The sequence below is a fragment of the Crinia signifera genome, chromosome 3 (assembly GCF_055691185.1).
Source record: "Crinia signifera chromosome 3, ASM5569118v1, whole genome shotgun sequence".
Lineage (NCBI taxonomy): Eukaryota > Metazoa > Chordata > Amphibia > Anura > Myobatrachidae > Crinia > Crinia signifera.
The window spans coordinates 220,459,800-220,563,973 of record NC_139219.1 but is presented as its reverse complement, the minus strand read 5'-3'; the positions used below and the strand labels follow the sequence as shown (position 1 = coordinate 220,563,973).

The window sequence follows — 104,174 nt, the reverse complement described above, 5'->3', positions numbered from 1 at the left end:
GCTGCTTCTGGAGCCGCATACGCCAATTCCCCCTCATTCAAAAAACGGGGCGAGGGGGAATTGGCGTATGAGGGGGGTGCGTTGAATACTGACAGGGTGAGTGGTGACAGCGAGCAGGAAGCCCTGCTCGTTGTCGCCGCTCGCCCACGGCATTGAATACACAACATTGTATGGATTGTGTTGGACTCCCTGCTTGGAGTACCTAGGAGGGCACCGGACTCTACTACTATTATGTATGGTGTGCTGCTCTCTGTTGGAATATTTTATATATATGTGTGTGTGTGTGTGTAAATATATATATATATATATGTTAATTTACTCCGAGCAATGGAAACTAACGCTAATAATAATAATAATAGTAATAATGTATGCTATGTACACAAGTATATATGCTATGTAGAGATATACAGTTCTGCATGCCTCCATGCTTTGCATATTTGTACATATGGCCTTTTAAAGAGCACACACCACATCATTCTTTAAAACACATTAAGTAACACATATGTTACACAGGCCCAAAATACACATGATGAAATCTCAGGGAAGAAATTCACATATATACAGCATTGAAAATAGAAGCCAAACAAACACTTTGAGGAGTTACAGATAGGAGCGTATTCTAATTTTCCCTCTGAGCTGAAAATGGGTGTATTAGTACCAATGGTAGAACTGTGGTAGAAAATAAATGTTCAAGCAGAGATAGTAGAGAGATGAAGACGTAACGTACAACACAATCTTACCTGGGCAGCAGAAAACTAAGCTCAGTGTGACAAGGATCCATAACCAGGCCATAGTTCCCAATTCCAGTGCTGTTCCTCAGCAAGTATACAGTAACTTCTGCCACACTGCTGCCCTCCCTCCACCACCATTAAGGAAGAGACTATGGGACAGAAATGTGACCCAGCACAGAGGACAGACAGAGACAGGTGCAGCACACTAGGAAATAAATAACATGCCAAGCATACATTGAAAAAAAAAAAAAGAATCAACGAGGCCTTGTTGGATACAAGGGCAAGTCTCTCATTATAGATAGGGTCATTTCTGCAGAACATCAGATATACATATATATATATATATATATATATATATATACTGTATGTGCTTGGTGGAGTTCTGGGAAGAAAGGATGGACGTTTCTACGTAAAGGATGTTACATATGATTATCAGCACAAATGCCCTAGTGCAGTAAGGACCGGTACATTACTGTACATGTCTTTCTTGGGGTGGACTAAAAATATATGTAATGATGATAATGCTTGTTACGCAATCGAATCCAGGAACATTCCAAGACAAGATGAGGGCAGCTGAATGGGAGTGAGCAATAGATGTACTGCAACACTACAGTGCACAGCACAAACATGTGATACACAGTAGGTGACTGTACAAGAGTTCTTTTACACTCTTTACTGGGGTGTACACACTGAGCGATTTTTTCTAGTGAGTGATTTTGACTTAAGAGATTTTAACTAGATGCACCAGCAATTTTTGACTAAGCGATTTTGTCTATGGGCGATTTTGACTATACTAGAATGAAGCATACTGGTTGGTATTTATTTGCAGATTTCATAGTAAATACCAGCAATTTTGATCAAAACTAGACAGCGATCTAGTCAAAATTTCCTTGCCTGGCAGCTCTTTTTTTACTAAGCGATATTCACTTAAGCGGGGCAATTTTGTCTAACCTTGTCAGTGAGGCTCTGAATTTACTTCACAAATACATACCTAAGTAAGTCTATAAAGATATTGGGGGGGGGGAATCATTTTTTCTTTAGAATGGACCCTCTGCTCCTGAGGTTTCTGAGGAGCTGCCTGATGCAGGGGCTGTCATACCCAGTGGCCCCCCGCTCCTCCCTGTCACCTGGCTGGATTCACTGCTCTGCGGAAGTTGCATGACATCCGCATGTGAGCATACAAGGAGCATGTAACCCCTAGCAACGAGCACGTAACCACATGTGAACCCTGGCATTGAGCATGTAAACGCGTTACCCATAGTAATGAGCATGTAACACTGGCAATGAGCATGGAACCACTTGTAACCCCTGACAATGAGAATATAACCCTTGGCAGTGTGCAACAAATCCTTGGCAATAAGGATTTAGGTAAAAATGATAATGTTGGAAGGGGGGTGCCAAAGAGATTTTTGGCTTGTGGGAGTGTCCCCCGCCGCCCCACGCACCCCCCGCCGATCCGCGACACCCCCCCTCACCTATGTCCGGGCAGCCTCCTGCTGTGCTGCCCGGACCAGTGATCTCCTTCTCCCTGCACAGCTTCCGGGTGCAGGGAGGAAGAAACGGAGCCCTCACACAGCAGGGTAAGGGTTCAGAGTCCAGATTAAACCCACGCAAGCAGGGGGAGAATATACAAACCCTGCACAGTTAGGGTCATGGTGAGAATTGAACCCATGACCTCAGTGCTGTGAGGCTGTAATGCTAACCATTACACCGTCACCTAAACATTTTTTCCTAAGTGGCTGATTGTACATGTGGCATATTTGTACACTCCTATCTACATACACATTTGGAATGTCCTGTTCCTAAAAAGGTTTTTCATCTCCTATACATACTTCCCAACTGTCCTGTTTCCCGGTATTTGGGGACGTACAGTGTTCTTCGGCGGGGGGGGGGGGGGGGGGGGGGGCAGTTGGGAGTCCTCGGGCGTTCCCTTATCCCCCACCTGCGGCTGTAGGGTGTGAAGAGCGCCTGTAGGGAGTGATGATTCACCTAGTGCTTTGATATTATCTAAAGCAACATACTACAGCATTATATTACTTATCCTGGGTGAAGGAGGTTGTGTAACAAGCATGAAAACATGTGTTTGTATAATTCTGACAAGGTATTGCAACATTTACTCTTGTGAGAACCGCATTGCATGCAATGAGAAAGATGGGCATATCTGCCCTTATTCTGAGTAGTAAGCTTCCTCAGGGGACTTTGGTCTAAATGAAATGCGTTCAAGCAGTGGCGTAACTATAAATTTTGCCCCTTCTCCCTACCAAAAAGTTTGTGTCCCCCCCCCCCTGGACTCCTCTCCAGCGTGTTTCCCAAGCGTGTGACATGATGATGTCACACACATAACGGAGAAGCTAAAGCAGGATAGAGGAAGAGAAACCAGCAGTCACTGCTGCTTCCCTTGGCTCCGAAGCATCCCAGGCCGCCCCAGCACGCCCCACTGTAGCTTGCTCCCCCAAGCGGCTGCTGGGGCTGCCTTACAGTAGTTACGCCACTGCGTTCAAGGTCATTTTAATGACACCCACCTCCCAGGAAACACGTAAGCTGCTGGGAGGTCCCTTTCATTCTAGGCGGAACCGTAGAAAGGTGACACTTTTTTCCTTGGACAATCAGGTTATTTGTTTAAGACAATTATGCTTACTATTTATTACTTTGATATATGTGAATTTTTTTTACATATTTATATTTTACAAATTGCTTAACTATAAGTCCTTCTCGTTTATTTGATGCTGGGCTGTTTTCCATATTTGGAGACTATTGAAGTGGCGTAAACAAAGACTTTCTGTCTAGATGCCCTTGATGGTTATATAAAATCACTTGTTATTTAATTGAATAAATAATAATTTTATTGGACGTCAATTAAGTCAAGAGTTGTTTTTAAGCAGCTGTTTTCCTGATTTGTTGACTGCATTTTGAGCCTTAGTTAAAAGAGGCTGATCACTGCTGAAATAGATTACTAACACGGAGAGCTTTAATATCTGTTCAGTGAAGAATAGTGTTAAAGGCAGAACATTCTCCATGGGCTAAGTCACTCTCAGCAGACAGCAGCTGCAACTCCCACTGATCAGTGAGAGCAGAACTTTGGGGAAGTGGTTACGTAGATCCCAGCTGTGATGACTTTCTGAAGCTGGTGGCAAGGGAGGGAGGGAGTGAGGGTGAGACCAGGCTGTACATGGTGTACACTTACATTTGGGATTTATTTTTCTATTAAGGGCATTAGTGGCTCAGTAACAATATATGCATTTCCTGTTTAAGAGGTGTGATGATATTAAAAACAAATAGTAAACATATTTCAGACCATCTCATCACATTAATATATATGGGTATTGCCTAATTATGTTTGTTTTGTGAGATGGAGGAAAATTATGTTATACTGCTTTTTGGTCTAATATAATATTACCCATTGATGGTACTGTATCGGGATGGTACAAATAGATACAGTAACTTTATTGAATTTCATTTTAAACCATTTTTTCTCCAGACACACTGGGCAATATATATATATATATATATATATATATATATATATATATATATATATATATATATATATATAGAAATCCAAAATAACGAGGCACTCTGGTGTAGTGATGAATAACAGGCTGTATTGTAGCGCCAAGCGCTTTCGGGGTCCAAACGCCCCTTCCTCAGGGCTGAAAAGGTCATGCACCACGCACAGCTACACCTTAGTGATCTCTGACAGCTCAGATTTTCAGCCGTGCGCTTACCACTGACAGCTTCAGTGCAGTTGCCCTATAGTGAATGACATTTCTTTTGGTCTCCTCCTACGCAACTTTTTGTTCTCTAGGCCCTTACTGTCTTGGTTTCCCATATATTATGTTTAAATATTGTTGGCGCATATATCTTTTGTATTTTTTATGCTTTATTGTATGACATGAATACTCTTGTTACTTTGTGACCCGCTCTGGGTTTGCAGCCGCAGCCGTTTTTAATGTATATGTACACTTTATTTCACTAGGTTGCGGGCACTTTTTTTGCATTCTCCCTTGAACTTCAACACGCCCCCTGCCTTGCTCTGTCAGATCTAGCCGGCGCACGGGCGCCCCGATGACGTCACGGAGCTCTGGGTTGGCGCACTTACTGGGAGCTGCCGCATTCACTGGGTTCAATGTCACTGATCACCTATATATGTAAGTACTTCATTTGTTTTTTGCATGTCTTGATAAAGGGTCTAGGACCCGAAACGTTGGCTAAGCACCCACTGTATTGGGCTGATTTATTTCATCTTCCTTCGCTGTTATTTCTGACGAGTGCCAGGGATGCTTGTGTTACATATTACTTCCTCCTGGAATACCGAGGCACCGTCCAAGCTGACTCTCTCAAGCCTGAGTGCCGAGTACATTGTGCAGTATATATATATATATATATATATATATATACTCAGACACATACTGTAGCTCTAGTACTCCATTGTTGAGCAAAAATGCAGTACTGTGGGGAGACATGTAATAAAGCTCCGTAGTAGACTTCTGCCCTCCAGTGGTGACTGCTACTACTAACACTATTATTAGACCTCAGCACTGACAGGAAGGGGTGCTGGATGATGTCCCGACAGTTGGGATTCCGCCTGCCAGTACCACGACATTGCAATCCGACTGTTAAATGCCCAAAAGTCGGGATCCCATGCATGCACGTATCCCCTGACATATCTTCCACCCAACAACAGCCAAAGGCAAATATGGAGTAAAGAAAACGACTGTGTCCCATATTTATCTTTTTACAAAAAGGTACATTTACTAACATGGGAGTTGTATGGAAGATGGGTTGTTGCCCATAGCAACCAATCAAAATCTATATATTATCTTCTAGAAGGTGCTAAATAAATAAGTACAATCGGTACTTGTGTACTAGCACGGCGCCCACGATAATTAGTCGCCCGATTTTTGATCGCATACACCCGATGGCATGCGATGCAATGCGATTTTGCCCCATATACGATGTTAAATTGTATAAGCACCCTAATGGGTGCTTTTAAGCACCGTAATGGGTGCTTACAATGTTAAATGCACCCCACGCCACCCCCCAAGTATAAACGTGAACCCGAAGCGTGGCGAGCGCATGCGATATGGTCTGCACACAAGTACCATACAATCTAATTGTTTGCTATGGGCAACATCCCATTATATAAATGTTTGCAGATAATGGGCCAGATTCTCTAAGCTTCAAAAGTGATAAACTGGAGAGTGATAAACAGCCAGCCAATCAGCTCCTGCCTGACATTTTTCAAACACGGTCTGTGACATGTCAGACAGGAGCTGATTGGCTGGCTGTTTATCACTCTTCAGTTTATCACTTTTGAAGCTTAGAGAATCTGGCCCAATGTATGCTGCTTACAATTCAATGGGAAAAGTCACAGTCATGATATATTTTCTAATAACTGTGAAAACATGGTACGGGATGAGATGATCGTCAGGATCAGGAATAGGATTTTCTGATTTACTCAAAAATATGTTTTTTCATCCCAATTTCCACCTTATTAAATTTGGTTTAATAATTAAATATTTTCTATTTCATTCAAGTGCTCAGGCTCTGGCATCAGTCCCATTACAAAATGCATTTTGCAGTCAGTAATATCCCGCTGAACACGGTTACCACCATATTGTGGCAGGATGTCGTCATAACCATATAAGTCTTCCATTTAAGTTCCTTGAATGTTCAGCGCAGCGATTAGATTTATTTTGGCGACCGCGCATCCACATTTGTTCTGATCTTGTTGATCTTTTCTGTCTTTGCCATTTGGTGATCTGGATATTTCCTTACGTTTTCAGTGTGTCCATTGAGAGTGCAATGAGTCCTGGCATGGTACGGTATAGAGATCTGTTCTCCAGGCCCACTAGACTGACGAAAGATGTGGATTTCCCAGCCACGCACACTCGGACTCGAGCTTTGTACAGACCTTTTCCATTCTTTGACCCCAAGTCAACCAGGATCTGTGAGATTTAAGGTACACATAAATACAGCAATACTATATTAATTACCTGTCATTTTCCATTGTACAGAGTGGTCAAAGGGGTATTTGCCCAGGGCCCACTTTACATAGGATTTGCATAGTACCCCTCTTTAACCCTTTAAGTACTAACATCTCTGTGAGAGATGCGCAATATATTGACTAAAAATGCCAGCGTCGCTCACATTTGTTATATAAATTTAAATAAAAAATGTTGAGTAAAAAAAGTATATATTTCCTATATGAGGTAAACACTACAGGTCATTATAACAAATACAAATGTTTGCTTGGCAATTTTGAGAAATGACTCGTTGGAATCCCGACTGTCGGTGTGTCATACCACACCCTCTGGAGCTTGGCCCTGCATACCAAAGCCACCTGAAGAATCCTATATAGCCTATTATTTCAGAGAGGGATCGTATATATAAAATGTGTTTGTGGCTTACATATCAGTGCAGACATCTAGTGTTATCTGCAGTCACCACTGGCCAGCAGAACAAGAAACAAAAACTATGTAGCACTTAATGATGCATAGACTATACAGGGCCGGTGCAAGGCACCGGAGCGCCCCAGGCGAGTCGGGGTGGGGGCGCCCCGGTGCCGGGGGGAGGGAGGGGGGTACCTGTGTAAAAGAATTGCTGCCCCGGCGTCCCTGCAGTGCTGGGGCGGTCAGGGGTGTCAGTGCCGTAGGGGTACCTGCGGCGCCGTCGCGCGCATAGCGCTAGTTATTTGCTATTCACTACAGGGACCCCGCCGGCCACAGCCAGCTTTATACACATGACGCAGCCGCAGGTACCCCTACGGCACGGACACCCCTGACCGCCCCAGCACTGCAGGGACGCTGGGGCAGCAATTTTTTTACACAGTTCGCTGGGGGTGAGGGGCGAACTGCCGCCCTCCAGATGCCTAGAGCTGCCTAGTGGTGGCGCCGGCCCTGAGACCATATAACTCAATTAGTCGCCCACTAATTTGCTTAGTGGGCAATTCTGCGTAGGGAAATCGCATCGCAATGGAGATTTTAGGGCCATGTGATGTGCGATGCGATGTGATGCGATGCGATTTTCCTATGTAATTTATTCACTGCTCTAGGTGGACCTAACCCATGTCAACCTAGACTTATGTCAACCTTCCTACATATCGACCTAAATGCATGTCGACCTAATGGTGTCAACCTAATGACTGTCTAACAACTTGCTGGCGAACCAATGACCTTATCCCTAGCAAACGGTGAATAGATGGGTTTCTTAATGTGTGAAGACCCCAATGATTGCTGATAGCTTTTATAGGCAAAACACGCAGTTCAAGTGGTGCCTTACATGTCCCCCGCCCAAAAAAAGGGGGGGGGGCAAGAGTGTCCAACTTGAAATAATTAATAAACTCAGCCAAAGAATAGATCTGCTCCAGAGGCTGTATAGATCTTAATAAACAGCATAGATTATTGAAGATATTCACCCATACAGCTCAAATGGTCATTGCAAATAATAATCAAAAGGAGTGTTACCAATAGAGCCAGATCCCTGAGATTGAAGTACCAGATGTATACAGGTGTAACTCAGGGTTGCCGACTTTTTAATACTCCTCTCCGGGAGAAGCCCGGAGAGGAGACTTTGCTTACCCGATCGGGGGGGCGGGGCTTGACGGTAACGTCATTAAGCCCCGCCCTCACTACGGGAAATAGTAGAAATTACTGATATCCATGGAGGGGGCGGGGCTAAAATGACACGATTGTGCCATTTTAGCTCCGCCCCCTCCTCTGAGACCCGCGGATTGTGGCATTTACATGCCGCGATTCGGTGGGTTCAGGGGGGTCCCCCAGATTCCAGGAGGGTTGCCCACCCTTCCGGGGGGCCGGGAGGGGGACCCGATTTTCGGGAGACTCCCGGGAATTCCGGGAGGGTCAGCAACGCTGGTGTAACTTCAGCCAGCACCGAACATGCGGTGCACTCGTTCGTGCAAGTGCAGCTTCGTGTACCGTGTGCTCGCTGATGGCTTAGCTGCAGGCTACGGTCCTCTGTGGCCAAGATGGGCTTTGTGAGTGACAATATAACTACGGTCCTCTGTGGCCAGGGTAGGCTTGTGAGAGGCAGTTTAGCAGTACTCCTTCTGCGACAGCCCCACAGATGACGGGAGGGCTGTATTAGCAGGGTCCCAATTCTCCAGGGTTCACACCAGGCCCCTCTTAACGCATTTCAGTGCTCACAGGGTGGCTTTTTCAAAAGACAAGGATTGCTGGGCAGCAGAAGTTCAGCTATTCCCTCAGCGGCAAATATAGGGACTGATTCATGTTTGTAAGCAAAGTAAAAATGTTGCACTGTAGGTGGGGCACATGTAAAATGCAGTAAGAGAGTAAGAGGACTTACAGGGTGATTTTTGCCTATTTTCTAAGCGATCTGTCTAGATCACTTAGAAATTAAGCATAAATACTGGGCAAAACGGGTCACTAGCGAGAGCTGGGATCCAGCAGATCAGTCAGTGAAAAGATCCGTATATTTTAGACGGATCAACGGTTCACTTTGAAAGAAGGGGTAATTTTTTTAATAACGAAGCATACTTTGTCTTACAATCATTTATTCCCCTTATTTTTGACTTAAAAAAAAAAAAAAACATTAAGCTGAACAAATAAGAACATACATAACCGAGTAAAACACTGATCGATGGCTGGGTGCAGAATCGCCATCGATGGCAACCATCGATGGCGTCTGCACCGATGGCCATCCCTAGCAGCAGCAGCCTTATTATTCTTTATTTTACTTGCAGTAGCAGCACTGAACTCAGTCTCCGGAGTCAGTACATCTCAGCTGCCACAGGTGGCAGTGCTGAGATCAGGAAAATGCATTGTAATTAAAAACTAAACTGAAAGTAAAAGAACGACGGATCACCTTTTTGGGATCGGCGGCTCAGTCGTTCTTTCATGGGATCCGTCTCAAAGATTTGCTTAGTTCGCGAACGACCCATCTCTAATACTGTAGCTCCATGTGTACGAGCAACCCATAGCGATGGCATTGCGTGGTCCTGCAATATTCTTGGTGACCTAAAATGTAGTTTCTGCCAATACATACCTTCTCTTTCTCAGGGCCACTGTGGCTGAAATAATTGTTGTTAAACCCTTTGAGTGCCATGTGAATTTGTCAAAATAGGTCCAGCACCCGCTCCAGAATACTACACAGATAAAACCAATGGCCTAGTAGCCCATAGAAACCTATGGTGATGCTATGTGGTTGGAAAAGGAGGGACCGTGACAGATATCAGAGCAGGTACCTTTCAAAAATGTGCATTTTCGTGGGGTTATTCTGCAAATATTCTTTAATACAGATGCCCCTTGGGTGGCAGATCTATTAGCCTTTTTTTTACTAAAATAAAGTGAAATGGGGTGTTTTTACACCCTTTTCACATTATTGTAGTACCACCTAAAATTATTAAAGGGCTTTTGGAGCAGTTGAAGCACGGACGGTGAAATGGTTAGTATTACTGCCTCACAGCACTGAGGTCTTGGGTTAGATTCCCACCATGGCTTTAACTGTGCGGAGTTTGTACATTCTCCCCGTACTTGCGTGAGTTTCCTCAAGGTACTCCGGTTTCCTCCCACAATCCAAAAATATACTGGTAGGTTGATTGGCTCCCTCCAAATTAACCCTAGAATGTTTGTGTGTGTGCATGTACTGTGTAGGGAATATAGATTGTAAGCTCCACTGGGGCAGGGACTGATGTGAATGTTCAAATATTCTCTGTAAAGTGCTGTGGAATATGTGCGCGCTATATAAGAAACTGTTAATAAATAATAATGCTCATAAATTGGGCCCAAGTTTAAAAATTTTGGACACAACTGAAATATATCTATTCAAAATAGTATCAGGAATATGGATACATATTTATAGCAGTAGAAAAAAAAATTATATACTAATCTCTTATATATTTGGCTACATCTGTCACTCAAAGTGTGTGAGTGTGTCTGTAATGCTGGGTGGAGCCTCTGACTCACATGACTGACTCACATGACAGAGAACCAGCCCATTGAGCCCACAGTGCCAGACACCCTCTGCCTCCCCATGTTGCCCAGGAACCTACTCCACAGCCACCAGGTGAGGGCCCCCCCTCCCACGATTCGCGGACCCCCCTGCGTGATACAATGCACACCCCCTTCCAAATCATATGCTCTCTATTTAACACATTTCACCTATAACTCAAGTTGCAATACAGGCATCTTACATACAATTCTAACCATATTTCTCACAATACAAACGTTCACAAATTAAGGGGGCGCAGCCCCTTACGATGGTGTGAAGAGCGCCTGTAGGGCGCGAGGAATCACCTAGTGAAATCATATTCTTCATGTAAAAAAAGCAATAACTAGCAGCTTATTGGATATCATTTACTTTCTCACCTCCTGGAAGTTCATTGACAGCTCACTCTCCGGTACCTGCAGGATCCATTTGTATTTCTCTTTAATGGATTGAACTTCATTAAGTGCATCTTTCAGACGAGGACACTCTGAGCACATGTTAAAAGATCAAATTTAGTTCAAGCATTTACTGTTAAAGATTATTAAACCAATGCAAAAAATGAGTGTGTTCCCCTAGTTCTGCACTTCCTTAGGCTGCCACAAGAATTCTATATAGAGGATATTCCCAAATCCTCAAGACAATAAATGTGAAAAGAAATGAAATATAGCTCCCGATGGCGCCCCAGGTGTCCACTAACCTCATTGCCTTATTAAACCATCGCTTTTAATGAATAAGGGGCTGAAGAAGCGCAGGTGCCAATCTGTCTCCACCCTCTACTTTCCTGTATTACTGTACTGAGGCTGATGCATGGTTGGCAACATTCACTATAAAAGACACAATTGTGTGTCTTGTACATGCAAAGATGCAACTATCGCAGGTTGCATGCAGGACAACCCCACTTGAATCCGTGCATACAACACATTACACGGAGGATAGATATATGTGGGCACATCTAAACTTCCTGTCTCATGTAACACACACACAAAAATGTTAATATAAGCAAGAAATCCCCTATGGCAAAGGTTTCAAAACTTGGCCCTCAAAGTACCCCAGCAGTTCACGTTTTAGGGATATCCCTGCTTGTGCACAGATGGAATAATCAAACTGACTGCTTTGGTGACCTGAGGACTGCATTTGGGAGCCCCTGCCCTATGAGTAGGCTTGCCATAATATCCCTATTATTATGTAGGATTAATATCCCTTTGACCTGTGACACCTATAATTTACACAGGTACAGGGCCAGATTAAGGCGGAGCAGCCTACAAAACAGCAATGTAAATACCATATGTTAGAATGTAAATATTTCAATGATTCTGGGGCAGAAGCTTGAAAAGCTTGAAAAGTGATAAAATGGAGAGTTATAAACCACCAGCCAATCAGCTCCTAACTGCCATGTCACAGGCTGTGATTAAAAAATAGTGGTGAGTGCTACTCAATCAAACTTGTAATGCCCCCCAGGTGCTGCAAGGGAGGGGGATTTAACCCCCAGCACACCAAAGGGCATTAGTAATAAGATTTGAAAAACCAACATAATCGAGGGTCATTCAGAGATCTTAGTTATATATATTTTGCAAAAGATATGGTAAGCTTCTGGGCCTCGTCAAGGCTTCTCTGATACCGGAAGTCCTACACTGCATGATAACAGCACCCAATCTGGGCCATATAATTGTCTACTGTAAGGCTACATGATAACAGCACTTACCAATATATCTGAGTTGAGAGCCAGCCTATCAAAAGTTACCCCTAAATCCTCCTTGTGATTGAAAAATGACAGGTAGGAGCTGATTGGTTGGTGGTTTTTCACTTTCCATTTTATCACTTGTCAAGGCTTAGTACATCTGGCCCTCAGTCATCACAAGCATAGCAGTCTCACAACAGCACTTCTTCACATCCAATCATAAACTCAGGTTATATACAGTATGTTACTCAGTATATGGTGGTACCTTGGGCATTATCTTTTGCCTCTCCAGTAACTCTTGTGGTGTCTCTCTTTTGTGGTTGGGAGTGGCCAGGAGGTGACTTCTTTTCTGTTAAACAGGATAACACTCGTTAATAAAGCAGTGGTTTGATGCAACTAGATGTGAGGAGTTGATTTACACCTCACTGCAATATGTACACAGTTCAGAAGAAAGTTTCTTAATACTCTTGTCTTAAGACGGATCTGGGTCAGAAGGTTGACCAATATTAGGTAGACCTGCATTAAATCAACCACTAAAGGTTGACATGGCATTGATCAACACATGAAATAGGTTGACATGGTTGGAAGACCGACACAAGCATTAGTTTGACAACGGCAAGTTCGACAGTCAAAAGGTCAACGTGAGTTTTCACCTTTTTTGTTCCAAATGTCAACATAGTCGTCATGGACACCGTCTAAATGTTCCGCGTCCCCTCGCTGCGCTCACCATGCTTCAGGCACGGTGCCTCACTGAGCTCGGCGCACTATTCTATTCTCCCACTACGCCCTAGTGGATGGTAGGGCAGGAAATACCGCCTTCCAACCATGTCGACTTTAGGCATGTCGACCTATTGCATGTGTCAACCTAAGCCACATCGACCGTTAGTGGTTGACCTAATGACCGTATCCCCTTAAGACTGCAATGTAAATACTGTATGAAGTTCGGCGGGTCACTTGGTGATACTGTATGACACAGTAATCTGTATACCTGGATCTGACATTGCAGGGTCATCTGTGAAGATTCCCTCCCTTCTCAGCTGTGACTTCAGGGTGTGAATGACCAGCCATCCTTCTGCTTTTAGTTCTTCCACTGCTCCATCGTTCATCTGGAAGGTCAAGATAGCAACATTTTAGTCTTCATAAAAGAAGATACTTATTAAATGATTTGTGGGGAACATTGCACACAAGGGAGGAATAAAACCTCTCAAAGTGCTGAGGGAAGTCATATTCTTAACACAGAAGATTTATTTACAAAGCTATATCTTACTGGAGACATTAAGTATGCCCCAAAGGAGTCAAAGAACAGCCTCCATCCATGGGTTACACTCAGGGGCTGGCTGGCAACTTTTAGCCTGGGGGGCAAGTCCAGAGCACTGGCCCATAAGTAGGACACCACAGACTGCTCCCCTGTATAATAATAGGACCCCACATATACTGTTCCCCCTGTATAATATCAGGACACCACAGGCTACTCCCCCTGTCTTATAATAATAACGGGACACCACAGGCTGCTCCCCTGTATAATAATAGCATCCCACAGGCTGCTTCCCCTGTATAATAATAGCATCCCACAGACTGCTCCCCCTGTATAATAATAGCATCCCACAGATTGCTCCCCCTGTATAATAATAGGACCCCCACAGGCTGCTGCCTCTGTATAACAAAAGTACACCACAGGCTGCTCCCCCTGTATAATAACAGGATCCCACAGGCTGCTCCCCTGTAAAATAACAGGACCCACAGGCTGCTCCACTGTATATAACAGGACCCCACAGGCTGCTCCCCTGTATAATAACAGGACCCACAGGCTGCTCCCCCTGTATAATAGGACACAATGGGCTGATCCCCCTGTCTTATAATAATAACAGGACCCCACAGGCTGCTCCCCTGTATAATAACAGGACCCCACAGGCTGCTCCCCTGTATAATAACAGGACCCACAGGCTGCTCCACTGTATATAACAGGACCCCACAGGCTGCTCCCTCTGTATAACAAAAGTACACCACAGGCTGCTCCCCCTTGTATAATAGGACACAACGGGCTGATCCCCCTGTCTTATAATAATAACAGGACCCCACAGGCTGCTCCCCTGTATAATAAAAGGATCCCACGGGCTGCTCCCCTGTATAATAACAGGACCCCACAGGTTGCTTCCCTGTATAAAAACAGGACCCCACAGGCTGCTCCCCCCTGTATAACAGGACCCCACAGTCTGCTCCCCCTTGTATAACAGGACCCCACAGGCTGCTCCCCCCTGTATAACAGGACACCACAGGCTGCTCCCCCCTATATAACAGGACCCCACCGGCTGCTCCCTGCTGTATAACAGGACCCCACAGGCTGCACCCCGCTGTATTACAGGACCCCACAGGCTTCTCCCCCCTGTATAACAGGACCCCACAGACTGCTCCCCCCTGTATAACAGGACCCCACAGACTGCTCCCCCTGTATAATAATAGCATCCCACAGATTGCTCCCCCTGTATAATAATAGGACCCCCACAGGCTGCTGCCTCTGTATAACAAAAGTACACCACAGGCTGCTCCCCCTGTATAATAACAGGATCCCACAGGCTGCTCCCCTGTAAAATAACAGGACCCACAGGCTGCTCCACTGTATATAACAGGACCCCACAGGCTGCTCCCCTGTATAATAACAGGACCCACAGGCTGCTCCCCCTGTATAATAGGACACAATGGGCTGATCCCCCTGTCTTATAATAATAACAGGACCCCACAGGCTGCTCCCCTGTATAATAACAGGACCCCACAGGCTGCTCCCCTGTATAATAACAGGACCCACAGGCTGCTCCACTGTATATAACAGGACCCCACAGGCTGCTCCCTCTGTATAACAAAAGTACACCACAGGCTGCTCCCCCTTGTATAATAGGACACAACGGGCTGATCCCCCTGTCTTATAATAATAACAGGACCCCACAGGCTGCTCCCCTGTATAATAAAAGGATCCCACGGGCTGCTCCCCTGTATAATAACAGGACCCCACAGGTTGCTTCCCTGTATAAAAACAGGACCCCACAGGCTGCTCCCCCCTGTATAACAGGACCCCACAGTCTGCTCCCCCTTGTATAACAGGACCCCACAGGCTGCTCCCCCCTGTATAACAGGACACCACAGGCTGCTCCCCCCTATATAACAGGACCCCACCGGCTGCTCCCTGCTGTATAACAGGACCCCACAGGCTGCACCCCGCTGTATTACAGGACCCCACAGGCTTCTCCCCCCTGTATAACAGGACCCCACAGACTGCTCCCCCCTGTATAACAGGACCCCACAGACTGCTCCCCCCTGTATAACAGGACCCCACACAGGCTGCTCCTCCCTGTATAACAGGACCCCACACAGGCTGCTCCCCCCTGTATAACAGGACCCCACACAGGCTGCTCCCCCCTGTATAACAGGACCCCACAGGCTGCTCCCCCCCTGTATAACAGGATCCCACAGGCTGCTCCTCCCTTGTATAATAACGGGAGTCCAGATTCTTACCTGATCTTTTCTGAGGCTGAGCTGCATGCACTGGGAAGTAGGTGGAACACAGAAAGTGCACAATCTCACTCTCTCTAGCGGCCTCCTGCACTAGACATGTCCTCAGTGCAGGAGGCCGGCGGCCATGTTTCTGGAGACCAGTCAGTCAGAAGACTGGTCTGCCGTGGCTGCAGCAGCAGCCTCCGAACGTGCGGCCCGCATACACATCGATTGAGCAGCCCGGGGGGCACATGGCACCCTGCCCCCCGGCCCAGCCCGCCTCTGGTTACACTGGTTTCACCAGTACATGCTACTCCAAGAATATATACAACATGCCCAAAAGTAGATTTCCGATCATTTCTTTACTTTCTGATTGCTGCCAGCAATAGTGCGCCAGCAGCAATGGTCCCAGGATAAATACCCAAAGGTCTGGAAGATCATTGGTAATATTGTTAAATACATTTGTTTTATTTCACTATTCTCCTAACATGTTATCCGCTGTTTCACAATATACCCTTCAGTAAAATAGTTTGATAATACAGAGTATTATTTACCATGGCTTTGTGAAATTCTAAGGTTTGATGGAGTATTTACTGCAATAATATAGGGCTTGATTCTGTTGCTGTTGCACTCACCGCTGGGATTTGTGTCCAGATTTTTGCATTCTGAAATATGCAAATGCTAGTATAACCCTTCTCTTGCGTACTTGCGAGTGACCAACTGTAACCCAATTTTAACCCCTTCATGACAGAGTCAGTTTGTGCCTTCATGACAGAGCCCTTTTTTTCAAATCTGACATGTCTCACTTAAGTGGGGATAACTTTTTTTTGCTTTTACTTATCCCAGTGATTTTGAGATTGTTTTCTCGTGACACATTGTACTTCAAGTTAGTGGTAAATTTTCGTCGATACAGTCTGTGTTTTTTTGTGAAAAATACCAAAATATCGTGAAAAAATGGAAAATTTAGCAATATGCAAAATGTCACATTTTCTGCTTGTGAGACATATAATCATACCACTTAAAATAGTTAATAACTAACAAAGACCATATGTCTACTTTATGTTGCAATCATTATTTCAACCTCCTTTTCATTTTTTTGGACACTAGGAGGCTTCAAATATGACTAGCAAATTCTCAAATTTTCATGAAAATTTCAAACACTGATTTTTTTAGGGACCAGTTCAGTTTTGATGTGACTTTGAGGGACTTGTATGTGAGACACCCCCATAAATGATGCCATTTCAAAAACTGCACCCCTCACAGTATTCAAAACAGCATTTTGGAAGTTTGTTAACCCTTTAGGTGTTTCACAGGAATTAAAACAAAGTGTAGGTGAAATTTCAAAATTTCTTTTTTTTTGCAGAGTTTCAATTTTAATACATTTTTCTAACGAATACAGTAGATTTTACTAGAGAAATGTGACTAAAAATTGATTCCCCCAATTCTTTTGTTTTCAAAAATATCCTATATGTGGCCCTAGTGTGCACGTTGACCAAACCACAGGCTTCATAATAGAAGGAGCACCTACTTGATTTTGGAGCCTCCTTTTTATGAGATTTTTTTTTAGGCACCATGTAGGTTTCTAGGCACCATAAGTGCTAAAAGTTAGGAACCTCCCCCACAAGTCACCCCATTTTGCAATCTACACCCCTCAGGGAATTCATCTAGGGGTATAGTGTACATTTCAAACCCCCAGGGGTTTCACCAATTTTGGTACAACTGGGATGTGAAAATGGAAAATTACATTTTTTTACACAAACATGCAGTTCTGGCTCAAAATTTTTCATTTTCACAAGGAATGAAGGAGACAAAGCACCCCAAAATCTGTGCCCCAATTTCTCCCGAGTACGGCAATGCCTCACATGTGACCAAAAAATACCAGTTGGGTGCATGGCAGGACTCAGAAGGGAAGGAGTGATTTTTGGATTTTGCAGCACAGATTTTGGTGGAATGAATGGTGGGTGCTATGTTGCACCAATACAGTGGAACCCCCCCACAAGTCACCCCATTTTGCAAAGTACACCCCTCAGGGAATTCATCTAGGGGTATAGTGTACATTTCAAACCCCCAGGGGTTTCACCAATTTTGGTACAACTGGGATGTGAAAATGGAAAATTACATTTTTTTACACAAACATGCAGTTCTGGCTCAAAATTTTTCATTTTCACAAGGAATGAAGGAGACAAAGCACCCCAAAATCTGTGCCCCAATTTCTCCCGAGTACGGCAATGCCTCACATGTGACCAAAAAATACCAGTTGGGTGCATGGCAGGACTCAGAAGGGAAGGAGTGATTTTTGGATTTTGCAGCAAAGATTTTGGTGGAATGAATGGTGGGTGCTATGTTGCATTAGCAAGACTCCCAAAGCACCAATACAGTGGAACCCCCCCACAAGTCACCCCATTTTGCAAAGTACACCCCTCAGGGAATTCATCTAGGGGTATAGTGTACATTTCAAACCCCCAGGGGTTTCATCAATTTTGATACAACTGGGCAGTGAAAATGAAAAATTACATTTTTTTACACAAAAATGTACTTCTGGCTCAAAATTTTTCATTTTCACAAGGAATGAAGGAGACAAAGCACCCCAAAATCTGTGCCCCCATTTCTCCAGAGTACGGCAATGCCTCACATGTGACAAAAAAATACCAGTTGGGTGCATGGCAGGACTTAGAAGGGAAGGAGTGATTTTTGGATTTTGCAGCTCAGATTCTGGTGGAATTTTGGTGGGTGCTATGTCGCATTAGCAAGACCCCCCAAGCACCAATACAGTGGAACCCCCCCACAAGTGACCCCATTTTGCAAACTACACCCCTCAGGGAATTCATCTAGGGGTATAGTGTACATTTCAAACCCCCAGGGGTTTCACCAATTTTGGTACAACTGGGATGTGAAAATGGAAAATTACATTTTTTTACACAAACATGCAGTTCTGGCTCAAAATTTTTCATTTTCACAAGGAATGAAGGAGACAAAGCACCCCAAAATCTGTGCCCCAATTTCTCCCGAGTACGGCAATGCCTCACATGTGACCAAAAAATACCAGTTGGGTGCATGGCAGGACTCAGAAGGGAAGGAGTGATTTTTGGATTTTGCAGCAAAGATTTTGGTGGAATGAATGGTGGGTGCTATGTTGCATTAGCAAGACTCCCAAAGCACCAATACAGTGGAACCCCCCCACAAGTCACCCCATTTTGCAAAGTACACCCCTCAGGGAATTCATCTAGGGGTATAGTGTACATTTCAAACCCCCAGGGGTTTCATCAATTTTGATACAACTGGGCAGTGAAAATGAAAAAATTACATTTTTTTACACAAAAATGTACTTCTGGCTCAAAATTTTTCATTTTCACAAGGAATGAAGGAGACAAAGCACTCCAAAATCTGTGCCCCCATTTCTCCAGAGTACGGCAATGCCTCACATGTGACAAAAAAATACCAGTTGGGTGCATGGCAGGACTTAGAAGGGAAGGAGTGATTTTTGGATTTTGCAGCTCAGATTCTGGTGGAATTTTGGTGGGTGCTATGTCGCATTAGCAAGACCCCCCAAGCACCAATACAGTGGAACCCCCTCCACAAGTGACCCCATTTTGCAAACTACACCCCTCAGGGAATTCATCTAGGGGTATAGTGTACATTTCAAACCCCCAGGGGTTTCACCAATTTTGGTACAACTGGGATGTGAAAATGGAAAATTACATTTTTTTACACAAACATGCAGTTCTGGCTCAAAATTTTTCATTTTCACAAGGAATGAAGGAGACAAAGCACCCCAAAATCTGTGCCCCAATTTCTCCCGAGTACGGCAATGCCTCACATGTGACCAAAAAATACCATTTGGGTGCATGGCAGGACTTAGAAGGGAAGGAGTGATTTTTGGATTTTGCAGCTCAGATTCTGGTGGAATTTTGGTGGGTGCTATGTCGCATTAGCAAGACCCCCCAAGCACCAATACAGTGGAACCCCCCCACAAGTGACCCCATTTTGCAAACTACACCCCTCAGGGAATTCATCTAGGGGTATAGTGTACATTTCAAACCCCCAGGGGTTTCACCAATTTTGGTACAACTGGGATGTGAAAATGGAAAATTACATTTTTTTACACAAACATGCAGTTCTGGCTCAAAATTTTTCATTTTCACAAGGAATGAAGGAGACAAAGCACCCCAAAATCTGTGCCCCCATTTCTCCAGAGTACGGCAATGCCTCACATGTGACCAAAAAATACCAGTTGGGTGCATGGCAGGACTCAGAAGGGAAGGAGTGATTTTTGGATTTTGGAGCACAGATTTTGGTGGAATGAATGGTGGGTGCTATGTTGCATTACCAATACAGTGGAACCCCCCCCACAAGTGACCCCATTTTGCAAACTACACCCCTCAGGGAATTCATCTAGGGGTATAGTGTACATTTCAAACCCCCAGGGGTTTCATCAATTTTGGTACAACTGGGCAGTGAAAATGAAAAAAATAATTTTTTTTACACAAAAATGTACTTCTGGCTCAAAATTTTTCATTTTCACAAGGAATGAAGGAGACAAAGCACCCCAAAATCTGTGCCCCCATTTCTCCAGAGTACGGCAATGCCTCACATGTGACCAAAAAATACCAGTTGGGTGCATGGCAGGACTCAGAAGGGAATGAGTGATTTTTGGATTTTGCAGCTCAGATTCTGGTGGAATGAATGGTGGGTGCTATGTGGCATTAGCAAGACCCCCGAAGCACGGTGAAATGATGAACCTAATAATCCATAGATGTGTGGTATATTTTGAAACACTCCTTTATACATAGGCCGGGTTTGTCGGGGCAAGTTTCACAGTGGAAAATAGTTTCCTTTCTTATTCCCTTTTTATAGCAAACTTTGCACCTTTTTTGTGTCCTGCCCTTTCTTGCAGTGGAGGGGATTTCGTTGGGAAAATGCTGCCCTGGTACAATACGGGGGCCAGTACTAGAAGTACTGGGGCCCTCTGCCTGCTGATTCCCAAATATTAGGCTCTTTATGACTTCCTCTTGAAAGTGCATAAATGTCCCCCTCTGGCCGGTAGAACGGAATAGCACGTAAGCGTTATACAGTGCCATCTGGATGATATACACGGCCAGCTTCTTGTACCAGATATTTGTTTTCCGCAGGGCACTGTACGGCTTCAGTACCTGATCTGAAAGATCCACTCCGCCCATGTACTTATTGTAATCTAGGATACAATTTGGTTTTGAGGTGTGGGTACTGGTACCTCGTACAGGGATGGAGGTGGTACTGTCTCCATGAATTGTTGTCAGTATAAGGACATCCCTCTTGTCCTTATATTTGACCAACAACATATTTTCGGTGCATATTCCCCTGCTTTCACCCCTTCTCATTACTTGGGCAATGTGCGTTTTGGGGAGGCCTCTTTGGTTCTTGCGCACAGAACCGCAAGCTGCTGTACCTCTTGAACCAAGGGCCTTAAACAGGGGGATGCTGGTGTAAAAGTTATCCACATAGAGGTGATAACCCTTATCCAGGAAGGGGTGCATTAAATCCCAGACAATTTTTCCACTAACACCTACGAGGGTGTCCCTTCATATACCCTAAACTTGTGGGTGTACCCTGTGGTGCTTTCACACAGCTTATACATTTTTAGGCCATACCTTGCCCTCTTACTGGGAAGGTACTGGCGGAATTTAACCCTTCCTTTAAAATGTATAAGGGACTCGTCGATACTAATACATTTATCAGGGATGTATAGCTCTGCAAATTTGGCACTGAAATGATCAATGACCGGCCTGACTTTGAATAGCCTGTCAAAGGTGGGATCATCTCTGGGTGGGCACTGTGCATTATCGGTGTAATGTATAAATTTATGGATTGCCTCAAAACGAGCCCGGGGCATGGCCATACGGTGAAATGGGGTGCTGTACAGAACATCTGTACTCCAATATTGCCTAATTTGTGGCTTTTTTACTATGCCCATATGTAACACCAGACCCCAAAACGTCATCATCTCTACTGCATCTACAGGGGTCCACCTAGCAAATGATGACGTGGGGTTTTGAGCAATAAACTGCTGGGCATATAAATTAGTTTGGTCCACCATTAAATTTATTAAATCATCAGAGAAAAATAATTTGAAAAAGTCAATTTCTCTGAGACCTGTTGAATCAAATTGGATTCCTGGGATGGCCAAAAACTCAGGAACCTGGGGCTCAAAATTGTCTGGTGGTGGGGTCCATACGAGATCAATTATTGGGGGGGGGGGGTCTCAGCTGCTCTACGGGGGCATCTTTGAGGGGGTCCCTCATCACCAGAGGAGGAAGAGGAGCTTAAGACGAATCCTTCAAATTCCCCGCTTGCCTCACTGGCTGTGTCAGAGTCAGAGGCAAGCATGGCATATGCCTCCTCCACTGAATACATTCTTCTGGATGACTGGGATGACATTTGGGATGCCATTTATATTTTTGTGTTACTGGTAGTGAAATGTTTCAACACGTGTATAGTGTAGGGGGGGGGGGTACAAACTTTATTTCAACCCGGGGGGTATGTAGTGTGTAGTGTGTATGTAGTGCAGAAAAAAAAAAATACAAAAAAAAAAAAATTGAAGGGTTAAAAAAAAAAAAAAATGAAAGGGGTTAAAAAAAAAAAAATGGAAGGGGTTAAGAAAAAAAAATGGAAGGGGTTAAAAAAAAAAGGTCCTGCGCCAAAAATTGAGCACAGATGTTGGTCAGTAACGTCCGTCACTGAACAGCGCTCAAAGGCAACAGGAATTTGATAAAAAAAAAAAAAAATAGATCAACCCTGTGCCGAAAAAGCTGATCAGTGATGTACGTCACTGATCAGCGCACAGTGGCCACAGGACACACACAAAATCACAGTGTGTGTAAAAAAAAAATTTAAAAAAGACCCCACAGCACTCACAAAAAATAAAAAAAGGTGATCAGTGATGCGACACTGATTACCAGTGAGGGGCAGCAGGTGCACAACCTTTGGTGCAACTGACAGTGCAACTGGCAGCAACTGACAGGTATATATAAAAAAAAAAAACCTCTGTACCCCCAAAAAGTTGCTGATCACCTCAGATATAGTGATCAGCACAAAAGGCGGGGGCAGCAGACACAAAATTTAGCACTCTCTATCACTCTCTGTCACTATCTCTCTCTATCTCTCTATCTCTCACTATCTATCACTCTATGACACTGCAGCAGCAGCACTGACAGGTATATATATATATATAAAAAAAAACCTGCGCCCCCAAAAAGTTGCTGATCAGTTAATTTATACTGTATCAGTTATATAAAAAATATATAGCACAATCTGTCACTATCTCTCTATCACTCTCTCTCTATCTCTCTCTATCTCTCTCTATCTATCTATAGCTCTATCTCACTGCAGCAGCACAAAATATAGCACTAGGCCTCTCTATCTCTCTCTATCTCTCTCTATCTCTTTCAGTTATATAAAAAATATATAGCACAATCTGTCACTATCTCTCTATCTATCTCTCTCTCTCTATCTCTCTCTATCTCTCTATCTATAGCTCTATCACACTGCAGCAGCACAAAATATAGCACTAGGCCTCTCTATCTCTCTCTATCTCTCTCTATCTCTCTCTCTCTATCTCTCTATCTAATAACTCGCAGCAGCACAAGATATCACAGGATGTCACAAGATGTCACAAGAATAAGCAATATCTAGGCAGTGATCAGGTAAGTATTTGGATGGGTTCTGGTCAGTAGTGGCGGCAGCTGGGCACGGTGACCGCACTGCACGCTATTCCAGACCGGAATGGCGTCTGCAGTGCAGTCACCGTTAGTTTAAATCCCCCTCCTTGGCTGTGATTGGTCCGTCGGTCCGACGAACCAATCACGGCCTTTGGGGGCGGGCGGGGTGAGGTGGGGTGACACCAGTGTCACCCTTACACCCCGCGGTGATTGGTGCTGTACTTTACAGCACCAATCACCTCCGATCCCGTGTCACCGGCGAACGTTATTCGCCGGTGACACAGAAAACGCTGTGAATGGCTGTTCACACTGAACAGCCAATCACAGCGATCGCCGACGGGGGGGCGGCATCGCAGCCCCCCCTGGGCATGCACGGACATGTCTGCTGTCAGGGACAGCAGACATCGTCCCTCTGTCACTGCGTCTCTAGACGCAGTGACAGTTTTAAGCCATGACGTATATATACGTCAACGGTCGGGAAGTACTTCCCGGCCATGACGTATATATACGTCAAATGTCGTGAAGGGGTTAATGACCGTAGACGGTGTGCATCTGATGGCAATTATAAATACACCATCATTCTACGCATTCTCTGGTCCATCTTCCATCTTCCTCCATTTTGTCTCTACACCACCCTGATTACCACCTATTTAGTTTGCTTCACAGAATACTCCTGTTCCGTTTCCATGATCTAGAACTCAGTTTTTTTTATTATTATATTTTTTATTTATAAGGCGCCACAAGTAGTACACAGCGCCATACATGTAGAACACATAAGAACAGTACAAGGTATACAGAACTAGACATAACAGTGACAGAATAACAAAAACAGAGCACAATTAACAGCACAAATCTTGGTACTAAATACAGCTGAGCAGTGGTGGATTACCCACGGTGCGACAGGGGCGGTCACCCCGGGGCCCCCACACATTCCGGGGCCCCTACACCCGCCACCCCACTGCGGGTGGGAGGGTGGCAGGCAGCGGGCAGTGGGGTCGGGCAGCATGGAGCGGGAAGGGGGTCCATGCGGGGGATTTGTATTGGCAGAGTGTCTATATATACGTGCTGTGTGGTTGTTAGACGACACACTTTAGAAGATGTAACCAGCTTGAGATTTATTCAAGTGATAAGCTTGCAGAATACAACAGTACTTCAGTGGTTAACTTCAGGTGTAATACAACTGATGCAGAAATCACAGTTTCAGGTATAACTTATCTGTAGCGTTCAGCTGGTGCAGGGTTAATGGCAATTGACTGGGTTCACGCTGCGGTATTTCTCCCAGCGTCGCTGCTGCCACAGATGATGGATCTCCCTGTATAAAGGACACGCTTGTAGCGGGAGTACAGCGGGACTTGCTCTTACGCGCTCCGATGCACGTGGAGCTGCAAACAGGCATGGAGGATCACACACGCGCTGAGGCACACACAAGGACGCTCTCACTTCCTTACAAGAAAGGAAACGCTGCCAGCAGGGTCAGAGGGCTCTGCCCTGCTATACGCTCAGTGCGCTGTCACTCAAGGTGACGTCTAGCTATAGTGGCTGCAAGGGGACAAGGCAGCCTGTAGGCTGCTCACTAAACAGTGACTATGGAGACAGACGCAGGGCGCTGCCTTCTAACACTCCCCCTCGCTCAAGGCTGTCTTCGGCTACATAAAAGAACTTAATACAATATTTCGTCCTTTGTCATACCTGTAACCGAAGATATGGTTAGAGAGAAAAGACACTCAGAACATCAAAACTTCAAATCAACATTTTGAACTTAAACAAGTCCACAGTCCTTCACGAACTTAATAAACAAGTTTGTCGACAGTCCTTTTGTAAGCATGTCAGCGACATTCTGTTCACTTGCAATGTATTCAACATCGATGGACTTGCTCTCCACTAGTTCCCTGATGAAGTGGTGTCTGATCGCGATGTGTTTCGACCTTCCATGGTGCTTGGTACTACAGGAAAGATCTATTGCTCCCCTGTTATCACATGCAATGCTGATAGTCTCTTCTTCATAAAGTAGACCTAACTCACACAAAGTCTCTTTGATCCAGAGTGCTTCCTTTGATGTCTCTGTAAGAGCCATGTACTCGGCTTCAGTTGTTGAGAGAGCAACAGTGGGTTGTTTTCTACTTGCCCAACTAACTGCTGCCCCAGCCAGTGTGAACAGGTAACCGGTATGGGAACGACGATCATCTTCATCTGCTCCCCAGTCGGCATCGCAGAAGACTTTCAAATTTGAATTGCTTGTCTTGGCGAACTTTAATTTCAAGGAACTTGTACCTTTTAGGTATCTCAGAATCCTCTTCACTGCGATCCAGTGTTGCCTTCCAGGATTTATTGCAAACTGGCTCACCCGACTGACTGCATGAGTGATGTCTGGGCGGGTTCCAATACTTGCATACATAAGACTTCCAACCACGTTCTTGTAAGGAACATCTTGCATTTCCTCTACTTCTTCTTGTGTGGTTGGTGACATACCTTTTGTTATCTTGATACTTTTGTCAATTGGTGTATTTACTGACTTGGAGTCTGCCATCCCATACTTCAAAATGGTTGCCTCGATGTACATTTGCTGGTCGACTGTGACTGTTCCCTTTTGCAGGTCTTGAACAATTCTCATCCCCAACAAATGATTGGCTGGACCTAGGTCTTTCAACTTGAATCTCTGCTTTAGCTGATCCCTCACACCTTTGATGTGATCTTCATGACCTGCTATAAGTATATCATCCACATAGACAGCTATGATGAACAACTTTTCTCCCAGAGTTTTGTGATAAAGGCAGTGGTCAGTCTCTGATCTAATAAAATTCATTTCCAGTAGTACTGTGTCCAATTTTATGTACCAGCAACGACCACTCTGTTTTAAGCCGTATATGGATTTCTTCAGAAGACACACCTTCTCTGTCTGAAGCTCATCCTCATTATAATGATCTGGTGATTCCATGTAGATTTCTTCAAGTAGTTCTCCATTCAGGAACGCTGAGTCGAAATCTAGTTGATATAGCAGTAAGTTTTGTAAGGTGGCGACTGCAATTACTAATCTAAGAGTGTTATACCTTGCAACTGGTGAGTATATCTCCCCGTAGTCAATTCCGGATCTCTGTGTGTATCCCTTAGCAACAAGACGGGCTTTGTAACGGGCAACTTCTCCGTCTGAATTTAACTTCTTGCAGAAGACCCACTTGTTCTTGACTGTCTTACGGTTGCTTGGCCTATCTACTATGGTCCAAGTATTGTTCTCTTTCAGTGCTGATAGCTCTGTGTCTATTGCAGATTTCCATTTCGCCCAATCACTGCACGCTTTCGCTTCTCGAATACTCTGAGGTTCACTGAAAACAATGTTCGCATATTCTTCCTCATACCTTCTGGCTGGTATGCCTTTGTTGCTTCTTACGGAAGCCCTGTTTGTTGGTTCGCTTCCCTCTCTGGTATTTTCTATTTCAGATATGCTTTCTATTTCACACACCTCTACTAGTGCTTGCTTTTCTTGCTCTTTTGCTTTTGTGGGTGATGCTGTTTCTTGAAATATCACATCTCTTGATTTCAAAAGACGTCTGTTCTCTGCATCCCAGAGCCTGTACCCTTTGCTCTCCTCACAATAGCCTAGCAGTATGCACTGTCTTGATTTCGAGTCAAGTTTCTTTCTCTTCTCCTTTGGTATATGCGCATAAGCTCTGCTCCCAAAGACACGGAGATGACTGATGTCTGGCTTCTTTCCAGACCAGGCCTCTAAGGGGGTTTTTCCCTTCACGGCCACTGTAGGTGTTCTGTTTTTCAGGTATACTGCAGTAGATACAGCTTCTGCCCAAAAACTCTTCTCCAGGCCAGCATCATTCATTATTGCGCGTGCTCTTTCGACGATCGTTCGGTTTGCCCTCTCACTTACGCCATTCTGTTCAGGCGTGTAGGCCATCGTCAGCTGATGCTTTATGCCATGTTTCCTGAGGAAGTCGGTTAGTTCTTCATTTTCGTACTATCCCCATTTGTCGCATCTCAGGGCTTTTAGCTTTAGGCCCATCTGAGTTTCCACTAGGTTCTTGTACTCCACAATTTTCTTGACCACCTCAATTTTCTTCTTTATGAAGTATACGTGTGTCATTCTTGTGGCGTCATCGATGAGAGTCATGAAGTACTTGTAACCACTGGTTGACTCCTCTTCCATTGGTCCGCACACATCTGTGTGCACCAGAGCTAACTGTGTTTCCGCTCTGCTTGCTGACTTGGGAAATGGGTTGCGGGTCTGCTTGCCTTTTATGCAACTCTTGCACACAGGTCTTTCGGTCTCTTTCACTGTGATCCCTGTTGCCATCCCATCAGCTAATTTCTGGACATTGTCATATCCTAAGTGTCCCAAACGTCTGTGCCAGAGTTCCATCGACTCATTTTCAGCAGAGGCTGCCAAAGCTACACATTCACCTGTGTCTAGGACGTATAGTTGGTTGCATCGGGTTGCTGAAGCAATTACAGTCCCTCTTTCATTATGCACCATACACCTGCCCTTTGCAAACTGGACTCTGTAGCCTTTTGCCTCGAGTACGCTGATAGCGATGAGGTTACTTCCCAATTCTGGTACATACAGGACGTCTTGGATATCTGTGACTACTGTCTGTCCCTCAATTCTTAGTCTCACCGTGATTGTCCCAACACTTGATGCAGTAAGGACCTTTTCACCAATCCCTGTAACTGTTGTGGGCGTACACTGTGTTAAAGAATTGAACCACTCCTTGTTGCAGCTGAAGTGTCTAGAGGCTCCCGAGTCCATGTACCAGCAATCCCTCCTTGGCTTGTCTGCTACATTCAGTGCTGACTCGTTCTTCTTGTCATGTCGCTTGTGCGTACCACAAGTGTTCTTCATCCTGCATTCTGAAGCCTTGTGCCCTACTTTGTGGCACACATAACATTTGAATGTGCATTTCTTGGGTTTTGCACCCTTTGCTACTAAGGCAGAACCCTCAGCTATGGCATCCTTGTGGATTCTTTCTTGGAACTGTAGTAGCTTGGCCCTCACAACTTCTGTTGTAAGCTTGGTTTCATTCGACTCTAGTGCGACAACCAGGAAGTCAAATTCTTCTGTTAAGTTCTGCAGCATTACCATCGCCACTTCTTCCTCATCCACTTTTGCTCCTACACATGCCAATTGCTGAGCTATCGATAGTATTTTATCAATGTAATCGTTCATGTCCTTGCATGCATTCAACTTTGTTCCATACAGTGTGCGTCTCAGACTTATCCTTCTCATTAGGCCTTTATTCTCATAAGCACCTTGTAGAGTTGTCCACATGTCCTTAGCGGACTCTTTCCCACAGATCGTAGAATAAACATGCTGCTCCACAGCCAGGCCTATTGTGCCAATGGCCTTGTCTACTTCTTCTGGGTTTGGACTATCTCCTGGGGCTATTGTGACTTTCCATAGCTTCTCCCTTTTAAGCTGCATTTCCATAGCAAACTTCCATGTAGTGTAATTCTCTGAGCCTTTGAGTTTTGGAAAGTTCATGCTATGCCCTGTACTGTGCATTTCCGTTAACTCTTCCACAAATGTCAGTTCAGAAATATTTCTTTGTATTCTTTTATGTACTGCGTTAGCACTTGGTCTTTAGGGGGTTAATCTTCGCACACGTGACGTGCTGGGCCCATAACCTATTGGCAGAGTGTCTATATATACGTGCTGTGTGGTTGTTAGACGACACACTTTAGAAGATGTAACCAGCTTGAGATTTATTCAAGTGATAAGCTTGCAGAATACAACAGTACTTCAGTGGTTAACTTCAGGTGTAATACAACTGATGCAGAAATCACAGTTTCAGGTATAACTTATCTGTAGCGTTCAGCTGGTGCAGGGTTAATGGCAATTGACTGGGTTCACGCTGCGGTATTTCTCCCAGCGTCGCTGCTGCCACAGATGATGGATCTCCCTGTATAAAGGACACGCTTGTAGCGGGAGTACAGCGGGACTTGCTCTTACGCGCTCCGATGCACGTGGAGCTGCAAACAGGCATGGAGGATCACACACGCGCTGAGGCACACACAAGGACGCTCTCACTTCCTTACAAGAAAGGAAACGCTGCCAGCAGGGTCAGAGGGCTCTGCCCTGCTATACGCTCAGTGCGCTGTCACTCAAGGTGACGTCTAGCTATAGTGGCTGCAAGGGGACAAGGCAGCCTGTAGGCTGCTCACTAAACAGTGACTATGGAGACAGACGCAGGGCGCTGCCTTCTAACAATTTGAAGTCAGTGGCGGGCAGATCTTCGGGATTGCGTGGCAGCCGCAGCACATGCCGGGCAGTGCAGCTGAGATATAGGGACGTGAGTGAGAAGAGATGCAGGTATAGATTGTATGTGAGTAAGAGAGCTGTAATTGAAATGCAAGAAGAGTGCTGTGAGAAGAGGAGGGAATAGGGCCCTGCTCTAAGGAGCTTGCAATCTAGAGGGAGGGGGAGACAGACAGGTGATATGAGGTGCAGGTAAGGAGACCTGAGGCAAGAAGTGAGTATGGCAGGGAGGGTTAGGACATGAGGCAGCAGGTAGAGAGAATGGACAAATTAGTCCTCTCCCCCCTCCTATCCTCCTCTCCCCCCTCCACCTGCACCCTTGACCCCAAACAGCCCTGCACTGTGGCCCATGCCACAACACACCCTGCAAGGGGATGCGCAACGGATCCGACTGCATGTCAGGGAGAGACGATTTGGTCCGATTTAACAGGCCGATTGGTCGCAATCATCCGAAATCGGACCAAATCGCCTCAGTGTATGGGCACCCTTAGTAGTGTAAGAAGTTAAGTCAGACTTTCTGTCTCAAATATTTCAAAAATTCACTCATGGTCCTTTTTTAAAATGAATAACACTGTCTGCAATGCATTTGCTGTATAATCCATAAACAGGGCCGCTGAGAAGGCAACATTGTGGGGGAGTGGCCTAATCACGGGAGGGGTGACCACCTACAGCGATTAGGCCACCCCCCAAAATGTTTAGGGGGGTGAAAAAACAGTCTAACTTCGAGGGGGGACTGTTATTGCCTCCCCTCCCCCTCAGCAGCACACACCTCTACAGCATGTGCTGTGCTGACAGCAGGTGCAGCATGAGCTTGCACACTGTAAGTAAGATGCTCATGCTGTCAGCACAGCACATTAGGTATGTGCTGCTGCTGCTGCAATGGATGGACAGAGGGGGAAGGGGGGGGGGGGCAGACCAGGGCCCCTCCAGCAAGCCTGGGATATTATTAACCCCCCCCCCCCCCCATCTCGATGGCCCTGTCATGTGCAAAATAGCCATGAACTTGTAGAATAGATGCAGTCACTGTATACACTATGGACAATGCAAGTGACCGTATCTCCATACCTTCAGGAAAAGCTGCGCTTCCACACTCATGTTCTCCTTTTCTGCTGGGTTCTCTTCCAGTAAAATGACAGACTCTGGGTCTACTATACTGTGAAGAAGAGAGACCCAGTCATCTAGGTTCTGTCCCAGGTCTGGAAACAGTAATGCAAACTGTGCGCTCTGCAGATCTCTGTAAGTTAAGTGAAGAGGGATATTAGTGCCGTGACAACATTACTTAGCCTCCGGGTTAATTCTAATATGATTCCATAGAAAAGTATCATCTACCTATTTATATTGATTAACCTGCATGTAAGATAATGTACATTACTTACTCAAATAATGAATTTAAAGTCATACATTAGCACAATAGTCCATATTAATACAAGTTTAATGAGCTCACTCTGTGTTGAGCTGGTACTTGGCTGTCCAGACACTGAAGGTTGCAGGACTATTTTGGCTTCATTGGGGGAGAGGATGTCAGAGCTAAGCTTCGTGCATCCTACACCACTCTACTGTCAATGACCAAGTACATTGGAGGCAAACCTGCAGTGGTTGATAACTAGCAATGGTGGAGCATCCACATCTAAATCACTATATCATACTATTCATAATGTAGACAATCACGTTTCAGGTTACCTGTTTGTATCATTTCCAATCTGTTTGTCTGTTCCATTAGGTTCTTGTAAGTTCATTTGTGTGTTTTCGTTATCCATAGCCTTCATCTCTGGATTCTGCTCTTTTGCAAAGATTATAAAACTAAATTGAAGGACCACAAACTTGCGTGTATTTTGCATGAAGAATAAGAAATAATAGACTTGCACAATGCACTTATATAGAAACTCCTTTATTTTATTGGTTTGCTGTTATCCAATTCTCCAATGAAAACTGAGTGACCTATTCAAGGAATGTATGACCCAGTCGTTACCTATTTAACCTTATTATGACAAATGCATTCATTGTAACCCAATACAAAGATACTCTGTGATATCATATTTTAAGTATTTCATAAGCTTTTATGCAGACGTGCTCTACCAAATACAAAAGATTTAAAAATCTGGGATTATTACAGCTAATGCCCCAACTCCATGACTAAAATCTCCCACTTTATTGTGTTCCTAAATGCATAATGTCATGGTTTATTTTATCTGTCCTGTATTTATCCAATTAGATCCAATTATAATCCAGTTAAGAGAAATGAAAAGCTCGATAGCGGCCGACAGCCTGCCAATAGTCCACCAAACCCCGCCCGGCGAACGACCGCCGCCCGCCGCCCCCTCAAAGTGCGGCTTTGCCCGAACAGCTGTGAATGGATGTTTTGCATGGCTTGGGTAACCGCCCACATCTTTCGATGGTCACCGACCATCGAATGATGTTTAGCGTGCACGCATATATGAGTGACTTTTCAGTTACTGACATTTGCGTGCACGCTGGCGTGGTAATGGGCGGGCAGCTGACATCCGGTGATGTCAGCTACCCGCCCCTCACACCCGCGTCACTGCCTCATTACCATGAGAACGCCCAGTGTTCTCATGGAAACGCCCATAGAACGCTGGGCGGTCCCATATGGTAATGGGGCAGCCCGGCGCCCCCGCCCATCTCCGCCCCCCCGCCATCACGAAAGGTCGCCGTGAGTGTACGCACCATATGCCTGCACATGCGCAGATACCCATCGGAACTGCGTGCAAATGCACACAGATCTGAATGAGGCCCCAAGGCTCTATACATGAACAGCTTGGCTTGTTGTAGCTTTGCTGAGAGGAGGTTTAACTTTTCTGCCTATTTAACAAACTATTTCTGACTGTAGCTATGTACTCGGGTTGGACAGCCGTAATTCTAATCAGCTCAGGGCAGTTTTTCCTGAGGGCTATCAACACTTTTTACAGTCTCAAGATCCGTAGGTTTTTTTCCCATGCTGAAAGGGCAGACTGGCACACTATGTGACAAGTTGCCTTGGGCCAGATTTACTAAGCTTAAAAAGTAATAAAATGGAGAGTGATAAACCACCAGCCAATCATCTCCTAACTGCCACATCACAGGCTGTGAAAATGACAGGAAGTAGCTGATTGGTTGGTGGTTTATCACTCTACATTTTATCACCTTTCAAGCTTAAGGCCCCCATACACTATGCGATTTTCGGCCGATTTCATCCGATTTCGGCCCTTTGGGCCGATAAATCGGGTGAAATCGGCCCAAAATCGCATGTGTTTGACATCTGATCTGATGCGCGGTCCCGCGCATCGGATCGGATCACGGCGATATATCTTTATATCTTTATATACAGTCCCCCTGTCTTAAGGCCCCCTTACACTAGGGCGACTTGTCCTGAGGACAAGTCGCCCCCGACTTCCCCCTGAGCTTCCCCAGCAGCTCCCCGTGGGAGCTTGATAAGATTGGCACTTGATGTGCCATTTTTTACATGTGATAAATCGTCTCGATTTATCACATGTAAACCTGGGGAGCAGGGGGGGGGGGGAGGCTGCAGAACAGGGCTGCTGGTGGGGGGCGCTGCTAAGGCAACGTGCAGGGGACGCTGCGGGGGACAGTGACAGAGCCGGGCAGGGGGAGGCGGGAGCTGTCAGAGCTGGAAAAAAAAGCCCATACAATGAATGGGCAGCCTGTGATTGGCTGAGCACTCTCTCAGCCAATTGCTGACTGGCTGAGAGAGCGCTCAGCCAATCACAGGCTGCCCATTCATTGTATGGGCTTTTTTTTTCCAGCGCTGACAGCTTTTCCTGCCCGGCTCTGTTACTGCCAACTCTGTGTCCCCCGCAGCGCCCCCCTGTCTTACTAGCAGCGCCCCCCCGTGCATTGACGGCTCCCTGCGGAGGTAGTGCAGGCGGGGACCGCAGGCGTCGCAGAGCAGAGACTGTCGGCGCGGAGGGAGAATAGAAAGAAATCTTATTCAAAAGACTGGGCGGCCGCTGATTGGCTGAGAGCTTAGCCAATCAGCGGCCGCCCGATCTTTTGAATAGGATTTCTTCCTATTCTCCCTCCGCCGCCGACGGTCTCTGCTCTGCGACGCCTGCGGTCCCCGCCTGCACTACCTCCGCCGGGAGCCGTCAATGCGGGGAGGGGGGGCGCTGCTAGTAAGACAGGGGGGCTGTATATAAAGATATATCGGATCTGAACATCGTGGGTGCTAAAAAGCACCCATGATGGCTCAGATTACGATATATGTTATGTTCTGTAGGTCCGACGCCGTGATCCGATGCGTGCGGGACCGCGCATCAGATCAGATCAGATGTCAAACACATGCGATTTTGGGCCGATTTCACCCGATTTATCGGCCCAAAGGGCTGAAATTGGATGAAATCGGCCGAAAATCACATAGTGTATGGGGGCCTTTACTAGCAGCCCCCCCCCCCCCGCAGTGACGGCTCCCGGTGGAGGTAGTGCAGGCGGGGACCACAGGCATCGCACAGCAGAGACCGTCGGTGTGGCGGAAGAATAGGAAGAAATCCTATTCAAAAGACCGGGCGGCCGCTGATTGGCTGAGCTCTCAGCCAATCAGCGGCCACCCAGTCTTTTGAATAAGATTTCTTTCTATTCTCCCGCTGCGCCGACAGTCTCTGCTCTGCGACGCCTGCGGTCCCCGCCTACACTACCTCCGCAGGGAGCCGGGAGCCGTCAATGCGGGGGGGAGGCGCTGCTAGTAAGACAGGGGGCGCTGCGGGGGACACAGAGTTGGCAGTAACAGAGCCGGGCAGGAAAAGCTCTCTCAGCCAGTCAGCAATTGACTGAGAGAGCGCTCAGCCAATCACAGGCTGCCCATTCATTGTATGGGCTTTTTTTTCCAGCACTGACAGCTCCCGCCTCCCCCTGCCCGGCTCTGTCACTGTCCCCCGCAGCGTCCCCTGCACGCTGCCTTAGCAGCGCCCCCCACCAGCAGCCCTGTTCTGAAGCCCCCCCCCCCCTGCTCCCCGGGTTTACATGTGATAAATCGAGACGATTTACCACATGTAAAAAATGGCACATCAAGTGCCAATCTTATCAAGCTCCCCCGGGGAGCTGCCGGGGAAGCTCAGGGGGAAGTCGGGGCCGACTTATCCTCAGGACAAGTCGCCCTAGTGTATGGGGGCCTTTAGTACACCTCATCTCTTGTGAGTACGATCTGCACAAACTGATATAATCTGTACTGTTGCTGCTTTTCTTGGGAGACCCTATTCCCTGTGTACCCCTCAAGTGGAAGACACTGTTATGGATTAGGGTCATGGTTTCTCCTCTGTTATCATTTATATAGACATTTTACCTAAACTAATGCCATCATGATAAAGTTGACTCTGACGATCACTGTCACTTATCTACAGAATAATGTGATACAGCTGAATATCTATGGCTTACATTCATGTGTGTTTCACAATGCAGACTTGTGGCCAACTTTAAACTAGGTCCTGTGTGTGTGTGTGTGCATTCATAAAGGACACAATGTTGATATACAGTAGTTGTATTATTGCTGTAAAGATTTTACTAAGGGGCAGATGCATCAAGCCCAGTTCTATTAAGGGAATATGATTCCATATTGGTGCTACAGGTATGGTTTAACTCAGGAGCCTGGCATTTAAGCCCCTTGTGGGCTCAATCGCCACTCTATGGGGAGAATACCTCCACAAGTGAAAACAACCTTTGTAAGTAGGGATTCTGTCTGTCGGGCTCCTGACAGTTGGGATTCCGATGTCAGAGAAATGTCGGAATCCCAACTGAGTCATCTGGCACTCGGTGCTACATAGCCATAGCCAAGGAGAACACCGAAATCTCTTGCATTAAGCTTAATTACTTGTTCAGATTGCAGACCTAGCTAATTATCAGCAGAGGCTGTGGCTTTTCAGAGCTTGGTCCCGAAGGTTGCCCCCAATTCATACTTGCTTTGTTTCTTGCAGGAGACACGTGGGTTTTCAGGTACCCCCCTCACCCCTGGCAGATTGGGCACTTCATAGACAAGTGGTCAGAATTCGGAAATAAATACATTGAATCTGCAGTCCGTGCGGAGGGTGCGGGGTCTAATGATACACTTGCTAATTACATTATTTACGCCCCACCCCTTGGATATTGTATCCATTTGTGGCATTTCGCTATAAAAGGGGCAATGCCTAAATGCAATTTGCCTATCCCCACCCCCAAACCCACCCACCTGCTTCTCCTCACTGTGCATATTAATGTAGGTAAGTATGCACCATCTACAGATAGGCAGTATCTGCTTTATGCCTATGAAAGCATTGACAGAGGATAGGGATCTGCAATCCCCCTCCCTCAGCCTCCATCCTCTGTGTAAGTTTCTGGAAACGGTCACTAGGTGCATGTACAGTCTCGTTAACAGTGGAGGAATGTTTATTGAAATCTGAAATACTCTTTGGGGTTGATTCAGGATCGCTTGTTGCAATTTGAATTCAGCCCCAGCCCTGATGGTCGGGGTTTGCGCACGTGCATTTCTGCACATACGCAAACCCCGACAGCGAATGGATTCGGAGAGTTACACAGTCGCTGGGCCGTTCACTGCAGGGAGGGAGGGGCAGGGTGGCATCAGGGGAACACTCCGCATTTTATGGGCATCCCCATGGCACTGCAATGATTATAAATACATAAGCCTCATTAGCTCCTAAACTAGAGTACAATGTGCTCTGTAAAAGACCATCTTATATTGTGTACCAGAGTGTCTTACCTGGGATGTCTCTGCGAGTTCTAGAGGGAAGCACATTACTGTGTATTTCTTTCTTTGGGTTTTTGTGAGAGAAGAATGAAAAATCGCTGGTGTCACGTAAGAAGCCATCTGCCCTTTGTAACAAGCTCAGTATCATCTGCAGATGAGAGCGCAGCTCTGCAATAATAAAATAAGAACACAGTAAAAGACATGTAGTAGAAGCTAGGGCTTTATCCATCGGGCTTTATGTCCGTTGAAACAGCTGAATTCTAAGGAGGAACTCATCCCTCTTTATGCAGTTAGGGTTATAAAACATAAAGTACATACCCTCCAACATCTGAAGGTCAAAAAGTGGTACAAATTCAGAAAGGGGACGTGGTCACAGCTAAAGGGGGGGTGGTCACTACCCCTTTCCTTTACTTTCAATGGAAGGAAGTCGGAGACCCAGAAAACCGGTACAGGCCAAAAAAACACAAACAAACCAGTACTGTACCAGCCGAAAAGGTACAGTTGGAGGGTATGAAAGTATATTTATGACTTTAACTAGACCAGAGGTGGTACAACCATTGGTTCTGCAGGTGTATGGCATTGGGGCCCCTGAGGACTAAGGGGCCCACTGCTGCCACCCATATTGGGATATTGTGAACTTGGGTAGAGGAGGGGGCCCAAATGATAATTTTTGCACCTGGGCCAAAAACTCACAAGTTCCACCGCTGAACTAGACTATTTCCTGCTGACTATTGGATTTTATGTCCTATAAAATAGCAAATAACCTCAAAGAAAATATATAGTCAAAGCATGTCAAATTAAATGTACCGTGAACACCTAACAAGACTTATATCGGATTTATAGTAATGCCTTAATGTATGTATAAACCTATTCATCTTGTAATTGAATACAATGCATTTCACCTTGTAGAACCTATAAATTCAGTCTCCTTTTTATACCTCTGCTTCTAATGGATGGTTATTATAAATTTACTTTCCACAGCACATTTAACATTTACATATCGTACTTAAAAAATGGGTGCAAGTAACAAATTCAATAGAGATTATTATTATTATTATTATTATTATTATTATTATTATTATTATTATTAATCTATATAAATGGGTCTACTGTATGTACTAATCTATGGACAGAGATAAAGTACCAGCCAATCAGCTCCTAATTGCCTTGTTACAGGATGGATGTGAAAAACAATAGTTAGAAGCAGGTTGGCTTGTACTTTATCTCTATACACATACAGTACAGTACAGTACTGTATCTCCAAGGCTTAGTACATATGCCTCTAAGATCTGTAACCAGTCTAATGACTTTCAATCCTCAGTAATTCGAGGAAGTATAGGATATACCGTATATACTCGAGTATAAGTCGACCCGAATATAAGCCGAGGCACCTAATCTTACAACAAAAAACTGGGAAAACGTATTGACTCAAGTGGGACCCTCACACGAGTATAAGCCGAGGGGGGCTTTTTCAGCATCAAAAATGTTCTGAAAAAGTAGGCTTATACTCGATATGGTATATTAAAAAAAAAGTAGGTTATCTGAATCTATATAGAAATGTTCTAGGCCCTATCCCATCGCTGTTATGTGCACAATCCCTCTCCCTAATTCCTCCCAACACAGCAGGGGAAATTGGCTAAGATCAATCAGGTGCGAATGCACGTATTCCTACAATTCAGCATTGTATACGGCAAGCTCAGCCGAATTCTGGTGTACAAATGACTACACCGATAGAACTCAACCATGATTCTATGGTGGTGCGCTCATTTACTAACATTCGTACTGCTAAATTCATCCATGAATTCAGCAGAAAATACAACTGCAAAATACTCCTCATTTCCCAGGTGTATTTGGCTGAAGCCTGCATGGATCAGGCAGATCTGTGCAGGCTTCTCAGTGTGAAAAATATGAATTAAATAAATAATTGCAACAAATGGCGTGGGGTCATATTTTGGCCAGAGGAACTAATATAAATAGTTTCATCTGGCTATGGCATGGTACTGCTGACTGTTGGAGCCTGGTGCTGGGGACCTCTACTCCATTTGTCCCCCTGTATTTCTGCAACCAGGACCAGCTCAATGGAGCCCGGAGCTTGTTATGCTTATGGGGGGAAGGGGACCCATGCCGTTTTTTTATTTTTTATTATGTGTTTATTTTTCTTATTTTTACACAGAGCAGCATCGCACAGATCTGACTAATCTGTGTGGTGTTTCAAGCCACATACATATTTGGTTGTCGGCAAATTCGGTAGCCAATTATAATTTACATCAGAAAATATGTATCCTGAGAATACGGCAGCTTAGTAAATTTGCCGTATTTTCAGCCAATTATGGCTGATCCCGGTCCTACCCGTTAGTACACAGGATCAGTCATAATTGGCCTTCTATGTAAATTTCATCTAGCAAGTGAGACCGGACAATCCAATAGTGGAGAACACTTCAGTGCCAGCACAATTACGTTTAGTGTGGTGTACCCAATAAAATTTTGGAAAAATTATAATTTTTATAGGTTAATTATACATTTCTGAAAGGTGCAATTACTGCGTACCAAGGAGCACCACCAAAAGCACTGTTGACATTACTTTGTTCTTCTAATATATGTATTTCCCATACATCTATGGGAATGGAGCAGTGCCAGTTTTTACGATTTCGATGGTGACAAATTTATTTAATGGCACATCCATCCAAAACAACAACAACAACAACAACTCACCACATCTTCTCTGTTTCTTTCTGCACTTCTCGTCTACAAAACGCTTACAGGCTTCTGGGCTGAGGGGAGCTGGACAGGACTGCTTGTAAAAAGAACATAGGCTTCTAGTTTCTGACTTTGTACTGCTTCGCTGTATGTCAGTCATTGTACGCAACTCAAAGCATGAAGGCTCTCGACTTAGGGTTGGTTCTGTTTAAAAAACAAGATTTACTACTGTAAGATAACATTACATGTAGGTTATGTGGTGTGTATGTTCATTGTATGTGGAAACAAGGGAGTTTGTTTTGCTAATGTGAAAGATTTCAGCTTTGCTTCTTGCAATCTCCATTTCAGGTGTACATACTATGACAATAGCTGCTGTCAATTGCTTGCCCATCTGTTTTCAGTAGATACTTTTTTTATATATACTGTATATATTAATGTACTGCAACAACTACTTGTTTCGTGTAAATCATTTTGCAAACTTTTAATGACAAAATAATCTTTGAGAGGTTACAGAGTGCAGCTGCAAATATGCAGTCAAGCAGGGCAACCTTCACGCGCCTTTTTTGTGTCCTTTATGCAGGTAAGTAAATTACTTACAATACTAGATACAGTAGTAGGAGCTAAATTAATATTCCTCCTTAAGGTGCCCACACACGGTGTTATAGTTGAATTATTTTAGTTCAAATCGCACGTGCTTATTGTACCACGTAGCCTATATCGCAAGGCAATAAAGTATGTGCAGACAGGTAATTTTGATCTAGATCGCATGTACCCTCTGATTGTCTATCGTAGTGTAGTCCAAAATCAGATTTAGTTTAAATCTCATGTAGTTCAAATCGCACCCAGGAGGTCATTCTGGTTGACTCGCAAAGCTGCAAATTGCGCAGCAAGTTGCTGTCAGCTGCCTGCCCTAGCACCTGCGTCATGCCACAATTCGCATGGGAATGCCCAGCATTTTCATGGGGACGCCCATGAAACGCTAAGGGTTCCCATGTACGGCAGGCATGCCACTCGCCCGCACTGCTGCATGCGAATGGGCCAGCGACTATGCAAGTTGCCGCGTTCGTTCGCAAACAGAGCCTGCACATGCACAGAACCAAAACACCACTCCCCGCGTGAATGCGTGGGGGAAGCAAATAGATCAGAATGACCTCCCTAGTGTACAGTCCAAATTGTATAGCACAAATTGTATGGCTAAAATCGCACTTAACACACTGTGTGTGGGCTCCATTACAAGTTTTAATGCATAAGGTAGTAACATACAGTAGGTAACTTTGTGATGAGGACTGATGACAAAGTGCAGTCACATATGGCAGTGTATGCATATTAAAAAGTTTCATTACTCTTCATCTGGATCCTGATCCAGTCAAGGAAGGCTGTTACTCGGGTGTACACTCCGGGCTTTCCTTTCTCTCCACAACCGTCACCCCAGGAAGTGATCCCATATAGTACATATTGCTTAGAGGAGGGATCTTTGCAGGTCAGAGGTCCTCCAGAGTCCCCCTGTGAAAAATAGAAATTACAGTACATTGAAAATATGCAAAAGTTCTCTGCAAGCAGCATTCATAACACAGTTAAAATGTTATAATTTTGCTGTCAGCGCAAATCTTTATGAATTAGTGGATAACATTTATGTATGAAATCTGAAAAAAACGAATTAGTAGGTATAAATTTTCTACCCCTGAGGCTCTTTTAAATGCTGGCACGGCGGCCTGTGCTTCAGAAATAAAGTGCAGGTTCAGGTGTTGAGGGCGGATGGTGTCAAAATCCCAGAATCCCAGGGGTCGAAATCCCAACGCCGGAATCCTGATTGCCGAAATCCCGACCGCCGAAATCCTGACTGCCGAAATCCCGACAATTTCTCCCTCTATGGGTGTCCACGACACCCATAGAGGGAGATAAAAATAGTGTGCCGAGCGTAGCGAGGCATAGGGCCCGCTGCCTGGCGATTGTCGGGATTTCGGCGGTCGGTATTCCGGCGTCGGTACTGAGGTCAGGATGTTCTAACATCCGCAGCCCTGTTCGGCCCCCTTCTCCGACCACCGCATTCTTAATGACCGCATATGCTCTAACATATGCGGTCATTAACGCAAGGGACAGCTTTTGCGATAAGAGCTGTCCCTTGCGATGCGGCGCCGGTGCTGGACTTCCGGGTCTATGACCCGGGAGTCCATCTGCGCATGTGCAGAGCACGGATCCCTCACACATCGCAGCGGTAAGAAGCCTATAGGCTTCTGCAGGGAATCGCCAGCTTTTGCTGGTGATTCCCTCTGCAGCGGTGACACTGCGGAGGGGGCACAGAGCATACAGAAATGCGGTAAAAACCTGATAATGGGGTTTTTACCTCATTTCTGTTTTAGAGAATCTCCCCCTGAATCTGTTGAGGGTACCAGAACAAAGACATTCTGGGGCTCTGTTATACAGTAGACATTTCATCTTAAGCCTCCCCATCTGCAGCCTAAATCTAACCCTAACCCCCCACAGCCTAAACCCCAACTCTTCCTCTAGTGCCTAACCCCCATTCCCTACCATCTAATCCTAACCCCTGGCCACTCAGCCTAATCCTAACCTTCACTTCTAAGCGTCTATCCCTCCTTCCTCACATCCTAACCTTAACCCCCTTCCCCCCCTGCAGCCGAACAAACAGTTCTCCCTAGTGTCAAAACCTACCCCCCCCCCCCCCCCACACACATACACAAACACACACACCCAGCTTAACGCATACTTACGTTGGGCATACGGCAACAGAAAAAAGTGCTTTTCTTAACTCTACTCAATTTACTAACAGGTCAACATCATAAAACGGGGTCTTGCTAGAAATCCTTATTGGCTGCAATAAGTTGCTAGTGTGGAGAAGAATACTCTCACATATTGGCATTCACATAGAAAGATGAAATTATAAATAACTATAATGTCGCAATAAGTAATGATACAAACTTTTAGTGTGTGCATAGATTTAATAAAATAAAATGTAAAGCCATATTGCTAGAGAATACATCTCAGTGGTGACAGGGATTTTTTTTAACTTCCCCCTAAAGGATTACCACCATTAATATCCATGGCCAGAGACAGGAGTCAGGGTAATCACTTAATAGATATTGTGTGGGATGTATTAACAGAAATATGGGTTCAAAAATGATAAAATTGCCCATTTTCAGAATTTGGCCACATTTCCCATATGTGCCAAGTTGTGGAATGTGATATATTCCAGAGGTGGGTAATGACATTCCAGAGATGGGTTTATGTAGCACTACCCAGTAGAAGCCTATGGTCTTCTCTTTGCATTTTTCCCTGAGATGGATCCAATCAGATCCCTCCCAGCACAGCGTCACAACTGCACATTTACAGTAGTATACACATTTCTAGTTACATATAGGAGTTTTTATGTGATGTGATGCTTAGTACATCCTTCCCATTCAGGGTACATAGTGGTGAACGGAGAGGAATAAAAGCTAAATAAGAAAGATGACAAAGGGGGGTATTCAGTCTTGATTACGACTGTCGGGACATTTCTGACATCAGAATATCGTCCTTTTCCGATGTCAGTTGAAATTCAGTCTTCCGACTGATGGAAAGGATTGTCGAAAACTGCTGAAGATTGTCAAAAACAGCTGTGGATTCGACAATCCAGTGGCCATTTTCGACAATGCAGATTGATATTTTAAAAAAGCCGAATCTGAATGCCTTTGATGTGGTTGTGACCCGCTGTCTCTCACCGCAAAGGACAGCTCTTAACGCAAGAGCTGTCCTTTGCCATAATTATCGCATATGTTAGAGCATATGCGATAATTATGTAGGCGATGTGCGGCGGTAAGGGGGCGCGGATGTTAGAGCATCCCCCTAAACTGAATTCCGTATCTGTAGACAGGAACAGCTGTTGACTATCAACTGACCCGAGCATCACAGTACAAATGATGTGCACGGATACATGAGGTGTCCGGTTATTATGATAACATCATTATGAAATCTAACGCAAAGCCAATGGTGCAATCAAGTTTCTAAAACCTGTAGCAACTAGACTTTTCTGCTTACATTGGTACACATAAGAGATTTGGGTACTTATGTAGTATCTGGGCGTCCGATTTAGAAATCGGATCGGATCGCATCGCATCGCATGCGACCAAATCGTATGCGATGCGATGGTCAAGATTTTTCCATAGGATTCAATGTTAAAATGGTCTGAGTCCATTTAAACATAGAATTCAATGGGAAAAAGGGGTCCTTTTCCTTTCCCCACTATCCAAGTGGGCATGGAGTTGGATATAAACCTGTGGCGAGCATAGCGAGCCACCGAGCCCGAAGCGTGGCGAGCGTAGCGCGCCCCGCGAGGGGACACAGAATACTTTTTAAGAAATATGCGGCCGCTCACCACACTTCGGGCTCGGTGGCTCGCTGCGCTCGCCACACTATATAAAATCAACTCTATGCCCACTTGGATAGTGGGGAAATGAACAGGACCTTCTTAACATTGAATCCTATGCAAAATCGCATCGAATCGCATCGCATCTGATTGTATGCCTTAAGGTAAGGCATACAATCACAAAATCGGCAGCCCAGATACTACATAAGTACCGAGATTTGTACCATGAAATGTGGTTGCTTCAATACCTTTTTACACCACTATGCATTTACATGGGTCTGTGTGTAGACATCTATGTTTCTTCCCAGTACTCTATATAGATTGTGTGCTGACAGACATTGGGGGTTATTTGGAAAGGCACAATCACTCTCTAATAGACAAAACCATACGCACTGCAGGAGGGGCTGATGTAACATGTGCAGAGAGAGTTAGATGTGGGTGTTTTATTGTTTCTGTGATGGTTTTGTCCATTAGAGAGTGATTGTGCCTTTCTGAGTGAATCAGAATAATCCCCATTGTGTAGTCTGAATACAAACTAATTTTGTAATTGTGCACTATACATGCTAAGGCCTCTATGCCCTTATACCCAGAACACCATGGGTGGGCAAAAAGCGTCCCTCCAGCTATTGATGAACTACACATCCCAGCATGCCTTGCCTTGGTTTTGCTAATCAACATGCTGAAATTGATGCAAGGAAGCTGGGATGTGTAGTGCATCAACAGCTGGAGGCTGCTTATTGCCCACTGCTGCAATACATCCTGCTCTGACATTTATTTTCAGTGTTGAAAGATACAGCTGGTAGAGGCCAACTAGACAAACAAGTTAACAACATAGCCTTATGTTTTCCTAATCCATATGTACATATATGTGTACTGCATACCTCCCAACTGTCACGATTACAGTGGGACAGTCCCGATTTTCGGGTCCTGTCCCGCTGTCCCACCCACGGCAGGCATTGTCCCGCTGCGGGGGATGGCAGTTGGGAGACCCCCCAATCTAATAGAATAGACGCTGTGCGCATGCGCACAGCGTCTATTCTCGTATGAAAATGAGGCTGCGGCTAATTAGCATAAGCCACACCCTCATTTTCATACGCCACACCCCCTTTTCGGGCGCCCCCTTTCGAGTGTCCCTATTTCCCCAACACAGAAGTTGGTTAGGTATGGTACTGCAAGGTAATACTAGTACTAGAAAGGAGTATACCCTCTAATCTTCATTGAGTAAGTGGACATTACCTGGCAAGAGTCTGCGCCCCCAGTCAGATAGCCTGCACAAAACATGGTGCTGGTCAGCATGTCCTTTCCCAGGGTGCTCCTGCAGGAATCCTGACTCAGAACTGGAACAAGAGCTTCCAATACAACATCGGATGGAGGACCATCTATTTTCAAACATAACAGATAAAGGGTAGCTGTAAATGTTATTAATGAGATAGGACCAGTAATTAACAGTGAACTAACCTGTATTTGTATAAAGCAACAAAGGGTATCAGAATTGTACAAATAAATGGATGCTCATCTTCACCTAATTTTGTATATACATTGTTCTTCTGGTGTCACTGGAGCAAGTGGGCATTTTCTCATCCTGTAAATTGCATTATCATCTATATATATATCTAGTGTCCGTGAGTCTCTGAAACACTGACATCTGCTGGCAGAGCGTGAAACGACATCTCTTTCTCACACATGCGCAAACACAGAAGGTAGAAGACTAGCTTTCGAAGCTTTTGCTTTGAACGAGCTTACTACTGCTTTGATACTTTAATTATTTCCTCTGAAGTCAAGGCCACAGGGATATGTGGAAAAGCAGCCAATCACAAAGCAGCTAAGTAGCCAAACGCCAAGCTGGGCACGCAAGAAAAATCTTTGTGCCCATTTATTTATACTAATTTCGGCACCTTATGAAACAGATGCTTGCCTCTTTGTGTACCTTCTATCTCTGATATCATTTTTTTTTTGACTGGGGTACAATAAAAATGCTAATTATTTTTGACGAATATTAAATATGATTGTTTTTTGATGGTTATTTCTGGGTATTAGTTAATGTAGTTGAAGAAGAAATGTCTAGACTGACCTTCATAAAGGGAGCCCCATCCGGCAATGTAGCAGTTAGTGGCAGGAGCTGGGTCAGCAGAGACTGCAGGTAGACACACAGGTATTGATCTCAGAGACACTACCACCGAGCTGGTTAACGCCACTAATGCAAGGTCATTATTAAACGTTTTCTGATTAAACTGTAAGAAAAGATATAGGTGAATAATCTCTGTAGGGAAAATATTTGACAAATGACCTGAACTCTCACCACTAAATTTCACAGAGGTATAGTGTAACTGACACACTTTATAGACAATCCTATTGTTGCACGACACCTGGGGTGACATTTAATAGAGTGTGATTTTTAGTAAGTTTTGAAAATCGCACCTTATTGCATTTTCCGAAATCACCAATTGTTTTTTGAAAAAAATTGACAATTTAAAGTGTTGCAAATTGCCGGCTGAAAAATGCGATATGATGCAATATGGCGCGATATTATGACCTGGTCATGTGCGAATTTCTGACCAACCAGAATGCGATTTCAAACACTACCTTACCAAACCAATCAAAACAAAAACCTATTGGCCCACCTAAGTCCCCTAGAATAAGCATCACACATCCTATATAAAAGGGTCTGGTGACATTTTGGCCTTTGAAATGTAGTGAGGAGAGCAGCATGGACAGGAGAGGAGGAGGAAAAAGATCAAGAGAGACCAGCAGTGACAGAGTTAGTATGGTGCCAAGGAGGGCAGTGCCAGGGAGGAGACAGGAGGAGCACCCTCACCAGGAGCAGCAGGAGGAGGCTGTTGCTGTAACCAAGATGACTTGTTTGACACACCATGAGGAGGAAACGTTTAGCTTTTTGCTAAAAGTTTGTGCATGGTGCTGCAGTTTCACCTATCTGCCAATGTGAAAAATATTAATGGTGCTGAGCATCGGGAGCCAAGGCACACTGACTGCACAAGTGTGCAGTGCATTACTGGGAGTTGACTAAGTCTTCTGAGACTAGGAGCTCAGAGGCTGAGTGACTTGTGCTGAGCTCTGACTGGTGGAGCTCACCACATGCTTCTCAGGCCCATGGAGGACAGCAGCACCTGTGGCCTCATCATGGGAGGGTTTTTAATCAGAGCCAGCACCAAGCCTGTGAGGTCTCCTACAGAGTAAGGTACAGAGGGACAATCAGGCTTTTCATGTGGTGTGTATATATATATATATACATATATGAATCCCCCCCCCCCCCCCCGCAGTTACCCATTGACCAAGTTTATACTGCCTTTACTCGGTGTTTTGACAGTGTAATATTCTCCCGTGCAGTTTGCGGCCAGTAATGACAAGTGTGAGGGGGGGCCCCCCTGTCTAATGTGCCCCGGGCCCCCCGAAGGCTTAATCCAGCACTGAGGAGGACGTAGACATGTCTGAGGTAGACTTGCAGGAGGAGGAGGGGGATGCTGGGCAGGATGAAGATGAGGACCCTGCAGAGGAGGAGGAGGGTGAGGAGGAGATGGAAGGGAACGCAGGCTCTACCACAGGGCATACCCCCAATGGGCGCCATGTGCATTTTCCTTACAAAGAAAATTCAGCCCGTATCCGTGTCATTGTGCCCCTTTGCAACCAGCTTCTAGGCAAGGATAATGCACCCACCAATATGATGCGCAAGTGGCAAACGTAGGAGGAGATTAATGGGGCTGTGAATGACGTAAGCAACCACAAGCGCAAAGTGCGCAATGTGAAGAAGTGCTTCAATGATATAAAGCGGCTCCTCAAAACCAAAATGGCCACTGAAAAAGCCCAGGCAAGTCGCACAGGGGACGGACCCAGCGTCAAAGTCACTTACACTTCCTATGAAGAGAAACTAAAACGAATCATCCCACCAGAGGTCCTTCCTGGGCTACATATCTCTGACACGACAGACCGGCATCACCACCACAACCAGGTAAGTGTTGGCATAGTTACACAAACAAATAATCATTGTAATGTAAAATACATTTAATTCTGTTTTGGTATGTTTTGTACATTGTAGTACTGCTGCAGTACTACAGATCCCAGCAAGGTGGCCTCATTTAAAGCCAATGTTCATAATAGATGTTTTGGGGGCATGCTGGGTCATGTAGTTCTACAACTACAGTTATTGTAATAAAACAATACATAGCATTGTAGGAGTTCAAAATGTTTACAAAATAATAATAACACCATCATCAAATAAGACACATCACTAGTGATTTGATTTATAGTATATACATTTTTGTTTAGTTTGTATAAAATAACAGAAATTATGGTTTCCCATGATTTTTTTTTTTGTTGTACCTAAAGTATTCAGATAATCCAAATTCATGTTTAGTCAATCAAGTTCAGATCAGGCAAATTCTAAATTTGCATCCTATTAAATTGGCGATTTGTATACTTTATAATGGGAAAATATCTGGATGCGAATTGAAGTGCAAATTTAAACCGACAGGTAACCATTTGCAAATTGCCCGGGGAAAAATGTGATATTAAGTACAATTCGCATCCAAGTAAGTTGCCAATTTCACACAAACGTGCAAATTCAGCTGTTTTTCACAATAAAAAAGTTGCAAAAGTCAAATATTTCATCCTATTACATGTCACCCGTGATATCTGTAATACACCTATTTCTCCATCTTTTTAAAAGTTGCAAAAATCATGCATTTGACAGTTTGCTTACACAGTAGGCACTAATGGCCTTCATATTTCTTACTTTTTACAATTCAGCATTATTTCCCCACCCATTCATGCACTTTACGTACAGTACGTTGCACACTGCAGAGTCAACAAGTGACATTGGCTCAATGCTGTTGCTAATTGTGCAGAAATTAGGAAAGAACAGGGGTTAAAGTGAAGGAAAACTGGCTGGAACTGAGTTCCACCACCTCTAATGGTGAGGTGGAACCTCCACATTGGCCCTGCACAGTAATTCTCACAGAAATGCATTCTAGTTTACAAGGGGATGCCAAAAACCCTACCACTGGCCCTATCTCTCCCTAATGGGGGAGGGGGTTTAATTAGGTGGCATAGAGAAATGAGTTCCCCCACCTCTGCATGACCACTTTATGCCCTGTATAAGACTGTATCATGCTATAAGTATAGACTTCACCGTACAGACCTGGTGGCTAACTGAATCTATGTCTATCTTACAGTATGCACACTGCTGCAAGAAAACGCTCCAAAGATACTTTGCTGTTATAAAAACAGTTTATGTAAATGATATGTGTTTTTCATTGTCAAACATCCATACCTGCAAAATGAGCTAATATGCCTGCAGAATGTTAACGAGAATGGTAGGTTTTTGTGATTACTAGGAAAAACTATCACTGCCCTTACCCAGCAGAAAATATAGTGTATATCAGGGATTCATATCCAATATATACGTATACGTATGTGTTGAAGGGCTACAATGCCAGGACTGTGTTTTTCTATAACCATGATGCCAGTGACATAAAGCCATGCATTGTTATGTTTATAACTCTATGGAAGGAATTCAATTGTCATATTGCGTCCGATCTCCCATCTAAAGTGATGCAAGATCGTGGGGCAAAATTGTTGGGGCACTTATTATTGTTGGGGTTTGACTAAACTAATTGGCGCAACAAGGAAAATCCATGTTTCAGCTCTTAAATGGGTAACTTTTGCACAATTCAGCTTGCCACCCCAGGGGTGCATGATGACATACCAGCGCCAGCAAACGATCGCAAATGGAGCAAGATTTGAATAGCTTTGACGGGCATTGGGCTGGCTGCTAACATGATAAGAATTTAATTTAACTCTATCGGTTCCCAACCTCAAGTACCCCCAACAGTTCATGTTTTCCAGGTCATCCTGCAGGTGCACAGTTTAAAAGATCATTTTAAAAGATCCACAGGTAGAGATAATTATTTCACTTGCTAATCTGTGTGAAGACCTGGAAAACGTGCACTGTTGTGGGTACTTGGGGACCAAGGTTGGGAACCACTGTTCTTAGAATATCTCTGGTTTGGTTATTAAAAATGTTCCAATGGTTTATCAAAAGTGCAATTATTCCCAGACACAACCCTCTTTTGCTGAACCCTTTTTGGCTGATTGTTTTGGATAAAATGTTTTATAAATGTATTAATCTAACTATGGTAAAAAAAATTATGAATATATATCCTGAATTAAAACTTAACGTTTAATTTGTGTTCTATAATAAAATTAGAGATAATAGACACACTCAAAACAAATAACTATTAACTAAGCTACAGACAAGAGACCCCTCTAGTAGCATGGAATAAATATAATTCACATATATTTGTCTGCGTAATTTCTCAGCAATTTAATAATTAATATAGTGAGCACACCAGCGGTGTATTCACTCTATTAATTACTGAATCTGTTTACTACTTTTACTATAGAACACATAATATACGTTAAGTTTTTAATCAGGACATATACAGGTAGAGTCTCCGGCATCTGGAGATATCTTATACAAAATATTCCAAACACCGTATTTTTTTCCCCCTGCCCCTTTTTTCATACTTACCAAGGCCCCCGATGTTCACGGCAGCCTTCAGGATAATCTTCGGCGTCTTCAGCGGTCCCAGGAGTGCATTGCACGGGTTCGCCAATAATGTCACCAGCGAGCCTGCAAACTCTCGCAATGCACTGCTGGGACTGCTGAAGAAGGTCCTGAAGCCCACAGTGGATGCCAGAGGGATGCCGAGGTCGCCAAGGACATCGTGGGACCAGGTAAGTACTGTATGTAAAAAAATCCAGTAACCGTAAAAATTCCTCATCCGAAATGCTTGTGGTCCTGAGCATTTTGGATAAGGGATACACAACCTGTATTCATATTTTTTTCACCATAGTTGGATTAATACATTTATATTCTTATTGAGTGTCCCCACGCAGGAGTTTTCTTTTTCTTTGTAAAACCACATTTATACCTGACACTGGGCAGCAACTCCAACCTCAAACAAAAGAACACTGATGTGCATCAGGTCTTAATTGAGGATTTGGACACATGCAAATTGTTACCAATTGTTACCTCATAGATATAATTATTGTATAATCTTTGTAGAGAATCCAGTGTGGTTGCCAACCAAAAATCTGATAAAATTATTTACCCAGAGGCATCTACATCCTATATTAGCAAATCATATTTGTTGGGGGGGGTCTTTTTTTTAATACCTTTGGATGGATTATAATCCTGTTCACTTGAAAAACTTTTTTTCCATCTTCCTCTTTGCTGAGGTCATATTGTCCCACTACAACTGTCCATTGCAGCTCATTGACATTCCTAGTAAACAAAAGTGTTTGGTGATTAGACGACACACTGATGGGACAGTGTCATGCTGAACTGGTCAGTGATTCCTTCTGTATGTTGGTTGGCTCTTCTATTTAATGGAAATAAACAAGAGCCAATCAACAGGGAGCGCTACACCATGGAAAGCTGCTTCCAAGTCTTTATTGGAGAAAGGTAGCATACGCCACAGTAGGATTAAACACCTAAGTACTTTATCAAGTGACTTACATTAATATACTTTTTCCCTTGGGGGTAAGTGCAGGGGTAGATTTAGGGGTGAGATGCCCCTAGGTACAACAGTAATGGCCGACCCTAATTTTATTATTTGCATTGCTTGGTTATAACCACTCATTTGATGATAGCCAATTTAATAGAATAATAAATAAAAAAGCCACCATCGATGATTTTTTTTTTTTTTTTTATCATGTATACATATTTACTAAGTTTATAGGGGCAGTATATACATGTCTTACCTTATTCCATTGCATTATTACAGTGCAGTGGAAATATCTTGCGGTTACTGGTACATATTGGGCTGACCGTACCAGGGGCGTCACTTGCCCAGGGGCACATCTGTTAAGCCTAGTTAATTGATAAAGTGGCCAGTGATAATGCAACAGCCAATCAGCTCCTGTAATTTTTTTAAACCCGGCCTGTATATTGCCAGTTAACATCTGATTGGCTGGTGATATATGGGGGCAATTTCAGCACATATCCCTGGAAATGTGGTTGCTGAGCGACCATATTGCCAGTGATTTCATGTGCTGTGGGAGATACTGTAAATCGCAGGGAGCGCACTCCTGCTGCCAGCCCTTCATGGTCGCTGGTCACAGGAGCATGCTCCTCCGATTATGTGATGGGTTGGCTGGGGTGGCAGGCAGAGAGAGAGATGGGGTGAAAGGCAGAGAGGGATGGGGTGACAGGCGTGTCAAGCAGAGAGAGGGATGGGGTGACAGGTGTGTCAGGCAGAGAGAGAGGGATGGGGTGACAGGTGTGTCAGGCAGAGAGAGGGATGGGGGGACCGGTGTGTCAGGCAGTTAGAGTGATGGGGTGACAGGTGTGTCAGGCAGAGAGAGGGACGGGGTGGCAGGGGTGGCAGGCAGAGAGAGGGATGGGGTGGCAGGAGAGTCAGGCAGAGAGAGGGACAGGGTGACAGGCAGAGAGGGATGGGGTGACAGGGGTGTCAGGCAGAGAGAGGGATGGGGTGACAGGTGTGTCAGGCAGAGAGAGGGATGGGGTGATAGGGGTGTCAGGCAGAGTGAGGGACAGGATGACAGGTGTGTCAGACAGAGAGAGGGATGGGGTGGCAGGCAGAGAGAGGGACGGGGGGGCAGGGGTGGCAGGCAGAGAGAGGGATGGGGTGGCAGTAGTGATCAGTCAGATTCCCGGCTCTGATGGAAAAGTGGGACCATAAAGGTCGCTGGAGTCCAATTTGTAATCCAAAAGATATTGTTGGAGGTGTCCCAGCCCTATAGAGGACTTGCAAACATGAGGGGATCCATGCTAAAGTGCGCCTGTGCTTGGGAGAAGTAAAGAGCTCCAGATGCAGGAATTGGATGTAGTAAAGTCCAGAACAATGGGCAGGTGGGGTACAGTAAGTCCAAGACAGGTCCCAGATGGATCACCAACGCATTGGACTTTTCCATCCAAGCTGGGAATCTGACTGATCATTGCAGGTTATATTATATCCAGGTCCCTACTGTCACATTGCTTTTAAACTTTGTTTTATGTTTTTCACTAATGTGTTATCTTAATTAATTAATCTATTAAATAAATTTTAAATACTGTACTTGGTGCAATCATTAAAAACGAGCGCTGCATTATCCCTTTTTTAGCTAAAGGTTTTTTGCATGGGAGTGGGGTAGTGCTGCAGCTTCACCTATCTGCCAATGTGACAATGATTAATGGTGCTGAGCATTGGGAGCCAAGGCACACTGATTGCACAAGTGTGCAGTGCATTACTGGGAGTTGACTAAGTCCCATGACACTTTGCACCAGAGGGCAGAGGCTGAGACGTTTGTGCTGAGCTCTGATTGGTGGAGCTCATTACATGCTTCTCAGGTCCATGGAGAACAGCAGCCTAGTCATGGGAGGGTTTTTAATCAGAGGCAGCACTGGGACTGTTAACGATGCACTGGAGATTGCATCGTTAACTATATTGAGTTGACACACTGCACTTTTAAAAAGATATACAGCTCAGAAGGGCCCTTCTGAACAATATATTTTAATTTATAATTTTTTTTATATTTTAAAGGAAAGCAGGTTTCTGATCAATGCTGGATGTTTTTCAATGAGCTACAAGTAGCATGCCAGCTGTTGTCCAAGGACAAGATTTCTAGAAAGCATAATCCTCTCATTTTAAGATTAATTTTATGTTCTATTATTATTATTATTATTATTATTATCATCATCATCATCTTGTATTAAATTTATCCTCACGATTGTACAGAACTTATTTGGTGAGGTACAGTACATAAAGGTAAATAAACAAGTAATTCCTAAAGTTGCTTTGAAGTAATACTAGGTAGTGCCTAGTGATGTCTTATTTTGTACTTTAGTATAACAATCCAATGAAAAATGTTTTCAGGACAAAAAGTAATTAAGCTACCACCAGCCAAGAATCAATACATGTTTCTAGTGACCATGTAATACAGTAATTATAAAACCAAGGTAAAGGTAATTTGTTTCATACCCATTGAAGCAATGAGCAGCTGTTAAGACCCACACATCTCCTAGCAGGACTCCTCCACACATAAGTTCCCCATTGAGACGAATGTTGACCAGCCATGGCCAAGAACCCGGGGATGTATTGCTTCCTCCAACAATGCGACCTTTGGGTTGTGTGTTGTTGGCTATGGTCTGCCCACAGGTCACTGGTGATAGAAAAAGCACAGTAAATAATCTGTACAGTATTTCAATTTTTCTGTGTTCCTTTACTTCCAACACATGTAACCCCCAAAGCTCCCTAAAGAGGTGCACTAATCTCTCCAGAACTTCACTGGCATTACACATTGCAAATGGAGTATTCAGTATGGGTGGATTTCTATCTAAATACTGTGTAATAAAAATGGAAAACTATGCAGTCCTGACCTCTACATTCCAAGCAGTGGCGGCTCTTACCCTTTAGGAGTAGGGGGGTTGCCGCAATGTGCCCTCCCCCCCCCCCCCTCGGCTGCCGCCACACTCCCCGCACCTGCCGGTCCCGGCCGCCGGTCCCCTGCACGGGGCCAGCGCATGCGCAGTAACTTCATACTTATTGCACATGCGCTGACCCAAGCCTCCATGGGCTGCCTTTGCAGCAGTCCCCGGAGGCTTAATCAGTTAACTTTGTGGCTATGTTTTTTTGGTACTTGTGTATTATCACAGCGCTCGGCTACACTACGTTTTCAGCGTAGCCCAATGGCTGCCTAGCATGGTCAGCGTAGTGACTCCGCGGAAGCCGTGCGTAGTCAGCGTAGTGTCCCCGTCAGGCATCTAGTCACCGTACTGTCCCCAGGATCAGGGGTTTACAGAGCATAAAGCAAGCTATACTGACTCAGCTGGAGGCATCGACTTGTCTTCATATCCCTGCTGATGCTCACATAGATACTACATAGATACTACATAGATACTACAGAAGTGCGGTAAACAAGGCTTATACATCTCCCTTACAATGTTAATGTGATGAATAAATGCACAATGTACTCACATGGACTTTCATCGTCAAGTGAGGTGTTCATGTAATCCATGTCACTCTCCAACTCTGCCAATAAAGAAAACCCAGATGAAAACCAAAAATACCCCTACACAAAGACGGAGAACATCTAAATATGATACAAGATTTGCTCTATGCCATGGAAAATACGCAACAATCAGGGATAAATCTAACCAAAAAATTAGGGATGCTTCTATGCAAAAAGATGAGTTATTATGCCAAGGTTGTATTTACCATACAGGCATTTCCAGTTGGATGTAGATGTGTGCTTTTGCTCCTTGTTAGTTAAAGACGGCATGTTGAATGCACAATTACTTATATAAGCTATAAACTGCATACCTCACAACTTTGTCCATCTACGAACCAGGAGAGGAAAAAATGGACGTAGCCTTAGGTTTAAGGGGTGTGCACAGCTCCTCCCACTGTCAACTGCTGTAAGCTTGCACACACCATCTATTAAGTGATCACTGGCTGCTCTGCTGAGCAGAGCAGCGGTTATTATAATATGCTTTCCCAACTGTTGTCCCTCCGTCTGCGGGACGCTGCAGCCTGTGGGTGGGACAGCAGAGAAGTCTCTAAATAGCGGGACAGTTGGGAGGTATGAAATTATACATATGACGAATTAAAGAAGGGGTACTTTTCATTGCGCCTCTTGAGGTAAATTTACTATAGCTTCTAGAAATGAAAAGAAGTGATGTTACCCATAGCAACCAATTATACTCCTATTATTTTTTAGTACGCAATATAGAAATGAGAGACATAATCTCATTGGTTGCTATGGGCAACATCACCTCTTTTCATTTTTAGAAGCATTAGTACATTTACCCCCATGAGTCCTGTAGTGTCATTGCCATATTTTATTTTGTATTCTCATAAAGATTGAAACTCAAGTAAAGATGAGTTTCCCGGGTGACTGCCAATACTTTCATCTTTACTGAAGGTACAGAAACCCAATCTATAAAGTTACAGTTCTTGGTAAACCTGTGTCAGGCAGGGCCAGATTTACCACTAGGCCCATGAGGCACAGGCCTAGGGGCGGCACCTATTATGGGCTGCCTGACCATGGCTGAGTGGTGAGGTCCCCTGTGTCCCCTCCCCTTTGTCTCCCCCCCTTGACCTGTTGCCCCCACCAATGAGGAGACGCAGCCAACAGCCAGCCAGGCCACTGCACCACCAATGACGAGACATGAGGGAACATCGGCTCCCCTGTGCCCACACCCCCAGAGACCTGACCTGACCCCATTAGCGTGAGCAGGTGGCAGTGCGGGAGCGCAGGTTGTGCTGCGTGTGTGCGCGCACTTGGTGAGTCTGGCACTCCAGCCTGGGGACATGGAGGCAAAAAAAAAGTTTGCTGGTGACACCTCCTTCTCCTCATCACTCTCCTCCATCCTTGGGCTCACAGACTCTGCCGGAGGAGGGAAGAAAATGAAATCTGGGAGGGGGGGGGGGGGGAGGCAGCAGCACCGACTGTGACTCGGGGGGGGGGGGGGACAGTGAAAGAAGACGGTGAAGAGGTGAGACAAGTACTTTCATACTAGTGCCCTCAGTCATGCAGTATGTATGTTATTAGGAACACAAACACATGTGCAAATGGGTGGTTTGCAAAAATGTTGTGCCTATGGGCGGCCTGACCCCTAAATTCAGCTCTGGTGTCAGGCTTACTGCACTCCTGAAGCTTCAGGCGGCACTGTCCTGCCGTGGCCTTGATACAAATCTCCGATGTCCGGTCCACTTCTGTACAAAACCGCTGGTAATAGCCACACACCCGGCTCAGGGCCCAACTTCTTTCCACAGGATCTGATTCACTTGCTGCTTTCAGGATAACTTCACACGATGGCTGGGACTCTGCAGCCCTGTCTTTCTCTGCAAGAGGCAGAAACAAGTGTCACTCAAACACATGATTGAAGTACTGTACGTCATATACACACAATATCAGCAATTATATCACAGCTGGGGGCGTCCTAAACAAGCTGGGAATGAGACACTCGACATAGGAATCTTTCAAGAACAATATTTCAATTGTTAAGGGAATCCACCATAGAAAAATCCTGAAATATAATTTTAAATAGAATAATTTTTCAGATAACAAACATTTCCCTAACAGTAAAATGAGTCACTGCTGAAGTGTTTTGTACTCTCATTATTTTATGTCGGTAGTTATAGAATATAAAATGAATGTGTAATATAAGGTAGAGAATGGTCTGCCTCAGATACATGCTAATGACCTCATTACCAGTCAGCCTACAAGGAACACAAAAGACATATTACATCCAGAGCATGACTTGAATGTGATTAGCATTATAAGAAATATAATACGTTTATAATGAAACAAGGAAATTCTTATTTAGCAACAAATAGTAATAAAATTACATAAATGATATATAAGACATGGCACAAGGATGAATTTATCACATTATTCCTTTTCAGATTCCGGTAAAGAACAATAATATGATAGAATGTAATTCAGCAGCTGTAAAGCATAATATTACACCTATTTTATGGAACATAAATGTTTGTCCTTTTAATTTTCTGCCACATTCTATATTGTACAAGAAAAGGTCCTCTGTGGTGTAGATTCCTGGGTGTCACCCGCCAATGGATTACACCAAAAAGCTTCTTCAGGAGCCGGGTACTATGTCGATTTTAAATGTTTCAACCCGGTTATAGCTGCAGTGTATGTGCCAGAGTAAAATTACCAGTTCAAGAAAACCGGTAATTCAAAACGGTAAAAAAGAAGGATCCTACACCAGTGGTTCCCAACCCTGGTCCTCAAGTACCCCCAACAGTGCATGTTTTGCAGGTCTCCACACAGAATCACAAGTGCTATAATTAGCTCCACCTGTGGATCTTTTCAAATGTGCCTGAATAATGAGTGCACCTGCCGGGTGACCTGGAAAACATGCACTGTTGGGGGTACTTGAGGACCAGGGTTGGGAACCACTGTCCTACACGGTTCAGACCCATTATTTTTGCAGTGTGAATGGATCTGAACCGGCCAGCGGTGTTCATGCATCGCTAGGGAGGCAGTGGGGTCCCTGCGGCAGATGGGAAGTAAGCAGTAGGGTCCCTGCAGCAGATGGGAACTAGTAGCGCTACTAGTGCCCATCTGCCGCAGGGACCCCGCCACTGACTTCCCATCCGCCGCAGGGACCCACTGCCTCCGCAGCGATGCACAGACAACGATGGGCGCATCCCTGCACTGGCCAGGTACCAGGGAGGGGGACCTGCCTTTGTCCAGGGTGGGCGGGGGCGTTGGATGGACAGGATGGTTGGCTGCCTCCGTGTGTGTGTGTGGGGGGAGGGGGTGATAGGCTGAGTGATAGAAGGTGATAGGCTGGGTGATAGAAGGTGAAAGGCTGGATCCCTGCATGAAGTCACTGCCTAAAACCATAACTGCTTTCAATAAATGAAACGGGTTCAATGTGAAAGGTACAGAAACGGTAATCAACCGGTAATATACCATTTACAACATGCAATGTGAAAGGGGTTTGACTTGCTCTGGCCCGTTTTAATCAATGTTTCAAATACCGGGTCTAAGCACGTTTTGCGATGTGAAAGCAGTATAACAGAGTGAAGCACTTGGCTTCTATCACAGTGCATGAATCAATACTGCAGACAGACAGTATCCAAGGACAGACATATATATGGTAGGATGGTGTGTGTTGCGCAATTATCAGCAGCTTTCACGGGGTAGTCACTCCCCTATATGATACACTAAACAAGAAAAAGGTTTCAGCGCTGGCTGAAGAGATGCAAGAAGGTTCAAATAAAATAATTAATTGAAATAAATAATAATTAATAACTTATTAATAAATTATTAATAAACAATATTATAATGATAATAAAATATACGGTAATCAATGAAAATAAACAAAAAATTATAAAATATATATGGTGGCAGATGCTCAATTAGTTTAGTGATATCACTCAAGTGCATGAAAGGGATGGGTAATACTGGCTAAGATAAAAATACATTGTTTTCTCCCAGCACAGTAGATTTATTAAGCTCGGTGAAGTGATAAACTGTCTGGTTTTTATCACCGGCCAATCAACTCCTACCTGTGAAGTTACAGGCTTGGTTTGAAAAATGACAGGTAGGAGCTGATTGGCCGCTGATAAAAACCAGACAGTTTATCACTTCACTGAGCTTAATAAATCTACCCCGAATGACATCAGTAACCAGAACCACTGAATGACATCAGTAACCAATCACACTACATGATAATGTTATGCCCTTGTTTTCTAATGTGGTGTCCTAAAACCCCACTTTAAATTACTGTCCCCAAATGCAGGACACAAGGGGTTAATTGTACTCCTGGGGCTTCATGCCTGAGGGTGGTTTCATACATTTCGGCTCCTGCCGGACGGCAAAGTCCCGCACGGCCAGGGAGCCGTGTCGCACACATTAGTTGTGAATGGACACTATTGTGTCCATTCACACGGGACCACCATGGCCTGGCCGCACGGTTGCAGCCGGATCCCGCCACTGGAAGGGACGGCTGCCGGGCTGTGGCCATCCCCTCCATGATAATCTACTGTGTGCGGCATGGCTCCCTGGCCGTGCAGGATTTCACCGTCCGGCAGGAGCCGGAGTGTGTGAAACCGGCCTAAGAGTGATGCGGATCAGGTTCTTCTGATTTTCAGCGATCACATTTCTATCATGTCCCCCCTTCTTTCCCTTCTCTGCTCCAAACTATACATGTTAAGATATTTTAGTATTATCATGTAAGTTTTGTCGTGTAGGACATACACCATTTTAGTTGCACAGTATTCTAGATAAGGTGTTACCAGTGACCTACAGTATACAGTGGCAGTATTACTGCTTTCTTAATGTTATGCCCCACAGTAGTTCCCTAGTCATAATTATGCCCCATAGTAGTGCCCTAGTTAATGTTATGTTTCTTGATAGTACCCTAGTTATTGTTATTCCCCATAGTAGTGCCCTGGTAAATATTATGCCCCACAGTAGTGCACTAGTTATTATGCACCATAATAATGACCTAGGTAATGTTATGCCCTATTGTATTGGCAAAGCTAATGTGATCTCCCATAATAGTGCCCTAGTTAATATTATGCTTCATAGTAGTGCACTAATGTTATGTCCCATTGTAGTGCCCTAGTTAATGTGATGCCACATAGTAGTGCAATAGTTAATGTCATGCCCCATAGTACTGTTCTAGTTAATTTTTTTAATTGTGTATGCCCTACAGGTAAGTTTTGTCATGTTGGGCATACACCATTTTAGTTGCACAGTATTCTAGATAAGGTGTTACCAGTGACCTACAGTATACTGTTATGGTTTCGGGAGTTAACCCGTAGCTGGGACTGCTGTTTAGGACAGCCACAACGAGACCCTACTCTACCTCTGTTGACCCCCAAAGCTAGGTAACCGGTACCTGCAGGGGCTAGGCTTCGCCTGTAGCCACCATGTTAGGAAGGGCGAGTTAAGCCCGCCCTGGCTCCGGTGCAGCCAGGAGTTATGATGGTACAAGGAACCGGGACTTCCTAAGGGTACAGCCAAGAGGAGATCTAGCTACGGGACCTAACTGGAATTTTAACAAATAGGCAACTTGCCAAACTAGCTACGCTGCTAAGCGCCAGCGACCTAGTCGCTTAACCACCAGCGACCGAGTCGAATACACAGTAAATACACCACACAAAAAGGCACACCACACATAAGACACAGAATAAGGTGACGAAAGTACGACACCATGAAAGGGTAACTGAAACGTGGCAATTGCCCCAGGCACCTCTTAGAATCCACAGAGGATTGCCCACAAATAAGGATAAACCCAAGGATGGGTCAAAAATGCAAAAGAACAAGACTGACCCCAAAAGGGGTACTCACGGGAAACGGAACACAGCAGCACAGCAGAGAAAGCTACTGACAGAACTTCCCAGGCGCCGGAACAGCAGAGAGACAGGAAACCACTGTGACAGGTGCTATAACTGGTGAGGGTATGCTGGGCTGGCCTCCTTATAAAGGAACTCTGCAGCCAAGCCCGCCTAGCCGGATTGAAATCAGCTGTTCCAGACAGGAGAATTCCTCCAATTATAATTCCGCTGCTGCCCCCGGCGGCGTCCTCCGTTGACAGGCAACTGAGCTACAGCGTCCGGCCGCCTGAGCCCTCCGGCATCCCGGGTTGCTAGGCGCCGTACTGACGCGCTATCCCTGCCCCGGCCGCAGGATCCCGGGCATCCGTGGATGCCTGCTGCGTGCAACAGTACCCCCCCCCCCCTTGAGGAGGAGTTAATAAACCCCTATAACCAGCCTTATGGGGAAAACTCTTTTTTGAGTCTTGGAGCGTGCAGATCTCTATCCGAGACCCAGGACCTTTCCTCTGGCCCATATCCCCTCCAATGGACTATAAAGCGGAGAGACCCGCGGACCACCTTGCTGTCCAGGATTTTTTTCTACCACAAATTCAGAGTGACCGTGGACATCCACTGGCAATCTTCCCTGCACCATCCTCCAAGGAAACTTCTTGGAGGAAATGGCTGGTTTAAGTAAAGAGGCGTGGAAGGTATTGGCGATCTTAAGAGATTTGGGGATAAGTAGCCGAAAGGCTACTGGGTTGTCCCTCTTTATGATGACGTATGGACCAATAAACTTCGGACTAAACTTGGCAGACACTTGCTGAAGTTTAATGTTACGGGTGGATAACCACACTCTATCGCCCACCTTAAAATTGCATGGCCTTCTCGAACGATCGGAAAAGACTTTTTCCCGAAAGGCAGCTCCTTTGAGGGCTAAGTGTACTTGCCTCCAGATAGCTCTAAGCCGGGTTGTGGTAGAAGATGTGACTACAGGACCCTCTAGGCCCAGTGCATTAGCCTTGGGATGGACCCCATAGACTGTAAAGAAAGGAGACGTCCTTGAAGAGGAGTGATAAGCATTGTTATAGGAAAACTCGGCGATGGGCAGAAATTTTGCCCAATCATTCTGGGTCTTGGAAACAAACATGCGCAAGTACTGTTTCAAGGACTGATTCAGTCGTTCTGTTACCCCATTAGATTGGGGATGGTGAGCTGAGGTCAGACTAAGTTTAATTTTTAGTGCAGCACAAAAGTGCCTCCAGAAACGTGCAATAAACTGAGGACCTCGATCCGACACAATGTCAAAAGGCAACCCATGGAGTCTGAAGATGTGCAGAATCAACAATTTGGCCAACCCGTTAGCTGTTGGTAATTGTGGCAATGGAACAAAGTGAGCCATTTTACTGAAACGATCGATAACTACCCAGATGACCTGGAAGCCGTGGGACATGGGCAAATATACCACAAAATCCATGGCAATACTGTATGTGACCACGGTTTGGACGGAATGGCCAATGGAATAAGTTGCCCCGTCGGAGTTGTCCTAGGAACTTTATGCCTAGCACATATCGGGCATGACAAAACAAAGTCCCTAGTGTCTGCGGCGATGTCGGGCTGCGCGAGAGGAGTTCTAGAGTCTTTTTGACTCTCTGATGTCCTGCAATCCTACTCTCGTGGAATTCTGCTAATACATCCCTTCTCAAGGCCTGTGGAACAAACAGGCACCCATCGGGATTCTGACTGGGCGCCCCATCTTGAACTCAGAGAAGTGAATCTTTCAAGGTCTGAGTAAGACCGGAATGAATAACTGATGGTGGAAGGATAGGTACTGGGGAAACGCTTGACTCTTGTCTGGGTACAAAGCTGCGAGAAAGGGCATCTGCATGAATGTATTTAGATCCCGGCCTATAGGAGATGAGAAAGTTAAAGCGTGTAAAAAATAATGCCCACCAGGCCTGTCGGGCATTTAAACGCTTAGCAGATTCAAGGTACTGCAGGTTTTTATGGTCGGTGATCACCAATATCTGGTGGCTAGCTCCCTCCAACCAACCAGTGTCTCCACTCCTCAAAGGCCCATTTAATGGCCAGCAACTCCCGATTACCCACATCATAGTTGGCCTCTGCTGATGATAATTTTGTGGACATGTAGGCACATGGGAAGAGAAATGAGGAGTTGGAACCCTTCTGAGATAGCACGGCGCCTGCTCCTACCTCCGAGGCATCAACCTCAATGATAAAGGGTTGCTCCGGATCTGGGTGTCTGAGGATGGGAGCCGCCACAAAAGCATTTTTTAGTGCCGCAAACACCTGCTGGGCTTGCGGGGACCAATTGGAGGGATCCGCTCCCTTCTTAGTGAGGGCCACGATGGGAGCAACTACATCAGAGAAAGACCGGATGAACCGTCTGTAATAATTTGCAAACCCCAAAAAACGCTGAATGGCCTTCAAATTGGAGGGCCGTACCCATTCCAAGACTGCCTGCAATTTCTTGGGTTCCATGCGAAAACCATCTGAAGAAATGATATACCCTAAAAAGGATACCTCGGGAACTTCAAATTCACATTTTTCCAGTTTGGCGAAGAGATGATTTTCAAGGAGTTTTTGCAGGACTTGTCGAACCTGGGAGCGATGTTCCTCCAGAGTACTGGAATAAATCATAATATCGTCTAAGTAGATGACCGCAAACTTCCCCAAAAAGTCCCTGAGGACATCATTAATAAAGTCTTGGAAGACAGCTGGTGCATTAGATAACCCAAAGGGCATCACAAGATATTCATAGTGCCCTGTTTGGGTACTAAAGGCTGTCTTCCACTCGTCCCCGGCTCTGATACGTATGAGACAAAAAATAACCCTTTGCTCAGAGGGGATTTAGATGGTCTAATGAACCCTTTGGCCAGATTCTCTTGGATGTACTCGTTCATGGAACGAGTCTCGGGACCAGACAAAGAATAGAGTCTGGCCTTCGGGTATTGTACCTCCGGTAAAAGTTCAATGGCACAGTCGTATGGATGGTGAGGCGGTAACACATCTGCCTGTCCTTTGGAGAAACATCGGCAAAGTCTAAATAACTAGTGGGAATCCCCTCCAACAAAACCGCCGCCGCCCGAATGGGGCACTTTAGACAGGATCCAAAACACTGATCACCCCAGCGTATGATCTCTCCAGTTTGCCAATCGATGTGGGGATTGTGGTTCTTGAGCCAAGGGTATCCCAGAACCACCGGGACAAGGGAACAAGAAGTTAAGTAAAAGGAGATACTCTCCTCATGAAAAATTCCCACATGAAGTTGTAATGGTGGAGTCTGGCTAGTGATGACTCCACTGGGAAGAGGACCCCCATCCAGGCCCCGCATAATGAGCTCCTATCCAGGTCTAACTGGGGAATCCCCAGTCTAGAGGCAAAAGAAACATCCAAAAAGTTCCCGGCTGCCCCACTATCAATAAAGATGGATACGGAGGTTTCAATTTTATCTACCTTAAGACAGGCTGGTACTAATAGTGCATTACGAGAGGAAATAAGCCGAAGACCAAGATGAACCCCCTCAAAATTCACTTGATCCGCGCGTTTCCCGGCTTGTTCGGGCAAGTACGCAACATATGACCCTTGCTGCCGCAATAGAGACAAAGTCCAGCCGACATCCTGCGGGCTCTCTCATCTGGAGGAATCCAAAAAGCCCCTATCTGCATGGGTTCTTCCTCCTCTTTGGATGGTATATAACCGAGAGAGGTCAGTTGGAGAGTGGAGCTTCTCTCTGATTTCCGCTCACGGAGACGACGATCAATTTTTATGGTAAGCTCCATAAGCTTATCGAGAGAGTCTGGAGAGGGGTATTGAATCAGGCTATCTTTGACCACCTCCGACAATCCCTGCCTGAACTGACTGCGCAAGGCCGGGTCGTTCCAACCACAGTCGTTGGACCATCGGCGGAATTCCGTGCAGTATGCTTCCGCCGGAATCCTTCCTTGCCTTAAGGCCCGCAGGTGACTTTCGGCTGAGGCCTCTCTGTCAGGGTCGTCGTACAGTAACCCTAAAGACCTAAAAAAGGCATCCACCGACCGAAGGGCCGGATCATCGGGTTTAAGTCCGAAGGCCCAGGTTTGTGGATCCCCCTTTAGTAATGAGATAATCAATCCCACCTGTTGTTGTGTGGACCCAGACGACTTAGGCCTGAGACGAAAGTAAAGCTTACAGCTTTCTTTAAAATTAAACAAATCTTTCCGGTTACCGGAAAATTGGTCAGGGAGATTCATCTTAGGCTCGGAAACAGCTACTGAGGGACCCTGAGCCAGCTCCTCCTGGGACCTTACTCGCAAAGACAGTTCCAGCACCATCTGGGTAAGGTTCTGTAGCTGGTTAGCAAGGGCCTGGGCTGGATTAGGCGGAGTAGGATTCATGATCTGAAGCAAAAATAGGGAGCTAAGGGGCAGATAACCCTAACGGAATTAAATCCCCTAATACTAAGTACTCCCTCCTCGGCTATGTTTTTTAGGCCGGTTATAATGTTATGGTTTCGGTAGTTAACCCGTAGCTTGGACTGCTGTTTAGGACAGCCGTAGCGAGACCCTACTCTACCTCTGTTGACCCCCAAAGCTAGGTAACCGGTTCCTGCAGGAGCTAGGCTTCGCCTGTAGCCGCCACGTTTGGAAGGGCGAGTTAAGCCCACCCTTGCTCCGGTGCAGCCAGGAGTTATGATGGTACAAGGAACCGGGACCTCCTAAGGGTACGGCCAAGAGGAGATCTAGCTACGGGACCTAACTGGAATTTTAACAAAAAGGCAACTTGCCAAACTAGCTACGCTGCTAAGCGCCAGCGACCTAGTTGCTTAACCACCAGCGACTGAGTCGCATACACAGTAAATACACCACACAAAAAGGCACACCACACAAAAGACACAGAATAAGGTGATGAAAGTATGACACCATGAAAGGGTAACTGAAACGTGGCAATTGCCCCAGGCACCTCTTAGAATCCACAGAGGATTGCCCACAAATAAGGATAAACCCAAGGATGGGTCAAAAATGCAAAAGAACAAGACTGACCCCAAAAGGGGTACTCACGGGAACCGGAAGAGGGCCACAGCAGAGAAAGCTACTTACAGAACTTCCCAGGCGCCGGAACAGCAGAGAGACAGAAAACCACTGTGACAGGTGCTATAACCGGCGAGGGTATGCTGAGCTGGCCTCCTTATAAAGGAACTCTGCAGCCAAGCCCGCCCAGCCTGATTGAAATCAGCTGTTCCAGACAGGAGAATTCCTCCAATTATAATGCCCTATCCGGATACTTCCGCTGCTGCCCCGGTGGCATCCTCCGTTGCCAGGCAACGGAGCTACAGCGTCCGGCCGCCTGAACCCTCCGGCGTTCCGGGTTGCTAGGCGCCGTACTGACGCGCTATCCCTGCGCCCGGCTGCCGGATCCCGGGCGTCCGTGGTTGCCGGGCAACCCGGCCGCCTGACGTTGTGACGGGGAGGACGTGCGGCCGTGAGATGCCGCCGCCCCGTCACAGATACTGCACGCCTGCTGCGTGCAACATATACTTCTTTCTTAATGTTATGCCCCACAGTAGTTCCCTAGTCATTATTATGCCCCATAGTAGTGCCCTAGTTAATGTTATGTTTCTTGATAGTACCCTAGTTAATGTTATGCCCCATAGTAGTGCCCTGGTAAATATTATGCCCCACAGTAGTGCCTTAGTTATTATGCACCATAATAATGACCTAGGTAATTTTATGCCCTATTGTATTGGCAAAGTTAATGTGATCTCCCATAGTAGTGCCCTAGTTAATATTATGCTTCATAGTAGTGCACTAATGTTATGTCCCATCGTAGTGCCCTAGTTAATGTGATGCCACATAGTAGTGCAATAGTTAATGTCATGCCCCATAGTACTGTTCTAGTTAATTTTTTTTAATTGTGTATGCCCTACAGGTAAGTTTTGTCGTGTTGGGCATACACCATTTTAGTTGCACAGTATTCTAGATAAGGTGTTACCAGTGACCTACAGTATACTGTTATGGTTTCGGGAGTTAACCCGTAGCTGGGACTGCTGTTTAGGACAGCCACAGCGAGACCCTACTCTACCTCTGTTGACCCCCAAAGCTAGGTAACCGGTACCTGCAGGAGCTAGGCTTCGCCTGTAGCCGCCACGTTTGGAAGGGCGAGTTAAGCCCGCCCTGGCTCCGGTGCAGCCAGGCAGAGGCAGAACTCTGGGAGGCAATGGAGTCATCTGCCGCCGGGCTCCTGCTCCCAAGGGGGACCTCTCTTCCCCATCAAGTTTGAATCAGTTAATTGAAAGCAGTTGATATTACTAATGTGGCTGACTCCCCCTTCTAACATCATTTCTCCAAGTATCACAGCCTGTATTAGATCCCATGACCTTACTGGAGACAGACACCTTCCTGATTGAGCTATTTGGGGGGGCACCAATACTTATCTTGCCTCCGGGCAACTTGGATGAACTTACGCCACTGCAGCCAGGAGTTATAATGGTACAAGGAACTGGGACCTCCTAAGGGTACGGCCAAGAGGAGATCCAGCTACGGGACCTAACTGGAATTTTAACAAAAAGGCAACTTGCCAAACTAGCTACGCTGCTAAGCGCCAGCGACCTAGTCTCTTAACCACCAGCGACTGAGTCGCATACACAGTAAATACACCACACAAAAAGGCACACCACACATAAGACACAGAATAAGGTGACGAAAGTACGACACCATTAAAGGGTAACTGAAACGTGGCAATTGCCCCAGGCACCTCTTAGAATCCACAGAGGATTGCCCACAAATAAGGATAAACCCAAGGATGGGTCAAAAATGCAAAAGAACAAGACTGACCCCAAAAGGGGTACTCACGGGAACCGGAATAGGGCCACAGCAGAGAAAGCTACTGACAGAACTTTCCAGGCGCCGGAACAGCAGAGAGACAGGAAACCACTGTAACAGGTGCTATAACCGGCGAGGGTATGCTGGGCTGGCCTCCTTATAAAGGAACTCTGCAGCCAAACCCGCCCAGCCGGATTGAAATCAGCTGTTCCAGACAGGAGAATTCCTCCAATTATAATGCCCTATCCGGATACTTCCGCTGCTGCCCCCGGCGGTATCCTCCATTGCCAGGCAACAGAGCTACAGAGTCTGGCCGCCTGAGCCCTCCGGCGTCCTGGGTTGCTAGGCACCGTACTGACGCGCTATCCCGGCCACCTGACGTTGTGACGGGGAGGACGTGCGGCCGTGAGATGCCGCCGCCCCGTCACAGATACTGCACTTCTGCTGCATGCAACATATACAGTGGCAGTATTACTTCTTTCTTAATGTTATGCCCCACAGTAGTTCCTTAGTCAGGCACGGGCCTAGGGGCGGCACAAACTAAGGGCGGCAGGCAGCCAGGACCCTCACCCGGTACAAGTCACTAGCTCCGGGTCTCTATGGGTAGCAGCATCGGATGACCGAGCGGCAGCACTGACATCACCCCTTGCACAGCTGCCTGTAGAGACCCGGAGCTAGTGACCTGTGCCGGGCGAGGCTCCTGCTCACACAGGTGTCCAGCGGTACCTGTGCTGTAGCCGCTGCTAGTGCTTCCTCCTCAATGCTGCCCGAGCCGGCGTGCACTCTCCCTCCTGCCCATCCATGGACCCGACGCGGAGGTGTCGGTGTGGCTGGCCGCCAGCTACAGGAGCCTCTGGCGGGAGGGTGACGGGGACGCGCTGCAGGCGGAAATGGAGGAGTTCCGGTGGCTTGGAGAGGCAGCTGGAACTGAAGACGTGCTGGCAGGGCTGCTCTCCTCCTCCGTCGCTGACCTGAAGGGCGAGGACCGGCGGCTGCGGGAGCAGGTGAAGAGGATGACCAGCCAAGTGGAGGCGAGGAGCCGGGCAGCGGGACTGAGTGCTGTGGATGGGCTGAGCAGGTACTGGGGGGGGGGGGGGGCAAACTAAAGTGTGGTGCCTAGGGGCGGCCTGACCCCCAAATCCGGCCCTGGACACAGGATATATTGTCGTCACACTGGACACTGGATAGATGTCGTCACACTGGACACAGGATATATGTCGTCACACTGGACACAGGATATGTCGTCAGTCGTCACACAGGACAGGACACAGGATATATGTCGTGAGTGACTCGTGACACTGGACAATGGATAAGATATAGGCCGTCACACTGGACACAGCCCCTTGTATTACTGCAGCCCCTGTACACAGTGTACTACTCAGCAGCACTGCAGACCCTGCGTGTGAGCACTGCAGCACTGAGTTAGTTAGTTAAATCACAAAAAACACAGGGTTCGGGGCTAAATAAATCACAACACAGGGCTTAGGGCTAAATAAATCACAACAGGGCACGGGCCACAGGACAGCCCCTGGACAGTGGACACTGCAGCCCCTGCGTGTGAGCACTGCAGCACCTAGTTAGTTAAATCACACTACAGGGCTCAGGCCTATAAACAGTCACTGACTCTCAAGTCTACAACACAGGGCAGTGAGGGCAGGTCACGGAGCACAGCACGGAGCACATGGCACGGAGCACAGCACAGGGCAGTGAGGGCACAGGTCAGGTCATGGAGCACATGGCACAGAGCACAGCACGGAGCACACGGAGCTTCCCAACCACCCTCTTCCCTCTCCAAGATTGGAGTGAAGATGGCGGGTGCGCGTGCGTCTTTTAGAAGATCCCGCTCCCGCGAGAATCCGACAGCGCGATGATGACGTTCAGCCTCGTTATTGGTCCAGAATTCAGGCGGGAACTCCCGAGCCGGCTCGGATCTGACCCGGATACCCGATATTCGGATCTGTCGGATCTCGGGGATCCGGACCCGCTCATCTCTACAATGGATATGCTGTAAGCATTCCATCCTTGTTGATAGCTTGTGAATTTTACATGACAGTGCAATGTCTGCAGGGCCTTCAGGACTGGAAAATTGCATTTTAAAGTTAGTGTGGGGGAGAGAGGTATGTGTCTTTGTGGGGGTATAGTCTTAATATCAGCACCATGTCACTCTCAGAGCTCACTCCCCCCCTCCCAGCTCATGTCACAAGGCTGTAATTGAGAAACTTAGGGGGACATTTACCAAAATGGATTCGTAGAAAAAAGGTGTATTCGTAGGGAGAAATACACCTTTTTTTTACGAATTTGTATTTTCGGGATTTACAATCCCAAAAATACAACAATTCGTAGTCCTAAAGATGGAACATTCGTATTTGTATTTACAAATACGAATGTCTACACCATCGATAGGATACGACAGAAATCACCATTCAAAAGAATGGTGGTTTCTGATTTACTAAGCAGCCGTACTGATAAAACGGCTGCTTAGTGGTGTAAAACACCCACGCAAATACGACAGGAAAATAGAACACCATTTTCCTGTTCTATTTGCGTTTTAGCCTGCACGGATCAGTCAGATCCGTGCAGGCTGCAGTGTAAAAAAATAGAAAAATTAAATTAAAAAAAAAACGGCGTGGGGTCCCCCCCACAGCCGAAACCAGCACCAGGCTGACAGAGCCTGGAGCCGGTAATTAAAAATCAGGGAACCCGACAAATAGGGGTTCCCTGATTTTTAACAACCAGCCCCAGGCTCCTGCTCTGGGGCTGGTTCCCAAAATACGGGGGACAAAATGACTAGGGGTCCCCCGTATTTAAGAACCAGCCCCAGGCAAAACCAGCCAGCAGGGTAATGCCACAGCCGGGGGGAGACTTTTTATGCAAGTCCCCCCGGCCAAAGCATTAACCCTATCGACCAGTCAGCCTGGCCAGGGGCCCTGGGGGAGTGGGGACCCCCCCAATAAAGGGGTCCCCCCCCTCCAGGACTTACCTGACCAGGCTGAAGCCTGGTGCTGTCCTCGATGCCCCTGGGCGGTGGGCATCGAGCTGATAGCGGTGTAAAAAATAGAAAAAACGATTGTTTTTTACTGTGGCACTACAAGTGCCAGCAAGCCTCCCCAGCAAGCTGGGACTTGGAGAACCACAAGTCCCAGCCTGCTGGGCATTAAAGGGCCCGCTGGGTCTTGTAGTGCCACAGTAAAAAAAATAGTTAAATAAAACACACTGACACCCATTTTAAATAAAAGTTTAATACACACATTACACACATACTGATACTTACCTATCTTGATCCCGTTGGTAGGTCGCTGGCTCCGGTGTCGGCGGCTACGTGTCGGCGGCTCCTTGTCGGCGGCTCCGTGTCGGCGGCTCCGGGGACGGCGTCCTGTCCGAGGATAATCCATGTTGGACCTGTGGAAGGAAATCCTACTCACCCAGGTCCTGCATGGATGGTCTTCTTTCTTCATCTGTCGACATCCAGGTCTTCTGACAGCTGCTGGCGACTTCCAGCAGCTGTCGGCATCTTCCGCGACGCTCCCCGGCTTTCAGAGCCGGAGAGAACCTTCCTCTTCGGTGTCTGGGCTCAGAATGAATTCTGGCCAATCAGGAGCCGCCTAGCCGCCTAGCGGCCAATCAGGAAAGGTCTTTCCTGATTGGCGGCTAGGCGGCCTCTGATTGGCTAGAATTCATTCTGAGCCCAGACACCGAAGAGGAAGGTTCTCTCCGGCTCTGAAAGCCGGGGAGCGTCGCGGAAGATGCCGACAGCTGCTGGAAGTCGCCAGCAGCTGTCAGAAGACCTGGATGTCGACAGATGAAGAAAGAAGACCATCCATGCAGGACCTGGGTGAGTAGGATTTCCTTCCACAGGTCCAACATGGATTATCCTCGGACAGGACGCCGTCCCCGGAGCCGCCGACACGGAGCCGCCGACACTGAGCCGCCGACACCGGAGCCAGCGACCTACCAACGGGATCAAGATAGGTAAGTATCAGTATGTGTGTAATGTGTGTATTAAACTTTTATTTAAAATGGGTGTCAGTGTGTTTTATTTAACTATTTTTTTTACTGTGGCACTACAAGACCCAGCGGGCCCTTTAATGCCCAGCAGGCTGGGACTTGTGGTTCTCCAAGTCCCAGCTTGCTGGGGAGGCTTGCTGGCACTTGTAGTGCCACAGTAAAAAACAATCGTTTTTTCTATTTTTTACACCGCTATCAGCTCGATGCCCACCGCCCAGGGGCATCGAGGACAGCACCAGGCTTCAGCCTGGTCAGGTAAGTCCTGGAGGGGGGGGACCCCTTTATTGGGGGGGTCCCCACTCCCCCAGGCCAGGCTGACTGGTCGGTAGGGTTAATGCTTTTGCCGGGGGGACTTGCATAAAAAGTCTCCCCCCGGCTGTGGCATTACCCTGCTGGCTGGTTTTGCCTGGGGCTGGTTCTTAAAATACGGGGGACCCCTAGTCATTTTGTCCCCCGTATTTTGGGAACCAGCCCCAGAGCAGGAGCCTGGGGCTGGTTGTTAAAAATCAGAGAACCCCTATTTGTCGGGTTCCCTGATTTTTAATTACCGGCTCCAGGCTCTGTCAGCCTGGTGTTGGTTTCGGCTGTGGGGGGGACCCCACGCCGTTTTTTTATTTTTTTATTTGTTTATTTAATTTTTTTTTACACCTTGCAGCCTGCACGGATCTGACTGATCCGTGCAGACTGCCTACAAATAATTCGTATTAGCAGCCGTATATACGGCTGCTAATACGAATTCCTACGACATCGGAGGGTTACAAAGCAGTCGTATATGACTGCTTTGTAAATCCCCCTCCGGAACACAACTTTGCATACGACTGAAACAGTCGTATGCAGTCGTAGGGAAAATACTAATACGAAAAACTAGGTTTTTCATATTAGTAAATTTCCCCCTTAATCTCTGCTAGTACCAGGCTCTTTAAATAGAACAGTAGTGCCTGTGTGGAAGTTGGAGCATGGGAAATGGATCATATTAGTGTGGGCATTACACAGAGGCACAGCCAGAGACCTATATGAGCAAAGATGAGTTCCTGATTTTTAGGCTGAACTTGGTAGCCAATTTCGAGAACTTGGTGAATAACTATGGGGTTTATTCTAGTTCATTCTTTCTGACAAAATCCTTCTTACATGGACAAAACCATGTGCACTGCAGGGGGGCAGATGTAAAATGTGCAGAGAGAATTAGATTTGGGTGAGTTATTTTGTTTCTGTGCAGGGTAAATACTGACTGCTTTATTTTTACACTGCAATATAGATCTCACTTTGAAGTAAAACCCCACCCAAATCTAATTCTCTCTGCACAAGTAACATCTGCCCCACCCGCAGTGCACATGGTTTTGTCCATCTAAGAAGGATTTTGTCAGTAAGAATGAACTAGAATAACCCCCTATATGACCTGGGTCTGGTGCCCCTTAAGCCGCTGGGCCCCATAGCAAAAGCAACCCCTAGTTACGTTCATGCGTATAGGGCTTACCGCTAACTTACTTACACTTGGCATGAGTTAGGCTTCAAACATGAATCATTATTCATTTCCTAATGTCATTCCTTTAATGTAAGGAACAGATGGAGCTGCCCTCAGCATTGCCGAGCCCTCGCCAGATCCCCCTAGCTGGCGTGCGCTGGCGGAGGGTGGCGATGTGTGGGCCAGCGGATAGGGAGATGTGCGAGTGGCTCACTCGCTCGTGCATCCCCATCAGCAAGGTGGCTGGGAGCAGGGACAGGGTGCTTCCCTGCAGGGAGACAGGCAGGGAGAGGGCAGAATGGAGACAGGGTGCTTCCCTGCCCATCTCTGCTTCAGGGAGACAGGCAGGGCTTCCAACAGAATGGGGTGCGTGAGTGTCTCGTGCACGAACGCTGGCGGGGATATCACATGGTGATGAAATTGCCAGGAGCTGTTATAACGAGAGCGGCTCCATCTGTACTATTTATTTCTGTCCAAGGCTACATTATTGGACATCTCAGGTTTTCCCCTTTTATGTGACTCATAATAACATAATCTTTTTACTCTCAGCACCGGCGACTTTTCTGTGTACTTCTGACTGGAGATACATTGAAAACCTGCACTGGAGGGTTAGAATATGTCCTTACTATTTTACTGTAAAACAGATCTCGCCATCATAACTGATTATACTGTACCCAGTTTATGACCCTGGGAGCCAATTACCCTACCAGTATATTTTTGGATTATGGGAGGAAACTGGAGTACTCAGAGTAAACCCATGCAAGCACGAGGAGAATATACAAACTCCACATGGGTAAAGCCATAGTGGGAATTGAACCTATGACCTCAGTGCGGTGAAACGGTAATGCAAGGTTTTTCAACCACTACCCCAGGTACTGTACCTCTAACACAAGGGTCCTCAAACTATTTTGCTATGGGACCCCATTAGACAATAAAAGTAATTACATGACCCCAGCAAGTTACTGTAGAAGGCCATCACATCACATGTGTAGTCAGCAGACAGCACATACATGGCAGCATTGTGGAGGCACAGAGTGATGGGAGGAGTCTAACATAACAGACAATTCAACAGATTTTTCAGACTCTTTCAATCACTGACTGAGATTAAAAAAGTCATCAGCCTGATGGTCAGCAACATCTTATTTATTTATTTATTTATTAACAGTTTCTTACAGTATATAGCGCATACATATTCACCAGCGCTTTACAGAGAATAGTTGAACATTCACATCAGTCTGGACTTGTAACTTGGTGGGACTGCTATGCTATTACTCAATTATAAAGCGCAATGGAATCTGCTGCGCTATATATAAAACTGTAAATAAATAAATCAGTCCCTGCCCCTGTGGAGCTTACAATCTATATTCATGCGCACATAGACATTCTAGGGTTAATTTTTGTTGGAAGCCAATTAACCTACCTGTATGTTTTTGGCGTGTAGGAGGAAACTGGAGTACCCGGAGTAAACCCACACAAGCACGGGGAGAATATACAAACTCTGCACAGTTAGGGCCATGGTGGGGATTGCACCCATGACCTCAGCGCTGTGAGGCAGTATTGCTAACCATTACACCATCTGTGCTGCCCATCGCGACCCCACACTGAGAAGGTCGGGACCCACTTTGGGGTCAGGACCCACAGTTTGAGAACCACTGCTCTAACAGGTCAGATTTTGTGAAATGTGATTGTCTGTCAGTGGAAACATGATAGTTACTGAGCCAGTAAAATGAAAGAACTCACTTGTGCATGAAAAATAAAATTTTAAAACATGACTTGGTGATGGTACCAAGGCTGCCCTAAAAGCAAGCAATGCATTGGGGTCCCTACCCACTGATTCAGGGGAATATATAAAATCAAATCATAACATGTCCTTCCTTTGGTCCCATGCCATCTCTCATGCTTTCATACAGTGAATGACGGTCAGCACTTTGATTGCTGGATAGCTCCAGCATTTGTGGGCTGCTCCCGGGCCAGTGCCTCCAAAACTTGGGAAGCAGATAGAATATGCTGCTGGCTGCTCTGATTGTGTGTAATTGACAATAAGAGTGGCCAGGCTGCCAGGACAGCCGAGATGTATGCCGGGCCCCGGTAAAATTTTTGGGCATAGCCTAATTGTGGGAGGCGTAGCCACCTCCCGGGATTATGCCACCCCCAAAAATGTTAAAAGGGGGTGAAAAAAACACTCTAGGGTCAAGGGGGGGGGTTGTTATTGTTCCCCTCCCCCCCCTCAGCAGCATCAGCAGCACACACGTACAGCATGTGCTGTGTTGACAGACAGGCTCAGCATAAGCTCTCACGCTGTCAATGAGACACTCATGTTGAGCCTGCTGTCAGCACAGCACATGCTGTAGGGGTGTGTGCTGTTGCCCGGGAGGGGTGGAGGGGGAAGGGGGGTCAGACCAGGGCCCCCGCCGGGCCCCTCCAACAAGCCCAGGCCCGAGCAATTAGTATCCTCCCTCTCAGCGGCCCTGCAGGCAGCACCCGCTACCTGCCTCCCATGAAGCTCCAGAGGCACCAGCCCAATAGATTTAATGGGTGGGGGCACCCCTAGGCATAACAGTATTCCCCCCCCCCCTTGCCTAATTTTAATATTTTCTTGACTGGTTATAAGCCCTCATTTGAGTTTGCAAATGTAATAATGTCTTCTGTAAAACATGACAATGGTGCAGACTGATTACCAGCAGGTATTTTTCAGTGCACCCTGAGACCACTGGCTCCCCCTAGCCACAGCTGGGGCTACCAGGGGCTGTGTATATTGCACAAATGAAAACACTCACCTCTACACTGTGCACTTAGACTGTTGCATTCTGGGAATAAACAGATGATGCATCCTAAACACTCCTGTTGACGACGACTCTTTTCTTTAACAGCCCCATCCAAAGCCTCTAGTGCTGTTTTAAGGGCAGTTTCCAGAATTAAAGTCCCTCTGTTGGAAATCCCTGTCAAGAATAGAGATAAACTTAGTGAAGGATTAAAACATTGCACTTTTATACTATACATATGCTCAATTGGGCCAAGTAAGAAGTCAGTATCAACTATATACACATAACCATCTATTACGCATGAAACCCAACCCACTCTGATGCTTCATTTGGGATACCAAAACATTTATGTGATAAGGTCGAAAAGGTCTACAAGTAGGTCTAGAAAACAGGTTCAAGTGGATCCACAAATATTGGTATGAAATTAACCTTGGGTTTTTATATTAACAGCAGCATAGATGGTATAACGTTGCAAAGTATAGAACTATTTTACCAAACACTACTGCTCCAAGTACTGTCCGAACTCACCTTGCAGGACACTGGCTGGTAATCTGTAGTGCTCCTTACTCACAGGAGCACAGTCAATCTGCTGATGTGCCAGGCATGACATCTCCAGCACAATCCAGAAAAGGAGCTGCATTGTATACATCACCACTTTTTTTAACCTGAAATGGAAACTTAATTTGTCTCTCCGTCTTCTTCAAAATCTCTCTTGATGTCAAAACCAATCTTCATTGAGATGTTCCCCTTTGTATTTTCTCCACTGCACCTGTGAAGGGTGTACTCCTCTTCCTCACTATCCCTTGTTCTCCAAATCTATTATTCCTCCTGTTTCTTATATAGCGTCTGCTCCCACTATTGCGTCACTCTCTCCGTCACCTCTCTATCTCTCTGTGGGCAATATTCTGGTCTCTCCTCTGCTTTTGTCTCACTTCAGCCTCTACTGAAGATGACAGTTAAACAATACCCAGCATGGACAGAGAAGCTGTATATGTCCAGAACCACAGGAGGGGGTTGTGGGACAGAAAGGACAGTTCCCAAGGGTTTTAATAAAATGCTCAATTCATTAATGCTTTGACACAGATGCCAGGACAGGAGGAGGCGGTGGGAGGGGGCTTGTGAGCTGGATGGGGTGAGAAAAGAAGGGTTTGTGTTCATTAGCACCAGGATTGTTCTTAAGCCTCACTACATCATCCTCCGTTATGAACAATTGTTTGAGCTGTACTGTACATGCACTCACCCATGTAACACTTCACCTAATGTAAACCTGATTCGCTACTGTGCTGTATGACACAACTCTGCGAAATGAGCTCATATATCAGACGTTCTCATACTGTGAATTAGACAAATAAATGTTGAAATCTGTATGTTTGATAATTGGATCTAAAGATTCTCCTTTATTGGTATATTTTTTACGTCATAAATATGTAAAACATTCTGACTGGATATTTATCAAAGCCTGGAGAGCAATAGAGTGGAAAAAGTACTCACCAATTAGCTGCGGTCATTTTACAGGCTTTATTTTATTCTGCTCCACCCACTGCCACCTGTTTACTGTAATTGTATTCTGCTAATAGACATATCAACTGGTGCTATCCTTAGCCATCCCTTATAGGACTAGGAGCTGAAGGAATGCGCACTTCTGTACACCGCCATCATAAATCAAAGTCATCAACTTGAATAAATGACAGGTAGGATAGGAGAAATAATTTTTTTTAAATAAATATAACATTTGCATTGCTACTGTCTATGCCTCTGTTTCTTACATAAATAAATGGATAAGCTGGGAGGTCCTTTTATCCAAATGGTTTTGGGGCCCATTTATAATTTTATATCTGCGGCTAATTCCCTGAAAACACCTGTTTTCGGGGTTAACCGCAAATATTAAGTACCCCCCCCAAATGTATCTAGGAGGTAGCACAGAAGGAATCTCCAATCCCTGCTCTGATCCCTTCTGCCCCGCCAGCAGCCGCATCCCTGTAGTTTTCTTTGGGGATGCAATGCTTCATGATGTATCAATATCGGGCAGCATCGTATTGGGCACTGGGACTAGCACCATTCTAGGATGGCAGTAGCCCATGTATCCTATGGGCTACAGCAAGGGGGGGGGGCGGCAGCTGTAACCGTGCATGTGCAGACCCCGGCACCCGGCTGAGCACATTGCAAACATGGACTATCCCCACATATGCGGGAAGGTAAGTCCCTGCAATAGGAGCGCATATTACAATGCAATCCTGGGCGGTAATATTGTATATGTGATCTTTGTATAATGGGCCCCCTTGTCTTCTATTAGTCCCATAAGCCTGAATGATAGCAAAGTCTGCAAAGTTTCTCATCAATTAACTCCAACCTAGTGCCTGGGTCGTGCTAAGCTCTTTCTCTTGTCTTCATTATATTTGTTCTCCTTCTGTGAGTCTAGACCAGGCATGTCCAAACTGTGGCCATCCAGCTGTTGTGAAGCTACGCATCCCAGCATGCCTTGCCATAGTTTTCACATTCCCTAATAGGAAAACTGTGGCAAGGCATGATGGGATTTTTAGTTTCACTGCAGCTGGAGGGCCATAGTTTGGACATGCCTGGTCTAGACTATTCTGTTGGCATGCTTCACATTTCTGTACATATATTTATAAAGTTATAAAACCTCCCAGCGATTGGTTTTCATCTCTATATCAGCCCGACACTATCTGATGACCGGTCTTTAATTGCCATATATACAAATTCACATTCTTCCATACGGCTTTGCAATCCAGCCGTACCAGCCACAGCTTGCAGTCTAAATCCGGAGAACACCAACAGGAGTGGGAGCTCCAATCCATGTGGGTGAGGGACACGCTGTCATCTGAGCTCCAACCACCGGCAGCGTAGGTGAGAGATACACTGACCGCACTTGTTTATCAAGTCTGCCCATCAGTCTCCTATCGGCGGGACACTCCGTAGTACTCACAAGACCAAGGACATCTCTGCATGGAGGCATAGGTGAGATACGTACTTGTCGTGCACTGATCTCCACACCATCCTTTATTAATACAAAAACTGGGTACTTGTTTGATAGCACGGCGCCCACGATATTAAGTTGTATGGCATTGCATCGCATGCCATATGCCCGCATGCGATGCGATTTTAAATTGTATAAGCACCTATACTATTTTTAATTGTATAAGCACCCTAATGGGTGCTTACAATGTTAAATGCACCCCCAACCCACCCCCACTATCAACACCAACCCGAAGAGTGGCGAGCGCAGCGAGCCCGTGAGGGGCGGCGGTACGCGTCCTCCGACCTTTTCATACCCCCACTATCCACGTCGGCGTGGAGTTGATTTTATATAGTGTGGCGAGCGCAGCGAGGGGACGCGGATTACTTCACATATATTCCGCGTCCCCTCGCGGGACTCGCTGCGCTCTCCACGCTTCGGGTTGGCGTTGATAGTGGGGGTGGCATGGGGGGAGCTTTTAACATTGTAAGCAGACATTACGGTGCTTATACAATTAATTATCTTATAGGGGGCACATTTAACATTGAAAACACCCATTAGGGTGCTTATACAATTTTAAATCATATACCATTGTGTATGGAATGGGTCTTCAACCTGTGGCCCTCCAGATGTTGTGAAACTACATGTTCCAACATGCATTGCCACATTTTTTCCTATGAGAGCATGCCAACACTGTCAGGGCATGCTGGGACATGTAGTTCTACAACATCTGGAGGGCCACAGGTTGAATACATGTGGTATATGGCATACAATGGCATACAATGCGATGGTATACAATTTAAAATTGTATAACATCGGCTACCATCACGTAACATCGCATCGCATACCATCGTATGCCTTATGGTATGCGATTCGATGGGCTCTGTGCTAGGAAACAAGTACCAAAACTGTCCATTTGTGAGTTACTTTATATTCAACAGACTCCCCGTTGTGAAGTGCCGTGGCCCGGCATCACTACGGGTACAGCCCGGCTAATTTATTCCATTCATGGAAAATTTCTTTATATGGCAAGATTCTACACTTATCATCTAATTGTTTGAAAACCTTGTGGCTGAATTTGACAGCTTGACAAATTATAGTCTTATAATTAAAATCCATTCACATGTGATTCTTTTTAGATAATTGTTCTAAGGTATATGCGCATTATATCTAATTTTATTGTGATTCATTATGTGTAATTATCTTTTATAGGTGGCCGCCTAGCTAAATAGGATTAATCTTTTATTTGTAAAAAATAATAATAAAATAATTGTTTGGTCCTTTTTTTAAACAGTCTCCATCTTATTATTGTTCATGTGTATGCATTCATGGTGTATTGATTTCTAACAGAGTAATAGGATAACAGCGCAGTATGGGGTAGTTGATGCATTTATAAAGAGTCAATACAATTCAATAAGTGTCAGGATAGAGATAACATAATCTTGTCTTACAGGAGAAGGCAGTACTAAAATAAAAAAGTGGATAAACCAAAGTTAATTATGTCACATTAGAGAACACAAACACGATGCTCCGGGGAGGACCTGATTGTCACTAACTGAGCTTGTGAAAGAAAAAAGGAAGAGACAGAAGTAAATCAGAAAGAGGTTATGAGTGCCCGGCATTGCCTGAATGGAAGCATTGTAGTCGGGACTAGAGCAGGCGGCTTTATCAAAGCTGTGCCCTGATGATCAGAGGAGAGCCGCTGCTCTTGATCATTTTCACGCTTTCATCCTTTCCAGTGAAATGTTGTCAGTTCAGATCCCTTTGGTCCACAAGCCGGGTCTTCTGAAACAAACATAAAAACAGATAGCTGAAGATATAGCCACGGTAAAAATTAAGGTCAGGAACAGAACCCGGCTGTGCAAAGTCAGGGGGAGCTGCTCCCTGGCACTGCATGAAAGGAGACATTAACACAATACACTTAGCACAAATATATCTCACTGTTGCTCACATGCATCAATCTGTTAATGGGCAGCTCAAAACGGTCCGAGCGCCATTAAGGGATGCGAATACTGTCTTACAATGCAGAGTATAATTCTCACCACCCAGCTAGAAGTCTTTGTTTAGCACAGCTTATAATTTAGTGTTCATGGCCTGATTCAAAGTTAAATGCCATACGGGCTACCACATGGAGAAATACGCAGAAATAAGTGAGCATTCATGCTAATGTATATCCATACACTTGGTATGCTACTTGTCATCATTATAATCATCATCATTATCAGTGCATGATGGCACCAGTATAGAATAAGTGCAATGGATACACCTTTCTACATGCATATACGTCTAACTCGTCATGGCTCACAGTTCTGTCTACCTGCCCTCACTAAACTTTGCCTTGCCAGTGACAGCTCTTCAGTAACACGCAAAGATGCACCTGCGACGACTCCGCATCACCCCCTGTGCACACATGGCTGTGGATCTTGTGCTGTATGAAAACACACACTATATATGGTATGTTCTGCAATTGAATTGCATTTAACTTAGCATCAGTCCCTTTGTGTTAGCAAGGTCAATGCTCCAAACTGAAGAGGATATTATTATTATTATTATTATTATTATTATTATTATTATTATTATTATATATTCTGCTGGGCTTTTGGGAACAAAATACAGTAGTAATAAAACAAGATGCAAAATTAGAGGTAAGAGGGCCCTGCTCACAAGCTTAGAATCTAAAGGGAAACAGGAATTAATATGCAATGATAGGTGCAGCATATTGCATAATGGTCCAACCAGATTGCAGAGGTTGCTCGTGGGCTGGAGTGATGGTTGCTGGAAATGGACCTCTATACACTGTGACATGGATCACAAACACGGGGACTCATATGAAGACTGTGTTGTTTATTTTGAACAGCAGGTCAAGCATTGCAGGTTAATTCCATATGCAGTCATTATTATAGGCAGACATGCACTCTCAGCAGGCATGCACTCTCAGCATAACAGACTCTAGAAAGGCTCCAATGGTCCCTACAATAGAACACCCCTGGCCTATCACTTGGCTAATCCACCATCAGGACCCTGTCCTGGAAACCCTTATATCAAGAAATCCCAGGTGCTGATGATTAAACATCTGGGATTCTGCTTCTGCTTCCAAAACCTGGTCCAGGTCCTCCACATTACTTTCATGTGGGGAGATGCTGTCTCTGTCACACTCCTCCCACCTTAGCTTCAACCACCCTGGTGAAGCTACACAATTTTCAGGCAAGCTCTCAGCCTCGCTCACCCCTACTTGTGTCATCCGCCCAGGTACACAGCCCTATACCACTTTCCAGAGGTCGCCCACTTCGCCTTCTTCCTCTTCCCCTAGCTTCAACATAGGGTTGCTTGGAGGCTCAGGACCTACAAACCTCCTGGACAGTAATTGGCATTGAGGTTCTGATTCCCTGGACGATGCCTCACCTCAAACTTAAATGGCTGCAAGGTCAAAAACCAATGGTTCACACCAGCATTCACCTCTTTGTTTGTATGCATCCACTGTAAGGGTGCATGGTCTGTGACCAACAAAAAAATGTGGTACCTCGGTCGAATGGCTGCACAGGACCCTCCAGTCCCTCTCCAATGACTTCTTGGGACGTAATATACTATTTTATCTGTGATCTGAAGAATGTAGCATGACTTAAATGAATGCACACAAACAAATGCCATTATTGATTGAACTTCCTTCTTAGTTCTTTGAATGTGAAGAATGTGAAAACTAACATATAATTTATGTTATGAAATGTGCACGAAATGTCTCAATAAAAAAGTTTATAAAAAAAAAAAAACCTCTCGTCCCAATAAATAATACCTTAATGGCTCAACTGCCCACTTAATGGCCAAGCACTCCTGCTCTACATTTGAGTACTTGCGCTCTCTGGGCAATAATTTATGACTAAGGTAGAGGATGGGCTTCTCCTCTCTATCTACCTCTTGGGAAAGGACCGCTCCCAGTCCTGTCCCAGAGGCATCCGTCTGTAACACAAATTGTTTTCTAAAGTCAGGAGCTTGCAAGACAAGCCAAGCAGTTTCCACTGGTCTAGACCATGTTATTTTATCTGGGGACTGTTTTTTCTTAAAGACATTTGGTCAGTGGAGAAGCTCTAGTAGCGAAATCTGTAATGAACCTGCAATAATATCCCACCAGACCGAGAAATGTCCTAATTTGTGACATATTTCGTTTTAGACCAGGTGAGGACTGCTTCTACCTTACTAGGCTAAGGTTTAACCTGTCATCTGCCCACAATGTAGCAAAATACTTGGGGCGAAATTTAATAGGGGGCGATTTTTAGGCATGTTTTAAAATCGCTCAACTCGCATTTTTTTAAATCGCATTATTGGGCCGATTTTCGCATATTTAATGAGATGCGAATTCGCTGCAAAATAGCACTATAAAATGCGATATAGAGCGATTTTTCAGTCATGAAAATGTGCGATTTTCAGTCATGAGAATCGGCACATTTTCAGAAATGTGCGATTTTGGTTTAACCAAAAAGTAAAAAAAAAAAAAGAGCCGGTCCTGGTTTCATAAAATCACGGGGCTGAACAAATAGAGTTCCCCTAGAATTGACAAAACCAGCACCAGGCTCAAGGGCCGGTCCTGGTTCCCAAAATACGGGGGACAAAATGAGTAGGGGTCCCCCGTATTTCAAGAACCAGCACCGGGCCCAACCAGCCAGCTGGGTAATGCCACAGCCGGGGGGAGACTTTTTACACAAGTCCCCCCGGCCAAAGCATTTAGACCTATGACCGGTCAGCATGGGCAGGGGTCCTGGGGGAGTGGGGACCCCCCTAAAGAAGGGTCCCCCCCCTCCAGAACTTACCTGCCCATGCTGAAGCCCGGGGCTGTCCTCGATGCCCCTGGGCGGTGGGCATCGAGCTGATACTGGTGTAAAAAAATAGATGAAAAACTATTATCTTATACCGTGGAACTATGAGTCCCAGCAAGCCTCCCCCGCATGCTGGGACTTGGAGAACCACAAGTCCCAGCATGCAGGGTATTAAAGGGCCCGCTGGCACTTGTAGTTCCACAGTAAAAGAAATAGTTAAATAAACACACTGACACCCATTTAAAATAAAACTTTAATACATACAAAGCCCATACATACTGATACTTACCTATCTTGAGCCCATCGGTAGGTCCCTGGGTCCGGTCCGGGGGGCTTGGTTCATAATCAACTTGGCTTGCATAATCAACTACCATCAATGTGTATTGGTGCCCTCGAGGGGTACCAGTGGAGCCCTAAACTCATGCTGTGGGGCTGTCTTTTGGCACACTGACAATACCTCTTAATGGAAGTATAGATGCTGGGCCAAAACAGCCTTTACTGGATGCATTGGAGCATTTTCTCACCCCCCAGATGGCCACCCCACAAATGAGTATGTGCAGCTTCTAAAACCAACTGCTCCAGCTTTCTAAGAGCTGATCTACCCTTTTCCCTTGTAAAGTAGCAACACGATATAGCAAATCATTTTTCAAAACAAAATATGGTACACCCTCTGATGGTAAAGCTTATACTACCCTGCCATTAACCACTTTACCAATCTTCGAAGGCATGTACCAAATTGCTGTCATCACATTTATCTCTGCCAAAGTCCTGCAGTGATATCTTCTCACCAACTGGGTTCCATTGGGCCCCAGATTCAGTCTATTGGAGTGGTTAGGGGCCAGCAGCAGCTCTCCCGGATGTCCAACTTTGGTAGTCTCTGGCCCCTGAGTTGATTCAGTGGCTGGCGGTTTGTTGGTGTCATGCCAGGAAACCAGCTCCTACAGTAATGGATAGTCTCGGCCTAGGATCAGCGGTAAGGTAGTCTGAAGGTCACCACTGCTACCACCTTTAATGACCGACCTTGAACAGTCAGGGGTAAGTAGACATGTAGGCACTCCTCCACATCGCCATGGATGCACACCAACCTGACAGGAGGCAGGACCTTGTCAGCTCCTGGAGGAACCACATTCGCAACTACAATGGTGAGCTCACTGCCGGTATCCACCAGATCTCCCAACCTACCAACTGTACCAACACCCGGAACAGGGAGGACTGTCAGGGCTCGGGTATCAGGTGTCCCCGGCTTTTGAGCCAGTGGAGGGTTCTGGGTAATGGAACACATGACGCTTAAGTTAACAGCAGTTTATATGTCACTGAGTACTGTGTACACAGCTAGGTGGGAGAGTTGACGTGACTCTGATCAGAGGTGCGGAGTTTAACCCCACCGATGGTTTTCATCAGGGATCCCCACAAGGAGGTTTGGACTTCGCTGCAATTGGTGGACAGGTTGCGGCCCTCTTTCAGAGTTCCCACACCTAACTGGCCTATCACTGATGGAAGAGTGAGGCCTTGAGACTGTGGTGTTATACTCTTGGCTTGGGAGCCGTGGACTGTGTCGGCCTGGGAGCCGTGGACTGTGTCGGCCTGGGAGCCGTGGACTGTGTCGGCCTGGGAGCCATGGATAGTAATGGCCTGGGAGCCATGGACTGCATTTACTTGGGAGTTGACACCCATGTCGATTGCAGAGTTGAGGACGTGGGTAGATGGCTTGGGAGCCAGTAGTGATCTCTGCTTGGTGGTAACTGGAAGGCACAGACTACTTCTTATTGAAGCTGCAGATCGAAATAGCTGTAAGATAGTCTGGCAGATGAAGGGTTATCGGGGGAGCTAGCTAGCAGCAGCAGATCACAGGTACACTGAGACAGGTAACACTGGAACAGGGAGCCTGGAGCCTAGAACACTGACTTCTGGGGAATCACTCAGGGATCAGAGAAGCTGTTCATGGCAAGGAGGAAGTGCCAGAAGCCTGATCAATATCCCACTGCCTGTCTGGGATTGGCTGCCAGTCACCGCATCAATTAACCATAGGAACTACCTGTGCACACCTTAATCATATGATCAAGTGCACAGGTCAGAGGATCAAGGTTACAAGGAAATCATTGGAGCAGACTATCATGTGACTCCAAGTGTTATAATGGTGCCCATGCAGCATGGGACTGGAGTTGGATCAGCGTGGGACACCGACTAGGCCCCGGGGAACTGCCATGAACATCACTCCATGGAGAGTGACTGGGTACAGCGCTGATCAGGGACTTCCATCGCAGGATGCACCAGCATGCAGGTAAGGGATGCGGGCACAGACGAGCGCTGCAATTCCTGACATAGAACTCTGCTTGGGATACACCCGCAGCCACCATGCTGACAACTGCCAAGCCATTTTTCCAGCACTACAATCCATTGGCTCTGCTTGTTTCACTCAAAACATACCAAGGGAGGCATTTTTCAGCTATCCCAGCATTGCGTGCTGCTCATTCACCACTGTAAACTCCTCAAATATCTGGGGGTCAGCTTGAAGAGCCCACTGCTGCACCGAGTGGTCTAACACCCACATAGCCTGGTCCACTGCAGAGTTTTTATCCAGCTGCAACCAGGCTCCTGCCAGCTGGTCTAGTTTGGCCAGCTGAATCCTGGGAGGCCCAGAGTCCTCCAGCCTCCAGCCATGGACCTCCTGGGCTTTGCTTGGCCCTTTCACTCCAATCCTGTCAGGTATAGCCTTTTTCAGGCTAGGATAGGAGCGTGCTTCAGCCACAGTCATATCCACATACGCTCACCTGTTAGACCATTACTCCGCAGGCCATCCCAACCGTATGGCCATGCGCTCAAACATGCATAGGAATGCCTATATATCATCAGCTGAGGTGAGCTTCAGTAGCTTTTCCCACTCTGGCTCACTTTTCTTTAGCACATTTAACTCCTCACACATTTTCATTTGATGCTGCTGACCGCAAGCCATCTTCTGCTGCCCCTCATATATCATCTGGACCTGGGCTTACTTTTATAGTATTTCCTCCATATATCCCTGCCGTACCCCTTTAAGGGCAAACTTAGGATGTATAATATAATTTGCCAGCCTTATCAAACAGACCCAACCGACACCTGCCTCTTTTTCTGATTATTCAACACACAACAGCAGAGAGAAAAAACACCGGTAGCTTACCAATAGGTTTCGGCTGTAGACAGTGTCTCTGCTTGCATTCTACACCAATTGTGACAAGGATCACAAAAACGGGAACTCAGATGAAGACTTTGCTCTTTCTTTTGAACATCAGGTCACAGCATAGCAGGTTAAATTCATAAGCAGTCATTATTACAGGCAGTAGCATGCAGGCACTCTCAGCTTAACAGACTCTTGAAAGGCTCCAGTGGTCCGTACAATAGAACACCCCCAGCCTATCGCTTGGGTAGCTAATCCACCATTAAGAGCAAGGTGACTCTGCCCTGGAAACCCTTATATCAGGATATCCCAGGTGCTGCTGACTGCACACCTGGAATTCTGCTACTGCTTCCAAAACCTGGTCTGGATCTTCCACATTACTTTCATGTGGAGGTATGCTGTCTCTGCCACAATACATATGTAGATATTCTTTTAAATATCAGCTGTTTGCAGCTAGTATAGTGATTTACTACATTAACAATGTATTTAGTCATGTTGTTGATATGATGTGGTGCCCTATTGGGGATTGATTTGTGACATCTTTGCGGCTGTCATCGTCGATTCTATAACAATTTAATTAACGTTACTATCTAGACACAGGGGCCACCATGTTATATGTCATATCCCTAAAATGTTTGATTGCAATTTATTGTTATTTGTTTTGGAAAAAATGTGAAATTGTGGATCGCTCATCATCTACTACAACTATTTCATGTTTTTCTTTATTTGTAAACTTTATGATTGGTGAAGATCAATTAAAATATATTTTGAAAAAAAAAAACAACAACAATGTACATAGTGTATTTTTGATTAGTTTAATGTTATCTTTATTGATAAATAATGAAGCCACACTCAGGAGTCTTGATGAGGTGGGGCAGATGTAACATGTATAGAGAGAGTTAGATTTGTATGAGTTATGTTGTTTCTGAGCAGGGTAAATACTGGCTGCATTATTTTTACACTGCAATATAGATTTCAGTTTCAACACACCACCCAAATGTAACTCTGTGCACATGTTACATCTGCCCCACCTGCAGTGTACATGGTTTTACCCATTTTGAGAACAAATTTGTACTGCGATCAGATCTGAATAAGTGCCATAGATTGTAAGCTCTACTGATGTGAATGATCAAATATTCTTTCTCTGGATAGCTCTGTGGAACATGTGTGCACTATATAAATAACTGGTAATAAATAACTCTGTGCCTTCATTTGTCTGGTATATGAGTTGAAGGAAAAACAGAACATCTAAAGCATATAAACTGGTCTATGTAGTTCCTTCTATGTCCTCTGGAAGGAAGTGGGCATCATATTTCATCAGAGGACAATGGTCTTGTAGTTTGACAGCAGGCTAGCGATAGTGATTGCAGAACAACTACTGTATGTCATAACGCCTCCAAACAAACTTGTCCTACACTCCTACAAGTATTAATATAGCCTTGAAACATGACTCAACATCGCCATCATGAGTTTGAAGTAGAGACTATAATGTTATTGGAAACACTGGGAAACTTACATGAAGCATGAAAAGTAGTAGACTTTGTCAGCATAAAATGTCAATCAAACAATATCATGACTTAACACTTTTATGAAAAAAGTTAGAAACAAAAATAAGTTTGATTTACTAGTTGATCATTTTATGATAATATAGTTCAGTATCCATTATCCAAAATGTTCGAGACCAGAAAAATGTTGCATAATTTTGCAATATTTTTAAATATGTTGACCCATGTGTGAACACAAATTGCATTTATGTTGTATAAACACATCAAACGCATGAAATACACATAAATATATTTTATTTGTGCATGAAACAAGGTTTCAAAACATTAAACAAAGTATATGTACTATCTCAGGCACTGAATTTGAATGGCAATCATAAATTTTCTTGCACATACTATATTTAGTGCCAGTTACATATCATGCCCCCAGTAGTGCCAATAACCTATCCTGTCCCTGTAGTGTCAGTTACATATCATGCCCCCAGTAGTGCCAATAACATATCATGCCCCAAGTACTGCCAGTTACATATCATGCCCTCAGTAGTGCCAGTTACATATCCTGTCCCTGTAGCGCCAGTTACATATCATGCCCCCAGTAGTGCCAGTAACATATCATGTCCCTGTAGTGCCAGTTACATATCATGCCCCCAGTAGTGCCAGTAACATATCATGCCCCCAGTAGTGCCAGTAACATATCATGCCCCCAGTAGTGCCAGTTACATATCAGGCCCCCAGTAGTGCCAGTTACATATCATGCCCCCAGCACCCTCTATATGCTGCAGAGAATGGAGGAGCATCAAAAGGCCATTCAAGCCTACACAGTCGCCTATGATGGCAGAGGAGCGGGGATGAACTTGACTCAAGTGCAGTGGAGGCTGATTTCCGTGTTTTGCAAGGTTCTCCAGCCATTTGAACTTGCTACACATGAAGTCAGCTCCGATACTGCCAGCTTGAGTCAGGTGATTCCCCTGATCAGGCTGTTGGAGAAGCAGCTGGAGAAAGTATAGGAGGAGCTGAAGCGTTGTAATTCCGCAAAGCATGCAGCTCTTGTGGATGAAGCCCTCCATATGCTTTGCCAGGATACGAGGGTGGTCAGTCTGTTAAAGTCAGAGGAATACATTCTGGCCACCGTGCTCAATCCTTGGTTTAAAGCATATGTTGTGTGTCTGTTTCCGGCAGACACAAGTCTACAAAGGTGCAAATACCTGCTGATAAGGAGATTGTCATCTGAAGCGGACCGTGACATGGCAAAAGCTCCTCCCTCATTTTCTCCTACACCTGCAGCTGCTAGGAAACAGCTGCAATTTCCCACAGAACCCGCTGGCAGAGATGCAGGGCAGGCAGGAGCGAGTTTGGACATCTGGTCTGGACTAAGGGACCTGCCAATGATTGCTGACGTGTCTACTGTTGCTGCATTGGATGCTATCACCATTGAAAAAATTGTGGAGGATTACTTTGGTGACAGCATCCAATTAGACATGTCAGACAGTCCATACCTATACTGGCAGGAAAAAAAAGGCAGTTTGGAGGCCCCTGTACAAACTGGCTCTATTTTACCTGAGTTGTCCCCCCTAAGAGTTTTTAGTGCAGCGGGGAACCTGGTCAGTGAGCGGCATAGGAGGGTGCTTCCACAAAATGTGGAGAAGATGATCTTTATCAACATTAATTATCAATTCTTGAACGAAGACCAGCAATTGCCTCCAAAGACTACAGAGGGACCTGTGATTGTGAAGTCCAGCAGGGATGAATTGATAATCTGTGAGGATGAGGAAGTGTGCACTGAAGGGGGTGAGGAATCAGAGGAGGAGGAGGAAGAGGACGACATCTTGGCTCTATTTGTGCAGGGAGAGGTGACTTGCTTCTTTTTTTGTGGGGGCTCAAACAAACCAATCATTTCAGCCACAGTCGTGTGGCAAACCCTGTCGCCAAAATGATTGGTTTGTTAAAGTGTGCATGTCCTATTTCCGCAACATAAGGGTGGGTGGGAGGGCCCAAGGACAATTCCATCTTCCATCAATATTCATTAATCCCACTGCTGAGAGTAATTGATATGTAAGATAAGCAGACTTGTCTTTAATTGCATACAACTGTTTGCGCTCCACTTCTTGCTTCGGCAATGTACAGTATTGCGAGAGCTGAGCAATCCCACTGCTGAAAGTCATTGATATGTGAGCTGTACGAATCACCCACTGCTCCTTGGCTACACATATTGTACGATCAAGACAGATAGGGGGCTTATTGGGTGTTAAACTGTTAAGAACAGTCACTCACTGTCACGGCCGCCGGTCGGCTGCAGCACTTAGCGGTCCAGGGCAGTGGGCGGGGTTGCTCTCCGTCCACTCTGGTACCGACCAGGTGAGCGCTTCTGCTCTGTCTCCCTGGCCCTGTCCGTCTCCCTCTGCTAGGCGTCCTCGGGCGTGTGTTCCCGGCTGGACAGGAGTAGCTTTCTGTCCACCGCTGGGCACCGCCATTTTGTTGAAGCCACCCAATGGCTTTCCCTGTACCCTGGACTCCAAAAACCAGGGGATAAAATGGGGTCAGCGGGGGACAGGCAGGCACCAGTGCTTCATTTGCTGTTCCCTAGGGAGTACCCAGCGTCCTGAGCTCCAGCATTTGTTCTTGAGCCCATCTAGCTGCTTTCAGTGACCAGCTGTGTGGCTTAGCATAGTTATCCAGCTACCTCATGCAACCTTTTGGCCTAAAAACAATATTGTAAGGTGTTCAGAATAGACTGGAAATGAGTGGAAATGCATGTTATTCAGGTTAATAATAGCGTAGGAGCAAAAAAAAAAAGTGATTTTAGCCGTTTATGCGTTTTTTAATAAAAATATCAGAACCCAAAACCTGAAGGTAATCAGAACCCAAAAAGTGGGCGGTGTACCCCCTACAGACAGTATAAAGAATTTTTACATTTTAAAATACCAATTATTTTAAAAAGGCTAATCAAAAATATTGCCTACAACTAACATTTCCTCTCTCAGTTTCCATAAGGTAGTTCTATGTTGCTGTTGGCAGACGTGACTGGACGGCAGTTAATGAATTTGCATGGAGGGGGAGATAGTCTTACAACATCTGGAAAAAGGGAAAAGAAAGAGGAACTTGTCTAAGCTGTATGCTGCTTGTGCAAACACTAGAAAACCCCAGGCTGTGATCTCTTCTCATTTTACAGCCCAGTTATCTCCCCAGTGCTCATTTACAGCAATAATAGGAACAGGGACAGAAATCACATGCATTTATTTTGTTTGTTCTCTCTTCTTATTTTTTTGTGAATTTTTTTTATATATATATACATATATCCAAACCAATAGTGTTATGTAGCGCCCTGTGCAATTCTCAGGGTACTTCCTGTCTTTCCTTTGCTTTATAGTACCATAATCATAAAATGTTTTCAAATATAAAACATTTATTTAAAACAAATAAATCAAACTTTTTCTTGACAAAGGTGTGTCCTTTAGATTATGGATCACAATGGTTATCAACGGTTACCCAACGCTTTTCGTCTCTTTGTGAGACTTCATCAGGGGTGAATAGTTTTATAATGGATCTACAAAAGTAGAACATAATTGTGAATATATTACACAACATATATGTATGTTGTGTAGTATATTCACAATTATGTTCTACTTTTGTAGATCCATTATAAAACTATTCACCCCTGATGAAGTCTCACAAAGAGACGAAATGCGTCGGTTAACCGTTGATAACCATTGTGATCCATAATCTAAAGGACACACCTTTGTCAAGAAAAAGTTTGATTTATTTGTTTTAAATAAATGTTTTATATTTGAAAACATTTTATGATTATGGTACTATAAAGCAAAGGAAAGACAGGAAGTACCCTGAGAATTGCACAGGGCGCTACATAACACTATTGGTTTGGATTTTGGTTTTTGGATCTCTCTAGTAGGGGATCAAGTGTTATTAAGCGACCAACTCAGCTTAGCGCAAATTCTAGAGATATTGTACATTATATATACATATATATACAGTGCTCGAAGTGGAATTTTTGAAGTGGTATGGAAAAGTGAAGGTTGCAATTATGGCACACTCCAGGAAAGGGAGTGTGGCCACTCAAAAGGGGGCATGTTCTTAAGTATAATGTACAAATCTGCAGTATGAGCCACCCCCTTTAAACACATTATGCACCACAACATGAGGACCCCTTATTCTATCGAGTACTAATGCCGCTTAGACATTATGCCACATGGAATGAGCCAAAATTCACATTATGGGGGGTATGCAATTTGGGATCACGGCTGTCGATCCCCGCCGACAGCCATGATCCAGGCCCGTTTGCGGTCAGATTGACCGCATAACAACAGACGGGATTCAATGTCCCATCTGCCGATGGGCGCAAAGGGGGTGTGGCCGTGAAAACAACCACAACAGTATTTACATTTTGCTTATTTAAAAGATTATAAACAAGTTACACATATACTTTTCAATTTTAAAAAATCACACAGACAACTTCGAACTGTAATAAACAATTTATTAAACATACAAAAGTGAGTTTAAACCCAAAAAAATATATAAATTAAATAGCGCCATCCAGTAGCTGGTCCAATTCCGCCAGGACCTGGCGCATGTGGCCTCGGATACGTAAGAGGGCCCCACGGAGACCCTCTTGTGCTTAGGCTGGCTCATCTGTGGACAAAATAAAAATGGTAAAATTAATAATGATATTCATGCATACATTTAACATAGTCATACCTAAAATTGCGATGGGCGCAAAGGGGGTGTGGCCGTGAAAACAGCCATGGATTGTCGAGCTGCAGCCCGGATAACGACAATCCACGGCTGCTATCGGCCGTTCTGCCATGATCCCGCATCAATGCTGTCATTAATGAGAGCATTGAATAGGGAGCCGCCGCTATTTCCCATGTCGGAAATATCGGCGGCAGATTGCATACCCCCCCTATATCTCACAGTATTAGACAATATTCACGTGGCATGAGTCAAAAATCATATTATATCACACAGTATAAGCCAAAATTCACATAATGCCACACTGAATGATCCAAAATTCACATTATGCCACACGGAATGAGCATAAATTCAGGGACAGAGAGAATGACAGCACAAACAAAGGGACAGATAGAGGGACAGCGGGGACTGCAGGGACAGATAGAGGGACAGCGGGGACTGCAGGGAGAGGGACTGCTGAATAATAAATGGTTACATATACCTCATATAAATAACATCAGCCTGTTCAGAGAATAGGAGGTTGCAGGCTCAGTCTATATGGCATACAACCTTTGATTTAAAGGCATAGGGCATTATTCTGATCGGTGCGTACTTTCCCGATTTCCTACGGAGCGGTCCGCACGCCACGCTGTGCGGTGGCGTGCGGACATCGTCCATAGAAACGCCCACCGGTCCTCCGCATTCGGACGGACTCACTCTTTAAGAACAGGGCGTGTGTGCGGACGACATACAAACCTTGCGTGTGCGGTGGACACGTACAGAATCTTGCACGGTCTTGCAGCGTAAGCACGGTCTTACTGCGTTAGAACGGACGGGAAGCTGGCCGTACACACCGATGCAGAGTATTTTCGCTAAATACAACACTATTTTTCTGACCACACACAGCGATCACATGACCCACTTAGGCAATTAGGCAACCTCATTAAAAAGGGATTGTTATCTATTTGAATCAATTAAATCCTAATATATACTGAACCACATTACTACTACATTCATTACACACATTAACCCTTACAGCATGTGATCCTAACATACATTTATATACAGTATTTACATTTTGCTTATTTAAAAGATTATACACAAGTTACACATATACTTTTCAATTTTAAAAAATCACACAGACAACTTCGAACTGTAATAAACAATTTATTAAACATACAAAAGTGAGTTTAAACCCCAAAAAATATATAAATTAAATAGCGCCATCCAGTAGCTGGTCCAATTCCGCCAGGACCTGGCGCATGTGGCCTCGGATACGTAAGAGGGCCCCACGGAGACCCTCTTGTGCTTGCTCATCTGTGGACAAAATAAAAATGGTAAAATTAATAATGATATTCATGCATACATTTAACATAGTCATACCTAAATTTTAAACATGCACCGTGACAGGTGTGTATATATATATATATATATATATATATATGTATATAGACACATATATAACTATATATATGACACATACATCTATACATACATGCATACATACTACATGGAAAGCCTGTTTTTTCCCCTCTACCCTTTATTCTGTAGAACACCTCACAGTCATAGTGCTCCTTCTGAATCCAAACCCACCCATGACTATGCTCTGAGAAGCATGTCACGCGCTGCACCAATCCCAATTCAGCAAACAAAGTTCAGTGTCTGTTATATGATGGAGCGTGGCAGGGGAGTTAGTCAACTCTCAGGAATGCTCAGTACATTTGTGCAATCAAGCATGGCTTGCCTGCTGATGGTCTGCTCCATAAATTATTGTCATAATGCCAGTTAGGTGAAGCTGCAGCACTAACCCACTCCCATGCACAAAATCATTACTAAGACCAAATCAACACACGATTATGGTGCCAAACATACATGCAGACCGCAGGGGGTGGTTAGCTAGAGGAGGGCCCAGGGGCACTGACCACTTGTTACTCCAGTCTAAGTCACGCCTGTCCATACTCTATTTATGCCATACTGAATCTAGTTTGGTCAAATTAATCACCTGTAATCTCTACTCACCTATATGAGGCTACAGATTGTACGCTTGCAGCAGGGACATGTAACCCTTACATGAGCACGTCATCCCTTTCTTCCAGGATACAGATTAACTACACTGGTTCATTGACACTTAAAATCGACCTGAAAGCCATCCCCACAACCTGTGTCATTAATATGTGTCCTGGATGAAAGGGATGGTTTGCCCACCCTATCTAACCCCTAAGTGTGTCTGTTGCTACCCAGTTTGTTTCATCACTTTATAGTATTGAAAAAAAACAATTGAATCACCAGTGCTACATAGCAAATAGAAGATGACAAAAGGAATAATGATTCTTTATCTATACATACCAATTTCGGGTGCCTGCACAACCTCACAGGCCTCCTCTTCTTCTGTGGCCTCCTCATGTGGCACCTCCTCCTCATCTGCCACCTCCACCTCTTCTGCCACCTCCTCCTCCAATGCCACCACCTCCGCTGCCCACACCTCCTCCTCCACTTCCTCCCTTTCCTCTTCCTCCACTTCCTCCCTTTCCTCTTCCTCCACTTCCTCCGCCACCCCTTCTTCTATTCCAACCTCCTCGGCCATTACTTCCTCCGCCTCCTCCTGGGCCTGGGAAGCCTCTGAGTCTTCTCGGGCCTGTCTTGCTCGTTCCCGTGCTGTGTTTGTGAAAAAACAAAAAAGTGCCAATTAGGGGTCATTTGTATTAAGCCTTATCAAGCTATAAATGCAAAGGTTAATAGTAGAGATAAATGTACAGGCAAACAGCTCCTTAGTGGCGTTTACAAAACACAGCCTGTAACATGGCAGGTATGCTGTGACATTTGGCCCATTGCAAGCATCACAAACATTAATCCTCCCCAATAACATATTTTATGACCATTACAGGGTGTCAAACAGGAAGTAGCACACATATAGAGTATGCCATGTTTAACTCATGATCAGGCTGGTGACCTTATTGGCTTAAATAATGTCATGTAAGCAATCATGTACAAATGGCCATTTAATGTATAAACACTCACATCTAGCCATCCTGGCCCTGATTTGCTGGAGCAAATCCGGCTGGCGACGCCTCAAGTCTGACCACCGCCGCTCCAGCTGTGCGATGGTCCGCCGCACCTGTGTGAGGGCGTATATGCGCCGGCGGGCCACCGCATAGGCATTCCGCTTCTGCCGATTGGTTATAAAGGGCCCTGCACGGCCCAGCACGGCCCAGCCTGGTCTCCATAACGGAGACCAGTGTCCTTAGCTCTGCTGCAGAAAAAGGTGCTGCTCTGCCATAGGCCGCCATCTTAGCAATGGCACAAATCAAGCGATCATGTCCTGTCATTGGTTGATCAGAGTGATATTTGGTATTAACTTTATTGTTCATTTTTACACTAACAGCGTGTATGCGCCAGAACAGACGGCTAACCCATTGCATCGCAAACCCACACTTGCTGTACCTTTGCATAGTTTAGCAGACCATGCCATTACTTACTATCTCCTAAACAGACAGTGTAAAATAAGATGGGAACCCATTATATATAATCTATTACATTCACCAAACATGGGTATAAGCAACAGGTGAAATAGTCTGCATCACTAGCCACTTACACCTAACTCAACAAGGTACTAAACAGCTATTTTATAGTGAAAGCTATGCAGCCGAAACATAGCAAATAGTGCCAGACCTTTTCCCAATATTAGGCCATGCTGCCATGTGTACACTTACCTTCTACTGGGCCATACTAGAGAGGTGGAATGAAAAGTAGCTAGCATCAAGGCTGAATTTGGAGAGCTTTCACATGTGATTTGGATGCTAGCACTGATTACTTGTGCCTAAGTGGTGGACTGGATTTACATATGGAATGGGTATTGTCATTTGTACTACATACCAAACAAGTGCTCAGTACAGATGTACATTCACATATACATTTTATGTCTGACCTCAGTTTTATTTGGTCATTGGTGTACAAATCTGCATTTACCTACTAAATCAGACTTACTAAGTTTGCCAGTTTTTTTTCAAATAATTTTCCGCAGCTAGGGGCGTGGCCTATGCGCCGCACGGTTGACGCTGCCGTACGGAACGCGGCCGTACGAAACGCAGGGTGTCGCTGATGTACGCCAATTACAGAAATAGTATATAAAGGTGTGTTTGACAAATGCAATGTTGTTGCACACATGTCTGCATCTCTATATGAGGAAGAGCAGGAGTGGCAGGACCTATTTCCCCGCATGGACTCCAGCACCACCTATGTCACCATCAACCCAGACCAGCCATTGGGGGAAGAGCAGCCAGATGGGCCATCTACATCAGGCCAATCGGCAGCTGGCCCATCTTCAGCCTCAGCAGAATCATTGGGAACACAGCAGGTGGCTTCCCAACAGAGTAGCCTGGCCAGCACTTCGAGTACAGCGACAGGTGGCCGTGGCGGTGCCAGTGGCAGTGGCGGTGCCAGTGGTCGTGGCGGTGCCAGTGGTCGTGGCCGAAATAGGGCAACAGAGGAACCAACCACCAGAAACATGGCATTCGAAGCGCAAGAGCTTGCCATCCTGGTGCCCCGGGCACGGGATTGGATCGAGTGTCCACAGGACCGGTTGACACACACAAGGAGATGGAAGATCTGGGAGGACATAACGGCGGAGATTAATGCGGTGGCTCCACAAGTTCGTGAGACGGAGCACGTTAAGAAGAGGCAAGTTCATGTGTGTTACATTTGAGCAGTACAAGACCAGTAATGTTTACATTAGATATTAGATGGAGTTGGTCAATGGGCAGTCACGTTGCTTGGAGCCACAGACATGTTTGCCATGTCATTTAATTGATAGTTATTGTAGGGTGAGTGTGAGTGTATCTTCTAAGGGTTGGTTTTCAAAATTAATATAATCTAAGTTTGGTGTCATGAGGCACATGTTGTATTATGTTGCAGATTGCAATGGGTGCTACAGCAAACATGAGGAGTGACATGTATTAATATGTAAACTTTGATTGCAGGTGGCATGACTTCAAAACGAACCTCAAGAAGAAATTGACCCAGCGGTGGGAACACAGCCACACCTCTGGGGCTGGCCCCATGCCTGGAAAGCTGCAGCTCACCCCCCTGGAAGAGATGGCAGAGTGCTGCATTGCAGTCGAGGAGGTCCAGGGGGTGAGCACCATGGACAGCGAGTCCCCAGCGGAAGTCATGGCTTCTTTGCTTGAAGGTAATTATTTGCCATGCCATAAGTAGCTGGTTCTAATTTTGCATGGAATGTGTGGTAATTGTAATGTTCTCTTTCACCAGCATCCCCACCGCTTGGTCAAGAATCTCTTGAGGAGGTTGAGGAGTCTGTGCCACCTGGCCCCAGTAGCAGGCCCGTGCAGCAGCAGCAGCCACTGACCGCGGCTGAATTGGCCATGTGGGGGCATGTGCTTGTCAATATTCAGCAGCAGGGAGAGTCGGCATCAGAGCGGGTGTGTAGGATCGAGGAGGTGTTGCAGGGTTTGATCAGCAGCCAGCAGCCAGCAGACTATCGGTGAGAGCCTGCAGGCTATGGCTGCCACCCAGCAATCAATTGCTGCTAGCCTGCAGGTCCTGGCTGATCAAGCCCTGCGGCAAAATGACCTCCTCCTCCACCATAATGATCTTATGGTGGAGCTAGTTGCCAGCAATAGGGTCCTAATGTCATCCGTTTCTGGTGCATTACCACCATCAGCACTCCCTGCTGCCAAATGGGGAAGACGATCCACCCCCTCCCCAGCATCTGCTCCACCTGGCCCACCATCTGACCGTGGCCGTGGCCGAAGAGCTGCTGCACGTGGCAAGGAGCCTGCCAGGGGCAAATGTGCCCGCATTAATCTCCACCCTTATGTCTTCCCAAATCTTTCATTGAGCTGTGTGTGTCAGCTTCCTGTGTCCAATTCCATGCCAAGGGTACCCACATTTGCCCTCGCTTCGAATGTCATGTTTGGTTCCCCTGTTGCCCTGTTTCGGCTACCATTACTGTCTGCTGTACTTGAAGTGTTGGTGCTATACTTTTGTTGTGAAGCCACCTGATGTGTTCCTAATGATTCTGCTGTGGCTATGTATGTCTAGAATACATGGATTTATTATATATTATTTAATTGTCTTCCTGCTATGCTACCTTTTATTTTGTGGCGATTTCTAATTTATTTTATAAGTTCCTTTAATAAATGTTTTTTTGTTTCCCCCAAATGTGTGGTTTAATTGATACATGTAGAAGTGACATGTGTATTTGTATTATTAATATTAAGTTGTGTTCATTATTTGCAGTGTAAAAGTGTGTGAAAAGTGCAGCATATATGTGTGTGTTTCGTAATGTTCCATTTAAGCTGCAATGGTTCCAATTGAAGCAGTGACAAGCGTGTAATTAACAAGTAATGAGTAAAGTAGGTGATTGTATTGTATTCAGCTGACATTGGTTGAGGTGCGTCCGTCCTGATTAGGCGTTCCGATTGCCTAGCGCATGACCGAGTGGTGTCCGCAAAGCAATACTTGCTTATGGACACCGCATATTTCTTGCCTTTTTGTTCGCGTGCATTCGGTGTGCTGTCCGAATGCATGCCCACCAAAATAAGTGCACTCCCCCGTGTCCGCCCATGTTTCCGCCCAGTTTAGCCCACTTTGAAAGTACGCCCCTGTGTCATTCCGAATGACGCCCATAATACGCCCATATTTCACGAGTGATTGCGGTGCACATTTCTGTACGGTATTAGTGAGTACAAGTACGTAGACCATGCGTGGCACATGCGCATAGCGTTCCCCACGCATGCGCAGACGGCTAAAAAACGCCATCCGAAAGTATACGGAAAAGTACGCACCAACCAGAATAAGGCCCATAGTGACTGATGGGATAACCACCGCATAATTGTATATATGTAAATTACCTGTATATACTTCATTTAATATTTTTTCTCGGCATGGCCTTTTCAATTGTTTCTTTTGACCTATGATTAGAACCTTACCATCACTCAATTGAGTGAAACACCTATAAAAACCTATGGTGCCTCATGGATAGGGTGATATGATGGTCATTATTTTTTCACTTTTTGACAATATTCTGTCAACTGTCTCATTTTTTTCAGTATGTGATTTTGGCCTTTTCTGTAATTCTTACTGCCATTGAATCAATCTTGTTATGAAAGGTGGTTGTATATTAACTGGAATACCAGTATCTAAAATTTAAACCTATACTTTCGCTGGGAATATATTATATAATTTTTATACAGCAATGGTAGCGTGTAATTAAAATATAATAATAAAAAATAATAATAAAAACATTTTTTCTAAAAATATATTTAAAATATTTTTAATACCACAAATAAAATCAAATAATATATGAAAAAATAAGTGCACAGCAGAGAAAAATATAAAAATGAAAATGTAATGTAAGTTAACAGAACAACCTTAGTTAGGGGATTAAGAGTGCACCCCACCCGAGTTTCTTTCTTCTTTTTTTTGCTAAATATTACGTGCCCAGACTCGGGGGTGCACCACTGAACATCACTCCTATAACCAAAACCCTAGGGTCGAGGTTTATGTGATGTAAAATATAAGGAATTTTCCTTCAAATTAAAATCAGTTATATCCCCTACTCTATCTAATTAGTGTAACAATTATCCCCAATAATTAGTGCAGTTCCCCAACAAATAGAGGGACTGCAGGGACAGAGAGAGTCACAGCAGCGATATGAAGAATCATGGCAGGGACAGAGAGAGAGACAGCAGGGACAGAGAAAGAGACAGCAGGAGACATAGGGACAGGGACCATGACAGCGGGAGACAAAGAAATGAGTGACAGCAGGAAATATGGGGGACAGGGAGAGTGACACAGTGATCGCAGTCAGTGGAAAACATCTGGATCCCGAGGACCCCTCACTTTATAAAATTTGGGTCCTACTGGGCTTTTTCTGGGTCCTTCTCACATATTATGCTTTTAAGCTACCCCACACCCAGGTTGTCACTACAACAAGAGGGTGTCGGGGAAAGTGTAAAAGAGAGAGAAGTGAGAAATAGGAAGAGAGGGTTGTCAGGGAAAGATAGCTTCATGGAAATAGAGGGAATGAGAGAAAGAGGTGAGCGAGAGGTGTGGAGGTGATGAGCAAAAAGGGCTGAGGCGATGAGGAGCAAGAGCTGCTGAGGTGACGAGGAGCAAGAGGGGCTGAGGCCACGGGAAGCGATAGGGGCTGGGACCAAGGGGAGCGAGAGGGGCTAAGGCAAGGAGGTGAAGCCACGGTGAGCGAGAGGGGTTGGGGCCACAGGGAGTTAGAGGGGCTGAGGTGACATGGCAAGAGGGGGTGATGTGAAATGGAGTGAAGTTAGGAGGTGAGAGGGAGCAAGGAGAGGGTGGGGAAAGGCACCAGGTGTCATTCTCACCAGTATCAGTGGCTCTACTGCTTCCCTGTGGCTGCTTGGTCCCCGGGCGGCTGCTGCTTCTTCTCTGCTGGTCCAAAGGCGACTCGGTACTCCCTGACGCAGCCCGGGTGGTCGCTTGTTGCTTTAATGGCAGCCGCTGCTCCTCTTATGGTCCAGGTTGCCCGCTTGCAGCCTTGATGCCGCCTGGCGGCCCGGCACACCCCAGGTGGGACCACCCCATGTGGGACCATGGCAGATGCAGGGAGATATTAAGCGGTTCAGAGATGACAGCCGGGCGCACCCCAGGTGGGCGCCGGGCAGCAGAAGGGAGAGATCCAGCGGCTCAGTTGTGTAAGCCAGGCGCACCACAGAAAGGTGCCCGGAAGAGGTCCAGCAGCGCAGTGATGACAGCCAGGGTGCACCCCAGGTCGGTGCCAGGCAGAAGCATGGAGACAATAGATCCAGCGGCAGTGACTACAGGGGAGGGATCAGCGGCACCTCACAGGACAACTATGCAGAACAGCGTTCTTGGTGCAGAAGGCACTCCCTCACCTATTGCATCCTGACACTTCCAGGTCAGTGGGATGAAGTGCCGGTATGCCATACCGCTGCATACCGTCCCACTTCGTCCACTGTATATATATATATATGTAGAAAAGGAGAGAATGGCGCAATCAAGTCAGTAATCATAAAAAGATTTTTACTTGACAAATAAATAGCTCACATACATAGTAAAAAGCAGCAAACAGCTTGCCCAACATGAGAGATCCTTCAGAGGCAACCAGAAGTCGGTGGAAGCCGGAACTCAGTTTCCCACCGTCAGCGCCTCTTTGCGCCTCTTTGCCCGGACCAGTGGTCCGAGCAAAGTGGCGCTGACGGTGGGGAACTGAGTCCCGGCTTCCACCGACTTCTGGTTACCTCTGAAGGATCTCTCATGTTGGGCAAGCTGTTTGCTGCTTTTTACTATGTATGTGAGCTATTTATTTGTCAAGTAAAAATCTTTTTATGATTACTGACTTGATTGCGCCCTTCTCTACTTTTCTACATACTTGATTGGGACACCTGAGAGCCGTGGTCTGGCTCCCTGAGAGAAAAGGCTGCAGACATACAACTGAAAAAGGAAAAGCACATTTTATTTTCTGGTGACTGAGCGCGGTTGGAGCTCCAAATACTCCATATATCTATATATATAGATATATAGATATATATCTATATCTATATATATATATATATATATATATATACACACACACACACAGGTGTGCTCATAAGTTTACATACCCTAGCAGAATTTGTGATTTTTTGGCCATTTGTCAGAGAATATGAATGATAACTCACAAACTTTTCTTTCACTCATGGTTAGTGGTTGGGTGAAGCCATGTATTGTGAAAATACTGTGTTTGCTCTTTTTAAATCATAATGACAAAAGAAACTACCCCAAATGACCCTGATCAAAAGTTTACATACCCCAGTTCTTTATACCGTGTATTGCCGCCTTTAACATCAATGACAGCTTTTGTGGAAGTTGTGGATGAGGCTCTTTATTTTCTCAGATGGTAAAGCTGCCCATTCTTCTTGGCAAAAAGCCTCCAGTTCCTGTATATTCTTGGGCGGTCTTACATGAACTACACGTTTGAGATCTCCCCAGAGTGGCTCAATGATATTGAGGTCAGGAGACTGAGATGGCCACTCCAGAACCTTGGGTATGGCTAGTGCTGGTGTTGTGGCACACGTGCCATAATAACTTCTCCTGTACACCGTTGCCATCTTTACCACGTGCTTGCCCGGCTAGTTTAAAACTGCTAGTGATTGCTGGCTGTGACTGGTTCCCGAGATCTCTCTCTCTGCATTTATATTTACCTATTAACTACAGTGACCGTTATATTGCTGTGTGGAACAAACAGTATTGGAATAGTGCACTGCTGTGGGGTGTCCAAAGCTGTTGGTCTCCTCTATGCACTTGGCGGTGTGCTAGTCGCCGCCATCTTCTTCCGTTGCCCCTCCACGGCTACAGTTCTGTTTATCAATGGTATTTAAATTCCAGCCAACTGTGTTTCATGTATAAACATGGAAGCTGTTTTTCCACAACTCCTGCATGCAATCTATGCCTCTACTATCAGGCTTCTTGCCAGGTTGGATGGCACATGGGGTGCTGTCCCTCCATCCTATACTACAGAGGAGAGTGACACTGTGCTTGGGAGAGATATGCCTCTGTATAATGACCCTGTGACCTGTACAGCTCCTGTAGTTCATATTCTGGACATGTATTTTCATGTGGATATGCCCAAACTGTAAACCTTTTTTTCTGTTCTATACTGGACTCTCCTATTAATATTAGGATTCACATAAAGAACCCTCCCTTACTCCTGGTGTCAATTTTCCGATCATGGACTATGATGTTTCAATATTCTGGATGTACGCCTGCAGAGACTTGGGATGCGCTTATGTCACATTTGCTTTTTACGATGGATCAAGATATTTTTCTTACAGCTGCATATTTACATTTTTTATTTTTTACTTCTGTGTCATATATAGTGTGTTACACGCTATGCTGCCAAACAATGTCTGTGCCGGGAGGTTTATGCTTCCTAGCTTATGACAGTTTTTGGGGTGCACACCCTGCACCTAGATATAGCACTAGGGACCCCCAATATACATAGAAGCCTTGACACGGCTTAGGGGCATATCATACACCTGCACAGGTATATGTAACCAATATCTCTGAATTCTATTACCATGTAGTGTTCAAGATTGGGTACTAATACCACTCAGTGTGCTGGGGGAAAAATGTCTTGTTTTACTTAACCAGTATTAACCCCTCCGTTGCATGCACCTGAGTGATATTACTGAACTAATTTGAGCATCTACCACTATCTGTGTGTGGTTTATGTTTCTATGTCTGGGTATCTTTGTATTCTTTGACAGGTGTTGTCATTGCTTTGATACGAGGCCTTTTTTGTGAGGTTCAATTACTATACTGTAACAAAGCTGGTAGATTTTGATACCCCCTACATATTGTATGTACGATACATGCTAACGGGGGGAGGGATAGATTGGCTTTTTGGTATAGTTTAGCTAAAACAGAGGCGGCCATATACTGTTGCTACTGTGGGTTATCTAATTAGTTTTAGCTAAGGACCACTAGTTTATCGCCTCCTACACAGTTCATTGGTTAGGTAAATGTAACTAATAGGGTTAGTTAGTATATGCCTAAGTTGAGGGTAGGTTATACAGGGTGGGGGGGTTATAGGTTAGAGTTGTTTTGGGGATCAGTTTCTTTTTTTCTATTGGGTG

The 104,174-nt window shown here is 45.5% G+C and overlaps 1 protein-coding gene across 1 annotated transcript; it reads right to left on the bottom strand.

Moving 5' to 3' along the window:
* Positions 1-6,171: 6,171 nt before the first annotated feature.
* PRSS56 (serine protease 56) lies at positions 6,172-76,071 on the bottom strand. Its single transcript, XM_083174725.1, has 17 exons — positions 75,952-76,071; positions 75,439-75,600; positions 56,222-56,422; positions 54,554-54,607; positions 53,558-53,738; positions 50,751-50,859; positions 45,631-45,790; positions 44,796-44,938; positions 40,543-40,702; positions 39,215-39,403; positions 36,515-36,670; positions 31,495-31,594; positions 30,880-31,048; positions 13,364-13,481; positions 12,641-12,724; positions 11,078-11,184; positions 6,172-6,679 (listed from the first exon to the last, which is right to left on the bottom strand). Exons 1-17 carry the CDS (start codon positions 76,061-76,063, stop codon positions 6,506-6,508), a joined length of 2,379 nt encoding a protein of 792 aa, XP_083030851.1. The 5' UTR covers positions 76,064-76,071; the 3' UTR covers positions 6,172-6,505.
* Between the last annotated feature and the right edge of the window lie 28,103 nt (positions 76,072-104,174).

Excerpts from the sequence above, each read along its gene's own strand:
- PRSS56 (XM_083174725.1), bottom strand. The coding sequence starts at position 76,063 with ATGCAGCTCCTTTTCTGGATTGTGCTGGAGATGTCATGCCTGGCACAT. Across the intron at positions 44,939-45,630 it reads ATGGGGCTCCCTTTATGAAG|ATGGTCCTCCATCCGATGTT; the intron begins GTCAGTCTAGAC and ends GTTTGAAAATAG. Across the intron at positions 11,185-12,640 it reads GGCAAAAGATAATGCCCAAG|AGTGTCCTCGTCTGAAAGAT; the intron begins GTACCACCATAT and ends ACATGTGCTCAG.